Below are 144,179 nucleotides of genomic sequence, written 5' to 3'. Positions count from 1 at the left end.
GCGTCATACGCAGGACGGCCAGATAGGTGGTTTTCAACCGAAGACAATGGTCAAAAGTCTTCGCATCCATCCTTTGACACCGCCTCGCTGGGTTCATCGTATTCCTTGTTTTCGGGGCAGACCAGAAAAGAGAAGTTCATTGCTGCATCGGAAACAGAGCTTACAAATTCTGACGGATGTTAATATCGTTTGAAAATTGGTATGTTTGGAAAATGATACGGCGGAAGTCGTCCGTGAAATTCATATCCCGGGCATAATTAGTTCTAGTTATAGAAGGCCTCTCTCCTTATTTTTCTCCCTTTTCGTGTCCCGCGCTCTCTGCTCTTTCTCCCTTTCTCTTTCTCTCTCTCCCCCTCTCCCCCTTTTCTCTGCCTCCCCCTCTCTCTCCCGCCCCTTTTCCCTCTCTTCGCGCGCCTCTCTCTCTCTCTCTCTCTCTCTGTGTCCCCCCTTGTCTCTCTCTCGGCAGCTCTTTCTCCGACTCTCCGTCTCTCTCTCTCTCTGATCCCGTTGTTGCACACTCTCCCTCTCGCTCGCTCGCTCTCTCCTTCGCTGAATTTACCTTGGGGCCTCTATTTTCTTTCTCGCGTCGCTCATAGGTCGTTCTGTCTCTGCTTGCTCGTCTCTTTTTCTCTCGCTCGCGTCACCCCGCTCTCATTTTTTATCTCTCTCTCCTGGTTTGTCGTCTACGTGCCACCTTTCTCGTCTCTTTGGCGGTTATCGTCTCTTGTCTACTGTCTGCTGCTCTCTCCCTCTCTCCGTCCCAACCGGTTTATCTCGTCTCTTGTTTCCTGCTCCCGTTTCCCTTACACCTGTCCCACCAATCTGGGTCGCCCTTGCCTCTCATCTTCCCCTCTCATATTCGCTGTTCCGTTCATTAACCTATCCCGGCCTCTATGCCTTCTATCTCTCACTCTGCCTCCTTCATTCTCTCCGAGTCTCTATGTCCAGCGTACTGTGCCTCCTCTCTAGGTCTCCCTTTCTCTGTGCCTCCCGGTCTGCCTCTCTCCCGGGCTCTTTTTTTCTCACCGCCCGGCTCGCTCTCTCTGTTTCCGCTTGTCTCCCTCTCGGCTGGGCTTTCTTTGTCTCGGCGTGTCTCCGTCTCGGCTGGTCTTTCTCTGTCTGGGCGTGTCTCCTCTCTCTCGCCTCTCTCTCTCTCTCTCTCTCTCTCTCTCTCTCTCTCTGTCTCTTTGCACCTCTCTCTCGTCTGCTCGCTCGCGCTCTCCGTGTTTGAAAACTCCGTTTGTTCCCTCTCTCACACTCTCTCCATCTCTCTCGCTGTTACGCTCTCCCTCTCTCTCTCTCTCCCGGTCTCTTTTTCGCCCTCTCTCTCTCTCTCGCTCTCTCGCGCTCTCCGCGTTCTGACATCTCCCTCTGTTCGCTCCCTCGCGCTCGCGCTCTCTCTCTCTCTCTCTCTCTCCATCTCTCTCGCTGGTACGCTCTCCCTCTCTCTCTCTCTCCCGCTCTCTTTTTTGCACCCTCTCTCTCTTTCGCTCGCTCGCGCTCCCCGTGGTATGGAGCCTCCCTTTGTTTGCTCTCTCTCTGTCACGCTCTCTCTCTCTCTCGGTCTCTTTTTGCACTGTCTCTTTCCTGCTCGCTCGCGCTCTCCGTGTTATGAAAACTCCCTTTGTTCGCTCTCTCTTACTTTCTCTCTCTCTCTCTGTTACGCTCTCCCTCTCTCTCTCTCTCTATGTGTTTATCGATCCCTCTCTGGCTTTCTGCCCATCTCACTTACCCTAACGCTCTTCTTATGTAGCTCTCCCGGTCTCCAGTTCGCTGTCGCCCGGATCTCGCTCTCTCCACCGGTTTTTCTCTCCTGCCCGGTCTTTCTCTCTCTCGCTCTCTCGCTTGCTTTCTCTCTCCCAGAATATTTTAGCTTTCCCGCTCTATCCCTTTCTCTAGCTTTCCCGCTCTCTCTCTCTCTCTCTCTATCTCTCTGTCCCTCCTTATCACTCTGCCTCTAGCACCGTCCTGTTAGTTTCCCGCTGCGCCTCTCTCTCCTAGTTAGGTTAGTCTCTGTACCGGTCTCTCGTTTGTAATATTTTAATTTTCTTCTCTTCCTGCAGCGCTCGGTTCGTCTCATAGTAAATCTCTGGTTTCCCTCGCCCTCTTGTCATAGTAAATCTCTCGTTGTCTTCCTCTCCGCCGCCCTATCTTATTTCTCATCCCTCTCTGGTCCGCCGGTATGCATCTCTCTCTGTCTCTCTCTGGTTTTCTAGTTCTCGTTTTTCTCATCTGTTGACTACGCCTCCAATGTGGAGCTAGATCTCTGCTGATGCGCCTCTCCTTATCACTACGCGTCCAATGTTGACTCCGCTAATGCTGAATGTTACTCAACGTAATGCTATATCTCTAGGTCGGTGGGTCCTATATCGCACTCAATCCATATGTCAGTATGACCAGACATTGTTCTAAAAATGTCCAACCTTACTCAAGGGCGAAAAATGACCACTCATCACCGTCTGCAGAAGAAATGATGCAAATAAGGCTCAGATGATTCGTATTATAAGTCACCGAAATTTCTCCAATACTTGGAGGAATCTATATGTATTCATGTTTCTTATGACCCCATATGAGTTTAAGGTGATCTGTAGCTATCCATCGTCTGAAATTCAGGAAGGCCTTACGGACCAAAAGCCAGAGGTCTTGCTTCTATGCGGCTTTAGATTCTTAGTGCATTCAGGATCCTGGGAAACGCTAGCAATGGGTTGGCCGCAGGGTTTTCTCTCTCCTCATTCAGCCACTTTGTTTCACTTTTCTCCTCCACCGCCCAGCATTATAGGTGTGTCTCAAAACCTCTCTCTCTTCGTGAGAATACTTTTTGCTCGAAGGATGTTGCGAAGTTTTGTTCAGAGGGAGGAGAGTGACTCTCTAGTGACGATGTCAACATAAGTGACCACTGTGACATCAGGAACCCCATCGTCTTTTAGGACGATATACAACGATTAGCCCCTTTTGGCCTCCCCTTTCCCTTTGTTCAATAGATTTTGCTCTTTCTTGACCCTCACAACCTTCGGCCCTCGGCACTGTCCATCCCGCCTCCAATTTTCCTCCCTTCCCTAAACTTATCCCATCTGTAGTGTCGGTTTACATCCGGGCCTTCGTAATCGACTGTTCATGCGATAGATGTCAACATCTTCTCTCGTCAAGCCAATTATGATACTCTCACAATGTCTGTTTCCCACACCCTTCCCGTTTTCCCTTTCGAACCATTCAGAGACAACGCAGATCATTGGTAATAAAAGCTACTACTTGAGATATTTGTTTGTTAATGTTAGTTTTTGATTTCTTCTGAGTGGTTGTGTTATCACGTGTGTCCATTTGTGTTAAACTTTGATTTGGGCCATTGCCACTAAACTAGGGTTGTCATAATCGTTCCCCAATTTTTTCATTATTATGTCTCCAGCTCACCAATTCTGTCCCGTGTTTCAATGGCAGACCCATTTGTGTCTTCCTCTTGTAACATCCAATATGAATTACTATTGGCATGAATCCACTTACTCTTCGGACGTCAGGAACTCTCACTTAAGTCAAAATTAGAGCCATCAAACAAGAGGACATTTAGCTTCCCATGCTCACCTCTTTCTGAATTCCATCTAATGAAACCACAGAGGGCTTCAAATTTTCCTGCGATCATAAAAATGTGCCATCCCTGGAGTCGAGCGTATTCAATATAATTGGATAAAATAATCTATTTTAAATGATTCTTCCGGCGGCAAGCACGCAAAGTTCCATTGATAACGACGGAGGCCATGATGCCCACAAAAACACAATAAATAAGGAGATCATTTCATGATCTGGTTTAAGGTATCATATACTTAATTAGGCAATGATCTATCATTTGTTTTTATTCCTTTCGAAGAATGCATAGAGTGAACAGTTGGAGGGGCCTTTGATACTCCCCATAACTTATATGTACGTGTCAAGACGCTGAGCTAACATAACACATTCTGTGCCGAGATTTGGTTTTGTTTGTATCGATGACCCTCGCATAATCACAAACATCATGCTAAGTATGATACCAATCTCATATATTTTATGTGCTTATTTGCCTTTAAATAACTACAAATACATTTTCGTCGGACTTAAACTCATTCATTAGATGTCTCCAATCAAGTTCACGTACCGCTCAATTGTTATGATATTTCAAATGAGTCTTCGCACCATAATTTCTTTGATATCGAATTGAGACTTTGCATATACCTCTACAAATACTTTCATGGAGTTGTTGGCATTAAACTCATAACAGAAAGATTCTGCCAGTCAGAGAAAATAGGCTTGGTTTTAGATAACTCTCGTTGTCTGTTCAATTTTATTTCTATGACGAATCATGAACTTTCTCGATTTCATGCTGCTTCTTGGAACTATCAGACATTAAATCCGTAAACAGAAGAACATACGAGTCACGAGATATGTTTTAAACTGATGTTAGCCCTTTCAGGAGTTTCTTTTCTTTTACTTTCTTATAGGTTTCAGGACATTATGGTGATCCACCACAGGGGCAAGAAAGAGAGAAAGTCAGACTGCTAAGATCCACTCTAACTGGAGATGAAGATATCTAATTATTCCGAAGAGGTTTAGAACTGATTTTTCAAGGCGTGCGTGTTTACCTCATCTATCTGTCCATTCCCCCGGATGTACAGATATACCCCCCTACTCCTAAAAAAAGGCACCTTTCGACGTTCCCTAGGTGCAATCACCTGAGTGTTTTGCCCGTTCAAAATCAAGTTGTTGTACGGCAATTATGACTATGGATGGACTGACGTTCAGATTATGACTATGGAAGGAGAAGTACCACTTAGCCTACTAGGCACGCGACAACCAGGTGTCGACCATTTTCCAAGGTTGTCATAATGAGTGGCCTAGGTTTAGACCGTTCCGATCAAACCCGCGGGCATTTATCGGCCTCAATCTGTGTCACCACCAACGAAGGCCAAATCGTCATCCCTCGTCTTCGTTTGAAAGTCGGCGCGCATCTGCAGTCGTCTCTGCCGCCTTCTGCAACTGCCAAACTCATACACTCAATCAATTGACAATACCAGTAGGGATGGATAACAGCATTGCTCAAGCACCCCCAGATGTATTTAATTTGGCTTTATCATTAGAAATCCTCGGAGAACCCCAAAATCATCATATAACCTTGTGTTGAGGATGGTAAGTTGGAATAATGATCTATCGGCCTCATAGACTTATTTATTATTGATTTTGACTAGGTTTTATGCGTTGTATTGACTGTCATCTGTTTAGTTCAGTAATTTGGAATTTAAGTGATATCCAGAATATACTATATAAAATAAAGACACCCGTAACTCAGGGATACCGGGGATAAAAACCACGACCTGTGGTTTTGATACATTAGGTCACTATTTCCTTTTTCCTTCCAAGAAATTATTTCATCCCCTCTAATTTTTGCCATTTAAGAACGTTAGTCCATAACGTTAAGTCATTACATTTCTCGTATTTGCATCCACTGGTACCTCAAACATACATCGGCCTGTACCTGACAAGCTAAAGTTTTTTATGTGTCCTTTTCACCTAATGAAGCGGTCGTCTCTCTCTTCGTCCTACTATTTCTTGTGCGGCATGAGTGTCACTTGATATCTAATCTCATGCGGCCCTATTAAATGCCTTTCTGCAGGCATCCCTAGAAAATCTCAATTTATCTTTAGTTTTAAAAGACATTTACCGTTATTTTTTCATCATTTATTGATATTTATCCTCGTCCCGTCGAATAAAGTTTGTTGCTCTCCCAGTCTTCTAGACTCCCGAATCTGTATCCCCCTCTTTTATGTTTTTTACAATCTCTTTCTCCCCATTTCTTTTAACTCTCTGATAAAGTCCAAAATCTGGTATTGTTTTGCATCCTAAAGACAATATTATTTTGCACTAAAATGACAGAACATTCTGGAGACACAGGTTCGTAATGATCTTTATTTATGCACCTCCTTTTTAGCCAGAGGTTCGAAGTCACGTATGAGATTTGCGGACGTAGCCGAAAAAAAAGAACCGTTTGTTTTATTGGGAGGATTATGGGCACGACAACCGTGGCCTTGCATTGAAAGGGCAGCGGATGGAAGGAGGATGCGCCCCCGTCCATCCGGCCACCTTATTTAACTGTGCTTAAATGCTTCGGATATTGCAGGGGAGCGAGCGCTCAGCAGATCATGCGGATGCTCTTGAAGAGGTGGTGGCCGCAGCGACGAGTCTCCCTGTGCAGAAGTTCGGAGTAGCCGTGGCAGCCAGCGTCTGCGTACAGCCTTGCCCTCTGGCCTTGAGTGAAGACGAAATGGAACCCTCCCGAGTAACCGGCGAGGGAGAAGCACCCGCAGCCGTTCACATCCTTGGTCCTGCCCGCGCAGGCCGGACCAGAGAAAGCCGTCAGGGTGCTTGCGGAGGCTGGGCCTACAACGAAGGCGGCGCACAAGAGCGCAAGGACGAAGGCAGCGGCGTTAGAGTTGGCCATCGAGGACAAGGGGTTCGCGGGGGAAGATCTCGTTCTGGGTGGGAGGAGGTTCTGTTAATCTGGTGTCCTGCTCTCCCTCCTCCTACGCCTTTATAGCATCGGTGGAGGAGAACAAAGGGTGTGTCTGTAGGAGAAAAAACTAAGCCCTGACGCTGGATGCGACGTAGGTAGTATGTCTGGCTCTGCCCTGCACAGAATAGTCAGCCGTCTTTATCCGGTGGTAGAATGCATCGACCAAGCCTTTGGATTTATTTTTCTTCCTCGTTATTTGACCAATGCCTCAAAGGGCGATTTCAATAGCTTGAGTTTTCTACCATGAAGGTGCGATGGAGTTACGCTGCACCTGCAGAATCCATCCTTAGAGGTCGCTCGGTATGTTTTACTTGATGCATCGAAGGGCCGCTTGGTCGCCCATTCCCACCGTCATTTTTCCCGTAGAGGACACATTTTCCTCGGGCCACGGTATGTTTTTTACCATTCTTTGACTGCGGGATATCTGTTTGCTTCCCCTGCCGCAGTCAGGTATGAACTCATCTGTGATTTTCCAACCGGCGTAAGGACGAAGGCAGTGGACACCTGGTTCCACGAAGGCAGTGGACACCTGGTTCCATAAAATAAAACATGCAAATGAAAACAACCTGGTTCCGTGAAGGCATATTTCCCTTCACGGAAGGGTAGGATAGAATAATATAACCACGTATGATGCGTCATACGCAGGACGGCGAGATAGGTGGTTTTCAACCGAAGACAATGGTCAAAAGTCTTCGCATCCATCCTTTGACATCGCCTCGCTGGGTTCATCGTATTCCTTGTTTTCGGGCAGACCAGAAAAGAAGTTCATTGCTGCATCGGAAACAGAGCTTACAAATTCTGACGGATGTTAATATCGTTTGAAAATTGGTATGTTTGGAAAATGATACGGCGGAAGTCGTCCGTGAAATTCATATCCCGGGCATAATTAGTTCTAGTTATAGAAGGCCTCTCTCTCCTTATTTTTCTCTCCCTTTTCGTGTCCCGTTCTCTTTGCTCTTTCCCTCTTTCTATTTCTCTCTCTGCCGGTCTCCCTTTTTTCTGTGCCTCCCTCTCTCTCACTCGCCCCTTGTCTCTCTCCTGGCACGTCTCTCTCTCTCTCTCTCTCTCTGTGTCCCCCCTTGTCTCTCTCTCGGCAGCTCTTTCTCCGACTCTCCGTCTCTCTCTCTCTCTCCCGATCCCGTTGTTGCACACTCTCCCTCTCGCTCGCTCGCTCTCTCCTTCGCTGAATTTACCTTGGGGCCTCTATTTTCTTTCTCGCGTCGCTCATAGGTCGTTCTGTCTCTGCTTGCTCGTCTCTTTTTCTCTCGCTCGCGTCACCCCGCTCTCATTTTTTATCTCTCTCTCTCCCTGGTTTGTCGTCTACGTGCCACCTTTCTCGTCTCTTTGGCGGTTATCGTCTCTTGTCTACTGTCTGCTGCTCTCTCTCCCTCTCTCCGTCCCAACCGGTTTATCTCGTCTCTTGTTTCCTGCTCCCGTTTCTCCGCTTACACCTGTCCCACCAATCTGGGTCGCCCTTGCCTCTCATCTTCCCCCTCTCATATTCGCTGTTCCGTTCATTAACCTATCCCGGCCTCTATGCCTTCTATCTCTCACTCTGCCTCCTTCATTCTCTCCGAGTCTCTATGTCCAGCGTACTGTGCCTCCCTCTCTAGGTCTCCCTTTCTCTGTGCCTCCCGGTCTCCCTCTCTCCCGGGCTCTTTTTTTCTCACCGCCCGACTCACTCTCTCTCTTTCCGCTTGTCTCCCTCTCGGCTGGTCTTTCTCTGTCTCGGCGTCTCTCCCTCTCGGCTGGTCTTTCTCTGTCTCGGCGTCTCTCCCTCTCTCTCGCTCTCTCTCTCTCGCTCTCTCTCTCTCTCTCTCTCTCTCCCTCTCTCTCTCTCTCTCTGTCTCTTTTTTGCACCTCTCTCTCGTTCGCTCGCTCGCGCTCTCCGTGTTTTGAAAACTCCGTTTGTTCCCTCTCTCACACTCTCTCTCTCCATCTCTCTCGCTGTTACGCTCTCCCTCTCTCTCTCTCTCCCGGTCTCTTTTTTGCACCCTCTCTCTCGCTCGCTCGCTCGCGCTCTCCGTGTTATGAAAACTCCCTTTGTTCGCTCTCTCGCACTCTCTCTCTCTTACTCTCTCTCTCTCTCTCTCTCCTTCTCTCTCGCTGTTACGCTCTCCCTCTCTCTCTCTCTCCCGCTCTCTTTTTTGCACCCTCTCTCTCGTTCGCTCGCTCGCGCTCTCCGTGTTATGGAAGCTCCCTTTGTTCGCTCTCTCTCTCTGTCACGCTCTCCCTCTCTCTCTCTCTCGGTCTCTTTTTTGCACCGTCTCTTTCGTTCGCTCGCTCGCGCTCTCCGTGTTATGAAAACTCCCTTTGTTCGCTCTCTCTTACTTTCTCTCTTTCTCTCTCTCTCTGTTACGCTCTCCCTCTCTCTCTCTCTCTCTATGTGTTTATCGATCCCTCTCTGGCTTTCTGCCCATCTCACTTACCCTAACGCTCTTCTTATGTAGCTCTCCCGGTCTCCGGTTGTGTAATCATGTGTATCCATTTGTGTTAAACTTTGATTTGGGCTATTGCCACCAAACTAGGGTTGTCATAATCGTTCCCTAATTTTGTCATTATTATGTCTCCAGCTCACCAATTCTGTCCCGTGTTTCAATAGCAGACCCATTTGTGTCTTCCTCTTGTAACATCTAATATGAATTACTATTGGCATGAATCCACTTACTCTTCCGACGTCATAACTCCCACTTAAGTCAAAATTGGAGCCATCAAACGAGAGGAGATTTAGCTTCCCATGCTTTGCTCTTTATGAATTCCATCTAATGTTGTCATTATTTTTTAAACCATAGAGGGGTTCAATTGTTCCTGCGATCATAAAAATGTTGGAATTCCTCCATTAAAGTGGGCTACAACCGTTGTTTTCTTAACGGTTGCAACCTTTTGTATACCGGCGGTTGCAAGCCCTTGATGGAGGGGCTTGCAACTGCCACCCTTTCGAATCCCATTGGGATTCTTTTTAAGGAGTTTTCGGGTCCCCTTGGTCCACCATCGAGAGGAGTCCCCAAGGTGCCATCGTCCTTGAGGAAGAAGCTCCTCGGTGAAGGATCAAGAAGGACCCTCCACCCTCAAGAAAAAGTCAAAGGAGACTCAAATGGAAGGTACGTTTTTGTTTTTGATCTATCAAGTGGTATCAGAGCATGATAGGTCGATGAAAATCGATCATTCTGAGTGATGATCTTCATCGTTTTGGATCTCCATAATCCGTTTCCACATTGAGTTTTTGCAGCTTTCGTTTCGTTTTTTTTTGGGAAGACGAAGGCTATTATGGTTTATAAAATATTAAATATACCCATTTTCGTAAAGTGATGGTGGCTGGGTTGGTTTAGGTGTTTGATGGAATTGTGGGTTGGGGGAGGTCATGGGTTCAAGCCCCCCCCCTACTGCATCGATTTTTCTTCTTTTTTAAAAGGAACTGAAAATATAGCCCATTAAGAAAGGTCCATCTGAATTGGGCTTCATGAAAGGGCATAAGATCATCTTCAAAACCATCCCAAAACAGTTCCTTTTTTTTCTTTTCTTTGGAAATATATATGACATTTTTTTTAATGCTCATATTGGGCTTATAATAGTGGCCCACTAGAGTTTATATCGGCATAGAAAAGGTTGAGTGCAACGTTGAAATATTTCCAAAAGAATATTTTGTTTAAATTCTTTTATGTTAAAATGACATCCTTGTTATTTTTTAAAGTCTTTTCTTTTTTTTAATTCATGCAAATATATCCTAACCCAAAGGAGAGGAAATATTTGGCAGAATTTATTGCACACTAGGTCACTAAAATTTGAAATGGATCTAGTATTTTCGCATGCAATGTGATGGCTATATCAACCTTAGTTATTTCTTAAAATACTAAGATAAAGAAATGATTTTGTTCATGCAAGCACTTATTGGCCCAAAGGAAAATGAGTGCTTGGCCGAATGTAAGTGATGTTCATGATAGAAAATTTAACGATCATTATGTATAAATGATCAGGATAAGTCATCCCAAAGGAGATCTTACCAATGATTATTTATGATTGTTTGAATTTAACTATCTTACGAAGTGGATCGCTCATAGTTGATTATCATCCAAAGATGAAATTGATGTTGCATTTGATCGCTTGTGCCAAATTTCACTATTTGGTGTTGACGTAAATTTTGATTACGTTCTTATGTGAGTTTATTTATTCTTTGTATTTAGGCTCAAAATCTTCTGATATTTGCACGAATTTGAATTCCATTCCTATGTTAAATGGTGCAAACTTTAAGAAATTGAAGGAATTCTTATCATTGTACTTGGGTGCTTCGGATCTTGATTATGCCCTCCGGAACGCACAACCATCGGCCATAAAGGAATCTTCTTCTCCTGAAGAAAAGAAGGCCCATGAAACATGGGAAAGGTCCAATAGGATGTGTTTAATGGTAATCAAGTGCACCATTCCTGAATCCCTAAGGGACACCTTAGCGGAAGAGGCAACAGATGCCAAAATTCTCATTCAAGAAATTGAGAAACGGTATCATAAAGAAGATAGAGCTGAGATTAGTACTCTCATGAATCGCCTTACGAATATGAAGTATACAGGAAAAGGCAATATACGAGAGTACATTATGGAAATGTCTCACATACGTTCCAAATTAAAGGGATTAAACTTGGAACTTCCGGAGGAATCCATTGTTTACATGGCTTTAAACTCTCTCCCACATCAATTCAGTCAATTCAAGGTGAGCTATAATTGTCAAAAGGATCCATGGTCCTTGAATGAGCTCATCTCGTATTGTGTGCAAGAGGAAGAGAGACTGAAGTCAGAACAATGTGAAAGTGCTCATCTTACAGTTGCTTCTTCTGACAAATCTAAGGATAAGGGAAAAAGGAAGGGCAAACAAATTGCTGGCGTTCCACCTAAAAAGAAGCTGCATAAGGAGATGCGTTGCTTCTTCTGCAAGAAAGGTGGACACATGAAGAAAGACTGTGCCAAGCGCATAGAATGGTTCAAGAAGAAAGGTATTTTTCTTTCTTATGTTTGTTCGGAAGTTAACTTAGCTTCTGTACCAAGGTACACTTGGTGGGTAGATTCTACAGCCACTACTCATGTGAGTGTATCCTTGCAGGGCTGCCTCAGCCATCGCAAACCGAATAACGGTGAAAAGTTCATCTATCAAGGTGACGGGAAAGCGAAGGAGGTTGAAGCCGTTGGAGTCTTTAAAGTCGTTTTTAAAACTGGTTATCATTTGCTTTTAAATCAGACCTTTGTTGTGCCATCTTTTGGACGTAACTTAATATCCGTTTAGTATTGGACAAATCTGGTTACAATTGTTCATTTGGGGATGGAAAATTTGGTCTTTATAAGGATTCTGTACTTCTAGGTACAGGAAATTTACGAGCTTATGATAGTTTGTATTTGGTTGACACTAAAGTCTCTTCGGAATATTCCTTTCAATTAAGTACGGTTGGTACAAAGCGAAAGTTGGGTGATGAGATTTCATCATTTTTGTGGCACAAAAGGTTAGGCCACATTTCTCAAAAGAGAATTGAAAGGGTTGTGTCAGATGGAATTCTTAATTACATAGATTTTAAGGATTTTGGGACCTGTGTCAAATGCATTAAGGGAAAATGGAAAAATATTAGAAAATATGGTTCATATCGAGCTTCAGACGTCTTGGAATTGATTCATACTGATATTTGTGGTCCATTTCCTATACCCTCTTGGAATGGCCAACAGTATTTTATCACTTTCATTGATGATTATTCTCGATATGGTTACTTGTATCTCATTCATGAGAAATCTCAAGCCATTGACGTGTTCAAAAACTTTAAGGTTGAAGTTGAAAATCAACTCAACAAAAGGATTAAGGCCATTAGATCTGACCGTGTGGGAGAATATTACAGCAGAAATGATGGATCGGGAGAACAACGTCTAGGACCTTTCGCTAAATATTTGGAAGAGTGTGGGATAGTCCCTCAATACACGATGCCAGGATCTCCTAACATGAATGGTGTTGCCGAGAGACGAAATCGTACACTCAAGGATATGGTAAGAAGCATGATGAGCCAGACTTCTTTACCTGAACCATTATGGGGTGAAGCGCTAAAGTCAGCAGTTTATTTGACTAATAGAGTACCAACAAAGGCAACAGAAAAACCCCTTATGAGCTTTGGACGGGCAAAAGACCTAGTCTAAGACATTTACGTGTTTGGGGTTGTCCTGCTGAGGCAAGACCTTATAAGCCTAATGAAAGGAAACTTGATTCTAGGACATTAAGCTGCCATTTCGTTGGATACTCCGAACGATCCAGGGGATACAAATTTTATGATCCTACAACTCGAACTATTTTTGAGATGGGGAATGCTATATTCTTTGAGGATGATGAGTTTGTGGGGGGAGATAAGATTAGAACTATCGTCTTTGAAGAGGATTGTTTAACAATGCCTCCTATTGTTCACAACAATGCTCAAGATAAAGAAAAATCACTTGACATTGGTGAAACAATAATTCAAGTACAAGATGATAATCAAGAATCCTCCAACCCTGAAATTCAAACTCAACAACCTCAAGAATCAATACCATTAAGGAGATCCACTAGAGAGAAAAAGAGAGCTATTCTGGATGACTACTTTGTGTATCTTCAAGAGCATGAAGTAGACATGAGCATCGAGGAAGATGACCCAATCAACTTCCGTCAAGCCATGGAAAGCTCAGATTCTCAAAAGTGGATTGATGCCATGAAGGAAGAGATCAAATCCATGCATGATAATGGCGTTTGGGAACTTGTTCCACTACCTGATGGTGCAAAATCCATAGATTGTAAATGGATATTCAAGAGGTAACAAGGACAGACATAAAGCACGTCTCGTAGCCAAAGGATTTACTCAAAGGGAAGGTATTGATTACAAAGAGACTTTTGCTCCAGTTTCTTTAAAAGTCTCTTTTAGAATAATAATGGCACTAGTTGCACATTACAATCTTGAGCTTCATCAAGTGGATGTAAAGACCGCCTTTCTCAATGGAGACATTGAGGAGACAATATACATGAAGCAACCAGAGTATTTTGAGTCCAAAGATTCAAATAATTTGGTTTGCAAATTAAGGAAATCCATTTATGGACTCAAGCAAGCTTCTCGTCAATGGTATCACAAATTCCATAAGGTTATCATTTCATATGGTTTTGAGATGAATAAAGTTGATAATTGTGTATATCATAAGTTCAGTGGGAGTAGGTACATATTTTTAGTTTTGTATGTGGATGATATTTTGCTTGCATGTAACGATATGGGATTATTGAGTGAAACCAAATCATTCCTGTCAAGGAATTTTGAGATGAAAGATCTCGGTGAAGCCTCATTTGTCTTAGGCATAGAGATATACCGAGATCGGACTAAAAATATTATGGGGTTATCAGAAAAGACCTATATCGATAAAATCCTTAAGAGGCTTAACAAGCAAAATTGCAAACCAGGAAATACCCCTGTATCAAGAGGAGACAAATTTTGTCTTAGTCAATGCCCTAAAAATAATCAGGAGGCAAAAGCAATGCATACTATTCCTTATGCATCAGCTATTGGAAGTATGATGTATGCCCAAGTTTGTACGCGTCCGGATATTGCATATATACTTGGAGTGCTTGGAAGATATTTGAGCAATCAAGGTATGAATCACTGGATAGCGGCCAAGAGAGTCATGCGCTATTTACAGAGAACTCAGGATTTCATGCTCACATATAAAAGGTCAGATCAATTGGAGATCATTGGATATTTTGATTCTGACTTTGCTGGATGCCAAGATTCAAGAAGATCCACGTCAGGTTATATATTTCTGTTGGCTGGAGGAGCCATTTCATGGAGGAGTGCAAAGCAACCACTTGTAGCTTCATCCACTATGGCCGCGGAATATATTGCTATGTATGAGGCATCTAATCATGGAGTATGGTTGAGGAATTTTGTCACGGGGCTTCGAATTCTAGATCGTGTCGAAAAACCGTTGAAGATATATTGTGACAATAAGTCAGCCGTTCTGTTCTCCAACAACAATAGGAGCTTGACAAAGTCTAAGCATATAGACATCAAGTACTTAATTGTCAAGGAAAGGATACAAAATGGAGAATTGTCTACACAGCATATTGGAACAAACTCAATGATTGCGGATCCGCTTACGAAAGGTGTATTGCCTAAAGTATTTATGGAGCATACTACTCACATGGGCATTCTTCATTGGGAAGAATAGTGAGTTTAAGTGGGAGTTTGTATGAAGTGTTCTTAATGTGGACATGTATACATTTTATACAGAACTAAAGTTTCTTTTATCCATTTTGTTTATAAGATCTCCATAAAGTGGGACTCGTATAAAAATTTAATCTATGTCATTCTACATTATAGCATTAGTGATTGTGGTGGCTTAATTGCGCAATAATGTGATGAAAGCTGTTCAGTCCTATGCTAAATATGTTGATGGACGAGATGAATATTTGTACCTTGAGAAATAGTAACCGTTTGAGCTCATTAAATATGGAAAGTCAAGGTGTGTAGCCCAAGTGGGAGATTGTTGGAATTCCTCCATTAAAGTGGGCTACAACCGTTGTTTTCTTAACAGTTGGAACCTTTGGTATACCGGCGATTGCAAGCCCTTGATGGAGGGGCTTGCAACTGCCACCCTTTCGAATCCCATTGGGATTCTTTTTAAGGAGTTTTCGGGTCCCCTTGGTCCGCCATCGAGAGGAGTACCCAAGGTGCCATCGTCCTCGAGGAAGAAGCTCCTCGGTGAAAGATCAAGAAGGACCCTCCACCCTCAAGAAAAAGTCAAAGGAGACTCAAATGGAAGGTACGTTTTTGTTTTTGATCTATCAAAAACTGTGCCATCCCTAGAGTCGATCGTATTCAATATAACTGGATAAAATAATCTATTATAATTATTCTTCCGGCGACAAGCACGCAAAGTTCCATTGATAACGATGGAGGCCATGACGCCCACGAAAACACAATAAATAAGGAGATCATTTCATGATCTGGTTTAAGGTATCATATACTTAATTAGGCAATGATCTATTATTTGTTTTTATTCCTTTCGAAGAATGCATAGAGTGAACAGTTGGACGGGCCTTTTATACTCCGTATAACTTATAGGTACGTGTCATGATGCTTAGCTAACATAACACATTCTGTACCGAGATTTGGTTTTGTTTGTATCGAGGACCCTCACATAATCGCAAACATCATGCTAACTCTGATACCAATCTCATATATTTTATGTGCTTATTTGCCTTTAACTAACTACAAATACATTTTTGTCAGACTTACACTCATTCATTAGATGTCTCCAATCAAGTTCACGTACCGCTCAATTGTTAAGATATTTCAAATGAGTCTTCGCACCATAATTTCTATTATATCGAATTGAGACTATGCATATACCTCTACAAATATTTTCATGGAGTCGTTGGCATTTAACTCATAACAGAAAGATTCTACCAGTCAGAGAAAATAGGCTTGGTTTTGGATAACTCTTGTTCTCTGTTCAATTTTATTTCTATGACGAATCATGAACTTTCTCGATTTCATGCTGCTTCTTGGAACTATCAGACATTAAATCCGTAAATAGAAAAACATACGAGTCACGAGATATGTTTTCAACTGATGTTAGCCCTTTCAGGAGTTTCTTTTCTTTTTCTTTCTTATAGGTTTCAGGACATTGTGGTAATACACCGCAGGGGCAAGAAAGAGAGAAAGTCAGACTGCTAAGATCCACTCTAACTTGAGATGACGATATCTAATTATTCCGAAGAGGTTTAGAACTAAATTTTCAAGGCGTGCGTGTTTACCTCATCTATCTGTCCATCCCGTCGGATGAACAGATATACCCCCTACTTCTAAAAAAAGGCACCCTACGACGTTCCCTAAATGCAATCTTCTGGATGTTTTGCCCGTTCAAAATCAAGTTGTTGTACGCCAATAAGGATGAAAGGACTGACGTTCCGATTAGGACTGTGGAAAGAGAAGTACCACTTGACAAACCCTAAAGCCAATATTATTTTGCACTAAAATGACAGAACATTCTGGAGACACAGGTTCGTATTGATCTTTATTTATGCACCTCCTTTTTAGCCAGAGGTTCGAAGTCACGTATCAGATTTGCGGACGTAGCCGAAAAACAAGAACCGTTTGTTTTATTGGGAGGATTATGGGCACGACAACCGTGGCCTTGCATTGAAAGGGCAGCGGATGGAAGGAGGATGCGCCCCCGTCCATCCGGCCACCTTATTTAACTTTGTTTAAATGCTTCGGATATTGCAGGGGAGCGAGCGCTCAGCAGATCATGCGGATGCTCTTGAAGAGGTGGTGGCCGCAGCGACGAGTCTCCCTGTGCAGAAGTTCGGAGTAGCCGTGGCAGCCAGCGTCTGCGTACAGCATTGCCCTCTGGCCTTGAGTGAAGACGAAATGGAACCCTCCCGAGTAACCGGCGAGGGAGAAGCACCCGCAGCCGTTCACATCCTTGGTCCTGCCCGCGCAGGCCGGACCAGAGAAAGCCGTCAGGGTGCTTGCGGAGGCTGGGCCTACAACGAAGGCGGCGCACAAGAGCGCAAGGACGAAGGCAGCGGCGTTAGAGTTGGCCATCGAGGACAAGGGGTTCGCGGGGGAAGATCTCGTTCTGGGTGGGAGGAGGTTCTGTTAATCTGGTGTCCTGCTCTCCCTCCTCCTATGCCTTTATAGCATCGGTGGAGGAGAACAAAGGGTGTGTCTGTAGGAGAAAAAACTAAGCCCTGACGCTGGATGCGACGTAGGTAGTAAGTCTGGCTCTGCCCTGCACAGAATAGTCAGCCGTCTTTATCCGGTGGTAGAATACATCGACCAAGCCTTTGGATTTATTTTTCTTCCTCGTTATTTGACCGATGCCTCAAAGGGCGATTTCAATAGCTTGAGTTTTCTACCATGAAGGTGCGATGGAGTTACGCTGTACCTGCAGAATCCATCCTTAGAGGTCGCTCGGTATGTTTTACTTGATGCATCGAAGGGCCGCTTGGTCGCCCATTCCCACCGTCATTTTTCCCGCAGAGGACACATTTTCCTCGGGCCACGGTATGTTTTTTACCATTCTTTGACTGCGGGATATCTGTTTGCTTCCCCTGCCGCAGTCAGGTATGAACTCATCTGTGATTTTCCAACCGGCGTGCACACCTGGTTCCATTTCATAAAATAAAAGAGGCAAATGAAAACAACCTCGTTCCGTGAAGGCATATTTCCCTTCACGGAAGGGTAGGATAGAATAATATAATCACATATGATGCCTCACACGAAGGACAGGCAGATAGGTGGTTTTCAACTAAAGACAATGGTCAAAAGTCTTCGCATCCATCCTTTGAGACCGCCTCGCAAGGTTCATCGTATTCCTTGTTTTCCGGGCAGACTGGAAAAGAGAAGTTCTTATGACCCCATATGAATTTAAGGTGATCTGATGCGATCCATCGTCTGAAATTCAGGAAGGCCTTACAGACCAAAAGCCAAAGGTCTTGCTTCTATGCGGCTTTAGATTTTTATTGCATTTAGGATCCTTGGGAAACGCTAGCAAGGTTTGGCCGCAGGGTTTCTTCTCTCCTCATTCAGCCACTTTGTTTCACTTTTCTCCTCCACCGTCCACCATTATAGGTGTGTCTCAAAACCTCTCTCTCTTCGTGAGAATACTTTTTGCTCGAAGGATTTTGCGAAGTTTTGTTTCGAGGGAGGAGAGTGACCATCTAGTGACGATGTCAACTTAAGTGACCACTGTGACATCAGGAACCCCGTCGTCTATTACGACGATATACAACGATTAGCCCCCCTTAGCTTCCCCTTTCCCTTTGTTCAATAGATTTTGCTCTTTCCTGATCCTCACAACCTTTGGCCCTTGGCACTGTCCATCCCGCCTCCAATATTTCTCCCGTCCCTAAACGTATCCCATCTACTGTGTTGGTATACATCCGGGCCTTCGTAATCGACTGTTCATGCAATAGATGTCAACATCTTCTCTCGTCAAGCCAATTATTATACTCTCACAATGTCTGTTTCCCACACCCTTCCCGTTTTCCCTTTCGAACCATTCAGAGACAATGCAGATCATTGGTAATAAAAGCTACTACTTGAGATATTTGTTAGTTACTGTTAGTTTTTTATTTCTTCTGAGTGGTTGTGTACTCATGTGTGTCCATTTGTGTTAAACTTTGATTTGGGCCATTGCCACTAAACTAGGGTTTTCATAATCGTTCCCCAATTTTTTCATTATTATGTCTCCAGCTCACCAGTTCTGTCCCCTGTTTCAATAGCAGACCCATTTGTGTCTTCCTCTTGTAACATCCAATGTGAATTACTATTGGCATGAATCCACTTGCTCTTCGGACGTCAGGAACTCTCACTTAAGTCAAAATTAGTGCCATCAAACAAGATCCGAAGAACCCAACATGGTACCAGCTATCAAAGAAGAAACTGTGGAGGACAAAACAGGTACAAGGCTCCATATAGAGGACGTGGAAGAGGAAGAAATCAGAGGTTCCAACCTAGATGTCAGCTCGGCTTCCAACTTGGTCATAGAGCAAGGGAATGCTCAGAGTTCCAGGTTTCAAGAACACAACAACAAAACGCTTAAGCATACGTCTCCACAGTAAATCAAGAATGATATCCTGATAGTGGAGCAACACACCATGTGACAGCAGATCAAAATTCTCTGTCCCAACCATGGCCTTATCTACAGAACGATCAGGTTCAGATAGGTAATGGATCAGGTTTGAAAATTCTATCTATTGGATCTTCAAAAATTACTACACCAAATCGAATTTTACATTTAAAAGATATCCTTCATGTTCCTGATATCACAAAGAATCTATAATCAGTTCATAAATTTACTAGAGATAATAATGTGTTTATTGAGTTTCATGACTGTTTTTGTCTTGTGAAGGACAAGGAAACTAATCAGGTTCTACTCAAGGGAACAGTTAGAGATGGACTTTATCATCAAGATAATCAAGAACTTTTCAAACATGCACTTGTTGGGGAAAAAGCATCTTCAGAAACATGACACTCTCGTGTTGGTCACCCACAATTTTGAATTTTGAACTCGATTTTAAATAAGTTTGGTTTTCCTGTTACTTCAAATTGAAATTTTATATGTGAACCGTGCAATTGAGTTAAATCTCACAAGTTACCTTTTGCAAATACTGATCATACTTCGAATCACGTTTTAGAAGTTATTCATTCAGATTTATGGATGCCTTCTCCAATAATTTATTGTTTAGGTTTTTTGTATTATGTAGTTTTTATTGACGATTTTAGTAAATACACATGGATTTATCCTTTTAAAAGGAAAAGTGATATTCGCAATGTTTTTATTGAATTTGAGAGAAGAATAGAAAATTAGTTTAATAGCAAAATTAAATATGTGCAATCTGATTGGGGTGGAGAATTTCAATTACTAAATAATTACTTAAAATCACTTGGAATAGTTCATAGGGTATCTTGTCCTCATACACGTGAACAGAATGGTACTGCTGAAAAAAAACATAGGCATATAATTGAAACATCACTTGCATTGCTATCAGGTAAACTCTATATCTCTAGACATGTTTTCTATGAAAATTCATTTCCATTTAAGGTATTTCAAAATAACACACATGATCAGTACAAAGGAATTTTGAGGGTTCATTTCACTTGGATTATTTAAATCCTTGATTAATTCATCTACAGCTTCAAATATTCCCAAAAATACTGATATTCCTAAATTAGCATTTGATCAATTATGTGATCAAACTATTATATCTTAAATACTGAATTGAACAGCCTATCAGGATTGCAATCACCATTGAATCCTGACTTGAGTTAAAATACAACTGACATGGACAAACCAATTCAATCGGTTAGTCCAACTAGTGATATAATAAACAAATCTCTCCCAGCTGTTCTTATTGAGAAATATCCAGAAATTACCTCAACATTTGAACAAACGCCTGAGTCAAATGTTGAATTAAACACAAGAAAACTTACAACTATATATGATGCTCCAAAGAAATTGTTCTCGTGTTGTGTTAGACACCCAATTCTATCATGCTTTCATACTCTAAAAACATACATCCCTGAACCAACTTCATTCAGTATTGCATCCAAAAACTCCAATTGGATGCAAGCAATGACCTCTGAATCTCAAACATTATATAAAAACAATACATGGACTCTTGTACCTCGAAATCCAAATTTACACATCATTGGTTGCAAGTGGGTTTATAAACTGAAATATAAACCATATGGAGAGATAGAGAGGTACAAGGCTCGGTTGGTTGCAAAGGGATACAACCAACAAGAGGAGTTTGATTTTAATGAAACATTTAGCCCAGTTTTTAAACATACTACTATTAGACTTATGATATCCCTAGCAGTGAGTCTGAATTGGGAGATACATCAACCAGATGTATCAAATGCCTTCCTACATGGTGAATTGCATGAAATTAACTACATGGAACAACCCCCTGGATTCAAAGATAAATTGTTTCCTGATCATATCTGTCGCCTAAATAAATCCATATATGGTGTCAAACAGTCCCCACGTGCTTGGTTTACTAAACTTACCAACAAATTAGTATCACTTGGTTTCATCGGTTCCAAAACAGATACTTCTTTATTTTTTAAGTTTAATCCTAACCTCTTTTTATTTTGATTCATGTCGATGATATTTTAGTACTGAGTCCACACTCTTCAGATATCATAAACCTTGTTCAACAATTACACTCTGAATTCGCTATTGAAAATCTGGGTCCTGCTCATTATTTTTTGGGAATTTAATTTATGAAACATGAAAATAGTTATTTCCTTACACAATCAAAATACATTTTGTCTATTCTTGAACAAACTAATATGAAACACTGTAAGCCACTTACTACTCCTTGTGCACGTACTGAACTTGTTGACTTGGATGTTCCACTAAAGGATGGAACTATCTATCGGCAGATAATTGGTGCATTACAATATTTAACTTTAACACGGCCTGACATTCAGTTTTCTGTGAATAAAGCATGTCAGAAAATTCACTCATCCACAGAGGGTGACTGGCAGTTTCTCAAACATTTACTTAGATACTTGAAAGGTACCATATACCATCGTTTATGCATCTATAATGATCCATGTTTGACTTTAAATGCTTTTAGTGATGCTGATTGGGCAGGCAGTAAAATAGATAGAAGGTCTACTAGTGCTTATCTTCTGTATCTTGGAAAAAATCTTGTCTCATGGAGTTCAAAGAAACAACAAACTGTGGCAAGATCAAGTATAGAAGCCGAATATAAAGCATTAGCCAAACAATTGTGCAGCTAAAATTCTTTGGATACAGTCTCTCCTTAAGAAATTCAAATTCAACAAAATAATAGTCCAATTTTGTGGTGTGACAACATTGGTGCGACATATCTAGCCACAAGTCCGGTATTTCATGCATGAACTAAACATATAGAAATAGAATTTCATTTTGTTCATGAACAGATTGCCTCCAAGAACACATGTGTCAAATTTGTCAAAGGTGATGAACAGCTAATGGATGCATTGGCAAAGTCTCTCCCGCAATGGCAATTCCTGCAGCAACGGTCTAAGCTCAACATCCTGGAGCGGCCGTTGAGCTTGAGGGGGGATGAAAACGAAGGCAGCTCTCCAGCAGACCAATAGGGCACCTAAACAAGATTAGATAGTAGTGATGAATCTATCTTATACTCACTAGAGATTAGAGGGATAGGAAACATATAAGTTTAAACATAGAATAGGATTCAATATAGCTTAGGATTAAACATAGAGAGGATAAACACAGATAGGATTCATCAGACGAGATAAAAATAGATAGCCGTTATAAGGAAACATAACGGCTACGATTTAAAGTGGGTCAAACGATCTGGATCATTTGATCCGTGGACATTATAAAAGTTATAACGGCCACGATTTAAACAGATCGAACTGCCTATTCTGTTCGATCTGGTTATAACAGCTAAAGAGAAACTTACTATATTTATTTAGAACTTATCCTATATAAATCTAGCAATCATTGTTCATTAAGGCATGGGAATAAAGAGATCTTAAGTTACTTCTTGTTCCCTCTTCTCCCTCTTCTTCTTATTTCTCATTCTTCTCTCTCTCTTCTCAATCTCTCTACTCCAAAGTGAGGATTGATCATCTTTTCACCTCCTTCTTTCTCTTCGTGTCTCTGTGTCCAGCTTACTAACTCTCTCTTTCTCTCTGGGTCTCCCTTTCTCTGTGCCTCCTTGTCTCTCTCTCTCTCTCTCTCTCTCTCTCTCTCTCTCTCTCTCTCTCTCTCTCTCTCTCTCTCTCTCTCTCTCTCTCTCTCTCTCTCTCTCTCTCTCTCTCTCTCTCTCTCTCTCTCTCTCTCTCTCTCTCTCTCTCTCTCTCTCTCTCTCTCTCTCTCTCTCTCTCTCTCTCTCTCTCTCTCTCTCTCTCTCTCTCTCTCTCTGGCTTTCTGCCTGTCTCACTTACTCGAACCCTCTCATTATGTATCTTTCCCGGTCTCCACTTCGCTGTCACCCCAATCTCTCTCTCTACTGGGTTTTCTCTCTGCCCGGTCTCTCTCTACTGGGTTTTCTCTCTTTCTCTTTCTCTCGCTTGCTTTCTCTCTCCTACAAAATTTAAGCTTTCCCGCTCTGTCTCTCTCTCTCCTTATAACTCTGTCCCTAGCTCTGTCTTTCTGTTAGTTTTGTTGAGATTGCTTGTGCCTCGTGTGCGAGGAAAGGAAAAGAAAGAAAGGAATGATGGAAGAGGAGAGGGGAAGATTGCAAGAAGACGCGAGACGAGGCCATTAAGATCGTTATATTCTGCAAGATAAATCGTACATGCTGGTTTGTATTTATAGTAGCTTAATGTTATAACTATATACGTTATAAGCTGATGGAACGATGCTAGCCATTATAACAGACAATAACGGCTATATCAACTTAAATCCTAACCGTCTATTAGTTTTCCTATATATATTAAATCCTAGCCGTTTATCTTTTGTCCTATCTATATTGAATCCTAGCCATATATCTTTTCCTATATTTAATCTTATTTTCTAAGTCTCTTAACGAGTATAGGGTATTTGTACTTTTATTACTAGAATAGTCTTATTAATATCCCTATTGGCCGGTGCTTCGCTGACATGGCTTGACTGGCCAGTAAAACTCCTCAATACCCCCCCCCCAAGTTCATCGGCATTGCAGATGACGTTGAGCTTGTTCCTGAGAAAAAAAAAGGCTTTTTTGAAAGGGGTTTTGTAAGAGAACCTGTTAATTTATGATCACTGCTGACAAATTGGATCCGAAGAGCGTTGGCTGCAACTTGTTCTCTTACGAAGTGATAATCAATCTCTATGTGTTTCATGCGAGCATGAAACACGGGATTTGCTGCTAGATATGTAGCTCCCACATTATCACACCATAAGATTGGTACCGATTGAATAGGCATTCGAAGTTCTTTCATTAATGACTGGATCCACAGCACTTCTGTAGTTGCATTGGTTACAGCTTTGTATTCAGCTTCCGTGCTTGATCTAGCCACTGTTGGCTGTTTTTTTGAACTCCATGATACAAGGTCTTTACCGACATAGATAAAATAGGCTCCAGTTGATCTTCATCCTCTTGGTGACCTGCCCAATCAGAATCACTAAAAGCACTAATACTTGAGTCAGAATTTTTGTAAATAAGTAAACCACGAAGAATGCTACCTTTCAGATAACGCACTATGTGTTTTAGAGCATTCCAATCACTTCAGGTTGGTGAGGGCATTTTCTTGCATGCTTTGTTAACCGCAAAGGCTATATCAGGTCTTGTCAATGTCAAATATTGTAGAGCTCCAACAATTTGTCTATATGCAGTATCACATACAGGATCTGTTGTTTTTTCTTCAACTTTGTTTGTTGTAGACAATACAACGGGGGTTGATACATGTTTAGAATTTTCCATTCTTGATTTTTTAAGAATAGGTAATAGATATCGTGATTGTGAAAGAATAAATCCTTCAAGATGAGGAACTAATTCTATTCCAAGAAAATATTTAGTCAGGACCAAGATCTTGAATTGCAAATTGTTCATTCAACTTACAGACAATATGATTTATTTCATGACTCTCAGGAGACATTATCAATACATCATCAACATAGATTAATATAAATAGGAAGTCCATCTGGTTTAAAAAACAAAGAAGTGTAAGTTTTTTATCCTAAAATCCGAGAGACAATAATGAAGAGGACAATTTATGGAACCATGCTCGAGGAGACTGTTTCAGACCATGTATTAATTTTTTAAGCATACAGATGAAATCAGGATAACATGAATTTTTAAATCTTGGCAGTTGTTCCATGTAAATAGTTTCTTTTAAATCTCTGTCAAGAAATGCAGGGGATACATCAACTTGATGTATCTTCCATTTTTTGCTAATAGCTAAGGACAACAATAATCGTGTTGTAGTGTGTTTGATTACAGGACTGAACATCTCTGTGAAATCAAACCCCTCTTGTTGGTTAAATCCCTTGGCCACTAGATGAGTTTTGTATCTATCAATAGCTCCATCAGATTTATATTTCAATTTGTAAACCCATTTACAACCTATTACGTGTAAGTTTTGATTCCTTGGAACTAATTTCAAGATTATTTTGAATAAGAGCATCATATTCTTCTTCCATCGCTTGCATCCAATTTTTATCGTTATATGCAGCAATGTAAGAAGTTGGTTCTATACTAATCAGACATGCAGTTGAACATGTAGGTATGGGATGTCTAACAACTATAAAAGTTAAATGGTTCCTCTCTTAATGTTTATCGTCTTATAAATGCACATCACTTAGTTTCCTTATTTTCATTTGGACTCCTGGTCAGATGTATGGTCAAGAGTACTAGATATTTCAGAAAGATCAGTATTTGTTTTAGGTTACGTCTCGGATAGAGCTGAACAATTTTCTTCCTGGGGAACATCATTGTTCAGATCTGTTACTGATTCTGATAATAACTGAGTGTTATTATCATGTTCCATAATACGATCTGGCATGGACAATGTGTTTTGGATTCTGTCAATGCTTGGAATGTTAGATACAACCGAGGGAAATTTTCCAAGTAATCCTGAGTATTTACTCGATAATAGATTGTGAGCATAAGGAAAAATATGTTCGTCAAAAATAACATGCCTGGAAATGTAAATTTTACCTGTCTGAGGCGAGAGACATCTGTATCCCAGATGTAAAGAACTATATCCCAGTAGAACACATTTTTTTGAACAAGCATCCAGCTTATTGCTTACATATTCTCTCAAGTGAGGGAAGCGTTGACATCCAAAGGCTCTCCACAAAGTGTAATCAAGTACATTTTTAAACAATATTTCGAAAGGAGATTTGTTGTCCAAAACTGGTGTTGGAAGTCTGTTGATAAGATATGTAGCTGTGGCTACCGCTTCATCTCAGAATTCTTTTGTCATAGATGCATGATGGAGCATAGCAAGAGCTATTTCTACCACATGCCTATAGTTTCTTTCTGCTAGACCATTTTGTTCAGAGTATGCAGACAGGATACTCTACGAACATTACCTTGAGTTTTCAGATATGAATGAAGAGACTGAAATCATCCTTCCCAATCTGATTGGAAATATTTAATTGTAGTAGATAATTGTTTTTCTACTCTCATTTTAAATTCAATGAAATTTTCCAGTACTTCATTTTTCTTTTTCAGAGGATATAACCAGGTATATTTGTTATAATCGTCAATGAATACAGCATAATATGAAAAACCAAAATTTGATACTATGGAAGCCAGTCCCGACAAATCAGAATGAACAATTTCAAGTGGTTGTTTAGATTTGTTGTTAGTGATATTGAATGGAAGCTTATGAGATTTATAGATTCTACAAGAATCAGAAACATATTGTTTTGAAAATTGTGAAAATGGAAGACCAATGTTTTTAATGACAGTTTGTAAAATTTTGAATTGTGGCTGGCCTAGTCGAGAGTGTCACACATTTGAAGTCGTCCTTTCTCCAACCAGAGCTGTTGGTTGGTGTATCTCTGGCTTCAAACAATACAGCCCATCTCTAATTGTTCCCCTGAGTATGATGTGCCCTGTTTTCTTGTCCTTCACAAGACAATAAGAAGGATGAAATTCTACAAACACATCATTATCTAATGTAAGTTTATGAATAGAAAAATAAGTTTTTCTTCATTTCAGCAACATGCAAGAAGTCTTTAAGAAAAACAAATTTATCAAAAGTTGATATTTTAGAAGATCCTATTGATAGAATTTTCAAACCTGTGCCATTACTTATTTGAATTTGCTCATTTCCTTGATAGGTGGTTGCATTTGAAGTCAGATTTGAATCTGGAGTCACGTCATGAGTTGTTGCATTGTCTAGAAACCGAGCGACATTCTGTGAGCTATTTACGGTGTACGCATGAGGAACAATTTGATGACCTTGTCTTGAATTTTGTATTCTTGTAAATTCTTGTCACTCAAGAGCTCTATGACCAAATTGGGCACAGATTTGACACCTTGGTTGAAAACGATTATATCTCCCTCTCCCCTTCCTCGGTTCTGTCTATATCCCTTTGTATAATGGTTATCTCTCCGTTGAGCTTGATTCGATGAGGATCCTGCTTGAATCTGACTTGTATTCGCCATAGAAGGAAAGATGTTTGTCTTTGCCTTTTCTTAATATGCCAAGTAAACTTCATGCCCTTTGAGGTTAGTCACGATATCTTCAAATTTCAAATGATCAGGATTAGCATTAAAGCATAAAACTAACTGACTGTATTCTTTCCCCAATCCTCTTTAAAATGTGTAATTCTTTGTATCATCATCTATTTTGGCTCCAGCTGAATCCAAAGACTCCACTATAAATCAAAAATGCTTGACATACTCGTGTATCGTCATAGTACCTTTAGCTGTTGTATGAAACTGTGGTTGCAAATCCATGATTCGAGCTTTGATTCTACAGGAGAATGTGTTCTCAAGTAAATTCCAAGCTTCCTTGGTGGATCTAGCTTTGCTAGTGCAAGGAATGACAGATTTTGACAAGGTAGAGTGAAGAAATCCTAGAACCTTTCGATCATTTCTCCACCATAGTTTGTAGTCAGGACTTTCTACAATTCTTCCATCTGAAAACACCGAAGAAAGAGGTGGATCATCTTGAATAAATTTAAATAGCTCACACCCATTTAGAATTGGAAGCATTGAGCTTTTCCAGACTTGACAATTGTCCTCGTTGAGCCTGACTAGAACCAAGGCTCCTGGCCAAATGTTCACCGGGACTTGTCCAGCGGTGGCAGCAGAGGATGAGGGTGCTCGAGTGCTCCCATATGACTGATAACACCCTAATTTCGGTCTTTATTTCATGTTATTAGCATGATTTATGCATTTAAAAGGCTTAAATTTGGGTTGTTATCATATATTTACACAAAAATAATGCTTCCAAGTAATTTATGATTTTTCCCTAATTTTCTGTTAATTATATGAATTTTTAAGGATTTATTGAAGCTCGAAATAATTATTTTTGGATGAAAATGGCACATTAAAAAGTTTATTTCGACATTTATCAACATGGGAATTAATCAGGGAATTTTCTAGAATTTTCTAGAATTTTTTACGAATTTTTAGGAATTTTCTGGGATTTATTTCAAGAAGAAATGCATTTATTCTATGAAAAAGGGCATATTTATAGGAGAAAAATGTATTTATGCAATTTCTAGACTTTTAGGGCCTTTTGCAACGTTTAGTTGCAAAAAGACCTAAACTCTCCTCTCGCCACGGCACAGCGTACTTTTCGGGCTTTTTAACGTTTAGTTAAAAAGACCCTAAAATACTCTCTCTCGTCGCTAGGCGAGGAAGATCCTATTTAAAATCATTCAGGGTTTTATTGCAATTTTTAATATATATTTTTAATGTTTTAGGAGAAATCGGAGGAGAGAGCGCCAGGGGGCATATATAAATTACTTTTGGGGCCAAGTGCGCTAGGGCATATCGCAATTACTTTTTAGCAAGGCCAAAAGCAATTCCAGGCTTTTTAAGGACTTTTCTGCAAAAAGAAGGAAATTTAGAGCTCTTAATTCTTCTAATCTTCCCATCTCTCCTACCCCCCTCTCTAAATTCTCACCTAATTAGGGTGACTTGATCCTCATTGAAGATCAAATTCACTCTAATTAGGATCTAAAACACCAAAAATTAAATCAAATTGAAATTCCTACTTGCCTCCCTTGGACGACACTCATACTTATCACTATACATATTAAGTAGAGTTTTATAAATTTTATTGCATAAGCCAAAATTACAAAATCTACAAGGGCTAAAAATTTATGAATTTCACCCCCGGCTTATCAATGACCTTCTCCAGCTTTGATGATCGGCTGCTCAGATACCAAGTTGATATTGCTTGTGCCTCATGGGCAAGGAAAGATAAAGAAAGAAAAGAATGGAGGAAGAGGAGAGGGAAAGATTGCAAGAAGACGGGAGACAAGGCCGTTAAGATCGTTATATTCTGCAAGATAAATCGTACATGTTGGTTTGTATTTATAGTAGCTTAATGTTATAACTATATGCATTATAAACTGATCGAACGATCCTAGCTCTTATAACAGACTATTACGGCTATATCGACTTAAATCCTAACTGTCAATCTGTTTTCCTATTTGTATTGAATCCTAGCCGTCTATCTTTTGTCCTATCCATATTGAATCCTAGCCATCTATCTTTTCCTATATCTAATCCTATTTTCTAAATCTCTTAACGAGTATAGGGTACGTGTCCTTTTATTACTGGACTAATCTTAATAATATCCCTATTGGCTGGTGCTTCGCTGACGCGGCTTGACTGGCGAGTAAAACTCCTCAATAAGTTTCCCGCTGCGCCTCTCTCTCCTAGAAAGGTTAGTATCTGTACCGGTCTCTCTTTCCTAATACTTTTATTTTCCTCTCTCCCTGCAGCGCTCAGCTCATCCCATAGTAAATCTCTGGTTTCCCTCCCCCTCTTGTTATAGTAAATCTCTTGTTGTCTTCCTCTCTGCCGCCCTATCTTATTTCTTATCTCTCTTTGGTCAGCTGGTAAGCATCTCTCTCTCTCTGGTTTTCTAGATCTCATTTTCTCATATGTTGACTACGCGTCCAATGTGTAGAGCTTGGATGGTTGACTCCGTGAATGTTGTATGTTACTCAACATAATGCTATATCTCTAGGTCTGTGGGTCCAATATATCACTCTGTCTATGACTATACATTGTTCTAAAAATGTTCAACCTTACTTAAGGGCGAATAATGGCCACTCATCACCATCTGTTAAAAAAAGATGCAATCAAGGCTCATATTATTCGTATGATGAGTTACCAAAAATTCTCCAATACTTAAAGATGTCTATAGGTATTTATATTACATATTACCACAAATGACTTAGGCATTCTATAGGTATCCATCGTCTGAATTTGAGGAATGCCTTACGGAGGAAGGCAGAAGTTTTGTCTTTATACGGCTTTAGTTTTTAAGTGCATTTAGGATCCGTGTGAAACGCAAGCAAGGGTGGGCCGCTGGATTGTGGCTACCAACGTTGATGTATGAGCATTGTTAGCCTGTAATTCATCAAGTGTGTAGTAGGTATGTGGGCATCTGTGCATAACGTGAACCAGCCAACAGCTTCAAGATTCACCTACAGTTGTAGCTAAATATTTATCCACCGCATTCAATTTGATGTTATTGAATTTAATAGCTATATGTGCCACCTTTATATGTAGGTAACACAAAGGGAAGTGTTCAGACAGGTTTGTCATTGCATATTGCATCATATGTCCATCTGAAATTTTACAAATATCTTGAACTCTAATTTGGATCCCGAGGCGTGATAGTTGTGTGGGGACTTCGATAGCCAAGCTATAGATGCCATACCCCAAGATTATGCACCGTCGTCTAACCAAACCTCTACTCAAGTGGAATCTTGCACATTATAACATTTTTCTTGAGACCTCATACTCATGGGAACAAATCCAAGCAACTTACCCAAAAGGATTTGAACTAATTCCTCTCTTTCAAATTTTCCTAATTATGCTAGATTTCAAGCATGCTAAATACTTATCACCACAACATAGGAGGCAATCGTCCGCCAGTAAACAACTAAACTTTCACCATTTGTCATTCGGGAAAGCTTAGAATTCATCGTTGAACTGTAGAACTGTATTCAACCGAGGGCTTCAATATCATACTATTTTGATCACTTCTGTCCTAAGATAAATATACACTACAATGATTTATCATATATCCAAGATAACGGAGTAATACTTTCATAACAAACTTGTTTCAGAACACGGAGAAAGTGAGTAATCAGCCCTTGGGGTGCATTTGGATAGTGTCATCCAAATTTGGATGAATGCAATTGAACCATAGCATTAAACGTGATAATACAATCCAATCCAGAATATCTACCAGCCCTCCATCCTACTTGAAAAATATTATTATCTTTTGTGAATTTAATTCTACTATAGTCATTAAGTTATTTTGCAAACTCATGAAATTATGCATGTTCTAATGCCAATTTTGGGATCTTTTTATCGATATTATCCTCATCTTTCTATGGATTTTAATGTCATGCATTAAATTGAGTAACTGGTTATAACAATAAATTTCACTGTAATTTTTGCATATATCACAAGTTCCATTGCTTTCATGATAAATGAGTTTTAAAGTATTAGTCAGCTTATTTCTTTCTTGTATTTATTCTATATTTTAGGACAAAAACTTAAGATAAAGGAGTAAAGAAAAGGGGGTTGAGTGAATGGATGAGCCCAGAACCAGCAGCACTCAAGCCGTCCACATGCAGGTGAGTTCAGAAGTACTCAAGGCTGCCTACATCTGACGAGCGCCACTGCTCCTAACGAGCTGCATCAGCGCCCATCAGAGACCCACACAGGCGAGCCTAGAAGGAGTCCAAAGGGGTCATAGGTGGACACGCACTGGTGCTAGAGGGATTTTTTTATTTCATTCACTATATCAAACATGATTTATATAACATTACTTGTTTTATAATGTTCCCAGATGGGATTAATAATAGTCTTTTAAGTTTCAAAATGGCAAGGCCCAGGCTGAGAATTTTAGAGATGGACCCCAGCCCAACAGGCTGTGATATGAGCAAAAATTAGAAATAAAGTGTGACCCTGCTTCAAGCCAAATTGGCCCAAAGCCCTTGTCATAATGGGCTGATTTATTTGCGAGGAAATAATCTTGACCATTCGTTCTTCTTAAAGAAGATTGGGCGGCAAGAGTTAAACCACCTAATTTCATTGTTATTTCTTTATTTTCTAGTCCCCTTATTGGCTGCGATGAATGACGAGGATACAGAGACCCCTAAACGGATGAATCACAAGGGTGACTGCTGACGGTGCATGCTGATGAGGCCACTTCTGTAGCAAGGAGGGCAAAGAGTGCACACCAAAGCAGGGGGTGGGAATCAACATCCCCGCTCTTATTCTTTGATTGAGAGCATTTCTGGTAAGTTTCTTAGTTTGATCTGAATGAGAATTCATCATTAAAAATAGTACAATTGTTCATTTTCTGTTTGATTCAGTGGAAGTCATGATTCATCTTGTTTCTATCTTGCTGGCTTTTTGAGGCATTCTGTCGAACACCAGCAAGATGTCGACAGAAATGCCCAATTTTCTTTCATAAAAAAGAGTACTAAAAAATATTTCTTCATTGCATTTACTTATTGAAATTATATTACTGTCCATCTAAGGTAATCATAATATAAAAATCCCAAAATACCCAGTAAAATTTATCAACTAATCCTTAAAATGCTTCTGTTGCTTCTTAATTTATGTATCACTATTGATCTAGGTCACTTAATGTTTTTAGACAACCTCTTCTAAAGTAGATAATCCTTTTACTCCTACCTATCTCTGTGTCTACATCTTCTGATTCACACACATATTGCATGATATTTTCAGTCAATAACTGATGCATGATATCCAAGAATTGATGCATGATATTTTCAGCCAGTGTCATCAAACCATTTTCCAACTTGTATCTTGATGTCATCCCCTTGCAAACATGTGCCTTTCAGTGGTCCAGAGATACTGGTGTAATGCTTCCCCTTCTAGTTTGGCGATCGCGACATCTATCCAAACTTCACGTAACATGTCTTGAACTTGAAAAACTGTTACATCCAACCTTTGACATCTTCACCTTAAAACTTTGGTGCCTCCATCTTTGGTTTAAGGCTTTTAGTATGTGTAATCTACTCTACCTCTGCTAGTCCTTTGTTCTTGTCCCCCTGCTGGGATCTTGACAATTCATGCTTGGGTTCTTGTTCTGTTGAAGTAATCTCTATAATTAGATTTACAAGGGTTCACAACTTGAAGTAATCTCTGCTAGTCCTTTGTTCTTGAACTCCTCTTAGACCCTTTTATTCCTTCATTGCCCTGCCTTTGCTCTTCTGAATGAGCCAGTCCTTGACCCATTTATTGTTAAGTCGTCATGTGTTTCCCCAGCTAATGACCTTTTCTACTTCTCTATGTTGACATGGAGGGCTCCAAAGTATGCAGTATTCCTGCACAGAGACCTGCTTGCTAATTGTGGGGACATGCCCGTGTACTGGACTCGCGATTTGGAGACTAAGTCCCTTAGTGCGACGCTGCAACACATACTATGGGTGGTGACACCCTATAATGATCTTTTATGCCATCGCTCGTATGGTGCGCGTTCCTGTCGGCGCTCAAGCACGGCAGATCAAGGGAGGCCCGTGCATGTTGGTAGTGCAGGTCACTGAGAACACGTGTGTGGGCGCCAAGCTCCCCGCGCATGCATGAGACGCGCAGGCTGGACGATAATGTCGTGGCACTGCGCATGGAGTCGTGCAGGTAAGCCACGCAGTTGTGCGCACGCATCTCATGTGCAAGGCCCGAGGCGGAAGACATTCTGCCAAAAGACTAAGGTACATAGAGCATCAAGACGGTGTGCGCGCTTGGAGCCATGCACCCAGCTTGAGACGCCAAGCACGGTGGCTTTCATGCAGACGTGGCGCGATGGGTGTCAACACAGGTGATGGCGGCACGTGGATCGTAAAGGCTGGGATGGACAGCAGATGGCCGAGCAACATGCCCACGGGCGCGCGGCGCCTAGCCGGGGGGCACGTGTAGCTGCGGGGCCGACGGGTGCACGCATAGAGCGATAGGCGCGCGCGCAGCGTGACGGGCCTCAAGACGTAAGAGCGACATTACCAAGGCACGTGGCACCTCGCTTTATTACTTCGGTATCATCCACTATCTTTCCCCATGTAATGTTCCTGACTTTGATGTAACCTTTTTATGATATTAATGCAATGATCGTATTCCTTGATGGGGTTGTGTCCCCAACCTCTGCTCTAACCCTTTCTATGCGTACTTAAGTTATTGCAAAAGCTTCTACTGCAACAGATAAGGCTGCTCAGTATTCTACTCCAAGCACTAAGGCCGACACGCGCCTGATTCGAGCATTGTTTCCTAGCTCGGAATTTGACCGCGTGACAAGTTATCTCAGGGTCACCCCTTCCTTTACCCTCATTCTGACCTTTGTTGACTTTGGCAGCCTCTCTCCACATCTCACTTTGATGTTTCTTCCAATCACTTTCTTCGTCCTCCATTAGTCTCTATTCTATTGCAAAAGACCCCTTTGGAAATACATTATCTGAATCATAGATGCAAGCTTTACTGCTTCAAGACCAGAGGAGATGAAACATGTCCTACTTACACATGTTGTTTACGGTTTCTATTTGTTCACGGTGCAGACAAGCCAAAAAGGACTCAACAAAGGAGAACTGGAAATCAAGGGTCACGCTCCATGTACAGCTGAACTTTACATGGCCAGACTTGGCCATGGACATCTTTCTTTGTGTATTGTCGTTCCCATGACCATGGCACATCTAACAATGGAAAAGGTGAGATGTCGCAGAGGTACAACGAGATATATGAATGGAGATTTAGACAGAGAGATGGAGCGTGTCTAAGAGAAAGAGAGAGAAAGAATGGGATTGAGAGACGAAGAGTAATAGATGAAGAAAGGTGATTTATTAACAGAGATAATGTGTGTAAATTGAAGAGCAAGAGATTGAAAAAGATGAGTTATACAAAAAGAGAAAGTGATAGAAAAAGATATGTGTGGGATGTGGGGGATATCGATGAGGAGAAAAAAAAAAAGGACGATATATGTCTAGAGAGAGAGATGAATAGAAAGATATAGAAAAATGGTAACAGATGTAAAGAGAGGGAAAAGGTATGAGAGATAGATGAAGAGAAAGAGATAGAGATAGAAAACTAGATACAGAAAATATGAGAGAGCGAGAGATGAATAGAAAAAAGATAGAGATAGAGAGGAAAGAGAGATGTCGACAGAGAGATGAAGAGCAACATACAGAAATAGGAAGACAGATGTCAAGAGAGAGATGAAGATATAAAAAGGAAGAGAGATGTCAAGAGATAGATGAAGAGCACAAAATAGAAAAAACGAGAGAGATATCATTAGAGAGAGAGAGAGAGACAGATGAAGAGCCAGATATAGAAAAAGGAAGAGAGATGTCAAGAGAAGGAGATGAAGAGAAAGAAATAGAAAAGCGAGACAGATGTCAAGAGAAGGAGAAGAAGAGCAAGAAAAAGAAAAAGCGAGAGACATGTCAAGATAGAGAGATATAAAAAAAATGAAAAAGGGAGAGACGTCGATCGAGAGAGAGTGGGATAACTAGAAAAAAGGGGGGAGTTGAAGAGAGAGAGAATGAGATAAAGAGCAATAGATAGAAAAAGGGTTATAGATGTAGAGAGAGAGAGAGATAAAGAGGAGAGAGATGGAGAGAGAGGAGGGCTCTAAACTTACCCTCTGAAGTGTAGGGACGTGGGGGGAGCTCATAAGGCACGGGAAGTGTGATCACATGGTCAGAAGAGTCAGTTTCTTCCGCAGTTTTTTGCCCACTAAGGGTGACAAGACAAGTGTGCCGCATGCCCACTAGGGTTCCTTTAGGGTTGGGGGAAGCCTACAAAAGAGGAAAAGAGTAGAAATCAATAGATGGAAACTCACTCATCAGAAAATCCAAGTAGAGGGAGGGAATCTTGTCTCTGCCTGCTCGAAACCATTATCATCTGTGCAGGAGAAGCTTGCTGGCAGGTGAGAGCCTTGGAGCGGCATTGGAAGAAAGAGAACACCCAACTGAAATGGTAAATGGAGTGGATAAAAACACTTTCCTATACTTACGCAACATCTTGAGAAATAAGGATGGAATAAAGTTTTGAGGTTTGGTATGCTGCATGGGCTTCCAAGAGAGAGAGAAGAGAAACAGAAAGATAAAATCACTCAAAGCACCTGAAGAGACAGAAAGAGAAACATTGATAAGTACATGAGGAGATGAAAATATCGTTAGAGAAGGAAAAAAGCATAGACAAAAGAAAGTCAATGGAAATTTAAATAGACTAAGAAGAAATCTGACCAAAAAGAGAGATTTAATTCTTATGAACTTGAACGTAAGACCTAACAATCATTTCCTATTATTTGATGGATGCAACCAGAGTCAGCGAATGATGAACCACACCAATTTTTTTTTAATTGCCGAGTGAATAACACCATTTTTTTAACGATAAGAATTACACCGATTTATCAACAAGAAAAATTGTGCCAATTGGTAAACGAGAAAAAGTAGATCAATTTCTCGATATTCTGAAGCTGTGATCATAGTTAAAGTGATTAGGAAAAGCAATAATATTACCTCATAAGAGCGGATGAAGAGCTGAGAGTTGTTCTTCTGCAACGCTCCCCAAGCTGCCTTGCTGAGATTGGCGGAGGTCAGAAGAAACCACCTGATAATGAAGCAAAGTTGGATGCTTTTGGCCCCCCTCCACAGAAGAAAGAAGAAAACAAAGGGAAAAGCAGAAAAAAAAGGAGTCTTACGCAAGCCTTTGACCAGAATATCTAGTGTAGGATTTAATGTGAGGCATAGCACGACTGAAAGGAAAAGGCATCCATGAGTCAGAATTTGCTTTAACTTTTTTTTTGAAAAATAGTATATGCTTATATGAATCTTTAACTGCTGTAGGATATGATAGGACAGTGAAAGTGAGGGTATTTCAGCTATTTCAGCACACTAGGGGGCATTTTAGTATTTTCTCTTTCCATCATAAAGGAAGGTACATAGAGTTGATGTAACAAGGGAATGATCGCGGATTTAACATTGCGCGAGAGGGCAGCGGTAATATAATTGCCGAGGTGAGAGAGGGAGAGGACTGAGCAGAATGATCCTCTGCAAGAGAGGATAAGAGGTTGGGTTGATATGATCCCCCAACCCTCCTGAAGCCGATCTCATCTTTAGCTACAATTTCTTTTGAAGAGTCTTTAGCAACAATTATGTCTTTCCCTTTTCATGTCCCCTTTGTATAGCTCAGCCCGCCCTTTCCAAAGGCAGACAGAAAGTTATATGCTATTGGATGTTCTTGTACCTTCTCCCCCATATGTCCCCTATATGTTCTTGTACCTTCGTGATCGTCTCTATCTCACCAGGCCTTCAGGCAGCTTGTCCCAGTGGACCCCTACCTCTTCCGATTGACCTCTCCCCGGACCATTCCAGTTCTCCTCTTCATCCCCAGAACTCGCTTGCTCCTCTCCCTCTTAACCCCGTCCATCTCTATCCTAGTGAGCTATTTCTCATTAAAATTACATCAAAGATGATACAAGCAACGTGGTATGTATCAGACTTCCTTAGAGAGAACGATAGGAAATGGGGGAAAAAATTCATTAGTCCTTGGCTGCCCTCCTGGAGTGAGGGATGCGCTATTTTAAAGTGGAACATAAAAGATATGGAAAAAGACCAAAATACCACTAATGACTGAAATGACGGAATTGCCCCTTTACAGAATGAATAATGGGGATATGTAGTTTGCGCAGAATGCAGCTCATGAAAGCAGAAGGTAAGTTAATATTGGGAAAGGTCCATGTAAGGTGAGACATCATCGGCAGTCAAAATTCATTTGAGGCCAGTTAACAGATAATTTTTTTTGAAAAGTTATTTAAGGCGGTCACCTGACAAAGCGGTAACCACCCGACAAAGCAGTTAACAGATAATAATCCGTACTATTGGACAAACTTCCATACTTGTCAATTAAACTCCAAATGTAAGACTATGCAGATTTGTCTAGTTTGAGACTAGTAAAAGAACATTGCACATCACTATTCAAAAGATGGTCCTGCAATTACCAACGCCCAGTCTGTGTTGCCTTCCATCTCACCCAGTACTTCTTAAGAAATTCTTTTTCAACGTTCCTCATTGGGCTGGGAATGGCACTCCCTGCTGCGTATCCCTGTTAAAAAAAAATGAAACATTGTCGAAACTCTAATACAAGTGAGATATGCACAAAGCTCTTGGTGGTGGACAAGTTGCGATTGTAGTAATTATAGAATCAACCAAAAAACTCATTTGGGTAATTATAATGGAAACTTAGTATAGAATGCAAAAGGTATGTTGTTAGTACAATGATAGTTTTCACTTACTAATCAACAAGTACCAAGGTGAATAGGAAAACTTAAAAACAAGTCATGCCACACAGCTTACTGACAGGATTGGAGAAACAGAAAATATGGTAAATAGTAAAGAACTACTACTGATGAAGACCCCCGTAGGTCTTCATCTGCGAATGATCCTGGAAGACAGAGGGAGAGAGATTTGTTTTGGAAAAAAACAATGTTTACAGGACCAGATCAACGCCTGAAATCCCTCTGGGTGGATAGCCCTACCAATTTAACGGCTTCTTTACTGCCCTTCTTCAAGGAGAGCTACAACAATTTTAAAAGAAAACTGAACCAAATTACCATTATGGAACTACTAAATCTTGAATTATGGGCAAGCTACCATTGGATAAAGAATCTGCCAAAATGTAGCATAGCATTGATATTTGGTCCTTTTTTTGGGTTGATTAAGTAACAACAGATGATTATTGTTAGACAGCAGCATACAAGCATAATACTTGTCACACCTACCGGACAGCAAAAGGGTTTGAAGAATGAAAAGGAAATTCCTTTGATCATTACTAATTTGGCCCACCAACTTTCTGGGATCCCAAGTGGCCCACTTCAACTTAGTACCCTCATTGGGGCCATTATACGGCTCTCTTATTGGACCCTCATAAGGGTACTTTTACAAATAACAAAGTTACAAGATAAAATTAGAGAAAAAGATAAAAGAGAACACCTTACAAGCTAATACTGCGTAATTCAACTCAATTACCTCAAGAGAACACCTGACATCCTCTACAGTGGGCCAAATTATCTGAGCCTTGCCTGGCCCAAGCGGTGACTTGTCATTTGAGACGCCAGATGATAGGGATGAGGCAAACTCTGACAGCCATTTCTCATCCAAAGACCCAAGAGAAGAGAACTACAAGTGTGAAAAATTTTAAAGACAGAAATCTTGAAAAAAATATTTTACACAAAATTAAAATTCTGTAATTTTTGGACAAATTACTTCGTCCATTAGCTACTTCTCTCACACAGCAAAATTCCGACAAGCATTTTGTTTCATAAATAAATCCTTCATTTCTATAATTCCTTTTCTTGGAATAGAATCTACATCCACAAAGTTGCTAGCTCATCCGTAACTAATATGAAGTATGCACATAATCGGCCAAATAACTAGCAGCTCCACCGGCCGTTAATGTCTATCATCTTTGAACAGAGGAGATTTTCACCTGGTAAACAAGAGAGGATCCTTTAAAGTCATCATCGAATGTGAAATTCTCAAGAGTGCTCCTCAGCTTCATGTGACCCCATTTCTTTAGGTTGGATCCAGTGTGGTATCCAGGAACAGATGCAACTAATCTGACCTGGCAGTAAGAATTTCATGTCAGTATAATATAAAAGATATAATGTCGGCTGTTCAATGGGACGATTTGAAGATAGAGTAAATATGTACTCTGTATTTACCTAGAAAATATGCCGCCTTAACACAACCATTAGTTTTTTTATCAAAATGAAGCGTAAATGCATTGGATTTCATTTATAAAAAATAGATTTCAACTTTTGTAAGCCACAAATTTTCATCTTTCCTGGACTAACTCTAAACTAGTTAAGACAACATTCTCTGCCAAAGTAAGTTTGCAAATAACATCAGGGTAACACTCTTCGGATACTGCGTAAAGTCTGAATTTGATTTGGAATGAATTCTTGAAAGAAATTTCCAAACCTGAAAAAAAACTCCCCAAACCAGAACCAAATCAGGTTCAACGTATCAACACAAACTACAGAATGAAAGGGGAACTCAAGATGAACAGAGGAATCTTGGAGGGAAACCATGCCCCCTCCAAACGTGGTGCTCGCCTGCTGCTTCAGCCGCCAGTCACTTGTTGACTACTTTCCATGTCTTGTTTCCTCAAAATGAAAATCTCCCACTGATCTGTTCCTGCCCGATCTTAATTTAAAGATGCTCCTCATGTGAGACTATTGGTCCCTGCGATGTTAGACAGAATTGAAGAGCATCTTCTGGCTATACAACCTATACCATTGAAGTTAGAATAAATAAATTGGTTGTGCGATATCAGTAATGCCCAATGCTTTTCTAAGTGATCAATTAGCCGCTGGACTAATTTTTTAAAGTATTTTTTACGAGCCAAAATATTTGGCACCTAAGTTTTCAAAGGAACGTCAAGCTGATCAAACCGCTGAGGAAAATAAGGGGATGAGGAAGATTCGACGTGAAGTGGACTCATCAAAGGTGACATCATTACTCACAAAAAATGAAGAGTAGACAGATGTTAGCATCTGTAGCCCTTTTCATGAGAGGAATAATCCACAAAAACATAGTGGAGCCCTTTAAAATTGAGCTTGTCTCGAGAATGGTGATAGTTGGCGACATAGCAAATGCAATGAAACTGAGGGATACATCCAGTGTAGGGCATCAAGAAGAGGAATATGGGAAAGGATGCAAGAGGGAATGCAGTTAATGAGGTGGAATGCGTTGAGAGAGGCCTCACCACTGAATTATTTGAGCATGTTCATATTAAAGAGAAGACACCAGATGGTATCAAAGATGTAAAGAAACTTGCACACACAACAATACCATTCTATAGAAGAGTGTAAGTGTCAGACGTTTCATGAATGGAGTCATGAGAAGTGAAGAACACGGAAATGGTGGAGTCAACATGATCATAGGAATTGTCGTAGCAGAAGCATTAAGGGGATGTAGGAAATCGATTTCAGATGAGCCCATAGAATGAAAGGATAGTTTAGCTAAGATCAGATTTATTGTTAAGAGATAAGACCAACTGAAATGGGTGGAATCATCAACAGATATTGCCAACCATCGTGTGCCCGAAGTGTTAGAGACGCGGGTAAGACCCATAGATTATTGTGAATGATAGATAAAGGAGAAGATAAGAAAGAGGAAGGATCAAAGGGGGATACATGGTCCAAATATGTTTTGATAAAAGACATAGTTCACTAATAAACTCTTCCACAGAATGTCCATGTAACTAGATAAAATTAATTTTTGAGTGGAGAAACAAGTGTATTCATTTGTTCTGACATCTTATCATGATAGAAACAAGTATTCTGATTGAAGGATGATGCCTGACCCAATTCTTGAACAACCTGACAAAGAGAAAGGATACTAGCAGTAAGATGTGAAACAGGAAGGACATGGTGTGAATAAGGTGGGAAGAGAGTTGGACATACCCGCATCTGCGACCGGAAGGAGGTCATCCAACGCAATAAGAACTGGGAGAGGGGGTCTAGGAAAGGAGACAATGAGATTCAGGGGTCATATGGACAGGGGGTTCTGAGTCAATGATCCATTGCATCTATGAAGACAATGGAGAGAAGGTGACGAGATTTGAACTTTCACGACCAGTGAAGCAGAGACAATCACATTAGAGTGTAGTAAGTGACAAAGTTGGTGGATTTCCTTAAGCTTGAGCTGGTTACCCATGCAAGATGATGCATCAACTACTGATGGTTGGGGTAGCCTTGGAAGAAGACAAAATGGCACAAGAGGAGAAATCATGGCAGGTGTCGGTGATACAAGTAGAGAAGCAGGAGAAGCCATTGTGGCTGCCAAGAGGCTATGGTGTGTGTTTGATAAGTTCTTTTCAAGTAAGTATAAACCAAGGAGACTTAACCACACAGGCAGGTCCACGTCAGCCCGAGGACACTAACAGGGTCAACAATCCTATAAATAAAGAACAGGACCAGCTCACGGTGGGAGTTCATTCTTTTTCAAGAATTGTCTGTGTCCGGTCAAGGAGTGGGGGAACGGCTGGAGAGCGGGAGAAGCCTGCGTCCAGAAGGGGGTTGAGAGATCCTGGTTTGATTTTTTCGTTACTTTTCTACATTGTATTTGTTGATCTGAGTATTACATGTCTTTATTTTCTCTCTCTTGTTAGCCCATTAAGGGCCCTCTCTAGTCAACCCATTAGGGCTTCCTATAAAACCCTGTAATCTCTTTCATTTGCTATCAAGAATTGTTCTTTTCTTGTTTACATGGTATCAGAGCCCTAACCCTAACCCTAATCTGGGTTTCCTGGGCTCGACCTTGCGCTCCGATCTTCGGCGGTTCTCACGACCGCCTGATCTCGTGCTCCGGTCTCTCGCCGTCTCGCTCCGGGCCTCCCAGGCGCTCGTCGTTCTGACGTCCGCCGTCCCAGCGTCTTCCGCTCCGCGCCGCCGTCGGCCCCGCGCTGCCTCGGCTCGAGCCCTCCCGGCTCGCGCCCGCCCGGCTCGCGCCGCCCCGGCTCGCGCCGCCCCGGCTCGCGCCCTCCCGGCTTGCACCGCCCCGGCTCGCGCCGCCCCGGCGACCGACGTCCCGGCGCCCGCCGTCCCGGCGCCCGACGTCCTGCTCCCACCGTCCAGCGCCCGACGCTCGGCGCCTGCAGTCCCGCTTCTCGCTCGTTCGCGCTTCTGACTGTGGTCTACTCTGCTTTCATCATGACGAACCCGGTTGAAGCCCAGACCTCTACTGTTACGCCAGACTCGGCGCGGTATCTACGCCACATGCATCTGCGGTGCCTCTCGAGCCCGGGAATTGGTCGTCCTCCTCTGGACCATCCTCTTTGCCTCGGATGCCTCCGGATGGTATGTTTACTGGATTCAATCTCCTGCAATGGCGCCAGTACGTCCAGATAACTTTAAAAGGGCGTCTCATGCGCCATCTTCTAGAAGACGGACCTTCCCGGACCGATCCCAAGTATTATGACTGGCTGGACGTTGAGGGGGTAGTTCATCGTTGGCTCTTGGACAGTATTTCACCTAGTGTTAAAGGTGAATTCATGTCTCTAGAGTCGGCTCGGGCGGTCTGGGAAGCAGCACTTGAGAGCCACTCCAAGAAGCACAACATTGCGACTCTGTACGAATTGGTACATCGGGCCGCTAACCTGCGTCAAGGGGACCGGTCTATCATGGAGTACAGTACGGAGCTCATTTTGTTGTGGAATGAAATTGACTACTACATGCCGCCCGACCCCCATTCGGTGGACCGCCAATATACTCTTCAACTTCGGGTTTTCCAGTTTCTTATGGGACTGAACCCGGAATATGAAGTTGTACGGGCTCAGCTTATTCATCGGGAGACTGGTCCTACCTTCAAGGATGCGCTCCACAGTGTGCGGGTTGAAGAATCCCGCTTTCAGCAGGCCCAGAACTCGGCTTCGGCACTTGAAGCTCATTCCTCTTCGTCTGCACGCCCATCGTCGACTCCACCACCCGGCTCTTTGCCACGTGGTCCGACGGCTCGGACGGAGGATTCTCCAAAGGGTGATCCTTCGCTGTTTTGCAATTACTGCAAGAAGCGAGGTCACTCTAAGGAGACGTGCTACAAGCTTCAACGGAAACGCGCACAACCGAGCAACCTTGCTGCAGCCGCCTCGTCCGTGCCCCCCCCGGGTCAAGTGCCTATGCTGTACGGTCTTCTCCCGACTAGTGCCTTGCCCGCTAGCTTCACTCCGGAAGAGATGGAGCGTCTACGCCGCTTGCTTGATCCTCTAGTCGTGGGCTCATGCTCCTTGGCCCACGCAGGTATGTCCACCAGTCTTCCCACACCTGCATCCCCTCCTGGCCATTCTTTTTCCTCTTCCACTTGGCTTCTTGATTCCGGTGCCACCGCCCACATGACCCCAAATCCTCGAGCCTTTCAAACTTATGCACCCGTTTCTGGCTCCTCCAAAGTTAAAACAGCCTCCGGCGATCTTCTCACCGTGGCGGGTATTGGTCGTGTGGCCCTTTCCTCTTCTATGCATCTATCTAAAGTTCTTCATGTTCCTCGCCTTACTCATCATCTTCTCTCCCTATCTAGCCTTGTTCGCGACTTGAAACAAGACCTTACCTTCTCTCCTAATTCATGTGTTTATCGTGATAAGGTGTCGGGGAGGACGATTTCCATTGCTGAGGAGCATGAGGGGCTCTATCTTGTTCGTCCTTGTTCGAGTTCTCTTGCTTTTGCTGCTGCGGCAGTTTCCCTTTCGGCTTCCCACGAGCGTTTGTGGCTTCTTCATCGACGTCTCGGCCATCCTTCTTTTGCTACTCTTTATCGTCTCTTTCCTAAACTCTTTCAAGGCCATTCTGTGGACCGTTTTGTTTGTACTGCTTGTCGAATTGCCAAACATCATCGTACCACGTATCCTATCTCGTCTTCTCATTCTTCGACCCCATTCTCCCTTATTCACACCGATGTGTGGGGGCCTTCCCCTATTCATAGTACTTCCGGTTCTCGGTGGTTATGCATCTTTATTGACGACGCTACTCGATTCACGTGGGCATATTTCTTGAAGAACAAATCGGAGATATCTCGTGTCATTCCTCAATTTTACTCCCTTATCCAAACTCAATTCTCTATATCCATTCGTCGCTTCCGCTCCGACAATGCTAAAGACTACGTTAACACCACGTTAAGCACCTTCTTCCAAGACAAAGGCATTATCCATGAAACTTCTTGTCCCTATACACCACAGCAAAATGGCGTTGCCGAAAGAAAATTCCGTCACATCTTTGAAATGACTCGGAGCCTTCTCTTCCATATGCATGTGCCCAAGTATTTTTGGGGGGAAGCCGTCTCCACCGCCATCCATCTTCTTAATCGCCTTCCATCTCGAGTGCTTGACTACTCCACTCCCATTGACCGTCTTCAGCATTCCTTTCCAACTCTCTCTCTCCGAACTCATCTTACTCCTCGTGTATTTGGATGTGTATGCTATGCGCCCAACCACCAACTTGGTCGTGATAAACTGGATCCCCGTGCTATCAAGTGTGTGTTTGTTGGCTATTCTTCCACCCAAAAAGGCTATTTATGCTATCATCCACCCTCTCGCCGGTTCGTCGTCACCAAAGATGCCACGCTTGATGAATTGCTTCCTACTATTCCTGCTCCTCTCCTGAACCCTCATCGTCCCCATCTCCCTCCGATCCACTCGAATTCCTCATCCTCGTCCCTCGTCCCTCTTCACCGGCCCCGCCCGACGTGTCTCCGCCTGTTGCTCCTCCAGCAATTGTGCCTCCCGACCCGCCTCCGGCCGCCGTCTCAGTCCCTCCTGTGGAGCCTCCTCCAGTATCTGCTCCTGCACTCGACCCTTCTGCTGCACCTTCTTCGATTCCTCCGCTCCCTATCCGCCGCTGCCCGCCTGAAAAACGCTATGGTATTACCCTTGCTCGTCGCAAGCCTCGGCTTCCTTCTTCGTCTCCTGCTGCCCCGTCTACCTCAACCTCCACCCCTCCTGCCACCTCCTCATTAGCCGTGCTGCCCTCTTCCCGTTCCTCTCCCCTCTATCCGTTGGCGGAATCTATCTCCTCTCATCGCCTCTCACCCTATTATCATGCCCTTCTCACCTCCCTTGATGCCACTTCCCTTCCCAAGACGATGGACATTGCCCTTTCATTTCCGCATTGGCGTCAGGCCATGGCGGAAGAACTTCAGGCTCTTGCTCTTCCTGTTCTACTCTCCAACCACCGGAATGTCTGCCTTTTTCCTCTTCCCCTCTCTCCGACATAAACCTAGATCAAGTTTCTGTCATGAACTGCCCATCAGTATGTAATGGAGTTAAATCATAAGGAACAGAGAGGTAATAATAAAAATATTATAAATTTTAGAGAAAACCAGAAATACCATGGCACAGCTAAAGTCAAATCTCCGAAAGAATGATGGATTAATCCTGGCTTGCCCAATAGACTCGTAACTAACATTCAACTCTGGCCACTGCATGAATTGGAAAGAAGACCTGATGAGAAAATAATTCGTTACATTACTTGTGGAAGAGTATTCCAAAACACCAATTATCTAAAAATAGGCCCAGTATGAGTAAGGCATTAGTATCCCAACGAAAAAAGAATGAAAGAAAAAGGTAAAGACCGTCTGGAACGAGCATAGTCAATTAACATAAGGGAAAAAAACTTAAAGATACTGAACAAACACATTTGATCGCCTGTAGTTAACCCCAAAGTATGCCATAAGAAGCCACATAGATGGCCACCAAATTCGTGATTTCAAATTTTCAAAAACTCTCAGAGCAAAATAATAGCAGCACATTTTAATGGTAAAGAGAAATAACCTTTATTCAATTACCGGTTTGTTTTACGTTACGATCCCCATGTAGATCTAACAAAATCAAGAAATCAGACTAGAGAGAGATGAGAATGGGAGAGATGAAGAGGTAAGAGAGAATAAGAGAGAGAGAGAGAGATACGTAACCCAACCCTCAAGAACTTCCAAATCGGGAGTTCTTGCCCCCACAACAGCCAGATACAGCTACTCATGCCAAGAAACCACAAAATGATCATTGATCAAAGGGTTCCTCTAATGACCTTAAAGGGGGTATTTACAACCCTACGATTTTCAGGAATCGATTATCTTATCAGCACTTTAACAATTTAATAATTGGAGTCTGAAATCAAGGAAGGAAAAAGCATCAAGGAACAAGTGTGTACCTTCAAAGAATTGAGATAATCAACCAGATCATTCTCAAATGGGCACCCTCCCTTACCAGCTGAATCATTTTTTAGAGGAAAGTCTTGCATCCACAGAGCTTGCGTTTTGTTGTTCCAGTCAACGTAAATTAAATTTGCCGTATGAATTATCACTCGGAGTCCATGAGGATATACAAGAAGCATAGCCTTGGAATGGTGGGTTCCATATGAAATGGGTAGAGGAGGCCGGTGAAGAACCCAGTTCGATGGCTTCTTCATCTGCATGGAAGTAACAACAACAGAGATTCGTGAATATCGCACAATGATAAGATGAAAGGCAACTATTTCTGAATTATAGGCTAATACCTTCATTATATCAAGTGAAGCACCAGACTCCCCATGGATAACAAGCACCCTCGGAATTATCTCCAGAAATGGACATTCTACAGAAATTCAAGAAAACCGACTAGGTTGGGAAATGTACAGTTATCATGCAGAAACCATACTGTGGGTATTTTGGTCATGTAGGCTTTTCTGCAATTCTCCTCAAGATAATTATGATAATCATTTAATTATCTTCACATTGTCAAAATACAAGTCGACAATTTGAAAATTAAAAAATCCCACAGTAAATACCAAGTCAGAACACCAAACTCACCAGACAGCAACCAATCAATGTCCACCATGTAGTTTGAAAGGACGGCAAAAATCACATTCCCCTATTTTGCATCAGGCACAACGGAAGTCATTACAAGGTGAAACTGACAGAATTATTCGATCTAAAAAGATACTTCAGGAGAAGACAATAAGAAACTATAAGTATTCGACCATGAAAGAAAAATTGTCATGCCTGATGGGATAAATAAGTCGACAATTAAGCTATAAAAAGATGAGCATGAAATATATTTCTCTGATGCCCGACCACAATGCCTAGGCCACTAGATTTTCAATGATAACAGGAGAACAGAATGGATTATGCGAAAATAGAAACTTTACTCAAAAGTTTTCATAATAAATATTGTTAAGGGTTAGGAACTCTGTTCCGTCCCGTTAACATTCACCCGTTCCGTTCTATCCGTTGTATATTACCGTCGTAATATCTCATTGGATCTAACAGACCCAATAAGACAAGTTAAATATGGATTTAATACCCTAAAAGGGGTTAACAGGATTTTTCCTTGAGAAACAAGGAACGTGGAGTCTTCTTCTCTTCTCTTCTCTCTTCTCCTCTTGCCATCTCTCTGGACTTGCTTACATTTGGTCGTCTACTGCCTAAGGAGAGCTTCTACTGCATCTCTTTTGTTGGCTCTTTGTATTGCCTCAGTAATGGACGTCTGCTGCACTTCTACCTACATTCTATACATTTCCCTAGAAATACCACAGATAACACCTATATAAAACGGGGCAAAAAAGTTATTTTTACCTTCTCAAAAAAATGGTAACATAGTAACATAAAGATAAGCATATGATAATACCTGGACAACATCTTGCAGTCCAACCGCCGAAGAATTTGCCCAGGATGGAATGCCTTTGACTTGCAACAACCGAAATGCAGCGGGTGATCTCTCATCAGAAATCCTAGAATGCCTGATTGTTGCAAATGAGGAGTCAACCAGTATTTCTGAGCTTTTGGCTTCCTAAAAGACATAACGAAATAATCAGAAGTAGTTATACCCTTTTCCAAGAAAAATTAACTCATTAAAATTTAAAAAAAAATGGATGGTTAGATATTGTAGATAAACACCTCAGAAGATAAAGATTCCAAACGATTTAATGTATACAATATTTGTTGTGGAAGGAAAGAGGAAGATAATGACATACCCATAACTGAGTACAGAGGTGGGTATGTATACCCTAAGAGAGAGAAGGATAGATGGGCTAATAGGCTTATAGAATAGGGCCCATTAGCCCATTGTAGCTAGTCTCTCACTAACACCCCCCCGCAAGCAAAGTATGGATATCTTCCATGCCGAGCTTGGAGACGGCACGTTGAAGAAGTGGGCGGGAGAGGCCCTTAGTGAGGACATCCGCTGCCTGGTCGGCGGAGGCAACAAAATCAAGGTCAAAGATCCCTTCGTCGACTCGCTACTTGAAGAAGTAGCGGTTGCGCTCCATGTGCTTGATACGTCCCAGTTGTCCAGGGTTCTTGGCCAACGCGATCGTCGATTTGTTGTCGCAGTAGAAGTGAATCGGGCTGGCATACTCCACGCGGAGATCGTGAAGGATGCCATAGATCCACTGGCCCTCGGAGGCCCCATCGGCGAGTGCGCGGTACTCGACTTCGGCACTAGAACGGGACACTTTGTCCTGCTTGCTGCTTTTCCAGCTGACAAGGCTGCCAAAAACAAACGTGCAGTAGCCCGTGGTAGACCGATGATCCACAACGGAGCCGGCAAAGTCAGCATCAGTGTAGACTTTCACTGTCCGGTCAGTGCTGCGAGGGAAGAGCAGGCCCTTTCCGGGGCAGCCCTTCAGGTACGCAAGAACCCGGTGGGCGGCCTGACGGTGAACCTCCCGGGGAGAATGCATAAACTGACTGAGCAAGTTGACGGCGAAGGCGATGTCAGGCCGAGTGTGCGTCAAGTAGAGGAGTTTCCTCACCAGTTGCTGATACTGGTGGGAATTCGTCAGTGGTGAATCCTCCCCTTTGCCCAACTTGACGTTGGGATCAATGGGAGTGCTCACCGGCGCACAATCGGTCATCCCAGTGAGTGCTAGTAAGTCGACGGTGTATTTCTGCTGTGAGACGAAGATCCCACGAGGAGAGTAGGCCACCTCGAGACCAAGGAAGTAGCGAAGAAGGCCGAGGGCCTTGATCTCAAACTCCTTAGCCAAGGCGGCGCTCAGGCGGACAGCTTCAGCAGCATCAGACCCCGTGATGAGGATGTCGTCGACGTACACGACAAGAATGGAGATCCCGGTCGGGCTGTGACGGAAGAAGAGGGAGGCATCTCCATTACTCTGAGTGTACCCTTCGGTCTTCAGAACGGAGAACCGCCCAAACCACATGCGCGGAGACTGCTTGAGTCCATAGAGAGACTTCCGCAGGCAGCACACGTAACCGGGGGGGCCGAGAGAATAGCCCGGCGGCTTCTGCATGTACACCTCTTCCTTCAGATCGCCATGCAAGAAGGCATTATTAACGTCGAACTGGCGGATGGTCCAGTGGAAATGGGCCGCAAGAGCCAAAAGAAGACGGACAGTCTCCATCTTCGCCACTGGTGAGAACGTCTCGAAGTAGTCTACGCCATAGGACTGAGTGAACCCCCGAGCCACAAGCCGAGACTTGAGGCGTTCGAGAGTCCCGTCCATATGATGCTTCTTGGCGTGGATCCACTTGCAGTCCACACCCCTCTTGCCAGGGGGAAGTGGAACGACGTCCCACGTGTGGTTCTTGAGGAGAGACTGCATCTCCTCATCCATCGCCGCTTTCAAGAAGGAGGCGAGAGCATCGGCTAAGCGACGAGGAACGGGATCGGACTCGATGCGGGAAAGAAATAACCGGTAGGGAGGACTCAACCGGTCAAAGGAGATAAAATGAGAGAGAGGGTATAGGGAGGCCTTAGTGCACTGACGGACCCCTTTCCGTAGAGCAATAGGCCATCCCAACTGATCGTCACCATCGACAGAAGGAGCGGAAGCAAGGGGGAACTCCCCAGGAGGAGCAGGAGACGACACACCGGATGAGGAGTGTATGTCGGCGGTAGGAGGGAAAGATGAGTTGGATGGAGACGAGGGCTGGTCACGAACAGGTGACAAGGGCGACTCACCGGGAGGGGACGCGGATGGTGAACCGGAGACCAATGGGAGAGGAGGAGTTGCCAAGGGGAGGGGCAGGAAACGAAGACGAAGTGGAGGACACGTCCAAGGACCCCGCAGGGGGAACTGAGGAAGAGGTGGCAAGGAGAGAGATCATGGAGGGAGGAGGGTGGAGTGGTGGTGGTAGCCTCCACGATCAGACGGGACCCCAAGGGGGGGGCCGAAGGAGCCTCATCCAGCGGAAGGCGTGATGAGGTAGAACAGTCCCCAAAGTAGGGTTCATGCTCGGCAAAGGTGACGCGTTTGCGAGATGAAGAAACGCCGAGAGGCGGATGGTAACACCGATACCCTTTTTGGAGGAAGAGTAACCACGAACACGCACCTGAGGCGCGAGCATCAAGCTTTGTGCGTGTCGGAGAAGAGTCATGGACGTGAGCCGTGCAGCCGAAGATACGAGGCAAGAGCCCGTCCTCGGGAAGCGTCGGGAAGGCCGCAGTCATCCGGTCAAGGGGCTGGAGAACTCCAGGAGCGGGTGGGGATAAGGTTAACGAGATGAGTACTCGTCAAAACCGCATCGCCCCAAAACGCCTAGGCGCTTCGAGTCCAACAGCAACGTGCGCGCTGTCGAGGTAACATAGCCGATCCGCCGCTCAGCCATGCCATTCTGCTCGGGGGTGGCCACACAGGAGGACTCATGAAGAATGCCCCGGTCGGCAAAGAAAGAGTCGAGGTCAGCGTTGAAGAAGTCCCGAGCATTGTCGGACCTAAAACGCTGGATGCCGCGACCGAACTGCGTCTGGAGCATGGTGCAAAAATGTCGAACATTCTGCGCAACCTCCGACTTCGCAGTCAGAAGGTAAACCCACGTATAGCGGGTAGCTTCGTCCACAAAGAGTAGGAAGTAGCGGTGCCCCTTCAGACTGGGCTGTGGGGCCGGCCCCCATACATCACTGTGGACGCGGAACAGCGGGGTCGTAGTGTGAGACGGAGAGGAAGCAAAAGAGGATCTACAATGCTTGGCCAACTGACAAGCTTCACAAATCACAGTCTTGAGGTCCACGCCCAAACATAACGACGGAAACAAACACTGTAAAGTAGAGAAAGGGGGGTGTCCAAGGCGCTGATGCTCCATCAGAAGACGACCCCGACACTGCTCAGCCGCAGAGTAGAGTCCGGTGCACCATGAAGCACTGGGAGCGGCCTCCGTCATCCAGCAGCAGCAGTCCATTCTCCGCCTAATCGGTGTAGTCCGCCCACCTTGTCAGACAGAAACATACCGTCAGGCCTGAGGTGGAATGAACAGGACGGCATCAACTAAACGTTGTGGAGACATAAGAACTGCCCGCAGGTCGGGAACATGCAGGACGCGTTGTGGACCACACCAAGACCGTCCACATAGACTGCCCGAGGCCAGCCACACGAAGGCGTCCACCCCCTGCCGTGAGAACAGTACGGCCACCCTGATGCCGCTCGTAGGACACAAACCGGGCATTACTGGGGGTCATATGTTCGGTGGCCCCCGAGTCAAGGACCCAAGTAGTATCGGAGACGACAGGAGAGTGAAAAGCCGTATGACCACAGTACCATTCATCGGAAGGGAAGGAGTGGAAGACGCACCAAAACCACCGGTAAGCCGTGGATGGATTCTGCAGGGCTGCCATCTGGTCACGGTCGGGCCAAATCTGCCTGAGCTGATCCATGGTCACCGAGGAGGCGCTGGCGGAGGATGAGTCAGACTGGGCCACCATGGCCTTGCCTTCGCGCCTCTTTCTTCTTTCTCCAATCATTCAGCGCTTCTTGCACTTGTTCTTCCGGTGGCCCGGTTTGCCGCAGATGAGCAAACCGCCGTCCCAGCTGGTGGAGCAGCGGATGTGGGCGTAGGGAGGATCGCCGGGGGCTTGCCGCCGGAAGAGAGTGCAGACGCGGGGGGGGCAGGAAACAGTGCGGTCGACTCGCCCGGAGGACCGGAGGAGGGAGTCCCATGGAGGAGAAAGTGACTTTCCTCCTCTTGGAGCTCCTTCACCAATTCCTCAAGAGCAGGTGGACCTTCTTTGCGGTGCAAAGTACGACGACGGATGTCATCATACTCGCGGTTCAGGCCGCTGAGGAAGCCCATGATCCGCAGGAGGAGCACATTCTGGTACGTCTTCGATGTCGGGTCGTCGGGTGGAAGATAATAGTCCACCTCATCCCACATCTTCTTGTGGGCAAGTGCATATTCAGAGATGGTCAGCGTCCCCTGACGGGGATTGCTGGCCTGACATGCAAGAGCATAAAGGCGCCACCAGTCGTTGTCCCAGCCACAGAAGGAGCGCGCCTGATCCCAGAATCCTTTGACCGTTTTCTGATGCGGAAACCGGTCGCGGAAGTCGGGAGCCAAGGTGTACACATACAGCCAGCCGAGGACAAACTGTTCCTCAACGTCCCACGCCGCATGGTGTGGGTGGTCGACAAAGCGCATCCATTGAAGGAGATTTGGGCCCCGTAGGAGTGTCACCTCCGGGTTCGATGGGAGCGGATGGGCCACCTTGTAGGACAAGGGCCTCTCGGCGAAGTCAGTCTCAGTGAACGGCATGTTGGTTTCGGTGGCGGCGTGCGGCGGCTGGCTGCGGCTGGCGCTGCGGCGCAGTGCGCTGCGCTAGGGCTGTAGCGCGCGCGCTGCGGCTAGGGCTGCGCGCGTGCGCGCGGCGGCTGGCGGCTGCGCGTGGGCGCTGGCGGCTGGGCGGCGCGTGGCGGCGTCGCGCGGCTGCGCGTGCGCGCTGCGGCTAGAGCGCGCGCGGCGCGCTGGCGGCGGCGCGCGCGGCGCGCTGCGGCTGAGGGCGCGCGGCGCGCGCGCGGCGCGCGGCGGCGCGCGCGCGCGCGCTGGCTGGAGCGCGCGCGTGCGCGCGCAGCGGCTGGCGGCGCGGCGTGGCGCTGGCGCTGCGCGCGCGCGCGCAGCGCGCGCGCGGCGGCGCGCGGCGCGCGCTGCGCGCAGCGCTGGCGCGGCTGGCGGCTGCAGCGCGTGCGCGCGCGCGGCTGGCGGCGCGCGCGCGTGCGCCGCTGCGGCGGGCTGCGCGCGAGCGCGCGCGGCTGGCGGCGCGCGGGCGGCGGGCGCGCGGCGCGGCGCGCGGCGGCTGCGGGCGCGCGCGTCTTGGCGCGCGCTGCGGGCTGCTGCGCGTGCGCGCGGCGGCGATGTGCTGCTGCTGCAAGAGCGGCAGCGGCGATGTGCGGGCGATGTCAAACCCTAGGTGAGGAGCTCTGGAGCTCTCATACCATGTTGTGGAAGGAAAGAGGAAGATAATGACATACCCATAACTGAGTACAGAGGTGGGTATGTATACCCTAAGAGAGAGAAGGATAGATGGGCTAATGGGCTTATAGAATAGGGCCCATTAGCCCATTGTAGCTAGTCTCTCACTAACAATATTTAACCATTCAACAGCACTCATAGACAAACTTTGGTATAGACCTTGTTGGGTCTCGATCGGGAATGTAATTAAAAGGATAGAGAGAAAGAGAGATTAAGAGAGAAGGAAAGAAAGAAAGAAATCAAAAGACAACATGCCCACATTGGCCCTTGTGACCCCTCCGGGAGGATCTTCAAGCCAAAATAACAGCAAATTCTAGATTGCCTTCAATAGGGAAGGGCTACATATATTAAAAGGGAACTACTCTACGGGAAAATATCTGAAATGCTCCTGGTAGGTGCTCGGGATCATAACAAATGTTCATCTGTAAACGGGTATAGTCATTAAACTATGATAAGTGAAAGAGATGACAAGTTGTGTTCCAAGCATGCCTAAGCTATAAGACCAAACGAGGAATATGTTTCAAATGTTCACAGAATGTATGATGCTCAAGCCACCATTCTGTACCGATATTTGGCCCAACTCAAAATTGAAGTCAATAATTGACCGGGAATAACAGAAGTTTGTCGTTTATTGTCTTTCTTGGGTTTCTGTGTAAATGTTGAACAAGTACACTTGACTATTTAAGGTTTATGTAACATACTGAAAGATGATGCACTTCGCCTTAAAAATTGTTACACAGTGGCAGGCATTCTTCCCATTGCACTGCGCTCCTAGCATTCATCTCCTCTTCATTCTTGTTTCCAACAGAATGATTCATATTTAAACCCCAGGTCACAAATGCTCTAAAACAATGGAGTCCTTTAAGAACCATCCACTGTTCCAAGGCCAAAATTACGACATCTTCTCCATGAATCATCGCTTATTCCTTCCAAGGTCCCTTGATCTTTCCCGCCTCCCCCCTTGAGACATGGCAGCACAAAGGAGGATGACCCATTTTCTTAAGGGCTCTACTAAGGGATATATGTCGTAAAATAATCAAGTTTCTGATGGTCCCATTAAAACCAGCAAACATGCAAGCCGTTTCTTGGAGAAATAAAGTTATACAGAGCAGAAAATGTACTGAATCAGTGGAATTGATCATTTTTGTTTCTCTGTCCACCCACTCTTTTTTTTTCTTTTGAATCTTCGGCAATTTTGATACATCCCTTGAGCGGATGTATCAGTATCTTTATCAGGAAAACACAGATACACATCAAATCCAAACTTGACTCATTAAATAACTATAAGAGGAATGCACAGTTAAATCAACTAGTATAAGCAGAAGAAGTCTAGAGAATAGACATGAAAAGGAAGAAACTGCAAACACCCTGTCACTATTATTCAAAGAAATGTTTTAAAAAAACCATTATGCAGAGAAGCACACATTTTCAAGTGATTTAAGAGACTATTTACAGACCAAAACAGCAGTTTTCCCATGCAAAAATGCACATAAAACAGCCGAAAATGTTTTGACGAGCCTGTTGGGGCTATGTGAATGAGGCTCAATAACTAATAAGCACTCACAGAGCTAGATCTAGTAATACTAGATCTCTGATCTATTCCTTTCAATTGAGTAAATTATGCTTCTCACAAAGTCAATGGCTCTGCAAAGTTAGCCAGCCGCGTACAGGCTACCTAATTCAGAAGTTTGATACATATTCTGAGAATCAAAACCACTTGTAGATTCATTTTACACTTCTTGGTTGAAGAACTTTTTTTACCAGTCACAAACTGTAAGTCACCCAGATAAGCCATCACGTGTTTCTGATCCAGCCTAAGAGTCTTTAGGTTTGTTGATTTCCTGCTACAGCACATGCCACACCTTCACCTCTTCTCATAAGTTTGAACAGGAAGTTTGTCACACGCTGCCCAAAAACCATCAAATTGGTTGATTATTTAGTCCCAAATGATGTAAATCATCATATCAAAATGTGTTGTTTTCTATGAAGTACTAGTCATATACTCATTCACGAAAAATCCTGAAGAACATCTACGAAGCCTTCCTCGTCCAAGTAACCTTTATCTCCAAACCTCGCTCTATATATCGGTCTATCTATCTCAATTTCTACCTATCTAGCTTTCCACAAATCAATAAAAATATCGAGATCCAGAAGAGTTCTTACAGGAGTGTCTTCCTCCACATCATGTTTCCTTCTCTTGTGCCTCCATACTTCCTCAGAACACGCTTCTACTTGCGACCGATTGGTGTTTGCTCTGGAACATGAGCTGCGCTCGGAACAATCTAGCAAAACATATCTAAAGAAGTAGCGACCAGGAATCAACTCTAGAACATCACCATCCACTATATAGGCTTTGCTTCTGGGGCTTAGCTTCTTCCTTTCTTCGCCTCCACATCTGATGACCACTGGGTTGGCACCTTCCTGCAATTATCATCATAAATAAGGTATGGCACGTCAGGTGACATTGACATGGGACAAGGACATTTAAATGGAACATTGAGAGAGATGTTGTTGACCAGTTGATGATTTGTCAATGGCATTGTCAACCTCAATGGCCATCCATGATAATATCAATGCCGCCAAAGTCTGTCAACTGCTCTCAATGACAGCATCAATGCAGCCAAAGTCAATGTTGACATCAACTATCGAGGGTTTTGTTATGGTCAACGTCATTGCCATATCAACATCATCCGCAATGTGATGGCGAAGGTCTGCCTCTGTAGATTTGGGTCATCTCGTTGAAGTTAACACTGACTTGGGATGTGGATATTGATGTGGGATGTTGATAATGGATGATTGGATGATGATTAACCCATGATGTTGTCAACACCGACTACCACTGACGCAAACACCATCAATGTCAGCGTCAACCATGCAGGGGTTTCTTCATCACCAATCTTATCATCAACATCATTCTCAGGTCAATGTCATCCACAATGTGACAACAATGGTTGATGCCTACCTCTGTTTACTTAGGCCATCTTGTTGATGTTGATGTCAATGAGAAGTGTGGATATCAGCAGGGACATTGACAGTCACATTGACAACAGGTTGATATTTTAACGATGATATAATGAACGTAAATTGACATAAACGTTATCATCTGTCAACGTTGATGTCAACCGTTCAGGGGTTCCTATTACCATCAATATAATCGTAATGTTTAAGTAATTCTCAATGTGACAACGGCGGTTGATGCCTTCCTCTATCTATTTGGGTTATCAAGTTGACATTGACTTTTAATCGACAATGACATGATATTGACGATGTCCCCAGCGTCAACCATTTAGGACACTCTGAACAATGTTGTCATCATCGTAAACCACCCTGGATATCATCAAAGTCATCATCCACATCAGGGTCAACAATAGTCGAAGACAACATCCAAATAGATAAAACGAGAAAAAACTGCAGTTTACGTTCTCCTTTTCTTTCATCCACATCCAAGACATCATCCCAAAGACCAGTGATGACGAGATCAAACAAGAAAAGAAACAGCACTTCACTTTCTCTTTTTCTTTCATCCACATGCAAGGCATCATCCCAAATAATGACAGCAGTTCAAATGCCAATGATTTCATCAATGAAGAGCAACAGCAAGTTAAATGGAGCTGCCATCAATGTGAACAAGATGTCAACCATCAAACATCAAAATTAACTGTTCAGGACACTCTGGTTAACATCATTATCATCGTCAATCATCCTGGAAACCCTAACGTCAGTAGTCAATGTCAGCAAGGATTGTTGATGCTGACGATGATGTCAACTGGTGAAAAATCCTAAGCCCAAAAATCAGATGATCAAAGTAGAAAGAAAAACCAGTTTAATTTCTCCATTTCCTAAACCAAAATAATAATGGCAGTTCAAGTTCTCATTTCCTTTCATCTGCGTGCAATCATCATAATCCTGTTCCTAAACCCAAATAATGATGACAGTTCAATTTCTCATTTTCTTTCATCTACATGCAATCATTCTAATCCCATTCCTAATCCCAAATAATGCTGACAGTTCAATTTCTCATTTCCTTTCATCTTCATGCAATCATTCTAATCCCATTCCTAATCCCAAGTAATGCTGACAGTTCAATTTCTCATTTCCTTTCATCTTCATGCAATCATTCTAATCCCATTCCTAATCCCAAGTAATGAAGACAGCTCAATCTCTCACTTCCTTTCATCTACAATTGCCGTACAACAACTTGATTTTGAACGGGCAAAACACTCAGGTGATTGCACCTAGGGAACGTCGAAAGGTGCCTTTTTTTAGGAGTAGGGGGGTATATCTGTACATCCGAGGGAATGGACAGATAGATGAGGTAAACACGCACGCCTTGAAAAATCAGTTCTAAACCTCTTCGGAATAATTAGATATCTTCATCTACATGCAATCATTCTAATCCCATTCCTAATCCCAAATATTGAAGACATTCATTTCTTTTCATCTACAGGCAATCATTCTAATCCCATTATTAATCCCAAACAATGATGGCAGTCCAATTTCTCCCGTTTCTTTCATCTGCATGCAATAATTCTAATCCCACTTCTAATCCAAAATAAATAATGGTACTTCAATCGCGAGGATTCCATCGATCACGTACGACGGCGAGTTCGGCGGCGCCGCCCTCGGACGCGTGCAAGATGATGTGATGTCTGCTCACTCGCCTGTCAACAACGCCGAGATTATTCCGCCCAAAAGAGTTCGTTCCAGGAAGAATTGGTACTTGCTCGGCGGCGCCATCAACGGAGAGATCCGAGTTGAGAGGAACGAGGAAACCCACCTGCCCATGGACGAGATTGAGCAGGGAAGAAGGAAGAACTCCAAATTTCAACAGTTCCGAGAATGAAGAAGACTTACCGGGGAAGACTGCGCCATGAAGAGAACCAAGTTTCATTCCTTCGTTGCCATCGTCAGAGAGAAGAATTCAAGTAAAAATAATGTAGTTCAAATGTCAGCACTAAATGAGAGAGATGATTTCAGGGTATTGATAATGATTAGTTCTTCTTTAGTATGGTTTTATTTGGGATCTTTGATAGATTAGAATATCAATTGCTGAAGTTTATGGTCATTCAAATTGGCCTTGAGTAAGTGTAGTTGAAATGGAAACATCAGTAGAGATATTTCAGGTTATAAATTGGGATCATGTCTCCTAGATATGCTTGACATAGATATCAGTTCTTGTTTATTATGGTTTTGATTCGGGGAATTTGATTGTTTAAAATATGTATTTCTGAAGTTTATTTTTATTCTAATTTGGTCTTGAGAAAGTGTAGTTGAAATGGAAATATTAGTGGAAATATTCCACTGTATTAATTAGGATCAGTTCTCCTAGATATGATTGATATACATATATATATATAGATCAGTTCTTTTTATTATGTTTTTGATTTGGGGTCTTTGATTGTTTAAACTATATATCGCTGAAGGTTGTAGTCATTCAAGCTGCATTTGGTGAAGTGTGGGAGAAATGGAAAGAACAGTGGAAATAAATTAGGATATTAATAGATGCCAGCTCTTCTTTAGTATGATTTTGATTTGGGGTCTTTGATTGTTTAAAGTATATATTGCTGAAGTTTGTCGTCAATGAAGCTGTATCTGGGAAAGTGTGAAGGAAATGGAAATATCAGTAGAAAGATTTTATGGTATGAATTGATGTCAGCTTGTCTTTAGTATGATTTTGATTTTGGGGGCTTTGAATGTTTAAAGTATATATTGCTGAAGTTTGTTGTCATTCTAATTGTCTTTCTGGATGTGTAGAAAGAATGGAAAGATGAGTTGAAATATTTAAAGGTGGTAGTAGAGATCAGTTCTTCATTGGTCAGATTTGACTAGGCATCTTTTATTGTTAAATATATACACTACAAAAGTTTTTACTCAATCAAATATGTTAATATTTTAAGGCATAAATAGATATGAGCTCTTCAGTCTGATATTTTAAGGCACAAATATGTTAATATTTTATTTGGAGACTTTTATGTTTACTTCTCCTCAAGTATCTTTTGGACTGTGGGAAGGAAATGTCAAGGTCAGTTGAAAGATTTCAGGGTATTAATAGATATCACTTCTCCTTAAGTATATGTTGATTTGTGTTTTTTAACTGTTGGAAGTATATATTGCTGAAGTTTCTAGTCCATCTAGCTGTCTTCAGGATAGAGGGAAGCAAATTGAAAGATTAGTGGAGAGATCTCAAGGTGCTAGTAGAGGTCAGTGTTTTCTTAAATATGCTTTGATTTGGTGTCTTTAATTGTTTAAGGTATATATTGCTGAATTTTATAGACATTCAAGCTGTCTTTGGGATAGTGGAGAGGAAATCAAAAGATGAGTATAATAAATCAAAGATAGGTACTAAAATTCCTTCCTTTTTATATTATTTGGATTTGATTTGGATTTATAATATATTATGCTATATTTCAGTATTCAAGCTTTATTTTGGATATTGCGTAAGTAGGAAGGTGGAAAGAAGAAGATCTTATATTTTTTTTTGATTTTTTTAATTTTCTTTTGAAACATATATAGTTAAAGTTTATTATAGTCTTCCAATATATCTTGTGATAATGGAAAGATGAAGTTGAAATATTTCAAGGTTCTAATGGAGACTATATATTCCTGAGTATGATTTGATTTGATTTTTTTTTATTTTATTATATTTTTATATATTAGTTTAATGTGTAGTCATTCAAGCTGTCTTTGAAAAATTGGAAACTTAAATTAAATATTTCATTTAAAATAATAGTAAATTAATCTTCTTAAGTCTTTTTGATTTTATTGTTTTTTATCTTTAAATATTACTGATAAATTTTATAGTTATTATAGTTGTATTATTGAAAGTGTAGAAGTGTAGAAGAAAAATAAAAAGAGTTATGAATAATTAATTATTCTTAATATAGATCATCATTTATTTAGTATGACTTAGTTTGGCCATTGGATTGTTTATTTTATCTATTTCTGAAGCTTATAATCATTCAAACTGGATTTAGAGAAGTGAGGAGTCTCTAGTTTTGTGCCTTGGTTCATCCCCATGGCACATTTGGATGCGATGCGAAGTGTGTTAATTTATCTGATCTCCAAACAATATCCAAAAAATATATCAAATGTACATTTGTTATGCTTGACATGACACTTTGAGGATTGTTCACCCAAAGCCATTCACCGCCCTCCTGTCACCGAAGCACCACGACATCCACACCTCTTCTCTTCTTCTTCTTCTTCTTCACTCTCCCTCTCCTTAGAACTCTCCTTAGTTAGGTGGGAAGAGAGTGGAAAAGCGAGGGGCTCAGCTGGCTTGGTGGAGGGCCCCTTTAGTATTTACTTTTTATTTTTTTATTTATATTTTCTTTAACTTATCTCAAATAAACTCCTAAAAATATAGACCACCAATATTATGACCATGTGACCCCTGACCCTGATTCTACTTAAATACTTAAACATATAATAACAATTATTATTATAACACTATAAATAACTATAATCAACATATAAATTAATTTAATTATTAATTAATTAAAAAAATTGATAGGTTAGTTTCAGGACCAATTTAATACAAGAGTGCACTCGACTCGTAGTACTGTTTGAACTCTCTTTGAACTCTTTTACCGAACTCTCTCATGGAATCGTTTATATCCATCGTATATATAATCGTCAGACTTAGACTCGTAATTCATTTACTGTATATGTATCCGTCATTTGATTAGTATTGATGTGTTACGGGGATCAGTGGAGAACGCCTTCTACAATATCCTCACTACCGTGGCTGGGGATTTTCTGCAGTGTCTTCCTTGAGTCAGTCTCCTCTTATACCGAGGGGGGATGATCCCGTCTTGACCACTCAATCAACTCCATGAGCTTCTTACTACGTCTGAGCTATGACTTGTTTGAATTCTATAATTAGAGGCTCGTAAGTCGTGGTCAAAATATAGTTGTCCATTCACAAGATGTCCTTGGTGTCTCAGGTCAATGGATCACTTATACAACCATGACATGAATCAACCAGATTGACGTTTAGGTATAATACCATTCAAGTATTCATACGGATCAATTCAGTGACCTCTTTCTCTAAAGAGCACCCACTATCTGTCCTTAGTGTGGCCATACTAATGCCATAGTATCAGCTATACTTATCATATAACTAGTATACGTTAGTGCTATTCTATCCAGATAATTCGATGTTCATCTCAACTATCCATCAAATAGGAATATTTAGAATACATGTTTAAAGACTAATGATCATTGTATAATGATCTCATCATAATTCATGATGTCATTGCACGTATTCATAGACTTTATTATAAACATCACACTAGAATAATAATGAACGTAAATATTTTATTCAATGAACTTAAATAAACATGGTCGTGTGATTGGCTTGACGGCAACATAATATCCATCAAAGAGGAGATGGAAAGATCAAATGAAATATTTCATGGTATAAATATATATTAGTTGTTATCAAGTATTGTATGATTTGGGGTCTTGGATCGTTTAAATTATATGTTCCTCAATTTTATAGTCATTCAAATTGTGTTTGGAAAATTTTGGACGATATTGAAATCAATTGAAAGATTTTAGGTAGTAAGAATAAGTTCCCTAATCTGTTGTTTGATTTGGGGTATTTTATTGCTTAAATATACATTAAGGAAGCTTATTATCTTTCCAATTGTCTTGATAAGATGCATGGATCTTTGATTGTTCTAAATATTTAGTGCTCAAGTATGGAGTTGTTCATAATGTCTTTGGGGAGGGCTTGACTAGACGACGGATGATAAAATTTTAAAGATTTGTGGATAGATTTTAGGGCAATTATTGCAAACTTTTAAGATACAGTTTGAACTTATATAACCTCCATGGCATTCATGTATTATACTACAAAACCCTAGTCAACCTAAAATTAAATAGGATGGAAAATAACATATTAAGGCCATATATTCAATCGTAATTTAATTGTATATTCAATGAGAAAAACATTAGTTGATCACATTAAGGCAGAAGGAAACCTCACCTTCCCAAGAATGTGGTGAACTTCAATGAAGACTAGGGAACACTTCCAACAGCCATAAAGTACTATGTTGGGTGTGTATTACAGTATTTTGTTGATGTGAATGGGCCAAAGAAGATAAGATAATGATTTTTATCCCAACGCTTTGATCTGAAACCATATCTCATAGAGCGAATTCCATGACAAATATCACATGCTTATTTATAATATATTCTCATGACTTTTTTATTGATTTCAGCGATGGAAATGAGATACTTGGTTCCAGTTGGTTATCTTGAAATTGGTTACTTCCCTTTGTTTATACTCCAATTCTCTTTTCACGAAGGCATCATATATTTATATCTTGCAATTCTTTTGACCATCTCCCGTGGAATGACAACCACTTGCCTACTATAAACATGTACTTTGACTCTAACATGAGGAATTAGCAATAATTCAAACAAAGATTTAGAGACAAAATTGAAGCCACACACTTGGACATTCAAGCTGGTTAAATATCACCAAATCATCTGAATAAACATCAAATTTGGTCCTTGGACACAAATTCTCTGAAAATGCATAAATTGTACCAAAGATATTCATTCTATTGACCTTTGATGTAAAAACTTGAAAATCCAATAAATATGAATGAAGAGGGAGTTTCAACAAAAGTGATGCCGGCAAGCTAACATCGCTAGTGATGGCAACAACAACATAAGACTACATCAAGAATGGGTGATTATAGAGGTGCCCACAATGATTCCATCTGAGAAATGGAAAGAATGTGGAATAAAAAAAAAAAATCAATAAACTCATGGGTTGAGACTAGCCCTACATATACATAAAACTTGAACTGGGCATAAACATATCAAAACTTTAGTGTCCAAGAGAAAATTAGATGACAAATGTTAGGGTTAATTTCTGATTGAATACAGCAGTACTGCATACTTTCTTGTGTCCTAATTCTCTAAATAAATGCCAACATGTACCTCAACAGAAAAGCCAGAAAACATAATCCTAAATTCCTCCATTTAATTCCAATAAACTTGATGTAGTTCTAGCTTTGAATCAATCCAAAAGAGAATACAACAGTGGTGCATTCATAGACTACACAGTCAGATGCATTAGTTTCTCTAATAGAACACTGGATTGATGAGGTCATTGCACTGCTCAAGTAAGATATAATTTTTTTCAGCTGAGGCAATTGAATTTTGCTTGGTTGTCACAGATTTTCAACTTTTTAATCAGAAAGCCTCTCCATTTGCTCCAAGGTTTGTCCATCTCTTCATAGTAGGAAGGGACTCAAAATTCACCAAATACTGAAAAAATAGTTCTAAATATCAATACTTCTTATCTGTATAATATTGATTTTTAAACATAAAAAGCAAAAAAATTACTTCAATTTCAATTCTTCATATAATTGAAATTGATATCTTAAATATTGATTTTTAAACATAATCTCATCCAAATAGACATTGATTGAAATTGATATTTTAAATATTGATTTTTAAACATAATCTCATCCAAATAGACATTGATTGGATGGATTTATTACTGGAAAGCATATTTATGCTGATGCAATTTATGGTCTAGCTTTAATAACCCTACGTTGTTAAATAGTATCCATGACATATTATAACTTATATTTTTTTAGATGTAACTAATGGATGTTTTGGTTTTATAATTTTTTTCGTGTATATCGTTAGTATGGCCGAAAGTAAGCCATTCTGTGGTAGAGATCTGCACACATTATTATGCTATAATATCCACTATCACCGACTCAAGGAAAGATCAAATATTAGTTGAGGATAAATTTTTACCTAAAAATCTCCTCAAGATGCATCCCAAAAATGCTGAATCTCAAAAGAAGACATTCAGAAAAAAAAAGAAATGACGCTTTACAATTTTCTCCCAGGATTTACGGCTATTTAATCAGCTATCAAGAACAACAAGAAAAGCTTGTCCCTCATAAAATTTTGGCCCTTCCGATTAACAGTTAGGGATGGTTTCCCAAAATTCACTACCACGACTATCCAATGTAATCACAAGACACAAATTCCGGTGTAATGTCATCTTTCCCTTTGCCCTGTGCATTACATTCCTCTGTTATGGATGGTGTTAGTATATTTACATTAATTTTCCTTTATTTTACTTTTGTGTCACTGGGCCACTCACTTTTTAAGTGACCCACCTGGACTATACCACTGTAAGTTGGTACTTAACCAGCTGATTTAAAATCCAAAATTATGGTTCACTGTTCTTTCGTTAGTTTTTCATCTGCCCAACCGTAACATAACAGGTGCCTATGACAGCAAACTAGAAGGAGATCTCCAGTGGAGAAATGGTGTCATAACCTCCTCAACCCCCATCCAACAGTCCGATCTGCGGGCGTATACAATGAAAACTTCTGGGCACTCATGCCTGATCATGAGATTGCCTGTCGAACGTCTAATGTCACATTGCACGGAATTGAGCTATGCAACAAATTGATCTCCCTTGTGATAGGATCCTAGGGGTAATTTCGTCATGTTAGCCCACAGGGACATTTTAGTCATTTGGTTATAGCTGTCTTTCCTTTAAATAGGGATGCCCTCCCTTTAGAAGGCAGCCAAGAAGAAGGAAGAAGTGTTCTTGTCTCCCCTCTCCTCGTCTAGGTCTGGTCTCCTTCTCTCCCTCTATGGTCCCCTGTCCTCGTGATCGTCTCTACTTCACCGCGTCTTCAGGCGGCTCGTCCTTGGCCGATCCCTAACCCCTCCGCTCGACCTTGTCTCCTATCCTTCCCGTTTCACCTCTCAACCCCGGGAATTTCTACCTCGCCTCATCCTCTACCCTCCTTCCGATACGAGCCTAGATCTAGGTTTGTATCACCTTGATCTTTGCCGGATGTGCTTGATGATCCCTGAAATTTTACTGCAGCTGTTCCAAGAGTTTCTGCTGGTTGAATCGCATCTAGATAGTGACCAGTGCTCGATATATTTTACTGCCCTTGTAGGGGCACTAAGATTTAAGTGACATAAGAATCATCTTTTATTGATGGAACCCACTCATAAAATGGCAGTATATACCAGAACTATGAGTTCAATTCGCACATTTCCCCAAATGGACAAGGTGAATGCAGCATGGGAGGGAGCATTGATAAGCATATTTAGACATATATGCTGAAGAAAATTGCCTTAAGTACATACCATGACAAATACCAGTGGTTTTTTCTAGAAGATCTGCAGAAAGAACTAGCCCCGTCTTTCTGTTTTATTGTATTTGTTCTCTTTCCACATTACAAATGATAGTCAAATCAGACAATTTGACTAAAATCAGATAAATAACAGAATCAAAGTTATCTAGGACTATCTCTGATAGAAAAGTGATGATAATCTGTCATCAAATAAAAAATGTTTGTCCTAGGAGTGAGATCTACTGAAAGGGCTGATGTCAAAGTATAGGACTCCTAAATGCTGGTCTTAATCACAATTTTTACGAAAATACACTCTGAGGGAAACCTCATTTCTTCTATCACTGCTTTAATAAAACAGAAAATTTGATGCCAAAGACGACGCTGGCGGAAAAAACTAAGTAGCGTATAAATTTACCTATCTTCTGCTTTTTGATTCCTTCCTTATCTCTGCGAGATATTTTTCCATATTGGGTTTCTCCCACAAGTGCCTCTGGACAAGATTTTTCTTGGTAGTTTCATCTGAAAAAAAGCAAACCTTTATTCTTACTAATGATTAACACACCATGGATCACTAAGAGCCACTGCCCTCTTTCTCTCCTTCTCAAACCTCTCTCCTCTGCTATCTTTCTCTCTATAATGGGAGAATATTTTATTTTGCCAAAATAGAAGAAGTTCATAAAGGAATATGTAATGTATAAAAGATGAAAGAAGAGGTTTTGGGAGATTACCCAGGTTCAACCAAGAACTAGAAGGTATGTTTAGACATCTTTGCGTCAAGTAGCTTGCATCATTCCAAGTATACGGAGCTTTCCTCACATTGTAACGCCACAGCCAAAGACACCTCCAGAGCAACAACTGAACGCAGAAAGAACAATAACATAGCATTTTTTCAGGTCAATGATTCTCAGAACTAAAGGAAAAAAATACTTAAACGTGTCATTAATAAAACTAATATGCATGAGCAACACCAGAAAAAATTGGAGCTAAGCGAATAAAGAGATAACAAGCCCACCTAACTGCATAAGATTAACATTAACAGGATTCCATGGGCTTAGGGCAGATGAAAATGAAAGAATCCCTGATTATTCTACTCAGAGATTAAGGTATTCTCTGAGGTTAGAGAGAAAGAGATACAGAGGGGGGTATAGATGTTGATCGGGAGAGGTAAGTCAGAAGGGAAAGTAAAAATTTGATGAGCTCAGAAAAGATGAATTTGAAAGAATAAACCCAACCATTCTGTAGAGATACTAATGTATTTTATGAGAGAGAGATAGAGAGAGAAGTGAGAGGGAAAAGAGATGGAATGATTTAAAGATGGGGAAAGGATTCATCTGGAGAGTGGCTGGGGGAAGATCTGGTGATAGAAAGGCAATCACAGAGAGAGTGGGATTGTTGACTAGTCCCATGATAAACCCTGTGATATGAAACGTCAAAGAGGAGTTCATGAGGCTCTCACAGAAGCCAGTAAAAGGACACGTGCGAGGCAGTCACAAATGAAACGCAGGCCGGAGATAGAGCCACACAGAAATTTCAAGACCCAAGTGTGGTTATGTGACATGTTCATGCCTGGGACGGCACTATATACTCCTGGTCACAGAAAGGAAGGGTCTGATTCGACTGTCCACCATCATTTCTATCAATTTAATACATCCCTTCTCCATCTCCAGAAGTATTGAGAACATCGCTGTGAATTTCTGAGATTGCGGCAGACATACATATCTACCTACATTTCCTTTCCTCTTTTCATAATCTCGTGATTTGTGTATGTTTATCAGATTATGACTCAAATTTATCAAAGACCTCCTAGACAGATGTCCTGGAAGCACATGCAACCCCAGTGGATTATCGATTAAAAGTGGTATTCGAACAAAAGGAATTAGCTCTAAATTTCTCCCTGGAGTCGAACATTGAAAAAAGCGGGTAGTTCCAGAGATCCTCCAAGCACCCAATCTATGTTCTCATCTTGGTCTAGATGTCAACTCACTAAATGGGTAGATCTATAGCAAACTCTAGTGATAGGCCGATCAGAGGATGGAAACTTTGATCTGGGATAATGAGATAGTAGGGAGAGAGAGCGGGAGACAGAGACAGACAGAGAGAGATAGAGAGAGAGAGAGAAAGAGAGAGAGAGAGACAGAGAGAGATAGATAGAGATAGAGAGAGATAGAGAGAGACAGAGAGAGACAGAGAGACAGAGGAGCAGAACCGGCAGGAACCCAGCTGCCTGGGAGTCAGTCAGATACTAGAAGGGAATAGCCAAACTCAATCAAGGCAAAGTCCTTACTCCTTATCTGGACATGAACCCTCAAAAAAAAATTACAAAAGACCTTATAACACTTTCTTTAAAAATAAATCATTTTTGTAAGATAAACCTTCATCCTAACCCTACACAAAAGCTCCCCCCTCTCTTCCCTTACAAGTACAGCCATATTGCAAAGGTTTACTCCTTCAAATGAAAGGATCGAAAGCATTACTGACCTTGCCAAGATGATACGGCAGAAGAAGAAACTGTACAACAATAAGGTCCCAAATTGAGGGTTTTTCAGCTCCCTGGATCTGCAATTGAAGCTCATTGCTAAGTTCTTCTTCCATTTTCCTGTACATGCCATTGAGCAGAATGTTAGTATCTTTACTTCAAGAGAAAGTTTGTTTCATAGAAAAAAACAGCCAACAGATCTCTGGGGAACATTTTATTTATCCAGTATCCATCAGAAAAGATAATAGATTCTCATACATTTGTTAAAAAGAGAAACCTCCAAAAAAAGCAGCGTTGGAGAGAGAGGTAGGATAATATACCTAGAGACAAATATTTAAAAGGGAGAGATCCACAGAAAGCTAATGTCGGGAAAAAAACTAGAAAGGAATCCAAGGACTTAACTCCACAGTTGATTTTGTGGGGAAAGAATGAAATGCATAAGCAATTAATTAGAAAAATCAATTTAAAGAAAAACATAAAAAAATTAGGATAAATATAGATAGAATCTACTTCAGTGATGTCATAATCTCATAGGACTATAAAACATTAAAAAGTGTCATCGGCTTGATTACTGTTCTTTGGCATAAGAACACCCAGCATCTGGAGTTAAATAACTCATGTGCAGCCACCTTGACCCACCATTTGATTGGCAACTAAAGGTTAGGTTTAAGAATTTGTGGAGAAGGATGCCAATCCACCATGGAAACTGAGGAGTTGCCAATCCGGGCACCAAAGGGGTTCATCTCTCAACAGTCATCCATCCAATTGGATTGCACTGAGTGGTTTGGGCATCTAGTCTTGGACCAGATTACATTCTATTCGAGTCAGGTATTTTCCATTTTCAGGGTTGTGACAGCGTTATCAGAGCCATTTCCTGGCCCATCACCATATTGAATGGTCACCACGAGGTCAAAGGGACTCCCTTGAAGCCCGGATTTACTCCATTGAATCCATGGTCACAGCCGACATTCCACCATCGTTCTCCTGTTACAGATTGCTCAGCTTATCAAAGCTTTGCAGATGTCGTCATCGTGGTTGAGCCTCTCCCCAAATGAACCCCTAACCAATAGAGCATGCCATCATCTTGTAGGAGACACGGCCAGTCAACCGAAGGCCATACAGATTTTCCTTCTACCAAAAGAACAAGGTTGAAAAGTCGGTCCAGAAGCTCTTATCAGGGGGCATTATTCAGCACTCCCACATTCTGTTCTCCTGTCGGGTGATGGTTCAGTGTAGGCTACAAAGCCTTGAGTAGGGTGATAGTACCTAATTCTTTCCCAATCCCAGTGTTTAATGCGCCGAATGAAGAACTATGCGGTCTTTGAATCTTCTCAACGTTGGATCTGCTGTCAGGATATTATCCAATTCGTATGAGGGCCAGTGATATATTGATAAAACCGTGTTCAAGACTCACCATATTCATTCAGATTTAAGGTAACGTATTCGGTCTCTCAAATGCCCAGGCCACTTTTCAGTCCTTCATGGATATGATATTTTACCCCTTTGTAACAAAACTTGTCTTGGCCTTTGATGCTACTCCACCACTCTGACAGTGGAAAAGAAACAACACAAGATTTGAGTTCACACAACTTATCAGTTGACCGCCTCAATGCCACAATACACCCTTGAAGGAAGAGAGTATTCTTGAAGATAGTTGAAATCCCTCGGAAAGAATGCTCCACATCATTGTATGCAGCCTCCTGCTCCCATAAGCCATCTCCCACTATAAGATCTCCAGCCCGCCAATCAACCCTCCGCCAAGAAAGAGCAGGAAGCATGATACCCTTCCCTCTCTTCCTCCATCCTTATTTAGAAGCTGCATTTGAAATTACCCTCCCCCCCCACCCCCACACAAAAGACTTGGCGGTTAGTCCTCTTGGTCAGCACATGTTATCGCACGAGCTGACTGTACTACTGCATCCGCTGGCCTCTTCCTCATCTTCTCCCTGTCTTCTTCCTTTTCCATTTATAGCTCAATAACCGTACTGTAACAGTCTCCTTCAGCAATATTTTGGTCCACAAGTGGTCCAAGGACGAATATATGCAGCAATGGAAATTGGTATTTATAAGTGCCAGCATAATCTCTTTTATGTTAGTATCAAGAATTGCACATTCAGCCAACTGCATTTTGAATATCTGGGTCACAGGGTCTCCAATGACACCGTAATTACAGATTTATCAAAATATCTTCCATCCTTCACTGGACTCCTACAAAGTCAGCGCAAGAATTGTGCAGTTTCCTGGGCTTTGCAGGTTATTACTGCATGTTCGTGAGGGTGTGCACTGTCCTAGCCGCACCTTTAGTTGCTTGTTGAAAAAAGTGAGCTTTTGCCTGGTCGGAGCACGCACATGTACTTTTTAACCGGCTGAAGAAAAATACATCCTCTACATGGGTCATTGCACTACTGGACTACTTTCGTTTGTCCTCACGACAGACGCTTCAGTCACGGGTGTGGGGGTGGTCTTCGTGCAAAGGGGACACCCAGTCTCATTATTCAACCAATCTTTTCCCCAGACCTCACGGAGCAAATCGGCGCTCATACATAAGACCCTTGTAATGATAATCCAGAAACGGCATCTCTGTCTGATATTCCAGAAATTAACTATAAGGATTGATGAGTACTGCCTGAAGTTCAGACATAATCACAAAGAGATGCCTCAACAATATCATTTTGACATTGATTGGCATGGTAAGAATCAGACAAAACCTTATGTCAATAAGGGAGTCCACTGCCAAACCTACAAAATGTCCACACTCAAGACTTCTGGACTGCTTCAGCCCTTGGCCATACCAATGGGAATCTGGAAAGACCTGTCCATGGATTTTGTCAAAGGACTCCTGAAATTCAAGCGTCATGCTTCCATCCAAGTCGTGATGAGCCACCTTTCATAGTGCGGCTATTTCATTTCTCTGTAGTGCCTTAAATTGGCCAAAGACATTGCCAACGTCTTCGCCATGGACATCCGTTCGCATGGCCCTTTGTGATTCATCTCTCATCCAGCAGGCCTTGTATTCCTGTCAATAGGCAAAAATCTGCAGAGGGACAGCATCTTCACAAGAAAGTTTTATCAAGAGTCCCAATTCTTGGAATGGCAGCAACCTCCAGAGCCAATGATCCCACGTGCAGGGGGGCTAGTCTTCCAATACTTCAATAAAAAATGGTTCTACCCATGAATGTGGACAGCAGCCAATGTCACAAGGGCCCTCCCCACCAGTAGGGGTTATAGAGCCACCAAAATGAGCTCACCCATCAGTAGGAGCTACAGCTCCTCCAATATCGAGTGCGGGCTACAAATCTTCTCAACAACTCTCCCTGCCACTAAATCAGAATAGGGCGGCTACTGCTCTGTAATCACTAGTAGCCACCAGCAGAAGTTATCCCCCAAGACATGTTAAACCACAGGTGAAGCCAAACCTGGTTCTGATTCCATGTTGGTCAATGCAATAAAAGACGGCGTCAGGCCAACAGGAGGACCCTGTTGCCCTGGGAGCCAAGAAAGATAGGACAAGAAACAAAAAAATGGCCAATTTTCCATGATATCATCTTCCCTATACATAGGAAAGATTGGATCTGTAAATCCAATACAGATGTCCATTAAGCCCATACATCTCTAACTTCTAACAAGCTATTTTTAAGATAAATAAATAATTATCGGGAAACAATTTTTTTTCCAAAATTATAATGTTCAAAGAAACATTCCTTGAAAACATGAGTATCTCAAAAGTTCTTAGTGAAATTCTTACTTATCCATCTGCTTCCGACCCTTCTTCTTGTTGGTCACGCCCCCACCACGCTCTAGTTCCAAAGCCTTCAACTTATTCTTATAAGCTGGCGTTTTCTTCACCATTTCCACAGCCTAAAAAGAAGCAGACATCATTTTACCCAAGCTCTTGGAACAAGACCGCAACTCTGTTATAAAATTTATCAAGCGGATTTAATGAATAGAAATCAATTATTTTAAAATAAGTTTAATAGTGTAGTACCTGTGCATATCTTGACCTCTGGTTGAAGAATTGTAATGCCGAGACAACTAATAGAAGACCAATCAGAACTGCCCGGGGATCCTAAAGTTGGTGGACCAGAAACCACATCAGCAGGCAAATTCTGATGATGGAAATTTTGTAACACCCTTTAAATATTATCCATAAAAATTCATTTTTGAATATGTGCACCGTTTTGTGGCCGTAGTAAGCATGATAGTAGCGGGCTGTATTGTAGAACACCTGAGAAAATTGGAGACGAGTTAGTCTCAACATGCACAGAAACTCCGATTTTCCATGGTTGCACTAAGGTCTCTGCATGTATAACACTTAGATATGTTCAAATCATCACTTAAGAAGCTGAGTCTTCATTCACATTGTACATGATATTAATGACACTTACTGTCCTTTTTCTGTATTCTTCATAAATTCATGATATTAAATAAATTCATGAAGCAAATGCATTATGGAAAATGCTCCATTAAAACATTACGCAATATCAGAAAATTTAGAGTTCAAGTTTGTCAACTGTTGAAAGGTTTGAGAGCAGAACGTTTTAAATTCAAGTCTGTTCTGTGGCCCTAGAAAGAAAGTTTGGGCTGAAATGCACTAAATTTCGTTTATATTTAATGTTAGTGTGACGTCATAGGGTTAGTGGGTCCCTGTTCTATAAGGCCCACTAACCCCACTTATCCCTCAACTATCTTAGGGTATAAATACCCTCTTATTGTAACTCCCTAACCATCATCACCACTTATTCTCCTCTTCTGACTTTGTATGGTGGCCCTAGCTAGGCTCTCCTAGGGTCCTGTCCTGGACATCTCCTCCACGTTTTTTTTTTTTTTCTTTCTTTTCTTCGCTTCGCTTGCTTTCTCCTCTTTTCTCCATTTCTTCTCGGTTCTTTTCGATTTTTCTCTTCGGTTGATCTGCAGATTCATTCGCAGATTTGCTGATCCGTCAATCAGATCCCGTCTGAAGGTCTGAATAGTGATAAAGCCCAGCCCGGCGCACGAAAACGCCCCGGAGCGCGCCCGACGCCCGCCGGTCCCCGCCGGAACGCAAACGCGCGGCGGAAACGCGCAGCGCGGTCATCAGTCGTCCCAGGGCGCCAACCGCCAATCAACTGGACGGGTTTCGCGTCAACGGGCGACTGGCCCGGACGACGCGATTTTTATCACCGTCATCGGGCGGCGCGTCAACGGACGGACCGGACGCCAACAATCAAACTCTGTCTCTCGGCGCTAATTTTGCTGCCTGTGCCCCGCCTGTCATCGCCTTGTGCTCTGGACTGCTCGCTTCTCCTGTCGCGTCTCTGCCGTCTCTGCTGCCGCGTCTGCTGGCCCGCGAACCCCGCCTAAGCACCCAGAAGGTCGAAACCTGCATTCTTATTACTATTTGGCGGACTTTGACTTTGCGCTCTCCCCAGCAAAATCAAAATCGCCAGCCGACACTCCACGCCTCAGCGCAGCGGTGGTCCGTCGCATCCTACAATGGATGGTTAGCGCGTCTTGACTCCTGCAGGCTCTCTCTTCCTCGCCACGCATCCACACAGACGACTCATCGAGGCCGCATGGCAGGCCATTATTTTCGCCGCATTTTATTTATGTTGGCTTCTCGCATCAGACCGATTTACCATCATTTTACTCCAGTTTAACAACCACAACGTCAAAGCTTTTGGCTTTGAGGAATTAAAATTTTTTGTTCGATTTAGAGGTTCTTTCGCGACCAAGCGCGCTTGTTCAGGGACTTCGGAAAGCAGATGTGTTCAGATTATTGCCGCAACCGACCCGAGAAATGGGATATGGGGGAGAAATGGATGGGACTATTAGATTGATGGGACGGGTGAAGGGCGGACAATGCAGATCGGCGTGCATGGGCCGCATCGGCGGCCCGTGGGATATTTGGCTGCCCGAATCTGCAGATGGAGCCCAGGCCCCCAGCAGTTCGGCCCCCCCTCTTCCAGACTCTCTCAGAGCTGTCCAGGAACTCAAAGCCGCAGCTTCCAGCAGTTCCTCCAGTCCATCCCCGTATCGACTCTCTCCGTCTTCTCTGCTCTTGACCACCCCACCCACTCCCGGGGACCGGGATCCGAGGCACTTCGAAGAGCGACGATTACTGGGAATAAGGCACCATATGGCAACCAACTGTAAGCGCGAATTCGCCAACTGTCCCGCCAAAAGAGAAGAAAAGGAAAGAAAGGCAAAGAAAGAGAACTCTCTCATTGCCAGACCACGTCTCGCCGCCCCAGCTGTCGACCCCATGGGGTAGCCTAGCCAGCCATGGTCCAGCCCATCATGTCCCAGTCCACGGCCTTCGGCCCAACTTCGGGTCATCTCCTTTCATCTCATCTCCTTCTTCATCTAGGGATCTCCTTCTTTCTCACCACTTCGTCTTACGCCACACTTCTGGATGATACCACAGCCGATGGATTATGCCGAGCTTCAATCATATTCCATTGTTACCGCGCCCTGGTGTCCCCAGGTCGGTCAGTTCGCGCGCCGGGTCTGGGCGGAGTGCGGAGAGGGTATTGGGGCAATCCATGTGGGGCGGAGAATGTTTTAGTCACTATTGCTTTTCTATTGCCATCTGTTGTGCTTATGTCCTGTTGCTGTATTTGCTGTCATTTCACCTGCTTGTTGATTCACTTTATTGCTGATTTCACCTTCAGCTGGATGGAAGGGGTCGGGTCTGATAAGGTGGGGAGGACTGATGCTGCTGCTGCTGGACGGGGGGCTGCTGCTGATGCTGGCGGGGAGCAGGATGCTGCGAGATGGGCGGAGCAGAGCGCGGTCGGCTCCACCTTGCCCACCGCGCCACGAGGACACCGCCTTTTCTCTATTTGCAGGTTTCTTTTCTTGTGTTGTGTAAGGGGTTGACTGTTTCTTTTTGTTGTGGACGAGTTGTCAGTTGCCGTTTTTTTTTCTCATTTCTCTCTCTCCCAGTTCCACTATTTTCCACCACTCCATCTATGTATCCGCCTCGTTTCACAAACCTCACACCAAACCACAACCGTTGACCGGGTGGTTTCTGGATTTGATATTTGAAGGATGACAAGCCCTGGACGCATCTTTTTGGTGTCTTCTGTGGCAACTGGCGTGAAGCCACTGTTCAGCAGCGGGCAAATCTTTGTGGCAAAATCAGATTCCAGCCAGATTCAGCGGATCACGCTTTAGAGACGATTCGCACTTCACAGCCTTCCAGGATTCTCAGGGCATTCTTCCATTCTTCGTGAACATTGCTCGAGTCTACCTGTGTTGCTTGAATGGATCGTCGGTCATTCACACGATATCGACGGCTCGAACCTGAATGCCTTGTTGCTGAATTATAATGTACCATGGATATTGCTGAGTGACATGCTTGCCACGCATCTCCATCGGAGTCGCCTTCCGATCGAGCATTGAGTTTGCATTCCTATTTGATGGATGGGGAAACTCGAAGCGGCCTTCGTGATTCTTCTTCAACGATGCTTCGCCTTCTTTGATGTGCACGCCGCCACGGATCTTCCGCGACGCTTTGGACGCCACGGCCTCGGCCCTAGGCCCCCTAATGGGGCCCTCTCGGCTACCGAAACTTTGAATCGGCTCGCCGCCTTACCCTCGTCACTCAACGTCTCTGCGAATTGTCTCCCCCGTTGGGGCTTCCTCCTTTTTCTTCTTTCTCTTGGAGCCAGCTCTCAACACCCCTCTCCCCCTGTTCCACCTCATTCCCCCTACCCTCTCCCCCGCCACACCTGCCCTCCTCTCCTCTCCTCCCTCCACCTCTTCCCCCCACATTTCCTAACTCCACCTCGTCTATCTCCCCTCCTCACCTCCTCCACCCTCTTCCTCACCTCGGAGACTCCTCCGGCTCCCTCCCTCAGACCCTTCACGGACTCTCCCCTCCTCCCTCATCGCCTATCATGCCTTCATTCTTCTCCTCTCCGATCGCTCATTCTTCTCTCTCTCCCATCTCTGATCTCCTGCTTCCTCCTCATTGATTCCTCTCCTGCTGCTTTCGCTCTGCTGTCCACGCGCGATTCTGTTCTGCTCATCTTGCTGCGCTACCCTCTCTTGTCTTGGCTGCTCTCTCCTCCCCTCTACCCTCTAGCTCTCCTTTCGATTCCGATCTCCCGCACACGCTGTCTTTCTGACGCATTCTCTCCCCCGTCAAAAGGCGCGCGACTCGCGAGAGATGCATCGCTAGCAGATGCAGCGCTTACGGGCGGATGTCGGGACCACTGCCACTTCAGCAAAAAATGAGTGCCAAACCCAAAGCGGCACTCCACATCATCATGCAACCGTGAGAGCCAAGAAGCGAAGTCGCAAGGAACATTTCACCGGCGGCTACATCTGGCGGTTGGCGACTATTCTTCCGCTGGCGGTCCGTGGCCAGGGTGCTACTTTTCTCCACTTGCCTCCGGTGGCCACTTCTTGACCCGTTATTCGCAATTTAGTCAAGAATGCTGCACTGGGATTGGATGCGGAAGCTCTCAATCGGGTTGTGGGGGCATCTGGGCCCGCAGCAATACTCAGCCGCACCTCCTCTCTTCTCTCTAAGTCTACAGCCGGTCTCCTGTAGGTTCGGCTCCACGGACCTTCGTCATGTGCTCAAGGAGTGGTTGGATTCTTCTGCTCCGTCGTGTGGACTTCTTCAGGATATATTCAGGGAATGGCGATCTCTCGTCTTCTTCCATATGATGATATGATGGATTGCGATCAGATCAAGTACCCGGGACCGTGAGCTGCTCTGCTCTTGCTGTTCTGAGGAGGCAACCCTTGACCCTGCCTTGACTTTTGTTCTTCTTCTGGGTGAGCGCCTGACTCTTGAGGTATCTCTTTGTATCCCGCAGAAAGTATGCGTCTCATTTGCTGAAGCTCACAGGCATGGTTGATTGTGCACCGTTGACCACTCCAATTGACCATGGTGGGGAGCCTCAACCCGTAGCTCCGTCGCCAGTATCTCAGTTGGTGGGGAAGGCCTGACTCCTCACCACACCAGGCCATCCAGAGGCCAGATTCAGTTCTGCTCGGCCAGTCTGCACAGCCAGCCAGTGCTGCATCATCTGAACGCTGATCATCGGCCAGCCAGCTCGCACAGCATACACTGAGATCCATGCTGACGCAGCTCAGAGCGATCTTGCCGCGACAAAGTCAAGCACTGAGCTGATTCCGGCGTGATTGTCTTGGTGACCGCCACGTGTGAGCATGCATGCTGCACTTTTTGGCTTATCTTTGGAGTCTCGCGATGGAAGAGCCGAAGACAAGACAAAGCTGCTGCGATTTATCTTGCCGACCGGCGGCAAGAGCCGCCGCGGCGCGATATCGATGCGTTCAAGTGATATAACGTAGTACAGTTGCCGCGGAGATGCACCGCCGATCCACTTTTTCTGTGACAATGGAGTCTACGAACCCCGAGTTCCCGAATTCAATGGAACAGGGTCAATCATGGCAGGCGACTTCTACCCTTTCATGGATATGCCGACGAGGGATCAATCGTATGTTCGCTTGTTGCGACCGGCTGCGGACGACGCGGCTGTCGGGCCAAGGGCATCTCTGTTTCCTCACCCTCCCAGTCTCCATTCAGGATATCCACATGGATGACCTCACTTTCCACGCTCCACGTGTGAGGCTCTTAGATAGGTTAGGGTTCACTTCCTCATCCACACTAACACCCTCTGGTCCCAACTCTCTTCCTCTTTCTATAAATACCTATATAACCCTCTATCCCATCTCTCTTACCTCTGTTTTCCTCTTTGACCCATTTAACAACCTTAATTTCGTTCTATACCCAATTAAAGATTAACGGAGGATTTTCACCCTAGCATCTAAAACGTTTTCAACAGTGAAAATCAAATGGACAATATCTCCAATTAGACACTACCAATGCAAACGAGTTCAGTTCTGAGAACATAAATTTACAGGTAATTAGAAGTTAAAATTAGAGTAATATTACAAGGTTTTTCCACACACCATGAAGATTTTTGCTTGTGCATTATGAAATTGCGAACAGGCGAAGGCATACCTCCTCCGGATGAGCAACTGCATAGTCATATCGCTCCCGTGTTTCATCATCTTTCAAAATCTGGATATAAAAAGTTAGTAAACGTTATTTCTATATCTGATATCATAAATTCGGTCATATAGTTCATACACTGATACACATCACAGAAGACTTAAAGGATAGCACTTAATACACGGTCTTTCAAAATAAAGGGAAAATAAACAAATATTTCAAAAAATATTCTATTTCTGATTTTTTTGAAAGAAATTCTACTAAAGAAATGTGAAAATAGGACTTTCTATGAACATATTAACCCTCGATCAATGTCACGGTATCTCTTGTTTCTCACCACCCGCCTCCTCGCTATTGAAGAAAGAAATTAGTCTTAGCAAATTGAAGAGTAATGGGATCAAAGGTTGCCGCCTGTCTCTTAACCTGTCTGCGGGTTAGTGTTTGCAATGAAACGTGTATCTTTCATTCATGGAGTATGTACTACTTATACAACGGTATTGGGCCTTATTGTGCCCCCTAGCCCGTCAAGTAAATCTATCTCTGCATGTCCTTACATTATGGACCCATCAGAGTTACAAGCATTCAAGGAACTAGAGATAAGGAAGGAAATTGTCACAGGCTGACAAGGGAAATTGGTAAAAAGAAAATGAGAAAAATTAACCAATGATAGTATAACAAGACCTTAAGTACTCGAGAGAGAACAGGATAGGATAAATCTGACGGAAAATTTGAAATAATTCATTCAACAAATGATAGTATAGTTTTGAATTATGGTCAACGTATTCGAGTCCATTAATGCTTTATTCTTTCAAGCTTCTCTCATCTTCATTTCTTGAGAAAATTTGATTCCAATCTTTGGGAAATAACTTGAAACAACTTCATTTGAAGACTGATCACAATTTAGAAAACAACGCGGCACCTCGTAAGCATTGGCGATCTTTAAGAAAAGCTTCTTCGACTCTGGATCTGGATTCTTGTCCGGGTGACTAGACAAAAAACAAGAAACCTTCAATCAGAGAAAAAATAAAATACGAGCACTATCGAAAACGCAGAATCGGGAATCAGGCATAAGAAATCTAAAGAACGCACTGTTTGAGCGAGAGCTTGTAGTACGCTTTCTTGATCTCCGAAGCATTAGCGTTTTGCTTTACCCTGGATCCACCAAAAACAGAGAAATCCAAGCACATTGAGATTGAGAAACCATTAAGATCAGCAGTAACATTAATTCAAAGAAATTAAATAAAAATCAGCATAAACAGTTGCAGAAAATGCAGGAAAAGAGTAGATCACCCGAGGAGATCGTAGCAGTCGTCATCACCGCAGTAGATTGCCTCAGCGGACGGCGAAAGGAGGACGAGGAAGAAGAGAATGGACACAATCGAGATCAATTCGGCCCTCATCGTCGTTCTCCTTCGCCTGGAGGAGCTTCGAGCGCTGCTTCCTCCCTCTCCTCGCTTTGAGTCTTTGCCTTGAACCGAAAGAGTAGTAGTAACGGATTGGGTTCGAAGTTCGGGTCGAATCGGATCGATGAGATCGGATCGAATCGGATCGATGAGATCGGGTCGAATCGGATCCGATCAGATCGGATGGGACTGGGTCTGATCGGATTGGATCAGGTTGGATGTGATCAGATCAGATCGAGTCAAGTCGAGTCTAGTCGGGTTGAGTCGGGTAAAGTTGGAACCAGTCCGGTGGGCCCAAGCCAAGAGTCCCCGTGGGAGGGGGACCGAAAATTGTTAGCTCGTCACATATCGGCTATTGTTGTTTGAGGTCAGATATCGGGTTGGGATCGAGATGATTTCAGATGTCAAATCGGGTGGGATCAGATGAGATCGGGTCGAATCGGATCGGGTCGAATCGGATCCGATCAGATCGGATGGGACTGCATTGGAGCGGATTGGATCAGATTGGATGGGATCAGGTCAGATCGAATTGAGTCGAGTCGAGTCGCGTCGGGTCGAGTTGGGTAAAGCTGGAGCCCTTCCGGTGGGCCCGAGCCAAGAGCCCCCATGGGAGGGGACCGAAAATTGTTAGCTCGTCACATATCGGCTATTGGTTGTCTGAGGTCAGATATCGGATGGGATCGAGATGATTTCAGATGTCAAATCGGGTGGAATCAGATGAGATCGGGTCGAATCGGATTGGATGAGATCGAGTCGAATCGGATCTGATCAGATCGGATGGGACTGGGTCGGTTCGGATTGGATCAGATTGGATGGGATCAGGTCAGATCGAATCGAGTCGAGTCGGGTCGAGTGGGGTAAAGTTGGAACCCGTCTGGTGGGCCCGAGCCAAGAGCCTGCGTGGGAGGGGAACAAAAATTGTTAGCTCGTCAGATATCGGCTATTGGTTGACTGATGTCGGATATCGCGATGGGATCAAGATGAGTTCAGATGCCGGATCGGGTCCGATAAGATGAGATCGGGTCGAATCGGATCGGATGAGATCGGGTCGATTCGAATCTGATCAGAGTGGATGGGAATGGGTCGGATCGGATTGGATCAGATTGGATGGGCTCAGGTCATATTGAATCAAGTCGAGTCGAGTCGGGTCGAGTCGGGTAAAGTCGGAACCAGTCCGGTGGGCCCGAGCCAAGAGTCTCCGTGGGAGGGGGACCGAAAAGTGTTAGCTCATTAGATATCGGCTAGTGGTTGTCTAAGGTCGGATATCGTGATGGGATCGAGATGATTTCAGATGTCGGATTGGGTTGGTTCAGATGGGATCCGGTTGAATCGGATCAAATGAGATAGGGTCGAATCGGATCCGATCAGATCAGATGGGACTGGGTCAGATTGGATCGGGTGTTTCTTCATCTTTGTGAAAATGCATGAATCGATCGAGTTAGACCCATCAGTAGATCCATAAATAGATCCCCATCTTTGTGAATATGTACCCATAGTGCAGGGATGCAGACGGGATGGTTATTTCGTCCGAGGATGAAAAATTCGTCCTGTCCAGGGGGTGTGGATGAATTTGCGGACAAAAATTCGTCCACCGGACGATAGGACAGGACAATTTTAGTCTGTCCGAAAGTCGTGGACGGTGGACGGATGAATGTGGGACGAAAAAAATTTGGTGAAATTTGTATTAAATTCCCAAAAAATGTATGGATTTGCAATAAATATGTAAAAGTCATTATTGAATCCTTAATTAATAAATAAAATAATAAATCTTAACACATTCTAAGTTCATCTTATATCATTGGAATAAATATATAGATTAATGTGTGGATTTACAATAAAAGTTGGAAAGGGCAATATTTAATCCTACTTAGTAAATCTCATAATCAACTTCTATTCATTCCATTCTCATCATATTAAAAAATAATGTCTATTTTTTAAGTTCATTAAGTTAAAATAATATTTTAACATCTAATTAGGCTAAATTAAAATTTTCTGAATGACATCTTTATTTGGATTATATTGTGAAATAATGCAAAAAATAACAGCAAAATGGAAAATGTCGTTACCTCCCCCCTGCAGTCTAAGTATTTTTTAATTACAGTTTAGTCCCTTTGCTATTTAATTAATTGAGTTTAATTGTGGAGTTTATTTAATCAAAATTAATTATATATATGGAGAAATTCCTTTACAATCATCACATATTTACAAAATATAGAGTTATACAAAATATAAATATTCAAGTACAGCTTTTTACATATAGAGTTTGTTACTTTGCTCCATCCAATTAGGTTTCTAAGCAATAGAATTTTTAGAGAAGTACCTTTTATGAGATTGAAACTCGGCGTAAGATATTGTTTTAATTCTCACACCTTATGCAACTACAATTCAAATGATTGTTGATTGATTAGTAGTAAAGTTGACTCAACAAAAAGTAGGTGTACAATCTTAAAATGTGATATTTTAAAAAAAATCTTAAAATGTCATACTTTTCATTTTTCAAATTAGATTAATTTCTAGCCATCAACTTACTCAAATGTTCATCCAGTCCCTGTAAATACTGCAATGTGAGAATCATGGAGATCTCAACTCTTTGTTGGTATTGTTCTTGAAAATATAATTAAATTCAGATTATGAGTATATGATTTTGAATGATATTAAAGAAGAGCAAGAAAATTCTTCCACGAAATGACAAGACTAACAAAAGACGCTTAACACCATGTGAACCAAGTATTTTCAGTAAGAGGAAATTAAAAGAATAATACAACAGAGAAGGGAACAAAATCCTGGTGAGGAAGCAAATTAATTGTCTTCAGAGGGCAAAAATAAATGGAAAAAGCAGAAAAAAAAACCCGTTAATCAAAAGAGGATGAACCAGGATCATGCCCAAAGGCCGACCTTTCCCCACCCTGAAAAATTAACCAGAAATTTAATTATATATTGAAGATTAAAAATAGGAATAAATTAAATTCTTAATATCATTTTAAAAGCTTTAAACGAACCAGCTCCTAAAAAGATTTAAAAGATTTAATTTGCATACTGGGCCTACGTACCAGCTCAGCCTTATTCCTAAAAAGATATAAACGAACCAGCTCAGCCTTATTTAAATGTAACTGAAAAAATCAAACATAATCTGGGTACTTAGGCCCAATTAAGTACCCAAAAAGAAGATTCGAATATAATAAACTACATCAAAATCTGAAAAAATACATTGGCCACTTCCTAAAAGTAAATAGAGTGATCCAAGTGAGCCTTAATTATCAATCTGCTTAGTTTTATCCTGCAATTAGTTGAAAGTAACTCTAGAATGAAACAAACTATGAACTTTGTCAAGACCAGAAAGGCATAAATAGTCAAGACCAGAAAGGCTCTTTGATCGATATGTGTCAAGCATGGAATATATGAAATAAAGATACCATTTCATGGAATGAAATAAGGATATCATTTTATGCGTTACATGAATATGGAGACGTGTCAAGCATGGAGGATATGAACTAAAGATACCATCTATGCGTTAAATGAATATGAAGTGCTAACAGGTCAGCGTCATGAGTAGGACTTTAAACCGATAAATTTATGGTAAATGAGTGCACGTCCATCTGCAGTCATCTAAAACACACAACATAAGACGACACTCTGATACATGGAATCAATCAGCAAATGAAATAGATAAAGAAGCAAAACTTACATTAAACGTAGAGTGTATGAGCAAATGAAACCCCTCCATTGCAATCATGTTGTCTATCGTTACTCTGTAACATGGAATAGAGAGAGACAGTAAAAAGAAACATGTTTATGAAAAGTTGGAAAGTGATATAGCGTAACGCACCAGCGCCCCAGCTGTCATCGTCGTCAGAGTCATCATCGGAGTCAGAATAGTCCCACTCTACACAACAGAACTATGCGCGAAGCATCATCAACATCTCAATGCTCTCTACATCCAGGCGTGATCTTCGATACATTGTGATGCCTCGGCCGACTGAAAAAAGCCGCTCCACCGGTGCGCTGGTTGGACTCACGACCAGAAATTGGCAAGCAATTTTTGTCAAATTCAGAAAGTACCATGTCCCAACATCCTTCCACCAACCTAAAGGACTATCCTCCTCCTTGCTGCATGGGATGTTTAGATACTTATCCAGCTCTTGCCTCGGTGTTGACCATGGTCAATGACGACTGCACGGACAAATATATTGGCGCTTGGATAAAACATACTGTGTCGAACGGCGACTTTACGACAACTCTCCCTGCTCTGAGTCACATTCAGCTGCTTTTGTCATAGATGCATAATCTAACAGACTGCCAAGATAGGAAAGCACACTTTCATGACATGACGAATGGACAACCTCTAATTTTGAGAATGAATCCAATGTCGCTTCTGTAGCGACGGTATTATTGTCCCAAAGTACCAATGCATACTACATCAACTTGTTATGCATAGCACCACATGCAGACTACAGGGCATTCTGTCGCTCAGCATCCAATGCTGCCCTTGCATTGTTTGTAGGATGCTCAAGGTGTTTCTTCAGCTCCGCGACCAATGACGTTCTTCAGTTATTGACAATTTCTTCGCCGAACACACAAAGTCAGTTCCCTGGCACAATGGGCAGAGGATGCACAGGTATTCGTCAATCAACTCTCAGTCCTCCTAACATAGGTTGTAATCTCTGGTGGACGTCGAAAGGAACCTCATAGCCATATGGTCCAAAACCTCTTTCTTAGCAAGAGCACGCTCTAACATTATGAAAGTGGAGTTCCAGTGCGTTGGGCAGTCGACCTTTATCTTGTTCAAATCCGGGAGCTCAAAAATTTGGCACCTATCAACATATTTTTCCATACGCTGTGTGGATCCCTGAATGGCATTGACAATGGCTCTTTCTTGTGAAACTGCTTCTCCCAAAGGTGCAACTGTTGCCGTAGTATCTTTGTCGACCTGTGAATCAGTTGCGTCATCCATGTCCAACAGTGTTATTGGGCGAAGATCTCTAACATTTAGCGTATTACTTCCAAGAGGTTTTGGATTGCGAACGACCTTGAGTCCGGCTTGGACTACGAGGTTCAGTACATGGGCAACACATGGTACATGTCGGGCCATAGTGAATTGGGGGTTTATTGTCATCAATTGATCCACAATAGAGGCCATCATTGTTCTATTGTTGGACGCATTGTCCGTGGTGATGGCACATAGCTTAGACTCTATTCCGCAATGATATACAACTTCCACGATGATCATCGCTAAGTTCAAGCCGCTATGGGGTCCCTTGCTCTATCACAATCGAAGAAGAAGCTCACATAGTTTCCAGTCATTGTCGATCCAATAGGCAATGACTTCTAGAAGGGCGAGGTTATTTTGGGATGTCCAAACATCCATGGTAAGTGAGACGCTGGAGACGTTGACAAACATCTCCACTAGCTTCCCTTGGATGTCGCCTTGACCGCATCCGGACCAGGGATCTCCCCAACCACTTGTGTCCCGTAGAACCATAGTCTTCAAAAATACTTCTTCTTCACAAGACGCCAAGGAAGATCATTGTCGCAGATGAACCTAACGAACTCTTCTTTCGTCTGCTCCACGGTGATGCCGCGTAAGTAAAACTTGTGGGAGAGTAGTTCGTACTAGAGAATGATTCTCTACTTCAGCTTGAGTCCCTTAATTTCATCGTGAAATTTGTGGTGAACCGTCTCCATATGTCTCCAAAATACGTTTGTGCTCTTATCTTTATTCCTCTTGATGAAGACCCTACGGATGGGTTCTCTACCTGACATAGCATGCACTGGTACTCGCCCGAGGCAAATTCAACAAATCAATCTAAAACTTTAGACCGATTGCGTCTTTCGCTACGAGTTGATATGTTGTCATCAACCGCTAATGGGATGCACTCTGCGGATATTGACGGCGTAGCCCTAGCCGTCGATTTTGGGGTAGTAGCAGATGTAGACTCCATTGCTCTACCAAGGTAATTAACAACTCGCAATCATTTCTAAAATACGTGCCGCTTACATTTACAATTAAAATCTGTCAAACTGGAATTTCAGAAAATATTTTGAATCACAGGAAATAATGCTGCTATATTAATCTTAGAAACTTACATTTACAATTACCATGGTTGGTTCTCTAACATTTACACCATTCCTATAAAATCATAAAATCTTTTAAAGAAGGGAAACGACTAAACACGTACTTAAAACCATTTCTGCTTTTCTAATAGTTTAAAGTTGTAATAATCCTACGACAAATTTAGTTAGCTTACTTTAGCACATGCCTTCATACTACCCTAAAGAGTCCATTTCATGATAATACATGCAACGCAAAATTTCAAAACACCATAATGAATAACAAAACTAATAGTATCAAAATTAAACAACACAATTCTCCAAAGAAAATAAATCCACCAAAAGTAGATAATCAGTCAACAATTTTGCATTAAAATTATTAGAGCAATTTATCATTATGTCGTATGAACCGGCTCCCATACAAGTTATCATCTCTAAACAAATAACGTAGTTTAAAAAAAACAAAACTCGATCAACATACAAACCACCATAGAACACACAAACCATCAAAAAAAGCAAAGAAGAATGCACATACCTGATTACAAAACAATTTTAGTCCCTAAAGAGACCACAAGAATGGGGAGCCTAGGCCACTTAACTAGATGAAGAGCGTGACCATGAACCGGCGGTACCCGCGGAAGGGGAGCCAAGACTGCGTAAGGCAGAATGAATTAATAAGTTGAATTACCACAACATCATTACATTAATTAACATGGACGTAGTTCATTTTAATCGTCGCTTTTAAAAATAAAATATTTATGTCCTGAAGATCACCTTCTGCATTAGATTGACAAGACGAACACAAAAAATTACATTTCTATGCAATAAAATTCATTGTTGACACACATTTCTATGCATATTTTCTAATCACGTTTCACGTTGACACACACGGCCGGTCAAGATAATTATGAAGTCAACTTCACAATTTGTTAACAATGAAATTACTTGTTCTCAAGAAAACGTTCCTAGAAAAAAAATCAAATAATAGCTGATGTCGAACGTTTCAGGAACATTAAGCCATAGCAGAGATGTTTAAATTTCCAATCGCTCCTGCAGAAAAAATGTTTCCAATAAAATCAAAGACAAACGCAACTGAGACAAGAAATAATTCAGGATAGTCCGAGGCGCTCAATGTGATAGAGAAGTATTGAATCGTTCACTCTAGAAGACCTCGACAAATGAAATAGAAAATCTGAAAATCCTTAATGAACTTCGCCTAAGGAACAGAATCAAATTGATTTTTCCATTCATAGCAAGCACCGCCAAAGACTTGGGAAGATACTATGGCAAAGGAGTGTATACTGTTCTCGTGCGGGGAAACGAACACAATATCAATGTGATTGACCAACAAGGCCCAAAGACGCCAAAGCATTGGATCAATTCAGACTAAAATTGAAGATAAAACATTCACGGTTTCGCAAAAACACTCAGAGATCACGACAACAAGGTTGATGCAAGATAACTCAAAAATCCAAAAGATAAACTCACTTCCCTGAACTCAAAGGGAAACTAGAAAATTCAGAATGAGAGATAACAATCCCCAATCTGAGTCCCTTGCTTAAACCAAAAAAAACCAATCAACATACACGACGGAAGATGCGCCGCACACGCACCTTTGGGATCAAAATTCCTGAAAAACAATCAAAAGACAGTGTCGATTTCCTTGAATTCTTGGCGAAGAAAATACGGATTGTACGTTTTGGAATTCCACATATTATACATACAAAAGAGGTTACTGCGATGATCATGATACCGGAGGAAGCAGAAGATCAATACTTTTTACAGAAGAGGTAATATGCTAGTTGTTTGTAATTTTTTTAAGATCACTTATACCAAATTTAGAGATCCGGTAGAAGAGATTAGACGACACAGAGGGCGACCAAATTTTGAATTCTGCCCAAATAAATCGAGGGGATTAAAACTAGGACTCGTGATCATTGGGAGTGGGTGTAATTTTGATGCGACAACTACATCGCCGATCCATTTCTCGAACAACAAACACACAATTCGCGTGATGGTGTAGAGGAACTGAATCAATTGAACTATGAAAAAATGGGATGCAATACAGAGACAGAATAATCAAGCCATTGAAAGAGATAGAGACGGAGGAGAATATTCAGAGATCCATTGAAGCTGCGAACATACCTTGATTTTGGAGAAGCGGGAAAGGATCGCCTTGCGCCGGAAGTGCTGGTCTTCTTCTTCCTTCAGAGTTCCAGAGGATGCCCTAAATCTTTCGTACGCAGGAGCCTTTATGTTTCAAAGAGGAAATGTTGTAATTAAAAATATTAATATATTACCTTTTTCGTCCGGGACAAAGGACGGGACGAAAAACCATCCCTAAATCATTGGACGGGACGGTTTTTTTATCGGTGGATGAAGAACCGCCGAATCCTTCGTCCCTATGCTAACAGCAGACGTAGAGACGGGACGAATTTTGTCCCGTCCCATCCTTTGTCCATGTCTGGGACGATCCAGCACTATAAATGTACCCTTGGATTTGTTCCCAATTACGTTCATCAAAGTGATTTGCTCATTCAAAATCACGTTTAGGTATTTCTTCAGTTTTGAGAGCAAGTACTTCAAGGAGTGCGATTTTGGTCACGCCTCATAAAGAGAATGCACCTCTCAGCCCATTGAGCACATGATGATGAGGTTAGTTTGATCTTTATCTTTTTATACTCATGTATTTGCCGTTTTCCTATGATATTTTTGTCAATGATACCCTTTTTTATCGTCCTGCATACCATTAGAAACTCTTCCAACAATCAGTATGCACCTTTGAACATATTTGTTGCTTTTAGTGCTAGGAATATTGTATCACTTGCTCCCTCCATTTCTCATCAATGTACATCTACCACCATAAATCAAGATTTATACCCTTTAAAATTTTGTCAAAATTTTAAAACAATAGCCAGATTTATAACCATAAAGCGAGACTGACTGGTCAATAGCTCAACTATATCTTTAAGGAGGGTTGAAGGAGTTCAAGAGGATATCCATCATCTCACCAATTTCATGGATATGTCAAACAACTGGACATTGAATAGATAGTTGATCAAATAAGAATCAAATACCAATCAGTGTTCCTATCTTGGACTAACGCATAAGGAAATCATCATACAACTCTTTCTCCCATACGTCCACTACCTTGAACAAGGACATTATTACATTATCTTCCTTGAGCTATATTCTATTATACCACTGACAACTAATGCCATATTAACCACCTAATCACCTTTCTAGACATATTTATGAATCCAAGCTTACATTGATTAGAATCCCAAGACTAGGGACTTGTAAGTCAAAGTTAAAACACAGATGCCCATCCAAAAGGTGTCCTTGGTGTCAAAATAATTTAGATAACTAAAGAAACCATTAAATGAAAATTATTGTGTTAAATACCACCAACTATCTAGATTAAATACTTATACGATCAACCTTACTATATTGCAATTTTATATAGGTCTTTTGATGTCTTTCTAGAAAATCCTATATAGTAATGTTTAGGATACATGTTTGCAGATACACAATCACCGTATTATAATCTCATAAAAATTCACTTATCATTTCACATATCCTTGGTATTTCTTATCAGCATCACACATGCATATTAATAAATTCCAAGCAAACCCTTAAGTGTGGGATTTGATTACAGGCATGAATATATGGAAGTTTTATATGAAGAACTGTAATGAAAACGTTACAATAACTATTACTCCGATATCAATTATGGAAATTTTCATCATTTGAAAGTGGGATTTGATACTTATGTAAACCTCTTAACGAGCTTGAATAAAAATCTTAAAGTCTAAAGCCCTGAGTATATGAAAATAACATAATAGTAGTATAGTAAGTAAAAAAGATATTCATGGAAACATCCCAACATATTATCGAATTTATTTGCCATTTCAAGATAATTGGCTCGCATAAAATATCTAATTTGGTTTTTTATGCTGAAGTAATGAAACCAAAAGATCATTATTTCTCCAAAAATATTCACTTAATTCCTTTCATCGGGGTTTACCGAATCATTAATGCTGGGGACAGCTTAAATCACTTATAAGAGATACCAGCCTGGATGAGATTCCTCAAGTATCATTGAATGAGTTCTTTAGAGGAGGCGATTTTAAATATTAAAATGTTTTGTTAATCAACATTTAAAAGTGACGGGAATAGTTTAAGTGGTCCTTAATTTGATAGTTAGCACTTATTAGATTTTTTTATTAACAAGACAATGGTGCTTCCAAAAGACTAATTCTCATGAAGGGCACCTTCAAAAGAACAACAACTACAAGGGAGAGAAATATATAGAAAGACAGAAAAGTTGAGGAGAGAGAAAGAGAGAGGGGGTGGGTGAGGAAAGATCTAGAGGTGATATTGATAAGCCTAAAATGCGTGTAAATATGTCGTTGATTTGGCGTTTAGACTTATGCAATAAAATTTATAATTTCCCATGACCACTAAATATAGAATATATAGCAAGCAAGGGGTCGAACCACATGGAGGCAACAAATAAGAATTTTTATCAAATTTCAATGAATTAATTCAGAGATGCATTAATTTTGTAATTAATAAATCTTAATTATGCTTAATAATGTTTTTAATTAATCAAAATCAAGTAAGAATTAATTTTGATTTTAAATATTTTGGTCAGAAAACTCAAGATAGGAAGATTTTAATTTTAAGATCAGATTAATTCAGTTTTTATGAATTAAAATTGGGAATTAAATAATCAAGAAAGGGAATTTTAAATTGGACTTCAAGAGGGATGAATTTTCGAATCAAATTTTATTTTTAGGTTTTTTATATATTAAATTAAATTCCTAAACAATAAAAATCAAAATCTAGAGAGAGGAACTAGACAAATTAGCTAGAGAGAGAAAGTGAAAAATTTGGGGAAAAGATGAAATCTGACCCTAAATTAAAAATCTAATGATGCAGAAATGTTCTAAATTGATGAAGAATTAAAGATAAAAAATTAGATCTTGAATCAGAATCAAAATTGAGTGATAATTTCATTCAAAACCAACTTCTAGGGCATGTATTTTTTGCCTATGCCTTGGCGTTTAGAATCGTTCAAGAAGAAGATTGAAATACAAATCATAAACTTACAACTTTGAGTGCAAAATCAAGAACTGTCGACTTCCAAAGCATCCCTTGTGTCCTTCCTGGCCAAATCCTTGGAGAGAGCTTCAAAAAGTGATTTTCGCCCATTTACATACGTCTACTTAAAGATCCAACCGTCTGGATTGTAGAGGGGAGAAAGACAAACATACCCTCAAAATTTCAGCCCAATTGGACGTCTAGATCTCAAGATATCGTCATTTTACTCTCACTTAATCTCCACCGTTAGATTAATTTATCTCTCCTCCAAGAAACTTGGAAATGGCACTTTCTGATTGGTTCCGCATGATTGTTTCTCGTTTTCCATCTTCTCGGATCTCGTTCTGACACATGATTTTCCGCTTCAAACGGCCGCAATCGTAAGAAAGTGATTGGCCTCTTTGAATGGCTATAAACAAGCCACGTCGCCCTGTAAATAACCCAAAAAAAACAAAAGCAGGCGCAACTTTTGACATTTTCATTGTCGATATCCATGTCTGCGAGCAATCATTGGGTATTTGAAACCCTTTTAAATGGTCAGAAAGAGGCCACGTCACCCTATTTCATTTTTTATTATTTTTTCTTTTATAAAGTACGCAGAAGAAGACAAAATAGCTGCAATGTTTGAATTTTTGAATCCACGTGTGTCGGTTGCCGTGTGCATTAAATGCACGCGGCAACTCGACGCCGCATGCACGCTGGTTATTTTTCAATGCACGTGCATGTCGGTTGCCGCGTGCATTAAATGCACACGGCAACTCGACGCCGCATGCACGCTGCTTATTTTGCAATGCACGTGCATGTCGGTTGCCGCGTGCATTAAATGCACACGGCAACTCGACGCCGCATGCACGCTGCTTATTTTTCAATGCACATGCATGTCGGTTGCCGCGTGCATTAAATGCAGACGGCAACTTGATGCCGCATGCACACTGCTTTATTTTTCAATGCACATGCATGTCGGTTGCCGCGTGCATTAAATGCACACGGCAACTCGACGCCGCATGCACACTACTTTATTTTTCAATGCAGGTGCATGTCGATGGCCCCTTTTTTTTTAAAAATCAATCGCTCTCTCTCTCCCTTATTATTATAAATGATAATCATCCACTCATTCGCCCGAATTTTGGGCGAATGACGTGGATGCCCTTTAATATATATATAAATACATTATAAAAATGCCAAATAAATTAAATATGTATTATTTAAATATATAAAATCATTTCTTGGCTATATAATGGTCAAAAAATTATATAAAAATATGGAAAAATTCCAAAAAAAATAGGAAGCACTTACAAACTTTAGCCAAGTATTTAAGTCCCTGTAAAAAATATTTCTTCACTGACATGAGGTAAAATTCCATAAAAAAGGTTAAAAATCAGAAATAATTGTAAAATCAAAGTGTAAGTGATTTATCTTCATTTTTATATGATAACATGCAAATATAGTCATTAAAACACATAAATATAATGTAAAATTCATCATTTAATCATGTTCATTTGCAAGTTATCAGATATAGAGAGAGAGGGTGTGTGAGGGGGAATATAAAGAGGGAGGGTATGAAAGGAGAGAGAGAGAGTAAGAGGTAGAAGGAGAGATAGGAGGAAAAAAGGGGAGATATTTGTAGAGAGAGGTATGGAAAAATAAATGCATAGAGGGGAACATAGGTAGAGAGAGAAATAATAAATATTGAGATGAGAAAAATAGAGAAAAAGAGAAGATAGAATAGAGAAACTGAGTGGACAAAAGAGAGAGGTCGATAAGGGAGATAATAGAGATATAAGAAAATAAGAGAATGATAAAAGAAGAAGAGAGCACAGAAGAGAGATAATAGAAGAAATATACTAAGAGAGAGTGAATAAAGAAAAGAGAAGAGAGCAGGGAGAAAAAGAGATGGAGGAGATAAAGAGAGAAGAGAAGAGGGAGAGTGACATCGGGTAAGGCAAACAATGTTGTTGATTTTACAGTCATTGAAACTTTAATTTTCCTAAGTCGAATAAAGTTTATAATTATAGAAAACTCACTCAGTTGTATTGTAGGAGGAAGGTCGTGTCCAAAGGGACTGGCCTTTAGAGGTGAATTTAATGGAAAGAAGAATTAGGATTATAGGTAATAATAACTACTAGTACGTACTGATATATATAAGTAGTGAAAGGTAGAGTTGAGATAGTGATAATATAAGATCACCATATCACCTCTTAAGATTAATATGTTTTTATTGATATTCAAGATAGCAAGGAAGAAAGATTATGAATTAGATTTATAGTTTTAGAATAAAGGATGATACTATGATAGGCGGTGGAGGAGGAATATAATATTAATAAGATAGAGAAAATATAATATACTACTCTTAATAGAAGATATGAAGGCTATCTATTTAATTAATAGTAAGTTGTATGTAAGAAAGCATAAAGATATAATAATGACGCATATTAAATTTTAGTTAGATAGTGGATAATATTTTATTTTAATAAGATATGAGGAATTAATTCCTATCTCCCTATCTATCATGATTTTCTTCCATTTCTTCTTCATTCTTCTTCTTCTTATCTGATATTAAAGTAAAATCTTATTCACTTTAAGTTAAGAGTTTAAGAGTTGAGGAGTACAGAAGATAGGTAGAAGAATAGGGACTCTCTAATTTAGAAGAGAATTCAGTAATTTGGTACAGAGGGTATCAAATATAGTTTAGTTTACTTGAAAGAAAGAGAAAGAGGATATTAAAGATAATTTAGTTTACTAGAATGATAGAGAAAGAGGTAGACAGATTGAGAAGATTATTGAGAGAAGTATTATTGTGTAATTTATGGTTTTATATTAATGATTATCTTAGAATGATTGTAATATGACTTAGATAAGAAATATATTGAAGAAGTATTTTTAGTTTTTCTTATAAAATAAAATAGTCAAAATCAGATAATTCCGTGGACTCTTTGTGGGTGTTCGACAAATGTTTAAACGAGGCAGCTATACTCAAATAAGATGAAATCAAAACTTCCTACTGAGACGAAGTTGGGTTGTTAAGCGGTAAAAATCAAGCTTATATGCTCATGAGAGAGAAATTCTCTCGACCTTTCATTCACTAGCTCTAGATCCAATGGCTTCTCCAAGCCGTCGGATCACTATATGGTCCACCCTGACGTGGAGCTGAAAATAGCGTGTTAAATATTATCCCATATTGATAATATTGAAAAGTAAAATAAGTATATAAATGTCAACTATGGACCGTTTGAATAAATTAAACACTTCCTCCCTTGCGTGTGCATCCATTTCCATCTATGGACTTTGTGGGATCTTTGTGAGCTCCCTTGTGTGGGTCTCTCAAAGGCCCTAGTGCGGCAACGCCCATCGCCTGTAGTCTTCTCCTCTATATCTAAAGTCTCTTAGCCTTTCTAATGTAGATATATGTGGTCGGTAAGCCAATCACACATTCTATATCTCGTTCCATGTTCATTCGTAGAACATATTCATTATAGTGCACATATGATGCTTATAGTAAAGTCCATGAATTCATGATCGGACTTGGTGAATTATGATGAGATCATAAAATAGAGATCACTAGCCTTTAAGCATGTGTTCTAAATATTCCTCTTTGAAGGATACTCGAGAAGGACATCAAAGTATCCGTATAGAATAGCACTATCTACCATCACTCATATGATGAGTATGGCCATTCGTGCTACCGTTAGTGTGGAGAAACTAAGGAATAGTGGGTGCTATTTAGTGGAAAGAGTTCATTGAATTGATCCGTATGAATCCCTGAATGGTATTATAACAAACTATCAATCAGATTAACTCATGTCATGGTTGTGTAATCGATGATGAACAAATTCCATAAGTGAGTCGATACACACTCTTTTGTATCTTCTAAAGCACGAGGTGTAGCTTGGGACCCCACATGTTGGAGACAACCTATCGATTGGGTTAAATTGATCCAACATTAATTAATCTATTTGATGATATAGTTAATTAATTTAGAAGGCCAATAAAGGTTATTGGGCCACTAGAGTCGTTAACTAAACTGATACATGGCCCTAGAGGGTCACAAGCAAATAGGGGAAGATATACTTTAGTTAGGGCGGTTATTATGAAAATACCCACTTAGTCTAAATAGGGGAAGTCCCTGAATGAATTCACCCAGGTAACATTCTTCAGGGGCCTTCCCCTTCTTCTCCCTTCTTCCCACACCTCCTCTCCACTCCCTATGCGATTGAGAAGGTGTAATGATAATGGAGGTTAAATGGAGTTTGTCATGGTAAAGGAAGAGATTCTATGAGCCGAGGATCGAGTGGATACGTCTAGAGGCTGCACACATGAGAAGCTCTACTCGTCTCGCTCTAGGATCCACAATAATATCATAATTTGCCTCCGATGATAATATTGCGTCATTATGTTAGCTCATGATTGACGCATATGTCCTCAACATCAACAATGCCAGAATTTTGCCTTTTCACAATTATTAGCTGAAGTGCATGATTAACTAATCATTGCAAAAGTGTATGATTGGTTTGCAATTTGATGAATCGAATGCCGACACGTGGTGGGCATATTTTAATTCCAAAAATTAGAATATAAAATTATTTAAAGTCGTAGAAATATAATAGATATTTTAAATATAATTTTAAAAACTTTTAAAAAAATATTATAAATCATAAAATTAAGTTATTTTAGGATATGATGCTGAAAAAATCCGAAAAATGATTAAATCCACAAAAAAATTAGAATGTCAATCTAAAAATTCTCTTATGCTTGATAACATGCACATTTAATTATTTTATTGCATTAAAATATGTAGATATCATAGAATGAAACCAATAATTTGTGTGCTATCAAATACCATTCAGGGATTCATACTGACTAATTCAATGAATGTTTTCTCCAAAAAGCACCCACCGTTTGTCCTTAGTGTCTCCATACTATTGTTAACAATATCAATCATTTTTATCTTTTAAGTAGGCTCAGCTAGTGTAATTATATCTGGATTATTCAATGTCCATTTCTCCTATCCATGGAATAGAAATATTTAGAATGCAGATTGCAGGTTAGTGATCAGTGTATTATGTGCCATCATAGTTCACTTGATCATTGCACATATTCATAGACTTCATTATAACAATCAACGATGAATGATAATGAAGAAATATTTCATTCAATGAACTTAAATGAAATGTGATTTGCTTGACGGCCACATAATATCTATCAATATCATTCTTAATTATAATACCAATAACCTACTTCCTAACAACCTCTTATTTCCATGCAAATATGAACCCTAAAACTCATATAATAATATCATATATTATCTTTCCATATTCAGTAGTCTCTCTAACACAATAAACTATCGCTTATTATTACATTTTATCATGACTTCTCTTTTCTTTTAATTACTTTTTCCCACTTAGTGATCATATGTTATCTGATTATCGCTAATCCTAACTAAATCATTAGATTCACTAGTAAAGGTCAATCCCTATTGAAACTACCTCACTCCTATAACTCCTATTTCAATGAGTTTTCTATAACTACTCATTTTTTTATTTGGGAAAATTAAATCACATCGTAATTTGGATCTATCAATTATCTAGGAAGAAGTGAACATGTAGCCCTTATATTCGATATGAGATTAGACGAATGTGATTAAATATATAATTATACATATATAGGATAAAATATAGACTCCCTGGATTACACATAGATAGGAGCCAATCTAACGGTAGGCTTTCCTATAGCCATTATGTTTGTAATAACAGATAGGACTAAGATGTAGATAACTAACTGCTATATGGTAATATAAATACAAACACAAATGTATTGGTTCGATAATGGGATAATACAATGATCTTAACCATATCTCTCTCTCTCTCTCTCTCTCCCTCCTTTCCTCTTTCCCCCTTCTTGTTCTTCTTGTTCATCAAATTCTATTTGTCTTCGCTAGACGATCACAAATCTTTACACAAGGCACATAATGGCCTCATCTAATGGTAGGTCGCGACTGCCGTCCCACATCAGGAGGAGCAAAAGGGAGAGAGAAGAGATGCGAGAGAGAAGAATAGGGAGAGAGTATACGGGAGAGACGAGAAGAGGGCGAGAGTACAATAGAGAGGAGAGAGAGAGAAGACGAGGGAAAGAGTATAATAGAGAAAAAGAGAGAGAGAAGAGGAGGGAGAGAGTATACGGGAGAGACGAAAAGAGAGAGAGAGGAAGAGGGAGAGAGTACAAGAGAAAGAAGAGAGAGAGAAGAAGAGGGAAACAGTATAAGAGAGAAAAAGAGAGAGAGAGGAGGAGCGAGAGAGTATAAGAGAGAAAAGAGAAGAGAGAAGAAGAGAGAGAAGAGGAGAGAGAAGAGAAGAAAGAAGAGAAGACAGAGATAAGAGAATAAAGAAGAGAAGACGGAGAGAAGAGAACAAAGAAGAGAATACAGAGAAGATAATACAGAGAAGAGAAGACAGAGAAGAGAAGACAGAGAAGAGAAGAAAGAAGAGAAGAGAGAGAGAGACGTTAACATCAGGCGGACATGGAATGGAACGCTCAACGGTGCAGTTACTGAATCGCACCTTCGGTTGAGATCTTCTTTAACTACACCCATTTATGGCCGATGCGCAAGTGGCAACATCGACGAGCCCTCAGAAGAAAGAGTCTTCGCCATTAATTTCGCTCTTATTTCTCCCATTTCGTTCGAATCACGCGCGGAAGTTGTTTATTTCGAGGTCATACTTCGCTCTAGAGATATTGAGAGATAGAGATAGAGATGGAGATAGAGATAGAGATAAAGATAGAAATAGAGATAGAGATAGGGATAGGGATAGAGATAGAAATAGAGATAGACATAGAGATAGAAACAGAGACATAGACAGAGACAGAGATAGAGATAGAGATCTAGATAGAGATAGAGATAGAGATAGAGATAGAAACAGAGACATAGACATAGACAGAGAGAGAGATAGAGATAGAGATATAGATATAGATAGAGAGAGATAGAGATAGAGATAGCGATAGAGATCGAGAAGAGCTCGGATCGTAGGCAGCATTTTAGGCTACAATTGGTGAGAGAAGAGGAAGATAGAGAGAGATCTTCAAAGTTGCTGTTTAACAGTTTATCACATGATTGCAGTCGGAACGAGGAAAGCCTTCCGTGATCGTATCTCTCCGATCTTCTTTTCTCTTTCCTCTTTTCTTGCTTTGTTCAATTGTTAGGAAAGGAAAACACGGATGTAGATAGAGAGAGAGAGAGAAAATAAAAAGAGAGGTGTGATGGACAGAAATTAGAGATGGAGGGTGAGGATGTAATGGTGACTAAGTCAGCGAATAGTTTCTCCTCTCTTCTTATTCGTTTTCTCTTCTTACCTGTTAATGTGAAAGGAAGAAGAAAAATATACATGGGTTTTCAAAAAGACAATAAGATATGAAAGATGAGGGAGAGAGCGATCTTCAAACGTGTTGCCTTACAAACGCTGGTTTGACTAAGGAAGATCCTACGATTATCATACAGCTGCTCTCTTCTTTTTTATCACTTTCGTTTACTTTATTCTTTACCTCTTTCAGACCGGCGTTGTAAAATGAACGAGTAACTTTTGACTTGGTATGTCAACACGTTTGAACATTTCTTTCTCTCATCTCGTCTTTTCCTTTTCAGCACCTTTGTATATTCTTTTCATCATGTTGCATGAACAGGTACGAAATAGAAAAACAGAATACATGAAAGAAGACAGCAAAACTATGTGCGGCAATACCTTTGAAGATCTCTCTCTTTCTATTTCGTTCATGTGAGGAAGGAAAGAATATACATGGGTATTCAAAAGACACGAAGATATATATACATATATATATGTATATATATATATATATATGTATATATGTAGAGAGAGATAGAGATAGAGCGAGCGAGAGAGAGGAAGGGAGAGAAATCTTCAAAGGTGTTAACGTACCGAGTCAGGTAATCGCTTATTTTATAGTAGCAGCCCGATTAAGGAATAGCACTATGATTATCATATTTCTGTTCCCTTATTTTCACTTTTGTTTTCCCTATTCTTTCCGGTTCATGTAAGAGGATGAAAAGAATATACATAGGTATTTAAAAATAAAAGAAGAGATGAGACAGAGGAAGAAATGCGCTAAGGAGTTGCAGCCAATCGTTTATTTTTCAACGGTGGTATGATTAAGGAATATCCTTACGATCATCATATTTCTGCTTTCTTCTTTTTTTTCTTTGGTTTTGTCTTCTTTTTACCTGTTCATGTCAGTGGAAGAAAAATAGATATTGAACAAGTTAATAGGAGATGAGAAAGGAGGGAGGAAGATATCTTCAGAGATGTTGCCGCCCCAAGAGCCAATAGTTTATCTTACAACGCAGGTCTGAATGATAAAAACCCCTATTTCGCTATTGTTTACCTGTTCATTTGAGAGGAAAAAAAATGGGCAAGTTTTGAGCAAGGAAAGAAGAGATGAGAGAGACAGAGAGGAATAAGGGGAGAGAGATATAACGAGAGCGGAATAAGGCGAGAGAGGGATAAAGATAAAGAGCCGGATAGAGAGACAGAGAGGAATGCGGATAGAGAGGAATAGAGAGAAAGAGAGAGCGGGATAAGGAGAGAGAGAGGTAGACAGGAATAGAGAGAAAGAGAGAGCCGGATAAGGAGGGAGAGAGGTAGAGAGGAATAGAGAGAAAGAGGGGCATAGGGAGAGAGAGATATGTAGAGAGAGAAAGCGGGATAGGGAGAGAGAGAGGAAGAGAGGGATAGAGAAAGAGAGTGGGATAGGGAGAGAGAGAGAGGAAGAGAGGGATAGAGAAAGAGAGCGGGAGAGGGAGAGAGAGGAAGAGAGGGATAGAGAAAGAGAGCGGGATAGGGAGAGAGAGGAAGAGAGGGATAGAGAGAGAGAGGAAGAGCGGGATAGGGAGAGAGAGAGAGCGGGACAGGGAGAGAGAGGAAGAGAGAGAGAGAGAGAGAGAGAGGGAGAGGGAGAGAGAGGGAGGGAGAGAGAGAGAGAGCGGGATAGGGAGAGAGAGGAAGAGAGGGATAGAGAGAGAGAGAGAGCGGGATAGGGAGAGAGAAGAAGAGAGAGAGAGAGAGAGAGAGCGAGGTAGGGAGAGAGGAATAAGGAGAGAGAGAGCGAAGAGCGAGGTAGGGAGAGAGGAATAAGGAGAGAGAGAGCGAAGAGCGAGGTAGGGAGAGAGGAATAAGGAGAGAGAGAGCGAAGAGCGAGGTAGGGAGAGAGGAATAAGGAGAGAGAGAGAAAGAGCTAGGTAGGAGAGAGGAAAAAGGAGAGAGAGAGTAAGAGCGCGGTAGGAGAGAGGAATAAGGAGAGAGAGAGAGAAAGAGCAAGGTAGGGAGAGAGGAATAAGGAGAAAGAGAGCGAAAGAGCGAGGTAGGGAGAGAGGAGTAACGAGAGAGAGAAAGAGCGGGGTAGGGAGAGAGGAAGAAGGAGAGAGAGAGAGCGAGGAAGGGAGAGAGAAATAGGGAGAGAGAGAGGGAAAGAGCGAGGTAGGGAGAGAGGAAGAAGGAGAGAGAGAGAAAGAGCGAGGTAGGGAGCGATAAATAAAGAGAGAGGGAGAGAAAGAGCGAGGTAGGGAGGGAGGAAGAAGGAGAGAGAGAGAAAGAGCGAGGTAGGGAGAGATAAATAAAGAGAGAGAGAGAAAGAGCGAGGTAGGGAGAGAGGAAGGAGAGAGAGAGAAAGAGCGAGGTAGGAAGAGATAGAGTGAGAGATATTCCAAAATGTTGCCGGCCCAAGTTAGCCATAGTTTATGGTTGCACAGAAGTCCGAAGGGGATTGCCCTCCATGATAGACCGTATCCTCTCTTCTTCTTCTTCTTCTACTACTATTGTTTCTCTCCTTTCCTGCCCTTCTCTCTCATCTGCGTTCCTGTATATCCCCTCCCCACTCCCCAAGATAAGGTATCTGTGAAAGAGAAGTATTCGATAAAAGCTAGAAGTTTGGCGCACAAAGAAAGGTTACTGTCCCTATCGCATTCCCACCACATTTCCGGCACTCCGTGGTGCCAAGATTATCTCTTTCCGCCACGTCTCCTCTACTTCTCTCTCTACAAGATAGTGGGGGACACAATAAATTAACTATAGAATCATGCGGAACATACACATGGTTTGACTATATTCAGAAAACACGCCTATGGTTTGACTATTTATCTACGAGTACCCATTGCAAAAAATCATTCCAAGGCGGTGGGGGAAGCGACGGAGGCAGATTACCAGTCGGCAGAGTCGGCTTCAAATGGAGACATGGAAATACTCTTCTTCCCCTTGACGTGTCGCGCCCTGCAAGACCCCAAGAAAATCTTCTCTCTCTCTCCTCGCTCTCTCTCTTTGTCTCTATCTCTCTCTATCCCTGTTTCTATAAAATGAAAACACCGTCTTCTGTGATCTCGCCCGCTCCATCTTCTCTCTTACCTAAATTGAAGAACCGAACAAGGCCACTCCCTCTCCAAAAGGCCCACCTCCGCCGTGTCTCTCTCTCCTCTCCCTTCTCCCATTAGGACAACCAAACAAACACCGTCTCTCTCTAAAACCTTCTCTCCATTTTCTCAATCCTTTGTCATTTTTCTCCGTTTTCTCTCTCAAAAATCTCCTCTGTAAACACTCGCCATCTTGTTTTCTTCTTATCCTCTTAAGAAGAAAAAAACATTCGAAGGGTCCTCTCTCTTTCACTCGTCTTCTTCCTTTGGCCTTCTCTTCACTCCATCCTTTTTCCTCTGCTTCCTCTGTTCTCTCTTACCGACCGGCGAGAATTGCGACCGGAGAAGAAATTGAAGCCTTGTTCATCTCCTGATCCTCTCTCTCTCTTTCTAAAAACAAGCGTTGGAGAAGAAAAACTTGAGAAAGAAACCGCTGACCCAGATGGAAACTGCAGATGCCCAGGTTTTCCTCTCTCTTTCTCTCTCTATCTATTAATTTATGCATATATCTTTCTGTCCATTTACCTATACAGATTGAATAACCGTTTGTTTTTCTCTCCATGTATAATCAATGAAGGAATGTATCTATTTGTATTTCTATCACTTCTCTCTCTCTCTCCTCGGTTTCTATCTTACTTCCAACCCGCTCTCGCTTCTGTCAGCACGGAGATGGTGGGGGCTACGTTTTGGAGATGGAAGAACTGGGTCTAATCGCTGACTCTAAAGCATTGGTGAGTGACCCAACATCCGTAGCAAAATTATATTTTATCGTCTTGTTTCAATTTCTTCCCTCTGAAGTCTGAATAAAGCTCCCCGTTAAGTTCTTGTCCAGAAAGTCGTCCCTGAAAGATGACAGAGCGGCTGCTGCAGATGACGGCATCACCATCTTAGGTAAAGCCTGCTTACTTCTCTCTTGCTCTCTTTCTCTTTGTCTATCTCTCTCTATCTCTATATCTCTCTATCAATCAATATATCTATCTCTATCTCTCTATCTATCAATCAATCTATCTCGATCGCTTTCTCCGTTTCTCCCTCTCTTTCTACGCCTACCTATCTCTCTATATCTATCTCTTTCTCCGTTTCTCCCCCTCTCTCTGCCTACCTATCTCTGTATATCTATCTCTTTCTCCGTTTCTCCCTCTCTCTCTCGAAGCCTACCTATCTTTCTATATCTATCTCCATCTCTATCTCTTTCTCCATTTCTTCCTCTCTCTCTATGTCTAACTTTCTCTCGATATCTATCTATCTATATCTCTCTCTCGATATGTATCGGTATCTCTTTCTCCGTTTCTCCTTCTCTCTCCATGCGTAACTATCTCACTCTTTCACATCTCCCTCTCTCTCCCCTTTTCTCCATATCTATTGCTTTCTCTCTCTATTTCTTCATCTCTAATTCTCTCCTCCTTCCCTCTCTCTTTTCTCGATCTGTATTGCTCTGTCTATCTTTTCCCTCTTCTGTTTCTCTTTCTTCATATCTCACTTCTCTCTCTCTCTCTTTCTACTTCCCTCATTCTCTCTGCCTCTCTATCTCTCCACATTGTTTCGTCGTTCACCATATCACGATATCCTCTTTCATCCGTAGAACCTTTTCCCTCTCTACACCTCACTATATCTCTTCATATTTCTTCCTGGTACTTCATGTCTCGCTCTACTTTTCTCTCTCTCTTTCCATATCTGTCTCTCTTTCTCATTCTGGCCTCTCTTTCAAGATTATATCCTTTTTGTTCTCAATATCTCTATCTCTTCCCCATTTTCTCCATCTCTTATCCCTACCGTTATATATTTCTCTCTCTATGTCTCTTTTTTCATCTCTCTTTCCCCTTTTCTCTCTCCCTTTCCATCTTTCTCTCTCTCATTCCCCTTTTCTCTCTCCTTTTTCCATCTCTCTCTCTCTCTCTCTCTCTCTCTCTCCTTTTCCATCTTTCTCTCACTCTCATTCTCCCTAATTGTCAAGCGAGTAAATTCGTCGAGGCCCCACCTATCGTGGCAAGCGTTTCCCCTCAGCACGTGCGGCGCTCACACGTGCGGCGCGCCGTCGCCCCATGGCTATTCCCTCGAAACGTCTTCGTCTTCTTCGCCACGTTGTGAGTTGTAACACTCAAAACCCTTCTGATATTTTTTTTGGCTTTTCTCGCAGCTTTAATTCATAAAATGTAGTCTTAGTATCTTCATTCTTTCTTATTTTTTGTAATACTCAAAACCCTCCAAACTGTGTGTTATCTTGTATCCAACGTTGGCTTTTCTTGCAGCTTTTAATTCATAAAATTTCGTCTTGTTATCTTCATTCTTTGTTATTTTTTGTAAGAGTCAAAACCCTCCAAAATATGTGTTATCTTTTATCCAACGTTGGCTTTTTTGCAGCTTTTAATTCATAAAATTCCGTATTGTTTTCTTCATTCTTTCTTATTTTTTGTAATACTCAAAACCCTCCAAACTGTGTGTTATCTTTTATCCAACGTTGGCTTTTCTTGCAGCTTTAATTCATAAAATTTCGTCTTGTTATCTTCATTCTTTGTTATTTTTTGTAAGAGTCAAAACCCTCCAAAATATGTGTTATCTTTTATCCAACGTTGGCTTTTTTGCAGCTTTTAATTCATAAAATTTCGTCTTGTTATCTTCATTCTTTGTTATTTTTTGTAAGAGTCAAAACCCTCCAAACTGTGTGTTATCTTGTATCCAACGTTGGCTTTTTTGCAGCTTTTAATTCATAAAATTTCGTCTTGTTATCTTCATTCTTTGTTATTTTTTTTAATTCATAAAATTTCGTCTTGTTATCTTCAGACTTTGTTATTTTTTGTAAGAGTCAAAACCCTCCAAAATATGTGTTATCTTTTATCCAACGTTGGCTTTTTTGCAGCTTTTAATTCATAAAATTTCGTCTTGTTATCTTCATTCTTTGTTATTTTTTGTAAGAGTCAAGACCCTCCAAAATATGTGTTATCTTTTATCCAACGTTGGCTTTTCTTGCAGCTTTAATTCATAAAATTTCGTCTTGTTATCTTCAGACTTTGTTATTTTTTATAAGACTCAAAACCCTCCAAACTATGTATTATCTTGTTTCCAAAATTAGCTTTTCTCGCAGCTTTTAATTCAAAAATTTTTGTTTTGCTATCTTCGTTGTTTATTTTTTTTTCATATTCTGAGGTTTATGAAGTTCATATTAAATTGTTGTGGTAGGTCGAGCATGGGTACGATTCTGCTCCTGTACTTCACTCTATCAATTGGAAAAATGGGGGATGGCGACATGGATTCAAGATGAGAAGGTAGAGAGGGAGTGACAGATACAGGAGGGAGAGAGAAGAGAGAGAGAGATAATGAGAGATAATGAGAGATAGAGAGAAGAGAGAGAGATAATGAGAAATAATGAGAGATAATGAGAGATAGAGAGAATAAAGAGAGATACATAGGAGATAGAGAGAAGAGAGAGAGAGATGATGGGAGATACATGAGAGATAGAAAGAAGAGGGAGATAAGGAAAGAAATAGGGATATGGAGGGGGACTTAGAGAGAGAAGGATGGAGAACGGGTGAGAGAACATCATAGGGAGAGAAGGGATCGTCCTTTGGTGGGGACGTCTGGATGATATATTCACTGATGAAAAAGAAATCACAGGCCCACTATTATTCCTCTCTCTATATCTCTCCATCTATGTTTAAGTACAGACACAGGAGAAAGTAGAGAGAGAAGGAAAGAGATAAAATAGAAGAGGAGAGAGAGAGACGTTTACAGGCACTCAATCGACGAGAGAGAATCCGCAGACCCATTCTCATTTCTATGAGTAGCCCTATCTTTTATCCCTCTTAAAATCTTCCTTTGTTGGCATGTCTCTCGGTCTCTCTATTCATCTCACTATATATATCTCTCTACATATCTCTTCTGCATCTCCAACATTGTTTCTCTCTCTGGATGCTTCTCTATTTCTGTACATAATTTTATCACCATCCGCTGCCATTGTTTCTCTCCCCGAATCTCTCTATATTCCGTTATACGTCTTTATTTATCGCCATCACAATCTACATCCAATCTCTCGTTGTCTTTCTGTGTTCCTATTGTTGCGTAAAGGTATGACTTCTTTCTTTCTCTTTATATCTCTCTTCAATATCTCTATCTCTCTTATTATGTCCGTCTATTTGCTTCTCTCTCTTTATCTCGCTTCCTTTCACGTTAACCTAATCTAACGTTGTATGTGCCTGTCAATCGACGTCACAAACTTCCCATCTCTATCTCGCTTGTCATTTCTTTCTTTATCCCTCTAATACCTAATTTGTTGCAATCTCGGTCACGGAATTGGGATAATGCTTTGAAAGATATATATTCCACGGATTTTAAGTCACCCACATGCGAAATGACAAAAACCCTCCGAGAGTTTTTAAACCCAATTCTTGTTCAACATGATTATGAAACCTCTACTCTTAATGGCTGTTGGGTCCGGGTATCCTACAGCTATTCATTAATAATGGAGAATTTAAGGTGTATGTTCTAATACAATTTATATTTTGTATGAGGAAAATATTCCTGAATTGTTTGAAATAGATATTTAAAAATAAAATAGCTCGGGAGAGAGAAAGGGGAAAAAGAGTTACCTAGATGCTGAAGGGTTTGTGGATATTAATGGAAGGTGAAGAGAGAGAAGGGTTCTCATGGGAGGATCTTTCAAAGATTCAACTTTTCTTTTTACAAAACGTTACACCAGATCCAACCATTGGATGAAATGATGGGTCAACTCTAAAATGATCGCTTCTAGGATTGATCAAGTGGCTGATAGGTTCTGTAGATATGTTTATTCATGCAATGAATTATGGCTACAAAGATAACCGACTTTATATAGTTCAAACTATATGAGGTCTGTTCTATGAACTCACCAATGCATTGAACTACCTTCATGATTATAAGACGTGATATTTGACCACCTGCACCACGGGCCAAACCATTGAGTCAGGATTCAAGGTTATCATGATATTTTGAACCAGGTCCTATGCCAGTGGTCATATATTAATGTTGATCCGACATCATTTGGCCAATGAAACATGATGGCCAACTTGGACTTATCTACTACCTTAGATATCTATATCCAAATAAATATATGATTTTACATATGCTAAATATAGACGAATACAGTTAAATATCCAAATAAATATTTTTAATATATTGAAGATGATGTTCTTAGACTTTTAAAAATAATTTCTTCGAAATATCTTGAAGTTAAATTCATGAAGGAAATGCAAATATTACTTTTACTTGTTATACCCTATGAAGTGAACGGTGAATCAGTAATTATCCCAAATTAAAAGCAAAGAAATTATTGTGTTTTGTCTTTATCTCTCATATTAAATGCACTTCACTTGTGGATTTGTATAAACAAAATAATTTCCCCTTGCACTTTTGAAACCCATTTAAACATATATAGACCTAATTTCAGTCTCTCTTCTCTCTCTAGAGGTAAAAATGACACTACAAAGAGCAAGCACCAAATCTGGCCCTCTATGCCTATTTTGTTTAAGAAGACCTCATAAGAAATTCATAGGTTATTTTTTCGAACAATTTGAAACACTAAGTTTCTTTATAATTCATTGTGGAGCCATAATACGAGGAATCTTCTCCTCAGGCAAGTATAAAGAAGTTGCAAGGAGAAAATGCTTATGCCCATGAATTTGTGCTATTTGTGACCGCCGACTGAATATCATTATTTTGGAGTTTCTACTAATGTTTTTTATTGTTTTTAACCTAAATATATTGATCATATTGAAGAAACCTTAGCTTATAGAATCATGAAATTTAATGCAGGATTTAATAAGTTACAAGGAGGACAGTACTATGACCCAAATATTTGTAATGTGTTAAGTGTTACCTTGAAGATCCTTCTTTGGGAATTTTGTAATCTACTTTGAACTTTCATTTAAAATATGAGTTATTTCTAACATTCATACAAACCCATGCCATCTATAATTGTATTATTTGATGAAAAATTGAAAAACGTTATAGGTTAACTAGTAGAGCATTATAAATTGGGGAGAAAAGGAAATAACTGCCTTGCATGATAATTTATGAGACAAGAAAGAACTATTTAGAAGCACTCAAACGATATTTAAAACAAAGAATGCTGATTTTCACACAACATGAGCTGGTAATACATTTGATCCTGAAAAAGCTTATATATGCATCAACATACAAGAGGAGATAGAGATAACAAGAAGGCAAGAAGAGAATCAGGGTAAGTAAAACAATGTATATCCAATCATCTTCTCATACTAGATTTTTTATCTTAAATATTTTACATTGATTGAGACTATATCCATAATTGTAAATATTTAGATGAAAATAAATAGGGAGCATTTTAACTATATCCTATTGGACTTTGGAGTTCAATTTGGTGAAGGCTTTATGGGCTGAGTTGAAAGAGGTCAATCATAAGCACTCTGATGAAGAATTTGGGCGTGGAAGAGGACAAGGACTTAGGCTGAATACCCCTAATCATTAAAATTTCAATTAATGTGTAAAAAAATATTAGAGTCTACCCTATTCTCTACTTATATCCTGTTGGGTTTTGGTTCAACCATGGAAAACATGGTTTCCATGATGCGCAAGTGTGCTATCGATTCTCTATCAATCTAAAAAATTAATACATCATATGTACCTTATGGGCAACTTATTCCACCGTTAACTTTCCCACTATGAGATTTTTTTGAAGCCGTTCATGTATCTGGCCACTAGAAGTATCCACGCGATTACTTTGGCGTTGGATCTCCACCTCTTCTTCTTCCATTCTCCTTGAAAATCATGAATCTCTTCTCACCACGAAGAAACTCTCCTTTGTTGAATAGAAAAGAGATCAAAGTGGAGAAAGGGGGGCTCTCTTCTTGGTTGTCCAGGCTGCTTGAAATGAGTGCACCTTCTCTATTATATTTTACTTAACTTTTTCTCAAAACACCATAAAGTAAAAATATATTCATCAATGACTTTATGATCTTATGTGTATGACTCGCTAGGGCCAAATATCATTTTAGTTAATAACTTTTGCGGCCCAATAGTAATTATTAGCCAATCTTATCAATTAACTATATCATCATATAAATTAATTAACAAACGATTGATTCAACCCAATCGATAGGTTAAGTTTCCAGCTCGTGGGGTACAAAGTTACACCGCATGCTCTATAAGTTACTGAGTAGTGTTTGAACTCTCTCATGGAATCTTTACCATCACCAGTTATCGTATATGCATAATTCGGTATCCACGCGAGACTTTCATATTACTGAGGGCACGGTTGATTGCCAAATCCTAATTTTTCATTTGATTAGTACTAATACGTAATAGGGATCATTAGAGAATGCCTTCTCCAATATCCTCACAACCCTAGCCATGGATTTTCAACATTGTATTTGTTGAGTTAATGTCCCCTTATAGCAAGGGTGGATGATATTGTCTTTGCTACCCACTCATCTCTGTGAACTTCTCAATACATCTGAGCTATGACTTGTTTGAAGCCAATGGTCACAGGCTCGTATGTGGTAGCCAAAATGTAGTCATCTATTTACTAGATGACCTCAGTGTCTTAGGTAAGAGGATCACTTGTACAACTGTGACATGAATCAGCCTGATTGATATTTAATTATAATACCATTGAGGGGTTCAAATGGATCAACACAAATAGCCATAGGGTCGATCAGCTATACTTATCGCATAAGTAGGATCAATTAGTGCTATTTTGTGTTGATTATGTGATGTCCATCTCGAATATCCATCAAATAGGAATATTTAAAATATATATTTAAATACTAGCAACCAATGTATTATGATCTCATCATAATTCACTATTTCATTGAATGTATTCATGGACTTCACTATAAACATGAGATTGGAATAATAATAAACACACTTTTTTATTTACTGAACTTAAAAAAAACATTGTGGTGTGATGCTGGACGTCATCGGTGATGTTGTCTAATGGATAATTCTCTAGGGGGATGAAACTACGTGATGTAGTGAACATAGGTAGAAGTATGTGCAGGCCCGAATTCGTGGGTTTTCGCCAAGCTCCGAGCTCTAGGATGGTCAACCATTGACAATGACGGTGACCTCCTGACCCTCGTCCGAACGACAATGGCCCCTATGGCGCCAAGTGGATTAAATCCATTGGTACCCACACGTAATGAACGGGCTCAACCCGTAGCTGAGAAATCAGTCAAGACGTATCCCTCGTGAAGTAATTTCGTCTCACCTGTTCTAACCTGAGCATAGTGGAGTGCAGTCGAGAGATATACTATAGCCGATAAATTAACTCGCGCACAAGGGGAATAGAGTACCTCGTCGATTGTATCATCTCAATGTCGATATACTTTATAGTGCACTAGCCAAGTAATGGAGCGCACCAGCCCACTCCATCATAGACGTATTTGGAGCCCCCATCATCATCATCGACGGCCCTGCCGGTTTGCGTCCAGCCCGACCGGCACGCCAAGGCGCAAGTGAAGACACCCAGGTTAAAATACCTCGGGTAAGGCTCGTCTGTATTCTTGCTGCTTTAAATTTCATCGATAAGTGCTCATTTTGTTCGTCGTTTTACCGTGTTCATGTGTTTGTGTTCGTGGTGTCCATGTTCCTTGTGTTATGTTTGTGTTCGTCTTATGTCCTGTCATTTTGTGTCGTTGAATGTGTTTTAGACATATGGATTTAGTTTTGTGTTAAGAAGGGGGGGGTCCCTATGTATAAGACCCCCCTCCCCCTTTCCTTGGTACGGGCACTTAGGCCCTTACCAATGGATCAGGTGGCCTTAGTAAGGGCCATTGTGTCCCTATATAAGGGGGCACAATGGTGCCCTAGTTTCTCGGACCTGGTTTTTATTGATTTGAATTTGTTGTTCAAACTTCGGTCTCACGAAGGAGAAAAAAGGAGAATGAGGAAAGAGAGAAGCCAAAGGGAAAGTGAAGGAGGAGTGTCACCACTTCCGGCCACCGGTGCCTGCCTAAATGCCTCCACTGGTCGCTGCCACTGGTCAAAGTGCCAACTTAGGTGGCTGCCGCTAGTCTGAACGCCGCTGCTGGCCCCCGTCGCTAATCTGTACGCTACGGCATTTGCTCTGATAGTCGGGTCAACTGGCTGGTCCTGGTCGTCATTTTGCGTACAGCAACTTTGTCTTTAGCAACCCTCGCCTAGCACACTTGCACCACATGTCGAGCGTGTCAGCCCCGCGACGCATTGACGACACCACTGCACGCTGTGCCACACCATGCGACCGGTACATTGCTGTTCAATTCATTGGCTGCCTTGTAGAGCTTAGCCCGCCGCTTCATTGTTGGCACCGCCGCATGTTGTGGCACACCACGCGACCCGTAAGTCATTGTGCATCTCTTTGGCTGCCTCGTAGAGCTTATCCTGTTGCTTCACCGAATGATACCAATTGCATCGAATAATGTTGCCAACTGTGTCACCACGCAATCCCAGTTGTAATCATGATCGCCGCCAGCTGCTAGCCCGGACGACACCAGCTACATCGATAGACTTTGACTATTGCATCTACATTTGTAACTTGCCAGCTTGCCCTATGTTGCCATCACAGGCCGCTCTGTACGCGCGTCACCATGATGTATCCACACTCGTTGCTCACGTCCGTGCCCGTACTGGCCCCTAAACCCAATGCCACCTACTGTTACCGCTGTCATTGCCCATAGCCACCGCTACAGTTGCTTGCACCAGCGCCCGCATTGCGCCCTTTGTCGTTTGGAAGCCGCCCAAGTCACCATCGCGCATGATTGCACTGATTTCCCCACCCTGACAAGCACACCGCCTTCGTGCTGCTCGCCGTTACTCGCAACGGCCACCAGCCTACACTAGCCCCAGAACCACCTATAAGGTCGTACCTGCCAAGCTCGACTGTACGCCCGAGCTAGTCGGCCACCCCACTTCTCACTTCCTCACCATCTTCCCCCAAAGTCATCTACGCCGCATTTTGGCCCCTATTGAGCAACATCTAGCTATCTTGGGCACGCTCCCACGGCACCCGTCTACACTAGTTGTGCACCTACAAAGACGCCAACGAAGAGTGACACCATTACTGAGGTACGTCATTTCCGTTGCTCGTCAGTTATATTACCTTTTTCAGTATATTTTTGACTGCACTCCAATGTGCTCGGGTTAGTTTAGGTGAGTGTTTTAAGTATCGAGAACTACAAATTGAGTGAATTCCAAAGTATGGATCAAGCCCGTTCGTTATGTGCAAGCTCTAACGGAATTATTCCGTCTGATGTCATAATCACCGTTGTCGCTCTGGCAAGGGTCAGAAGGTCACTGTCATCGTGATGGGGGACCATCGTGTCGACACCGACACGGGAGATGTTCGACCGCTCCGAGCGACTCGTGCCGATGTCCGTGACCCGGAGTTCAAGTACCCCAAGTAAGCGTTGTTATTTTTTTTCTAAAGTATTGCTTTCGGACCGCGTCGTGCTTTGGACCGGTCTCGCATTTGATGTTTGTTTGTTCTCGTGTAAAGAGGAGGGCCACGTCACTTGACGGAACCCTCCCCCTTAGTCTAGTCTCTTGGCATCCTCCCTTCCCCCACGATATAAAGGGGAGGCCTGCACAAGGACTGCTCAGTCTGTCATTTTGAGAAAAAACAATTGGTCTTCTTTAGTAAAATTTTGTCATGTTTTCTTAGTCAAATTTAGAAGGGAGTCGTCCTCTACCTCTCGCCACCCCAAAGAGTTAGTTGGTCTTCCACAGGCGCCCGCTGGTCTTCCCCCTTGAGCAAGCTCCATCAACGATCAAGATCTTCTCCAGCCAGCCCAGCTACGCCGGCGGATAATGCTGGGTTCTTTTTCTTCCTCTTGAACCGCCCGTTCTCTCGGCCGCGAGCGTTCACGATCGCCTGAACTGTTTTCGGCGGCCTGCACGTCTTCAGCTGAGTTGCCCCGAGAGCCCTCTCCCTACTCGGTGAAATTCGCGAGGTTCTTCGTCTTGCTGGTTGGGGCACTCCGGTGTCTGACCCTTAAGACTCCGTGTCGGTGTCGCTGGACGTTCCCTGCCGGTATTTCCCGAGCGACCGCCCCTGCCGGGGGTCGTAGCCATCCGCCTGAGCGCCGTCGACTTCCGCCGTCGGCTACCGGCCTGCAGCCATCCAAGTGATCGTTTACAAATTCCTGCGCCCTCCCCGTCGCACGCGGGTTGCTTGTTGTCGCCGGCCGCCGACCAAGCTCCTTTTCCCGATCAGTCGCCCTCGCCGCCTCTGCGGTCGCAAATTCAGACGCGACTGATTTCTCCATCGTTCCTTGCCTCATTCTGGTGCCACTCTCGCCCTCCTCATCTCTCATGCGCGTGGCCCCAAATCCAATCGCACTACGTGCTACAGTGGCCGGCCCCCTCGGCCGTGAGTTTTATCAAGTGATTGGGATCGTGCCTTCTGGACCTCACACTTCTCGGTGGTCGGATCTATCTGACCTGTGCCTTTCCCGCTCGCTAGTCAACGGATGTTAACCTGTCCTGGGATAGCTGCTTCCGGACTACTCGGCGACGGCTTCTACGATTTAGCATTAGGAGCGTTGCTGTTTGGCGTGACGTGGCTGGATCTCTCAGTTTTGGGAATTCTGTCGATCGCCCGCCAGGATCCCTGCTACTAGGCGTTTACTGCCCCAGGTTCTTCTCGATTTCCCTTTCTTCTTAACAGTATTATTACTACCTATAGTGCTGTATTTCTATCGATTGCCCTGCCGCCTGATCTTATTACGAATCCAGTTAGGATAACCACTGTTGTCGAGTGTTAGGCATTTTCTTGAGGATTGACGATCTAATTACCATTGTTGAGGGAGAACTCCTGCGGGCTGTCAAAGGCCTTCACGACAAGCTCGATCGGGAGAACCCGCGGGTCACTTGGAGTTGACCCGGATCTCGTCATCCCTCTTTGAATTTACTGAACCGTCGCCCCTCCGTCAGCCCGCCCTCGTCACTCTAAGAGGGAATTTGAATGTGCATTTCATCTTCATAATCAACACGCATCGAACATCATTGTGACATAGCATGAGCCGTCGGTCCTGGCGTTACCGTGTTACATCACATCGCCACCAATCATCCTCCCTAGAGATTGGAGCTCGGGGAACCCCTATGAGTCAGACCTACACGTACACTCTACATAGGACATTGCACTCACGTAGTTACATTTTCCCTGGGGAATTTACCTGTCAGACAACGTCACCGACAAACTTCTACAACATCTTGATATTAGAGCATCTTCTTGATACCCATCAGACGACGTCCCCAACAACGTTTGATATCATCTTGGTATCAGAGCATCTTCTGGGTACCCATCGATCGATGTCCACAACGACATCCAACATCACCAGGGCAGGTAGGTTCAATGGAGTCATGCCAAAGACGGCTCATCATCGCTCAACTGGCAGTGAAGATGCAGCGCAAGAGATGTGAAGCTGGAGGACGAGGGCATGAAGCAAGGGATGCAGTAGGCGACGCGACAGAAGGTGTGGCTGGCGACACGACAGAGCGTGCAGACGGAGCATGCAAAAGTAACCGCACGAGTGGTCAAACGGTTGTCGCTTGCGGCTGCAATGACATGGGAGGGCTGTAGTGGATCGGCGTGGAGCAGCTTAGCGGCACAAGCAGTGCAAGTGACAAGTGCCGCTTGTACAGCTCGACAAGTGCGGCTGGTGCAGCTCATGCGGGACAAGCGATGCATGGTGGGTGGCGGCTACCCATAGGGTGTGCGTTACGTTGAACAGGTGCTGGGATGTGACCCGAGCGGTGCACGCAGCGCGAGCGTCAAGCCTGGGCAGCGCGCACGACTCGCCGGCACGCGGTCAGCATAGGGGGGTGCATTTGAGTGCTACACGCGGTGGGGGCATGTCCCCAGTAGCTTGGCAGCACGGCGACGCTCGTGAACAATGAGCGTATTTCAACAGCGCACGACTGGCGTATGGCGGCACGTTTGAGCAGAGCAAGCGGCAGGGCACTGCCTGAGCGGCCTGGTCAATGCAGGTGACACGCGAAGGCGATGCGCGTGACTTGGTGGTGTGCAATCGGTGCAGAAGGGCAGGGTGTTGTCCAAGCGGTATGGTCAAGGCAGGCAACACACGCAGGCGGTGCACACAACTTGGCGGTGCACAATCAAAGCGGAGTGGTACGGTGGTTGGGCACACAACTCCCTTCTCTTCCCCTCTTATACTCTTCCTTTTTATCCTTCTCCTTATTCTTCTTCGAGAGACCAAGGGCTCAAACAAAAATCCAACAATGAAATAAACCTTGTCTACCCTAATTTTTGCACCCATCATGCCCTTACATAGGGGTCACAATGGGCTTCTACAGAAACAAACATGGGGGACCCCATTTTTAAGATAAGACAGAAAACAAACATGACAACACAAAACAGAACGACACAAAACACAACACACGATGAACACATGAACATAAAGATGATGAACATAACAATCACGTGACTAAGGAAATCAAAACACTTGAATACGTGGATGTGCTTTAGGAGGGGGGGGGGTATTTGAACCTGGGTGTCCTCACCTTCGACTTGGCATGCCGTTCTGGTTGGACACAAATCGGCGGGGCCGTCGATGATGAGGGTGATGGTTCCGATGACGTCTTTGATGGAATGGGACTGCGTGCTCCATCAGTTCTCCCAAGGTTAGGAGAACTTGGATTTGATGGATTGGAGGTAGCAAACGACAACAACTGAAGCAGACCTGGTCGTAGATGTCATAAGTTGTCCTTTGAGATCCACAAATTGTCTACACCTATATGTCCTTGCCACCACACCAAGAACCTTCGCGATACCTCATCCCCTGCATAGTTAACTATCATGGAGTATACTCTTGACTGACTCATTCCAATCGGGTGAAAGTACAGGAGGGGGGGGTGGTTGCGACAAACTTACTCACACTAAAAGGATCTAGAAGGGCTGGATAAGAAGAGGAAGATGGGGCGTGGTACATAACCAGGTTCGCCACGTTATATGTGGAGCTGATTCACCAAGGAGGAGGGATTTTGACAACGTAGGCGTTATTGCCAACTCTTTGGATGAACAAGAAAGGGCACACGCCACGAGCATGGATGATGTCAGCCGTCATTAGAGACGTCTTTTGGTGGGTATCGAGATGATCCTCTGATACCAAGATGATATCGGAGGTCGTCCGGTGGGTATGAAGACGATGCTCTGATACCATGAGGATGTCGGAGGTCGTCGGGGTCGTGGTTCATGGGTATCGAGATGATGCTCTGATAACAAGATGATGTCCAAGGTCATTGTTGATGTTGTCCAACAGGTAAATCCCTATTGACGTGTAACAACGTGATGCAGTGTACCTAGACGGATGTACGTGCAGGCTCGGCACGCGGGGGTTCGCCAAAAACCAAGCTCTAGGGCGGACAACCGGTAAAGATAATAGTGACCTTCTAAACTTATCGAGCAACGAAGGTGACTAAGGCACATAATAATTCTCTTGAGTCTCACATGTAACCGATGGGCTCAACCCGTACCTAAGAATTTGCTCGTGTTGTAGTTTTCAAGATATAATCTCTCACCAAAACTAACTCGAGTGCAATGAAATGTAGTTGAAGATATATTGTAGAAGATAATATAACTGACAAGCAGAGGGAATGCCATACCTCGTTGGTGGTGTCGCTTGTTGTCGAGATCTTTGTGAGGGCGGGTGCAAACAGGTGCAGCGGGAGCGTACAAGAGAAGCTAGATGTCGCTCGGTGACGGGAGATGGCGCAAGAGATGACGTCGGAGGTCAAAGATGAGGAGAGGAGAGAAGAGCATCGCGAGGCAGCTCAAGCGTTCAGTTAAGTTTAGCAAGCACAACTGATACCATGATAAATTAATGGATATTTAGATACATTTTAAATGATTATGGTATTATTAATCCAGAATTTATGATGTTATTGTTTGAATCACCTAAATATTTATGCATAAGCTATAAATTCCAATTTTTGCACATTATGGTTATTTTTTACTGAACTCCTTGACTTCTTTGAGTTCAAGAAGTTTTATTACTGATGAGTATTCTATAGCTTCACATGTGCATAAATTCATAGGAAAGAGAAGATACCATTTTTCAAGAGTTGGAGATTTTTTAAAAGTTTATTGATTCTCAAAAGGGGGCCTGAAAGGAGAAAAGTGGTATTTTGGGTCTTCAAATGAGAACTCAGAGCAAAATGGACCACTACCTGACCTGTCCATTGGGCTCTCAATAGCCTTCCAAAGTAAGAAGTTGAATATTACGAGGGGAAACTCTCAACCTATGGAGAAAAAGAAGCAAAACTAGCAAGAAAATAAAATAGAAACTACCCAAAGGGGTATTTTAATAATTCTTCCAATCTATAAGTACTCTTCTCTCCCTCATTTTTCTTCATTCTGGACATGCTCTAGCAAGTGGCAGGCTAGAAGGATAAGGCATATTTCAGAATCCCGGTTGTTCAACCTGCTTAATGTAAGTTTGTTGAAGTTTTGAGTAAATCTCATCTATTCTTTGCATTGCAAAATGCCTGGTCCTGGGCAAAATGTTAGGATCCAGACTTGAGAGGAAGCATTGAGGGCTCACCAAAATTGCATTTAGGTTTTAGGAGCCTAGGTTTCCATTTTCACATCATCATCCATCCATTTACCCTTAAAATCCATCATTTTCTCACTCTAAACATTTGATTTTCCCTACTTTCTATCTCTAGAATTGGTTCATTCTCCCTCTAGATATTCATACATATCCCTAGTTCATCCTCTTGAAATTCCATAAAGGATCCTTCATTTGCACCTTCAAATTCTATCTCAAACTTCTTCTACTCTCTCTCTTCATTTTCTCTCTCTATCTCTTCATTTCAGTCATTGTATGTCTCTAAAACTGATTATTTATCTCTCTAAAATCTATTATATTCCCTCTATATATAATACTTCATTCTTAATTTCAAATTTCATACAATAACCGTGTTTGAATTCCATCATTTAGGGTAAAAATTGGAGAGTGGAGGACTTGGTGAAATTGACTAAGTCCTGATCATGTTGGGTCAAGCCAAATAGAGCATAGCCTATTTGGCTATGTCTCGACTTAGACAAATTGGGCTGAACCTTAGTGGGCTGACCCACTAAGGCCAGCCCTATACTGGCCACACAAGAACTGCCGACTCATCCGGTCTGCCGCCGCCGCACCACTACTCCACCGCCGCGACCGACGGTGATATCCAGAGAAGGTATATTGCATATTTTATATTTTTAAAAATCACTAAAATGAATATAATCAATATTAAGTATTTTAATACCTACATAAATTCTTAAAAAATATTTAATTCTCATTTTAATATGTCTAGTGTTTTTTGGTGTCAATTAAATTCAAGAAAATTCAAAAAATACTTATTTCCTATTTCTAGTGTTAATTAATATTATGAAAATTAGTATAAATATTTTTAGTGTTTTATTTGTATTTATGCTTCAATTTAGAACATATGAATTTATGTAAATTGACGAATAATCCATAAAAACCTCAGAAATTATATTTCTCACTGTAATACTCACCTCCTTCATTACAAGCTTGAGAAAAATTCTGAAATTAAATTTCTGCCTCTCTATTGGTTGACCCCTTACTTGCTTGATGGAGCACATCCAGACGATGCCAACGAATCATCAGCTGAGCCATCATCGCCGTCATCAGCATTGGCGCCGGTCCATGTCCAGCCCGACTGGCACGCTAAAGCGTCCGTGAAGACGTCCGGGTTTAAATACCTGATGGAGGACCATCCAGCAGATGGCGGCTCAGCAACGATGACGCCACCCGAGGATGACACGATGACGTGCCATCAGCCACGCTGAGGCGCTCGAGTCGACGTCCGTCATCCGGGGTTCAAGTACTCCGGGTAAGCAAGCCTTTATCATTCTTTCTCTTATCGTGTGATGTATTTCTTTTCGAATTATGGGACTGGGCCAATATCGTAGGGCCCATTCCCGTCCTCGTCTTTGATTTTATATTTTAGAATTGTATTTGAATTTGTAAGGAGAGACCGAACCACGTTTCACGACGGTTCGATCTCTCCCCCCACGTTCTCTTGGCACCCCTCCTCCCTATATAAGGAGGCATACCCAAGGAACATTTGAAAGTTTTTGAATGAATTGAATTTTTCAAAGAGCTTCCCCTTATCGTAGTCGTAGCGTAGGGGGTGTGGCTGACCCCAACCACGTCGAGACCACTCCGTGGTTAGAGCTCACGATCCACCCGTCGAGATCACTCCGGACGGGTCGTGCTAATCGTGCCGTCGAGATCACTCCGGCACGTTTAAAGATTCAAGAAGTCGGCATCGCCTAGCGCGGACGGAAGCCTGCATCGAGCTTACTCTGGAGGCATCTTAATACACGAGACGCCGTCGACCTGCACCGCATCGGGAGATTTGTCTTCATCGAGGAGACTCGTCCGCGACGATCAAGAACCTCTGTCGCCAAGGTTCTTGATTCTCTCCTCCACCTACACCCTTCTCAACTATTCGCCCCGACCATCTTCTACCCCGGCTCCCTGATTCCCCTCATCGTCCTCGCCATTTCTTGATCTTCTTCCTTCATTCACCCAACATTTCTTGATCCCTTTTCCCCCCCTTCCCCTTCGTCATTCTTGATCTTATCATCAACCCCATCCCGTTTCTTGAACCCCATCCTCGACCCTTCCCCCTCCCCCCTTCTTCTTCTTGATTCTTGATCCCCAAACCCCGTTCTGGACCCTCTCGCCCTCACCTCTACACTCTCCCCGCCGCGGCCCCTGCTTCCCGTCTCTCTCTCTCTCGCCGCACGCCTCAGCATTGGCCGCGCCGAGACCGAGCGCCTCGCCATGTCCACGCCCAGCCCGCGACTTCGCCCGCGCGCGCCGCTGCCCGCGCCGCGCGCCTCGCGTCGCGCCCAGACAGCGTCGCGCCCAGCCCCGCGACTCACCCGCGCCGCTGCCCGCCCGCGCCGCGACCTCGCGTCGCGCCCCAGCCCGTGTCGCGCCCGCTGCCCGACCTCGCGTCGCGCCCCAACCGCGTCGCGCAGCCTCGCGACTTCGCCCGCGCGCTGCCGCCCGCGCCGCGACCTCGCGTCGCGCCCCAGCCCGTGTCGTGCCCCAACCTGCCCGCCCGCGCTGCGACCTCGCGTCGCGATTCCGCCAGCGTCGTGAACGCACGCGCCCGCCGTGATCCGACCGCACGCCGCGGACTCGTCAACCCCGCCGTGACCCGATAGTGCGCCGCGGACTCGTCACTCCCGCGGCTCGTCAACTCCGCGCCGCACCGTGACCCGCCATTTCGGCTGTGCCTTGGACTAATCCACCATCAGGTTCGCTCGTCTCCCCTCCCTCTTATTCCAGTATTATTACTGCTTGCAGTCCCGTCGCCTGCTATCGCGTCCCCTGCCAAGACCTCTGGATCGAACATCGGAATAGGCGTAGCCACCGACGTCGAGAGCAGGATTCTTTGAGGTAAACGGGTTGTCTATGATTGCTTAAATATCGAACTCTCTAGGGCCGTTATACGCCCCTCCCGTCCTAGTCGTCTAGTAGATTCAGCGGGTCAACGGGGGTCTGATTTCCGGATCATTCTACTCCGTGGCACGTCCCAATCTACTACGCTTACTTGTCCGCGTCCTATCTGCTCGTTTATAAACTTCAGTCCCATAAATTTGACAAAGTTATATCATATCATCATTTCACTTGTGACGTGAAACGCGCCGTTCGATCCCGGCCACCGTCGTTTCGCATCAATACCCCAACTAGAGCATGTCTGCGCTTGTATCTTTGCATTTTTGTTATCTGTTTTCAGTCGTTTTGATTTCTGTTTTGTGTTCATCACTATGAGTGCACCCTACTCGTCGTGACGCGTCCGTATCAGCGTGTTTTCGTATCAATTTGAATCATTTTCAATTTCACGTCATTTTATTTTGATTATTTTCTTAATTATGTTGTAAATGGGGGGGTTTCTTATTGGGCTCCCCTTCTTGGACTCCTTGTAAGGGTCCATCATGGCCCTATATAAGGCCATGATGGGACCATGTTGTGTTTTAGATCTAGATTTTCTTTTGTGTTGGCAAAGTCGCCGTGTCTGTTGACTTACGGTTGGATACCTCTGCGCTTGCAGCATGTCAGCCCATACAGCGCCGCCTCTTGTGTCGCCCGGTGAGGCTGCTGGACTTATAACGAATTGCCTGCCATGAGTCAAGTTGAAACTGCCTCCCGCGTGCTTCCACCCGCTCGCCCACCTCAACGCAAAGCCGCTTTTGGTTTATGATGCCCGACTGCTGACCAACCACCCAGCCGATCGTCGCGAGCCCATTGGCAACCCTTTCTGCCCAGCGTGCACTACTGCTACATTCCTCTGTGCTGCGGTCACCTCTTCCTCCCTCACAATCCACTCCTTGGCGCTCAGCTTATCTGGTAGCTTGTGATCTCCCGTGCACGTGGGTGCACCTTGATGTGGGGAGCTACATCACCTCTTGCAACCCTTTTGGTCACTCTCCAACTTGTGACATCGTGTGACATCGTGTCACTCTCTTTGTGGCATGTGCCATCCACTCGCCCATCTTCGTGGCTCGGTCTGCTCCACCATCAGGGTGCTTGAGCCTTACGCAGCCTTGCGTGCCATCTCTGCCACGTTATGCACCGACGTGTCGGGCTGTGCCGATCCACTTTCACGATGCATCCGTCGAGCTTCGGCCGTGTGCGCGTGCTGCTCATCACTCTCTTCCTCCTCCTCACCAATCTTTCGTGTCACCGCTCCGGCGCTGTGTCCACCACCTATAGAGCCTTGCCGCGCTCATCCATCACAACCTCTCCACCATGATGAACCTTGCAAGTTGCTGTACTGATGAAGATATTGGCGGAGAGCATCACCACCGCGGATGAGAGACATTTATCGAGAAAACTATGAAGTTGAGCGTCTTCCTAAGCGTGGGCCGAGCCCATCCGTTATGTGCGAGCCCCTACGAACCTGTTGTGTTCGGCGCCGTAGTCCCCATCTTTGCTCCGATGAGGGTTAGAAGGTCACTATCATCGTCACTGGTTGTCTGCTTTGGAGTTTGGAGTTCGGCAAATCATCACGAGTCGGCCTGCACGTACATTCTCCAAGGTGACATGGCTTCATGTAGTTACATTCACTTAGTGAGTTTTTCCCATCGAACAATGCCATCAATGACGTCCGACATCATTATGATATTAGAGCCAGATTGTGGACGCCCACAGCATGTCTCCCTACCCTCGCATCATTACATCTGCATACATCCATTTTCTAAAACCCATTTAGGTGTCCCATCGAGGAACTGGCCATGGTCGTCGAGACGTGATCGAGTAGAAGGATGCACTCTGAAGTTTTGCCTTCATCACGACGAGATGACTCATTGTTGCTCAAAAGAGTTAGTCCTATACGACTCTTAGAGCCCCGTCCCATTACGCCCGAAGGTAATGTACCGCCGCCTCCTTCGGAGCCCGAACGAGCCGCACGCGATGATAGGGGTGCTGACGGATCACTTGATCCACGCGGTCACATTTGTGAAAGCCGAGGATGATGTAATACGACCTGCCGGGATTGGTCGGCTCGTATTACGCCACAAGAATTCGATGAGCAGGTTCGTGATTATATGTGGATGTATGTCAATGAATGAAAACGTCGAATGAGCAATAGTGGTGTCAACAGATAGTGAAATAAATTCACGACGATCAATGACAAGAGGTTGATCCTAAAATCAAACTCCCAATGACCCGTTGGATAAACTCAACGACTAGGCAGTGAGGGGCGTTTGATGGCCCTAGAGTGTTCGACGTCCAAGTCAACAATTACCCTGTCAACCACAAGTAAAATCCCTACCGCTCGACGAGGTGGCTACCCTATCAAGAATTGTATACTCGGCAGAGGACGTGATAGTGGGGGGACGACACTGAAAGACGTAATGATACTAGAGTAAATGGAGAGGAGACGGGCGGTGCCTGATGTATCCGTAGTCCATGGCATAATTGTGTTCCTTCGATGTTGTAGGTTTGGATCAGCAACCGGCAGAGAGGCAGATTGGGCAAGCACGGAACGAAGGACGGTGAGGGCGAACGACCAGATATGGATGTGGACAATCGTAAGGGGTGCGCGAGGGCGTGCGGCGGGCGAGTGCGGAGGGGCGGGCAGCAGGTGGGCGTGGACGGGCGCCGAGTCGGCGAGGCGCGGGCTGGCGCGCGGGATGCGGTCGTGGGCAGTGTGCATGCGCGTGAGTGCGGATGGGCGCGCAAGTGCGACAGCGCGCCAGCTGGCGCGAGGGGGGCGTGGCCGCAGACTGGCGGGTGCGCGTACGCGTGCGGAAGGGGCGCGCAAGCGCGGTGCCCGCTTGACACGCGGGTGGCTCGCGGCTGGTGGCCGTCGGCAATCGCACCGGTGTGACTGAGGGATACGCATGGGCGCGGTAGACGCTCAGCGGCGGGTGTGGGCGCTGGTGAGGGCGGAAGGGCGTGCGGCATGCGGGGCTTTGATGCGGGCGGAGATGGGGCCGTGGGCGAGTGCGTTGGCGATGACCGGCGGTGGGACGAACGCGGCGGAGCGGAGGCGGTGGCGATGGAGAAGGTTCTTGACACCAAGAAGGGTCTTCTTGGGCTGTAACCGCCCAAGAAAGTCTTCCCGATGATACTTTCTTGATCGTTCTTGCAAGCCTTAGGAGGGACCTTGAGAAATCCGGTGAAAGGAGATCGTCGTCGGCGAGCCTGCGGCCTTGGGCACCCTCCGAGTGATCTCGACAAGAGAGTTTTCAGCTCCAGACAGTGATGACTGACTTCTTGGATTCTTTTCTCATTCCGGAGTGATCTCGATGGAGAGAATGGTCACGTCGTCACGGAGTGATCTCGACGTGATGACGGGGCTCTAACCACGGAGTGGTCTCGATGTGGACGAGGCTAGCCAAACCTCTCTACTCTCTAACTATGATAAGGTGGAGGCAGTTTTTGGTAAAGTTTCCTTCAACAAATGGCTCAAATGTTTCTTGGGCATGCTATCCGCTTATACAGTGAGGATAGGTGCCAAGTGAACGTGGGGGGAGGATGAACCGTCGCGAGACGTGGTTCGGCCTCTCCTTACAATTTGAAAATACAACTGAAAAATAAAAGGAAAAGACGAGGACGAGGCCCAACACCGGCCCAGTCCATGAAATCCAGAAACACAAGCAAACATAAATAAAAAGCTAGTAAGATAAAGATGCTTACGCGGGGTACTTGAACCCTGGGTGGCGAGTATCGGCGCGTGCAGCTCGGCGAGGTTGACATCGTACCTTCGTGGCGTCACCAGGATGCTCCCCCATCAGAGGATGCGCTCGATCCCACCATGGCGCCTCACGGTCACTAGGCACTACCTACCCTAGTGACGTCGAGGACAATGCGACGACGAGTCATCAACCCCACGAGAAAGATCCCATGAACGACCCTACACCCAAGGCTCCTTCCGCACACGGCTTAGGAGCAGGACGTTGACGTGGGCGGATGCAGCAGTAGTATCGACCCTGGGAGGAGCCGAACAAGGAGCGCGGAGTAGACCTCTTGACCCTGATTGTCGTCACCGATCACATGGAGCAGCTACTAGCACGATTCGCGGTGCCTCTGGTACCCATTATCATGTTTGAGTCCGTGGTGCCAGAACGAGCCCGCGACCCACCAAGGGTCACGCGTCCCCTAGAGCTACCACGGATGCCCGTTGAAGACGATGAGTACCCTGACAATAGGCGGCAGGATGAGATGCTTTGGGACCAATGTGTCGACCGATATCCTATATGTCACCCATAGGACGGCTGTGTCCAAGATGGATGATACCCACGAGACAACAATCACCGTGGGTACGAAGCTGACATACCGGCGTGCCGAGACGATTATGCCTCGGCCTATGATCAACGGTACGACAAACTCAAGGAGGTTCCTCGATACCCGCCGCGCGTGATACCTGATTACCACACCCTGTACGATGGTCAACCACAACGATCGGTTGACTACAAATGCTACTCGACACCACCCCGATGACACATCGAATCACGATATGGAGGATACCTTGTACCCGACCGATGCCTGGACGACTACGAGCGCTGACGAGAGGAGCATTGCACCAGGATCGAGAAGAGTGTACTAGCTGATGTCATCGTCTTCGAAGGGTTGAGGAAGCCAAAGGAGTTCATCGACTGGGGATCGAGCATGAACTCCTATTTTCGATGGTATTGCATGAATGACGACTTGTGCGTCGAATATGCAGAGACGCGACTTGGCGAGCAGGCCAAGATTTTATGGGAGACCAAACACGTCGCAGCTGAGTGAGGAGGACAACCCATCATGTCGTGGACTGAGATGGCTCAAAAGCTGAGGAGCAAGTACGTACCACGACACTACCAGATGATGTTATTCCTTTCATGGCTCGACCTACCCCATAGGGTTAGTGGTCATACGTGGCACCTTGTTCGCTCGAGACTTGGGACGCGAGATTGACGACACGCCACTGTGCATTGCCGTCACTTTAGACACATCCCCAGATGCACCTACAGCTCCCCGACCACCCAAAATGGATACCCTCATATCAGAGTTCAGTGACGCATTCCAAGATGAGTTATCCAGAAAATTACTGCTAATGCATCACATACAGCGCGCGACCGATCTTGTGCCCGGAGCATCACTGCTGAATCTGCCCCATTACTGAATGGAGCCACTGAAGTATGAGGAACTTCTACGACATGTCCACGAGCTACTTATGAAAGGCCTCATCCAAGAGATTCTCAGCACGTGTGCCGTCCCCACACTTTTGGCCCCGAAGAAGGATGGCACGTGGCATATGTGCTGCGACAGTCAAGCCATCAACAATATAACGGTGAAGTACCATTTTCCCATTCCCGTTATAGAGGACCTCTTCGACATGATGCCAGGATCCACTATCTTCTCAAAGATAGATCCCCTTAGTGGAAACCATCAGGTACAGATTCGTCTTGGTGATGAATGGAAGACCGCCTTTAAGATTAAAGACAGGCTGTATGCGTGAAGAGTCACGCCCTTCGGCCTCTCCAAGGCACCGAGTACCTTCCAGCGGCTCATGAGCAAAGTACTCTGCGCATTCATCAGCAAGGTTGACGTCCTCTACTTCGACGATAGCCGCACGCAAGACGATCATCTTGAGCATCTTTGACATGTTCGCACGGTTCTTGGATGGGAACAATTATACGCCCATTCAAAGAAATGTAGTTTCCTTACCCTAGAAGTTACATTCCTATGCACTATCATATCAGCTCAAGGCGTCGCCACCGACCCGAAGAAGGTCTGAGCCATCATGTCATAGCCTCTGCCATCAACTTCATTCATAGTAGAAGTTGAGCGACCGCCACGCGAGGTGGATCAAGTACTTATAGGATTTTACCTTCATCGTCAAGCAAAGAAGGGAGAAGATAACATCGTCGTCGACGCACTTAGCAGACGAATGCACGTGCTGAATGCCATGAAGGTAAAGATCATAGGATTTGAGCAGATTTGAGAAGGGTACACTAGCCGCCTTGACTTTGGGCCCATCATTTCGGAGATCCAGTGAGGACTGTCCCATAAGCTCAGGGACTACTCATCACCGACGGATACCTGTTCTACTGAAACAGGTTGTGGGTGCTACACACATCACTACATGACTTCCTGCCTTGGGAATGTCACGCTGGAGGTCATAGTGGCCACTTTGGCTGCCACACAACCATAGAAGCAGTAGAATATCAATTTTACTAGCTGAGCTTGAAGTGGAACATTAATAATATCATCGCCCTATGTCGTGTATGTGCCTTGGCCAAATAGGTGAAGAATAGCATCGGGTTATACACCCTGCTAGCGGTGCCCAAGCGTCCATGGATGATGTTAGTATAGACTTCGTCTTAAGGTTCACCGGACCATACGATGACACGACTCTATCATGGTCGTCATTGATAGTTTCTCGAAGATGGCATACTTTGAGCGCTACAGGAAGACATCCGATGCAACTCAGGCCGCACAATTGTTCTTCTGAGAAATTGTGCATCTACACGGATTGCCCACTTTGATCGTCTCTGACTGAGATGTCTACTTCATGAGTTAAACCCGGAAGACCTTGTGGAGTCTCCTTGGGATGAAACTCAAGTTTTCGAAGGCATACCTCCCTCACATCGATGGTCAGATGGAGGTAGTCAATCGAAGCTTAGGTAACCTACTCCAGTCCCTAGTAAGCGAGCACCTCATGACGTGGGACTTGATCATTCCCTCCCCTGAGTTCGCGTACAACTCCACGGTAAAATCCTATAAGTACTTGATCCACCTCGCGTGGCGGTTGCTTAACTTCTACTGTGAATGAAGGTACTTGAGCGCCTCACGATCTGAGGTACAAGATATTGATGATGAGCATCACCACCGCTGAGGTATACCGTATCCCCTAGCTCGCTCATTTAATTATGTTTTTTAATATATTTTCGACTGCACTCCACCGCGCTCGCGTAAGGTTAGGTAAGAAACATTTATCCAGAAAACTACGAAGTTAATCATCTTTCTAAGCATGGGCCGAGCATGTCCGTTATGTGCGAGCCCCTATGGACTTGTTCTATTCGGCACCGTAGTCACTATCGTCACTCCGATTAGGGTTAGAAGGTCACTGTTACCGTCACTGGTCTTCAGCTTTGGAGCTTGGAGTTTGGCGAATCATCACGAGTTGGGCCTGCACGTACATTCTCTTCGGTGACATCGCATCGTGTAGTTATATTCACTTAGTGAGTTTTCCCCATCAAACGACACCATCGACGATGTCCGACATCATTGCCCTATATTAATTTTAGAGTATTAGAGCAGAAAATTTTTAGAAAACTTGTTGGTTAAGTCCGAATCAAAACAACGTTATAAAACCCCTAAATTTGGACCTTTCAACAACCCGAAGATGGATCAGCGCGATAGAGACATGCGACAAATGTGAGCGGCAACAAGGAACATAAGGGTGTGGCTCAGTCAGGGTAGCGAGTGATGGCACGGTCGCACGCGACGGTGCCTTGAGTGGCTTGCTGGCTACATGGCTACGTGATGGGGCTGACTGGTAGTATAGAACTCAAGGGTGCCTGGGATGACTGAGCGGTGTAATGCAGCACGGTAAGGTGCCAAGTACCACGAGTGTGTCACGATGGCTAGGGTGATCGGCAGGTCGCACGGATTGTGTCACGGCGTCGCAGTCATGGGCGGCTCTTGGCATCGAGAAGAACCAGCAGGGCAAAGGAGCACATAAGTGACAGTTGAGCATCGAGGGCTGTTCAATAACAGCACGTGAATGACTTCTTATTAGCCACGTGTTGGTCGGGTAGGGATGTTCTCCACCGATTGGATGCCCTGGTGGAGTGGCTAATGAACCAGGTAGTGGTCGTTAAAGGAGCTGAGGCATTGGGGCAGCCCTTCGATTGTAATATTACAGTCCATGATGGCATGCTTTCAAGAAGTTGGAGTAACACACTCGCGACAGACATTGTATACATCCACTGCATGCATGAGTTGCATGGTTGGAGGGTGCAACATGCACTTGGTTTGGGCTCCCGCGATGAAAACTTAGCCCGCGGTCCTTGATGGTGGCGGTCTTGGCAAGGCGAGTAAGGAAAGGGGAAGAACGGCGTCCCCTGCACACACCCCCCCCCTCCCCACCTTCTTTCCTATCCTCCTTCTTCCCTCTCTTCTTACTCCATTGTGCCCCCTTATATAGGGGCACGATGGCCCTTACAAAGGGCAGATGATCTGTTGGTAAGGGCCCAAGTGCCCTTACCAGGGGGGGGGGGTCTTATACATAGGGCCCCCCTTTAACACAAAATAAAACATATGTTGGACACGTATTCAATGACACGAAAGGAAACTACATGCGATGATAAAAACACAAACATGACAGGACAGACACGGACATGACAAAAATGAACATACGAACATGGTAAAATGTCAAATAGAATGAGCATGTGCTGAAGAAAATCAAAATGCTTGAATGCACAAACGTGTTTTCACCCGGGGTATTTGAACTTGGGTGTGTTCACCTTGCCTCGGCACGCCGGTCAGGCTGGACGTGATTCGACAGGGCAGTCGATGATGATGATGGTGGCTCCGAAGACGTCTCTGATGGAGTGGACTGGCGTGCTCCATCAATATAGCTTCATAGCGGTCCGGAGAGAATATCTCTCCGGTCGAAGTCTCAACATCACATGATCTCCAACGTCAAACACTCAGGGTTGGCGATGCAAGTCGCCAGCTTGCTTGTACAATACATTTTGACTCGTGATTTTATCATGAATATGCTGATGTAAAAGCGAGACATGCTGGGAGAATGCAAGAGCATCCTCTGAGACTCTAACATGAGGGTCAATGGATGCTAAGTTGAGGGGTTGACGGTAAACCTGGCCGTAGGTGATCTCGAAGGGACTCGACCCGGTGGTGCAGTTCACTGAGGAATTATACACGAACTCAGTGGGGAGAATGATCAAATCCCATGTCGTGATGTGCTCACTGATAAAATGATAAAAGCATGTATATTTTCATAGATTTTAGATGTTTTTGGTATTATTAATTTAGAATTTATCATGTTATCACTGTAATTAACTAAATATTCATGCACTAGCTGTTAATTCCATTTTTTGCACATTATGGGTTTTTTTTGGCTAAACTCCTTGACTTCTTGGAAGTCAATCAATTGTTGTACTGATGAGTATTATATAGTTTCACATGTGCAGAAACTTACAGGAATGAGAAGATGGTAACTCTCAAAGAGTTGGACAATTTGTTAGTGATTTTACAAAGAGGCTTGAAAGGGTCAAGTGGAGTTGTGGACCTTCAAAAAATCTGAGGAAGATGGGTGATGGCACACACCATCAATGTTCGTCGATGACGTCGTCCGCACCGCCTCCCACCATCATTGACAGCCAGGTCAAGATGCTTGATTGTCGCATTTTGATTTTCATCATTTTCCTAGTCGTGTCTCGTGTTTTCTTCTCATTCCTCCTGTTTTCATCGCATGGCGACGAAGCCCGTGTCTGTGTTTTTGTTGTCTTTGGGAAGGGGTCTTTAGTCAGTTTGGACCCCTCCCTTGTGCTCCTTGTTTTTCTTCTTCTTTTCTTTTTTTATTTTTAATTCCCCCTTTATTTTGTACTAAGGGGCCCATTATATAAGGGCCCCTAATGGACTCTATTTAAGGGGGCCCATTGACCTCTTCCCCCTTCATAAGGGAAGAGGGCATTACCCTAGCCCCCGTAGATCAGGAGAAGTTGATTTTTAAGTTTGTTCATCCTTTCTGGTCTCACCCTCTCCATCGAGAGAAAATCAACAAAGAGGGGGGAGGAGAGAAGACCGTGAAGCACCTAGGGAGGGATTTTGAAGAATTTCTCCCCCCCATGTCCTATCTTCTTCTGAAGCTCCCAGCAGTTCTGTCCACCGTGGAAGAAAAGGAACAAGTAGAAGCCACGCCCGTCCATGCTAACTGGCCGTGAATTCTTGTCTCCTTCTTCTTTGACATCCGCCCATTCAATGGCGACCCCTTCAATCCGGCGCTGAAGAGCCAAAATACTAGTGAATCGGCCATGGAAGAGAGGAAAAGGGGAAGCCTCACCGTTCATGAGATCCCACAATAATTTCCTCTTTTCATATTGTTCCTGCATCGGCCCAGTCAACGATTGCTTTCTCACCGCGTCTCCCCTAAACATGGTACAAGGGAAATCGTGACATCCTAAGGCGGTGCTGAAGAGTCAAAAAATCCACGAGAAATTTCCATGGGTTTGAAGGCCTTGACGGGAATTGGATTCGCCCCTTATAGCAAGCCGGACGGGGCTTCTAACGGATAGAAGAAAATAAAGAAAAAACAAAGAAGGAAGTCAGCACTGCCACCAATGCAAGTCTCCATCGGGAATGCCCATCAAATTTCTTCGACCTCCTTGACAAGTGTTTCGCTTGCTCTGGACCTTGGTTTAATGTTGAGAGTCTTGCCATCGCCGTACGTTTCAGAGTAGCTTGCACGAGGTCCCCTGGGCTGCCTGGGCCCTCACTGATCTGCCTAGACACCTTGCTTCATGGCCAGGCTACTTGGGAACTAGGTGTCGCCGCGCGCCACTTTTGGACCAAGAACTGAAGTCCCATCACTGTCGGCTGACGGTATACCATGACGAACATTTGATCAGAACCTGATTGGACTTGACCGAAGATCCGTGGGACGTTTGAGCTGCCCTTTGCCGGTGTATGACTATCGCCGCTCGCACTTGTTGAACAATCAATTGGGCCTCCACTGTAGCTTCACCTGACATATCTGGCAGAGCTGCTCGAGCCGTGACACCACAGTTGGTCGGCCCACTGCCCTCTTTCCTCTCCTTTACCAGAGTTCCAGCATCACCATTGCTCGTCGAGCCACCGTCTACTCTCTGGCACCTCTCTGCCACACCTGCTTTGACAGTTGCTGACTATCAACAACTTCTGCACCACGAGCTCACCAACGAGGTACACCATCTATTCTCGTCGCTCGTTTAATTATCTCTTGCAGTAAATTTTAGTCTTAACTCTACTGCGCTTGGGCTATGTAGGTGAGAGAGGTATTTGTGAGACACCACGACATACTTGAGTGTCTTATTGGTACGGACGAGACCGTTTGCAACGTGCGACCCTACGGATTGACTCCGTTCTGCCGTAGACACCTTCATCACTATGATGAGGTTTGAGAGACCATTGTCATCGTCACCCGGTTATCCCATATAAGCTTGAAGCTCGGTGTCTCCCTCGAGCTGGAGCCTACACCTATGACACATAGGACATTCATTTATTGCATCGTAGTCCCATTGACTCATTAGGGTTTATCCGTCAGACGACAACACCGTCCACGTTCGATACCACTATCTCTCGTCAGTACCAAACCATCATATTTGGTACTGACCGGATAACATCCTAGACGCCGTTCGGCATCAATGGGCCACTATCTGACTTTTCCATTGGGCTCTCAAAAGCCTTATAAAGAAAGAAGCTAAAGATTACAAGGGGAAGCTCCCAACCAATGCAGAAAAAGAGGCAAAATGGCAAGTAAAGATAGTAGAAAATGCCTAAAAGGGTATTTTATTAATCATCGCAATGTATGAATAGACTTTTTGTCCCTCATTTTCCCTCATTCTGGGCATGCTCTAGCAATTGACCGGCCAACAGGACAAGGCATTTTTCAGAATCCAGGTTGTTCAACTTGCTTAATGTAAGTTAATTGAAGTTTTCTCTTAATCTCGTGTCTTGTTTGCATTGAAAAACACCTCATCCTGGCGAAATATAAGGATACATACTTGAAAGAAAGAATTGAGGGCTCGGTAAACTTGCATTGAGGCTTTAGGATCTTAGATTTCTACTTTCTCCATCATTTCCCAACTATTTACCCTTAAACTCCATCACTTTCCCACTCTATACACTCATTTTCTCTATTTTCTCTCTCTAGAATAGGTTTTTTTCTCTCACTAGACCTTTATATATATCCTTAGTTACTCCCCTAAATATTTCATTAAAAATCTTCTTCATTTGCACATTCCAATTCTATCTCAAACTCCTTGTACAGTCTCTCTTCAGCTTCTCTCTCTATCTCCCCATTTTGGCCATTTCTCTCTCTAGAATATATTTTTTATCTCTATAGACATTTATCCATACCCACAGTTCATCCCCTCAAAATATCATAAAAAATCTCCCCCATCTACACCCTTAAATTCCCTTTTAAACTCTCTCTACACCATCTCTTCATTTTCTATCTCTATCCTCTCATTTTGACATTTTATCTCTTTAAAAATGCTTTCTATTCCTCTAAAATATCTCCCTATCTCTCTATAGATCCTCAAGCATTTCCTACTTTGAATTCCAAAGACATCGCATTAAAATATCACTTATATGCTTTCAAAACTCAAATTTTCTGTCCTCTAGCCGCAACTGTGCAGTGCCCGTGCGCCAAGGACAGCCCTCTGCCTGCCGGTCCATGCGCAGGTAGCGCACACGACCACAGGGCATAGGGCAGCCCTGTGCAGGATATAGCCAAATTAGCTAAATGCTGACCATTGGGTTAAGCCCAATAAGGCTTGAGCCCATTCGGCTCAGTCTTCACTTTGCCAAATTGGGCTAAACTTATTGGGCTGACCAGACCCTCCGGTCCATCTGGTGTGACGCCGCTCCCACCGCTCTGCCAGCGCCACCGCCGCCGCTCCGCCATCGTTGTCGCTCCGCCACCGCCGCCGCTCCGCTATCACCGCCGCCTCCGCCGCTCCCCAATTGTCGCTGGCGTCACCGCTCCGTCGCCACCACAGTCGCGGCCGCTTTGGTGATCGCCAAAGTAGGTAAATACCATATTTTTAGTATTTAAAAGTTATTAAAAATAAGAAGATCAGAAAAAATCAGAAAAAATATTTTTTGCATTTACAAATTCCAAAAAAAGGAAAAACCCAAAAAATCATATAATCAAGTTAAATTCATTTTAGCACCTATAAAAATTCTAAAAAAATCGCTAACTCTGGTTTTTAATATTTATAGTGGTTTTTGGGTGTAAATTTAATTAAAGAAAATTCTAAAAATATTTATTTCTGATTTATTTTGTTGAGAAAAAATAGAAAAATTAGTGTAAAAATATTATTTTGTGTTTTTCTTTGTATTTTGGCTTGAACTTAAATCATAGGGAATTATGAAAATTACCTAAAAATCTAAAAAAATCCCAAAATTTGTATTGTTTTAATTTTAAAAACATTGTCTTCACCCCCAAGGTTGAGGAAAAATTCTGAAATTAAATTTCTGCCTCTTTGTAGATATAAACTCATAGATATCGTTGTTTTAAGTCTAAATCAAAACGACGGTATAAACTCCTAAATTTGGACTTATCACTCACCTACTAGGGACCAAAGTAGGATACCTAAGCTATGACTGATTATCTCTATCTGGCCGTCGTTCTTAGGTTGGTGTATGCTGTCGAGAACTTACGATTCATTCTGAGGAGTCTCCAGAGTGTCTTCCGCAAGTAGCTAGTGAAACGAACATCTCAGCCGGAGACGATTAAAGTGCATAACCCCTGTATGCCCACAATTTCTCAAAAAAAAATATATTTGTGACTTGGGTGGCGTCGGAGGTCTTCGTGCGAGGCACGAAGCAAGCCATCATAAAAAACATATCAACCATGACCATGACGGAGTCATTTTATCGAACAATCCTGAGTAACCCTAAGACTAAATCCATGCTAATGCCATCCCATTGGGCACCGGTAGTGGGGAGCATTGATGGAGGACCATCCAGTCGACCACGCCCCGATCCGTCACCAGCCACGTTGTGAAGCTCGAGCGGACGTGAAGAATCTACAATTTCACTACCAAGCTTGAGAACCGATATCGTCTTATCGCTTTTTGTCGTGTATCTTTATGTTCTTTCTTTCTTTTGTCGTCCTTGGATTATCGGGAGGCCCCTCCTGCGTGAGCACCGGCCTCCCCTCGTGCGTGTTTTATTTTAATTACGTTTAAGTGTCATCTTTAGGGGGAGGAAATCCATGTTGGGCTTCTTCTCCCCCTAAAGAATCCTCTTAAGGGGAGCCCAATAGGCTCTCCCTTAAAGAGGAGGGGCTCAATAGGCCCACCCCCCTCCACGACTACCACTTCCCCACTATAAGAAGGGAAGAGGGGACGTGGAGGGGGGAGAAGTCAGTTGTGTTGAAAAATTCAGATCCCGTGTCGGTTTGATGGCAGTTATTTTGTTGTTCATGGTGATTATTTCCTGAAGAGATAGAAGAAAGGAGTTATCGTTGTTCATCGATTTGTCAAGAAGAAGAGAAGGTTTCTCTTTACTGTAGCACACACGTTCAGTTGTCTCAATAACATTGGTAGAAGATCGATCCCCTTTCAGCAGACGATCATTTGGTGTGCTTATAGACATTTGGATTCACTCAAGACGGCTTCACAATCGTGGCGATTGACTGATCGTACTCTGGAGTTCCCGGTCAATTTGAATGATACTGAACGTTGATAGTCGCTCGCCAAAAGTTTGCTCACCGGCGGTCTGCTGAACCGTCGGAAAATTTCTATCTGCATTTGGTATTGTTGTTGACGAAAGAACTTTCATTGATTACGCATCAGAGTGACTTCTATCCCTCCTTTCCGGTCCTGGAAGAGGGCTTTTCTGCCCTGTGTTTGACATTCGATGGCGAAGATTCTGAGTTTTGCCCGACGTATGATAATTTGATCGGAAATCTCATTCGCCTCTTGCTCTCGCCCGATTGTCATCCAATTTGAAATCCGCAGGGAACTTTCTGTGTTTTTCTGCCGTCGTTTATCTGTACCTCAGTTGAAGATGGAGGGATCCTCTTGAAAAGGAAAGCTATCGACTGGTTGAAGAAGGAAGAAAAAAAAAGAAAACAAAGAAGGAAATTTAAATCTGCCTCTGCCACAAATCGGAGCTTCGTTTCCATCCACCTCACCCTCCTTCTGACGCCATTGACTCCAGATCATCGTGCTATCCCTTGGTTTCTGGATGTCGATGACATAGTTTATTTCCTGCTGCTCTCTTTGTTGCCTGTGCACGAGGAGGATTTTATTCGCGGTCAAGCTCTCTATCGTCTCTTTGCGCTCTGGAGGTCTGCGAGCTCCAAGGGAATTTTCATCCGTCGCTGGATTACTCTGATCTGCTGTCGAAGCCGATTGTGTCCAACCAAGTACCAACTTCAAGTCATACGTTCCCCCTTCCCTGTTCCCTTTAAAGTGTTATTTACCTCTGTCAGTATCGAACTCTCAAGTGCTCGTCGCCACTAGTGAAATTAAACAGAGTTTAGGGATTGGCCACCCATTTTGTGTTAGATATTTTATTGGCGGTACCGGATCTGGTTGTTTAAGTAGACGGTGTAAACGCTCTTGGAAGAGATTGTCCCCCACTCGTCGTCTTTCAAACTGTTTACACAGTTCCTTGGGAGCTTGATTGTGACTTCACCCGTCTTGTGTCGTTTGCTCATCTGCGACTCGGATCATTCGACAAACGAAATTCTATCTCGTTATTATTTTCTCAAATCATCAATTCATATTTCACGTCATTTCATTTTATTTTTTTAGAGTCCATTCATTGGACATAACACGACGAGTCAATTCTGACCGTTGTGTTACACCAAGTATAACCTAGCACTCTTCTTGACCTATTTGGCCAAGGCACATACACAGGCTTACCAACATCACGCTTCAAACTGGGCTAGTAAAACTGATACTCCATGGCAGATATGGTCTTGTCACGGTCGAAATGGCCACTAAGAGCTCAAGCGTGACATTCCCATGTGAGGAAGTCATGGAGTGACATGCGCGGTATGCATAGTCTGTTTCCAAAGAATAGGAAACCGTTGGTGATGATGTAATGTTGGAACGTGTGGGTCACTCCACACTAGATCTTTGTGACGATTGATCTGAAATTGAGGGCAGCTGTCATATCCTTCCCAAATCTGTTCAAAATCAAGGACCTTTACTTTCATCATATTAAGCATGCGTGCTCGTCAACTGAGTGCTTCAGCAATAATATTGTCCTTGTCCTTCTTATGCTTGATGATGAAATTAAAGCCCTCTAGGTACTAGATCTATCTCGCGTGGCGATCTGATGTAACACAACGGGCTGGGATCGAACGGCTCGTGTTAAAACACAAGGAGAGGAAAGGCTGATCAATAGAGCAGCAATACAGGGCGGCCGCATTGGTAACTGTTACGGGTTGAGCCTTGGCGACGGCTTGCTATAGGCGACAAAGACTGACATTGGCGGTGCAGAGCGGCGGCTGTATATCCTACGTGGGCATGTACTTCGTGGCGGTGAACTAGCGGCGGCATGTCATCCAGCAATTGTCTCCCTTGAAGCTTCTCTAGGAGACCGTAGCGGCGAGCTTAGGACAGCGTAAAGGCACAGTGACATAGGGTGGCTGCATCTAGGTACTATCAAACATTGGCCACGATGATGTCTCGCGTCACTTCTAGGGCTGTAAGTTAACTACTTGCGGATGGAGGTAGGTAATGCCGACGACAGCGGCGGCAGTTCATCATGCGGCGGCACGTACTTCGCAGCGGTGAAGTGGCGGCTGCAGGTCGTCCGCCAATTTCTCTCCTTGAAACTACTCTTGGGAACAGTATGCGTGCGTGTGGCATGTGTATAAATGGCAGGAGGCTCTGAGGTGAGCGCAGTAGCGAGGACGGTGATGGCACAGCTAGGCACAATGATGGGCTCGGAGGCGAGCAGGGTATCAAGGACAATGGCGTAACTTAGCCTGGTGACGGGCTCGGAGGCGAACGTAGTGTTGAGGACGGTAGCGGCACACTTTGGTGTGGCGATGGGCTCAGAGACGAGTGTGGTGCCACGGACGACGACGCCACATGTAAGTCGTGGGCGCCCGTGAACAGTTGAGGGCTGCGGGCATTCAGGGCAACCAACGGCGGCTGAAGTGTGGTCAAGTTTGGCTGATGCAACGAGGGTGGCCGAGGGTGGTCACGGTTGGCGGAGGTGATTGGAGGTGGCCAAGATGACCGTGGAGGCCCGAGGCAGTTGAGGCGGCTGACAAGGATAGACGAGGCAACCTGAGGCAGTTGAGGCAGCCGGGGGCGCTCGAGGCGGTCCAAAGTGGTCGAGGTGGCTAACAAGGGTGGACGAGGTGGCCTGAAGTGGGCGACGTGGCCGAGGCTGCTAGAGGTGGCCGAAGGTGGCTCACGAGGGTGGCCAAGGCGGCCAGGATCAGCCAAGGTGGCCACTACGGGCGGCTGCGGTTGTTCTGGCGGCTACGATCGTTGCGGGCGGCTGCGATCGTTTTGGGGGCTGCAGCCGTTGCAGCTGCTACGACGGCTCTAGCGGCTACGGCCATTGCGGGCGACTGGGGTTGCTCTGATGGCTACAGCCACTACGGGCGGTTGAGGTCGCTCTGCCGGCTCTGGCCTGCTTCGGGAGCTACGGTTGCCCTGGCGGGTGCAGCCTGCCTTGGCGGCTGCGGTCGCCCAAGCGGCTACGGCCTGCTCTGGTGGCTGCTCTGGTTGCTCTAGCGGTTGAGATTGCCCTAGCGGCTATGGCCGCTCAGAGCGGCGGCGGTTGCTCTGGCAGCTCTGGCAGCTGCGACTATTACGACACTGGTGTCTGCTACAAGTAGTTGGTGCCGCTGCTGTGAGCGGCTACGGCCCCTACGGGCGGCGCCCACAGCTCGTGGAGACAACCGCTACTCCTGGTGGCGCATGTGGCTCGCGACGGCGCCGCTACGAGCGGTTGCGGCCGTTGTAGGAGACTGCGGTCATGACTTGCGACCACGGGCGCAGGGCTACGGCCTGGTCTGGTGACAGCAGATACACTCTGGTTCAGCCGTGGTAGAGGCGGCGGCGACGGCGAAGGCAACGCCGGCGCTCCCGCGAAGTAACGATGGATGCCCAGGGGCAATTTGGTAAATAAATCAAACTTTAAACCTAATAAAAAACACCTAAAATAAAACCAAAAAAGTACAAAGGGTTAGATTTTGAAAACTCTCTTTTCACTTGGCTCTTTTTTTTCCTACGATGGACACCCCTCCCTTCTTATAAGGGGAATATGGGCCTTCCCCCTTAGAAAAAAGGGAAGAAGGCCCAAACTTTAAGAGGGAGGGCCTAGTTAGGGAAAAAGAACAAATACACGCTGGGCGTGCGAAAAAAAAAACAGAAGATACGTATGTAAGGCTGGATGGTTCCCTATCATGATTGTTCAACTTCTCCTGCGAGTTTAAGTACTTGAGCGCCTCATGATTTGAAAAGAGCAGGAACTCCTTCGAGAAGAGGTAGTGCGGCCAGTGCTTTAATGCCTGGAGAATCATGTAGAACACATTGTTCTAGGTCAAATAGCGGAACCACACGTTGTTCAATTGTTTCGCTGAAGAACTCTACGGGATGCCCTTCTAGGCTAAGCACTATTCCGATTTTGATGCTTGAAGCATCACAAGTGACCACAAAGACCTTCCCAAAGTCAAGCAAGCAGAGGGCAGGTGCCTACATCATCATGAACTTTATCCACTAGAAAGATTATTCTGCTGCCCAATCGACATGAACGGATCCTCCTTGAGGTAGTCGGTGATAGGAGCCATAACAAAATTAAAGCTCTATATGAATTGCAGGTAGAACGTGGGAAGTCGGATGACACTCTGCACATCGTGGACATTGGCAGATGGGGACCATGATGTGCTGGCACGAACATTCTCCAGGCCCTCTACAGTTCCTTGGACTGAGATGATGAATATGAGGAATGCAACTTCCGTGTGAGGAAGCTGCCCTTCTTTGGATGGGTGCATAGCTGCTCCCGCATGAGGACAGGGCACACCTATTGAAGGTGCTGGAAATGTTCATCTCATGATTGACTGTATATGAGAATGTTGTTGAAGTATACAATGATGAACTTCCCTATAAATGGATGGAGTACTTTGTTCATTAGCCGCTTGGAAGGTACTCGGCACGTTGGATATGCCAAAGGGCATGACTGTCCACTCATACAACCCGTCTTTCATCTTAAAGGTAGTCTTTGAGAATCTGAAATTTGGGAGTTTTAATTCATTATTGGTTTGAGATTATTCAATAATAATTTATTTAGCAGTACTTAATTAAGAATATTTAGTTAGTGATGAGTACGGATTGTCTCTGAGCTTTTTCATCTTGGGCGCATGCGCTTTTTGGAGTCACCACATGTACCAAAAAATCACAAAAAAGAAATGATGAAATAACAAAAAAAGGGAGAAACAAAGATTCTTTCCGGAGACTGGCGTGGTGGCGTGTCAACGTGCGCCATGTCACCCATTTCCCCTTTTTTTATTCATCAACGGGGGAATATGAGTGCACCACGTGTACATGTGCAGGCAAAGTGTGCATGTGGCACCCTGCCATGCAGCCACGCCGCCCGTTGTTTGAAGAAAAAGAAGAGAAAAATAAACAAAGGGGAATTTTTTTGTTTCCTGGATTGGCCTACGTGCACATTTATTACGAAAAAAGGCATTTTTTTATTCTTCCACGTCATCCTATACAGAAAAAATAAAAATTTGATATGTGAGTCATAAATGCAATCCTCACTTCTCAAATCATGAAGCGATGATTGCCTGGAAAATGGTTGGATGACATCAATCATTAACTAAGTTAATGACTGGCTATCGCCAATCGTCACCGATCGTTAGTATTAGTAGTCGTTCGATGAATTGAACTATGACACGTGATGGCGTGAACTAAAAAATGGCTAAAAATATATTAAAAATTTATATGAAGTAAAATGAAAGCCCAAAAAATACATATAAATATATATGTTATTCTGACAACAGACTCTAAACTAATACAACTTCTTGAGTCAGAATATGTTTGTTCAGATTTTTTTGACATTAAACTCAGAGAGATATGACTTTTCTAAGTCAAACATATGATTATCTGTATTTTGTGACCTTTATTTTTTTAAATATGAAATTTATAATATATTATTGTAGTGTTGACGTCAACCAATCAGAAAAAAGAAGCTAGGTTTTCAGAATATATGCATTTTGTAGCCTGAGAAAGAGATGATTAAAATATTATTCTTTTTCCTTCTATCTTGCGATTAGCCAACAATGATGGCCCCGATGTGGCAGAGCCACAGGGCACCACATGTACATGAGGCGTACACATGTCACATTCTATTGGTTTAGGGGGGGGTTTGGTGACGTGGTGCACGCTGACATTGCGCCACATCTGCTGCCAAAAAAGCTATTCAATTATAAACTATAATTATTCATTTTTTCCTTCTTCCCAGGGCAACATGTGGCATGACAAGAGACGCAACTACGGATGAGTAGGATGAATCTCAGCAAATCATCATATTTAGTGCACAGATAAGATAAAATCGTAACCGAGTGACGTGACGTCATTGACAAGGACAAGGAGCGAAATAGTTGAAATGAAATCGACACATAGAAATCTTCCAACTTTCAGGCTTGATATCCGGCAATCCAGAACTGGGATTGAGCTGAAATTTGAAGAGCAGATTTTCTTTTTATCCTCTATCAATCCATATGGTTCGATCCATAAATTAGGCCTCCGATATTTATAAAAAACATCTTTAAGGTCGCTTTCTCCTAGTTAGACTAAGTAAAAGAAAGTGAAGTTTGTATGGTCCATCAAGGGTTTCTTGGTATCTATCGTGATTGGGGAGGTTAACTAGAAAAGTAGGGAGGTTGATCTGCAGCAGCAAGCCACTATGAGCCAAATAAAATTTAGGGACCTAAGGTTAACCTTTCGCATTGCATTGAATCATTTGCAACACGCTTAGTTTGCTTATCCATCTTCACCATCTATGACCCTCATCCATTAACATACTCCATCCACTCCATCATTTTCACCTATCCATCCTCACCTGAACCTTCATTTCATGTGCTCCCCACACCCTGACAATATCATTACACATCTCTATCCTTCCTATTTTAACAAATACATATCACTATGTCTCTCCTTTCTACTGACGTTCTATTGGATTCTCGCTTTTTTTATCACCGTATCCACTCACATTTATGCTACCTATCACATTGTGGTTACGATCCCATCTTGCTTCCCATTTTCATCCATTCTAAAACCTACTTAAACATTTCCATCTTATTGTCCACTCTCATCATACCTTTTCTACCATAAACATAACTCTTCTCATCTTCGTTATTCATCCATTTGCAATCGTATTTTCCCTAATGTCTATTTCCTATGGAGGCAAACCTTACTTATCACTAGCTAGTTAAGTTACTTAGGGTATAGGTTTATACATTTTATAAATTTAACTCAAAATTTGAACAACATAATTATTATCCCAATTTTGAGTTAATCACCCAGACCAATCCTTGATCCACACCAGACTCCAAAATGACTAAGGGTATGGTTGATCATCAAGGCCTAATCTGTCAGAAATTTAGTACTAATGCACAACATGGATCATTAGAGAATGCCTTGTCCAATATCGTTACTACTCGTGCCAGGGATTTAGCTGCATCATGTTCCTTGAGTAAATCTCCTCCTATATGAAGGGCGTATGATCCCGTCCTTACCAGTCAATCATCTCCATCTTATCTTGTTTGAATCCCATGGTTAGAGACTCGTAAGTCATAGGCAAAACATTGTTGTCCATCCATGAGATGTCTTTGGTGTCTCAGGTCAACAGATCAGTTATACGACCCTGACTTGAATAAACCTGAATGATGTTTAGGTATAATACCACTAAGGGATCCATACAAATCAATTCAGTGATTTATTTCTCTAAAGAGCCACTTACCATCTATCATTAGTGTCTCTACACTAAAAACCACAAGACGAACAATATTGTACAAGTATGATGAGATAGTGCTATTCTATCGGGATAACTTGATGTCCATTTTCACTACCCATCAAATGGGAATATTTAGAATACATGCTTAAAGGCGACTATGATCATTGTACTATGATCTCATTTTTATTCATTAGATCATTGCACCAACGCGTGGAGCTTATTATAAAACATCACATAGTAATAATAACTAAGAAGTATACCATTTAATGAACTTAAATAAAAACATGATGGTATGAATTACTTGACAGCCAAATAACATCCATCAGTTACTTAACATAAACACTTGCCGATACTATACTTATCATATATTTTAGATTTATCCTTTGATGCCCAATAAACCTTATGTGTGTGAGCCTATAGGTCCATGTTTTGATGTTGGTAAGGAATCAAAAATCCTAATAACTATGTTTCTTGACTACCACTATGTGTATCAGACTTGTCAATACGGTTAAAATTATGTATGATTACATTATAGAATCACAATTGCATATCATATTTATTCATTATTATTCTAGTGCAATGTTTATAATCATGTCTTTGAGTACACGAAATGATGAAGTAAGTTATGATGAAATCAAAACTCCATGAATACTCATCTTTAACCATGCATTCTGAATAGTATTGTTCCAATGATACTTAAGGTGAACATACAACTATAAGCAAGGAATAACACTTCCTGACCCTCCCTGTATGATAAGTATGGTTGATATTCTGGCCATTACGGTAAATACCCTAAGGCCATACAACGGGTGATATTTTATAAAAAAGTTTGCCAAAGTGATCTGTGTAGATTTCTGAGTTGTATTATAGATAAATGTCAATCTAGATGATCGCTATAAAAGTTTTAGAAGGGGTATTCTGACATGAGAGACCAAAGATGTCACACGCGTTGACTACGATGTTTTCGTTACACTTATTGGATCCTTAACCACGAGATTCAAACTAGTTTTAGCTTGTATAAAGTAAAAAGTACACAAACATAATTAAGTCATTTAAATAGGATTACTTGGCATCAGTCTAAGAGGAAATTGACTTGAGAAAGAAAATAGAATAATTACCTTGGCAAAGTAGTGGAGATAATTTATAAGATATTTTCCAATGAACTTCCTGACAAATCGATACTAGCTAAAATGACAGCCATAGGTTTCAGCGTTAGTCATACCCTATCATTTTGGAGTCTGACTAGAATGAAGGATTATATGTAATGATAGCATAACAATTTACTTGGTCATTAGATGTGAATTTGAAATAGAGTCATTACATATGCATTATAATAGAAATATGTTGTATCAAGAAATATTGAATGACATTTGGAATAGTTAATTTGCTTGAAGGCCCCATACGTTTCCACTAATTATTTAGTCTTCTAGATGGGTTTATAGCTGCTTAAATATTGGAGTATAATAACTTATTATGATAGTTGTTCTCAGTGGAAGAATCTATAAGTGAGATGAAGCTGATTACAGACTTAACAAAAAGATATGCCAAGTCCCAATGGTCAACAGAAAAATGCGACCTTACATGATGTATCATTTTGCTTTTTAGTGTAATATCAGAATTATTGGCCTTAGTATTGTGACCCCTGTCACATTATCAAGAGGAAGTGGGTAGGTGCCTTATAGGTTAAACTTTGGAAGAGGTATTCCAGCCCTCCTAGGATTCAGATATTAAACTTTAATTGAATACAAGACCTTGACTGAATTTTGATTAAATAAAAAAAATTATGTGTGATAATAATTATATAGCCATTTGACATAGAATAAGTTATTAACATTATGATAAGGCTTACAACATTAAAAGTAATTAAAAATAATAAGCTTTCCATTTATTATTTTAAAACTGGAATGGTGCATAAAAATGTGATTTGAGTTCAATAGTTACACGTGGAGAAGCAGTTCAGTTTAAATTAAACAAATGTGGTCAGTGACAAGATGAAAATTGATTTATTTAACTGTCCATTGGCGTCAAGGCTTATACATTAAAATGTAGAAATTTATATTTATCAAAATGAATAAGGAATTTATATATTGATTAAAAAATTTCAAGAAGGAATAGAAATATATAATTACTTAGAAGACTTTATTTATGGATTGTAAGAGTATTATGAAAATTTTATGGATTTTAATTTTTGGTCATAAAATGTCAGAACTTGTTTTAAAAAAAAACTTCAGAGGAAAACAGAAACTAAATTGCAGAGACAAGAACTCTAGACTGAATTGAAGGATAAGTAGTTTATAATTCTATGAATTTTTTTGAAGTGCTATGATAGATATGGAATGTAATTATAGAATTGAATTGCAAATATATAGTGAGAGTGTGAATTGCAAATACTAGGAGCAAAAAAAATAAAATGAGGGACACCAGAGTTTTAATAGAATTTATGAATGATATCAAATCTAAAATAAAGATCTAAACTAAAAACATGATAAAATTATATATGTGTTTTTAACTTCATTTTTAATGAAATGAAGTTTTCTTCAAGATCAAAATAGTTTCAAGGTGATATTAAACGTTTTATCACTAAAATCCAGAAAAATACATCCAACTTATAAAATAAATATATAATTAGTCAAAATTTATAAAAAAATTTTGGAATACAAAAAATGTTGAAGACTAATTAATTACTACAGAGTATGCAAATCATGGCATTCTGATGCACATTTTCATGCAACATATATTATTAGCTATTAGTTTAATGGTGTGTTATTTGAAATAGCAAAGACTCTTTCTTCGTCCATCAAACATATAGACACCTTTTGAAAATTTGAAAAAATATGAACGCAACAGTCAAATACTGAAAAGGTGATGAACACATTGATTAACTATTATCACCAGAACACGCTTGAAAAGTGCTAATGGAGATGCACTTTCTGTATTCAATTAGCAATGATCATTCAAGTACAAAGAATGCCATAATGAGAGAAAAAAACTAATTGAAAAT

The 144,179-nt window shown here is 42.7% G+C and overlaps 4 protein-coding genes and 2 long non-coding RNA genes across 8 annotated transcripts; 3 read left to right on the top strand and 3 right to left on the bottom strand.

Annotated features, from left to right (window-relative positions):
• Positions 1–16,806: 16,806 nt before the first annotated feature.
• LOC144707421 (antimicrobial peptide 1-like) lies at positions 16,807–17,115 on the bottom strand. The gene has a single exon (XM_078580521.1). The coding sequence runs from the start codon at positions 17,113–17,115 to the stop codon at positions 16,807–16,809; it is 309 nt and encodes a 102-aa protein (XP_078436647.1).
• Positions 17,116–17,399: 284 nt separating this feature from the next.
• On the top strand, positions 17,400–19,660 carry LOC144708044 (uncharacterized). The gene is made up of 2 exons (XR_013582626.1): positions 17,400–19,241; positions 19,427–19,660. It is a non-coding gene; the product is annotated as an uncharacterized LOC144708044 (long non-coding RNA).
• Positions 19,661–34,139: 14,479 nt separating this feature from the next.
• On the bottom strand, positions 34,140–58,372 carry TDP1 (tyrosyl-DNA phosphodiesterase-like protein). 3 transcript variants are annotated; one of them, XM_078580867.1, is made up of 16 exons: positions 58,280–58,372; positions 58,023–58,202; positions 55,589–55,846; positions 47,853–48,014; positions 47,036–47,096; positions 46,744–46,820; positions 46,399–46,656; positions 45,581–45,670; positions 39,186–39,320; positions 38,726–38,875; positions 37,699–37,802; positions 36,400–36,453; positions 36,218–36,308; positions 35,578–35,664; positions 35,335–35,491; positions 34,140–34,390 (listed from the first exon to the last, which is right to left on the bottom strand). In XM_078580867.1, the coding sequence occupies exons 1-16, from the start codon at positions 58,295–58,297 to the stop codon at positions 34,293–34,295; spliced, it is 1,980 nt and encodes a 659-aa protein (XP_078436993.1). In that variant the 5' UTR covers positions 58,298–58,372; the 3' UTR covers positions 34,140–34,292. The 3 variants fall into 3 exon arrangements, with proteins under 3 accessions (XP_078436993.1, XP_078436994.1, XP_078436995.1); XM_078580868.1 differs by lacking the exon at positions 55,589–55,846; XM_078580869.1 differs by lacking the exons at positions 34,140–34,390; positions 35,335–35,491; positions 35,578–35,664 and adding an exon at positions 35,678–35,817.
• Positions 43,157–44,240, top strand: LOC144707917 (uncharacterized). The gene is made up of 2 exons (XR_013582578.1): positions 43,157–43,500; positions 43,842–44,240. It is a non-coding gene; the product is annotated as an uncharacterized LOC144707917 (long non-coding RNA).
• Positions 58,373–63,400: 5,028 nt separating the features above from the next.
• On the bottom strand, positions 63,401–79,477 carry LOC144707878 (Chaperone DnaJ-domain superfamily protein). The gene is made up of 11 exons (XM_078581129.1): positions 79,305–79,477; positions 79,104–79,166; positions 78,934–79,000; positions 78,024–78,083; positions 72,216–72,266; positions 72,027–72,107; positions 71,787–71,899; positions 68,044–68,161; positions 66,294–66,420; positions 65,981–66,084; positions 63,401–63,712 (listed from the first exon to the last, which is right to left on the bottom strand). The coding sequence occupies exons 1-10, from the start codon at positions 79,412–79,414 to the stop codon at positions 65,981–65,983; spliced, it is 894 nt and encodes a 297-aa protein (XP_078437255.1). The 5' UTR covers positions 79,415–79,477; the 3' UTR covers positions 63,401–63,712.
• Positions 79,478–100,796: 21,319 nt separating this feature from the next.
• Positions 100,797–104,925, top strand: LOC144707328 (uncharacterized). Its single transcript, XM_078580420.1, has 5 exons — positions 100,797–101,439; positions 101,639–101,707; positions 101,798–101,867; positions 102,931–103,060; positions 104,154–104,925. Exons 1-5 carry the CDS (start codon positions 101,419–101,421, stop codon positions 104,233–104,235), a joined length of 372 nt encoding a protein of 123 aa, XP_078436546.1. The 5' UTR covers positions 100,797–101,418; the 3' UTR covers positions 104,236–104,925.
• The last annotated feature ends 39,254 nt before the right edge of the window (positions 104,926–144,179 follow it).

This window comes from Wolffia australiana, chromosome 9 (genome assembly GCF_029677425.1).
Source record: "Wolffia australiana isolate 7733 chromosome 9, ASM2967742v1".
NCBI lineage: Eukaryota > Viridiplantae > Streptophyta > Magnoliopsida > Alismatales > Araceae > Wolffia > Wolffia australiana.
Note: the sequence above shows the minus strand (reverse complement) of the source record. Positions and strands in the feature narration are given on the sequence as shown.

Coding starts and splice junctions, on each gene's coding strand:
- LOC144707421 (XM_078580521.1), bottom strand. CDS start 17,115: ATGGCCAACTCTAACGCCGCTGCCTTCGTCCTTGCGCTCTTGTGCGCC.
- TDP1 (XM_078580867.1), bottom strand. Junction 38,876..39,185: donor GATCCTCTCTTGTTTACCAG/GTGAAAATCTCC, acceptor TCACACTTGTAG/TTCTCTTCTCTTGGGTCTTT. Junction 35,665..36,217: donor TCTTCATCCGCTCTTATGAG/GTAATATTATTG, acceptor TTACCATTTCAG/TTGGGTGTTCTCTTTCTTCC.
- LOC144707878 (XM_078581129.1), bottom strand. CDS start 79,414: ATGAGGGCCGAATTGATCTCGATTGTGTCCATTCTCTTCTTCCTCGTC. Junction 71,900..72,026: donor AGAGGTCAAGATATGCACAG/GTACTACACTAT, acceptor GCTTCTTTTTAG/GCTGTGGAAATGGTGAAGAA. Junction 68,162..71,786: donor GGTCGGAAGCAGATGGATAA/GTAAGAATTTCA, acceptor TGGCATGTACAG/GAAAATGGAAGAAGAACTTA.
- LOC144707328 (XM_078580420.1), top strand. CDS start 101,419: ATGGAAACTGCAGATGCCCAG. Junction 101,868..102,930: donor TGACGGCATCACCATCTTAG/GTAAAGCCTGCT, acceptor CTAATTGTCAAG/CGAGTAAATTCGTCGAGGCC. Junction 103,061..104,153: donor TTCGTCTTCTTCGCCACGTT/GTGAGTTGTAAC, acceptor TTGTTGTGGTAG/GTCGAGCATGGGTACGATTC.